General features: G+C 44.5%; 1 protein-coding gene across 6 annotated transcripts; it reads right to left on the bottom strand.

The window, feature by feature from the left end:
• Positions 1–37,180: 37,180 nt before the first annotated feature.
• LOC138761518 (glutathione hydrolase 1 proenzyme-like) lies at positions 37,181–137,054 on the bottom strand. 6 transcript variants are annotated; one of them, XM_069933785.1, is made up of 14 exons: positions 136,936–137,054; positions 134,915–135,054; positions 132,289–132,462; positions 125,359–125,489; positions 118,767–118,859; positions 110,790–110,982; positions 107,181–107,341; positions 103,597–103,746; positions 91,388–91,524; positions 88,319–88,506; positions 60,488–60,615; positions 57,604–57,716; positions 41,402–41,515; positions 37,181–37,500 (listed from the first exon to the last, which is right to left on the bottom strand). In XM_069933785.1, the coding sequence occupies exons 3-14, from the start codon at positions 132,459–132,461 to the stop codon at positions 37,408–37,410; spliced, it is 1,674 nt and encodes a 557-aa protein (XP_069789886.1). In that variant the 5' UTR covers position 132,462; positions 134,915–135,054; positions 136,936–137,054; the 3' UTR covers positions 37,181–37,407. The 6 variants fall into 6 exon arrangements, with proteins under 6 accessions (XP_069789886.1, XP_069789887.1, XP_069789882.1 ...); XM_069933784.1 differs by lacking the exon at positions 37,181–37,500 and adding an exon at positions 40,023–40,267; XM_069933786.1 differs by lacking the exon at positions 57,604–57,716 and having other exon boundaries at positions 37,413–37,500.
• Between the last annotated feature and the right edge of the window lie 7,125 nt (positions 137,055–144,179).

Raw genomic sequence — 144,179 nt, 5'->3', positions numbered from 1 at the left:
TTGATGACCCCTTCAGATTCACAATTGAAAAGATGCAAGCTCAGAATTGAGGCCAGTCCACTGCAGACAGCGGTGGAGTATTATTACTGGTGGTTTGAAGACTGAGAAACCAGTGATTATGGCCCAACATGTTTGTGATGACTATCTACACCAAATCCACCAGCCCACATTAATTCCAACTCTCTCGATGTCCTGTTCATTCAAGTAATTCTGCAGATTCCTCTGAAATGTTGTTACTGTTCTTGTATCGACCACATCCTCTGGTGGCTCATTCAAGACACCAATTACGTTGCATTTGAAATTTTTATCTTCAGCTCACTTTAAATCCCCTCTCTCTAACCTGCAACCCATTCACCTCAGTCTCACACACACCCCCATGGGAAACAGACTCTGTTCCTCTTCTGCATCCACTCCCATCACTCTGAGAAACGAGAAAACATCTTCCACTTTCTCCTTGGATCTCCTCTAATCCAGGTAAACACACATATAAATGCAGGAGGAATTCGGCTGATCTCACAGCATCAGGATTGTGTTGGATTTGGTATTTTTAAGGCAATTTGTCAGATATTTTTTCTTTGGGGAGCTTTTCAAATGTCGAGGCCTTGTGGAGATGTGGGTATTTTCCCCGGTGAATTTTTGCTTTCTGTTCATGGGTGAATGAGCCGCCTGTCTGTTCAGGCTTTTTCTATGTAACCAATGAGATGAAACCCTGCTCCACCAATCACAAACATGCCTCAGCATTCCCGCAGAACCAATAAGAGGGGCCAATGTCAGCATTTCTTCATTCCTTTGTGTAAATTGCCCAACAAGGGCCAACAGAGACAAATTTTAGGAACCACATCAGAAGGGCAGAACATTCTGCTCTTCAGACACAGGCTTTAGGGTGCAGAATCAGTAGTGACAAATACACTGAGTGCAAATGCCCTGGACTCACGTAGCCAATGGTTGCCCTTCCACAGATACTGTGAGTGGCTCTAAAAAGAGGCTTTGGGTCATCAGATCGATGATTCTGCGATTCACTTGCTCTTGGCATTACTGTCTCCGCTGGTTTTCTTGGGCAGCTCCCTGCCCTGAGTGATGCTCACCCTTCCAAGCACCTTGTTGAGCTCCTCGTCGTGGCAGATGGCACGAGGATGATATGGGTCATTTTGTTGTCCAGGGCCACGTTAGAATTTGCTTTTCATCTTCATGACATTTTAATTTCTATTTCTCAGTGTCTGTCTCTGCTCGACACAACTGGGAAGCTGCTGCAAGTAAGACTTTCATTACATCTCTCCCTTATCCTTTTGAATCTGACAATAAACTCTCAGTCATTCATGACTTCATTCAGTCACTGATGTTAGACTCACTGGTATGTAATTAGCTGGTTTATCCTTGAATGAAGGGACTGCAGTTGCTGTCCTCCAGTCATGTTGGCACAACACCTCACCTGTGGCCAATGTTGGTACCCCACCACTCTCCTCTCTTACCCCACCAGTACCCTGGAATACACCTCGTTGGGACATGGGGATTTGTCCATCATTCAGCTGTGATCACAGAGTTCCTACTTAATTTAAATATGGTTTGGAGCTTCACTCTCTCCCACCCAGAAATCTCTTATTACAATGCCTCAATGAATACTGATGAGAAATATTTGTTTTGGGCCTCACCCACGTCCTTTGGCTCCACATGCACTTCACTCCTTTAGTTCCTAATCTTATCCTGGTTATCCTCTTGTGCTCAATATTGGTGTAAAAAAACTTGGGACTTTCTTCCCTTTGTCCTCCAGAGATCTCTCTGCTGCTTCGTTTCTTAAGTTGTCTTCAAAGATAGTAACTCCTGATGGTTGTTGTGGTGAATTATTTAATTTCCTCACCACTGACTGTAGCTTCCCAAGTGCCAGAGGCTGAGATATGGGTGGATTTGCATCGTTGGTGCAGGGTGGGGAGCTTCTTTAAATTGTTGATACTCTGTCCAGAGATAATGCAGACATCCTTGAATTGGGAAAAGAGCCATTTTCCCATGGGAATGCATATTTGCACCACTTAACTTACTCTGTACTTTTTACAGTAATCTTGAACACGGGTAAAGTATTAAAAGATCAAGTCTGACAATATTGGGCAGGAACTGTGATTGTAGGTCTGGAGCTGTTATTGCAGATGTTAACATCTGACATGGGGAGTTGGCTAAAGTCCACCTGGTTAGAATTCAGGATCCTTAGCTTCTTGTGAGGAATAAAAACAGGGATGGCAAGATTCAGGAACTTTGGATGATGAGAGTTTGCAAATGGACTTGAAAAGGGATGAGGCAGTACATGCAAGATTCTGGAAGATATGTCTGTGTCCCTAATGACAGAAACCCCACAACGACTCACTCTCTGTAAAAACTTACCCCTGATGTCTACCCTAAACTTTCCTCCCCTCACTTTGTACATACTTTATGTCCTCTGTTGTTAACTATTTGTTCCCTGGGAAACAGGTGCTGACTGTCCACCCTATCTATGCTTCTCATTTTCTTGTAGACCTCTATTTAGTCTCCCATCATCCTTCTATGCTCCAAAGAGAAAAGTCCCAGCTCTACTAACTTTGGCTCATAAGAGTTATTTTCCAATCAAGGTAACAACCTGGTAAATCTCCTCTGCACCTCTTCATAGCTTCCATATCCTTCTATAATGAGATGACAAGAACTGGACACAATATTCCAAATGTGGTCTCACAAGAGACTTATAAAGCTGCAACATGACTTCTCTACTCTTACACACAATACCCCTATTAATGAAGCCAGAATCATATATAAAAACAAATACATTCACCTAAATAAAGTGCATCTCTTTTTTTTTCTTTGGCTTGGCTTCGCGGACGAAGATTTATGGAGGGGGTAAAAAGTCCACGTCAGCTGCAGGCTCGTTTGTGGCTGACCAGTCCGATGCGGGACAGGCAGACACGATTGCAGCGGTTGCAAGGGAAAATTGGTTGGTTGGGGTTGGGTGTTGGGTTTTTCCTCCTTTGCCTTTTGTCAGTGAGGTGGGCTCTGCGGTCTTCTTCAAAGGAGGCTGCTGCCCGCCAAACTGTGAGGCGCCAAGATGCACGGTTTGAGGCGTTATCAGCCCACTGGCGGTGGTCAATGTGGCAGGCACCAAGAGATTTCTTTAGGCAGTCCTTGTACCTTTTCTTTGGTGCACCTCTGTCACGGTGGCCAGTGGAGAGCTCGCCATATAATACGATCTTGGGAAGGCGATGGTCCTCCATTCTGGAGACGTGACCCATCCAGCGCAGCTGGATCTTCAGCAGCGTGGACTCGATGCTGTCGACCTCTGCCATCTCGAGTACCTCGACGTTAGGGGTGTGAGCGCTCCAATGGATGTTGAGGATGGAGCGGAGACAACGCTGGTGGAAGCGTTCTAGGAGCCGTAGGTGGTGCCGGTAGAGGACCCATGATTCGGAGCCGAACAGGAGTGTGGGTATGACAACGGCTCTGTATACGCTTATCTTTGTGAGGTTTTTCAGTTGGTTGTTTTTCCAGACTCTTTTGTGTAGTCTTCCAAAGGCGCTATTTGCCTTGGCGAGTCTGTTGTCTATCTCATTGTCGATCCTTGCATCTGATGAAATGGTGCAGCCGAGATAGGTAAACTGGTTGACCGTTTTGAGTTTTGTGTGCCCGATGGAGATGTGGGGGGGCTGGTAGTCATGGTGGGGAGCTGGCTGATGGAGGACCTCAGTTTTCTTCAGGCTGACTTCCAGGCCAAACATTTTGGCAGTTTCCGCAAAGCAGGACGTCAAGCGCTGAAGAGCTGGCTCTGAGAGTTTTATCGAGCTGCAACATGGTCTTTAAATCAATACCCAGACCATTGAAACTCAGCACACCATACCTTCTTAACCACCCTCACTCACACAACAACCGTGAGGAATCTATAGACCTGGACTCCAGGATCCCTCTGTTCCTCCACAAAAATCCTGCCATTAACCACATACTCTGATTTCAAGTTCAAACTTCCAAAGTGCATCATTTCACATTTATCTTGACTCAACTCCCTCTGCCACTTCTCTGCCCAAACTGCACCTTGTCCATTTACAGTAGTAACCTATGGCAACTGTCTACACTATGCACAACAGCTCCAACCTTCATGTCAACTGAAAACGTACTGACACACCTTTCAGGTTCTTCAACCAAGACATTGATACTGTAAAAATCACAAAGACCAAAATTCCCAGCACAGATCCCTGCAGAACACCACTGGTCACTGACGTGTAGGCAGAAAACATTCCACCCATTATTATTCTGTTTTCTGCAGTCAAGACAATTGCAAATCCAAGCAGGCAAGGTTTCTTGCACAGTATGTCCTCCATTCACATTGGCACGTGACCCTGTCAAATGCCTCACTAAATTCCAGACATATCACATCCACTACCTTGCCTTCATTAATTTCTTTTCTTACCTTCTTTCCCTCATTGAAGAGCTGGCTCTGCCCATTCAGAAAGTGCATCTACAGAAATGTAAAAAGAATGGATGTCTAGCCTTACCAAACTTTAGGTCTGATTATGGGCAATCAATGTACAAAATCTTACACTTGGGTCATATTATATTCACCATGAAGACTGTGCAATTTGCCTCTCTTTGGAATCCAATTGTCACAAAATTTTCCATTATTTCTCTTGGATCTTCCCTTCCTATACTTTTTAATAAAATAACTGACAACCAGGAGGTTAAACGTACTTTGAGGATCTGGATACAATTTAGAAAACATTTTGGTTCACTGAGATTTTTTCCTAATTATTTATTTAAACTTTCCATACAATAGGGCCCACATGTCTAAACACTATCTTGCTTAAATGCAGATGCATTATAGTAGATGCAACAATGGAGATGCTTCACTAATTCATATGTTTTGGACATGTCAGTGTCTTGGGACACACTGGAATGAAGGATTTCAACATTTTCCGTATTTTTAGTTATTTTTAAGCCTAATCATTTAACTGCCTTCTTTAGAATTGTTGGACGGACGGGCATAACTTTAACGGCATCTGACTTGCATGTATTAGCCTTTAATTATCTTATGGCTCGGCGGGCAGTGTTGCTCAAATGGAAGGACATTGTTTCACCTACTCATGCTCAATGGCTACGCAACATTATGTCACATTTAAATACAGAGAAGATTAGATGCTCTGATGTGCCATCCTGCCACAGAAAAAGCCAACGTTCTGTATGTGTCCCAAATTCACTGATTTCTGGTTTAGATCAGGAATGGTTGTGGAGAGGTTGAAAAGAGGGGGAAGATCGTGCACTCTGAGGGAAAGAAGGTAAGAAAAGAAATTAATGAAGGCAAGGTAGTGGATGTGATATGTCTGGAATTTAGTGAGGCATTTGACAGGGTCACGTGCCAATGTGAATGGAGGACATACTGTGCAAGAAACCTTGCCTGCTTGGATTTGCAATTGTCTTGACTGCAGAAAACAGAATAATAATGGGTGGAATGTTTTCTGCCTACACGTCAGTGACCAGTGGTGTTCTGCAGGGATCTGTGCTGGGAATTTTGGTCTTTGTGATTTTTACAGTATCAATGTCTTGGTTGAAGAACCTGAAAGGTGTGTCAGTACGTTTTCAGTTGACATGAAGGTTGGAGCTGTTGTGCATAGTGTAGACAGTTGCCATAGGTTACTACTGTAAATGGACAAGGTGCAGTTTGGGCAGAGAAGTGGCAGAGGGAGTTGAGTCAAGATAAATGTGAAATGATGCACTTTGGAAGTTTGAACTTGAAATCAGAGTATGTGGTTAATGGCAGGATTTTTGTGGAGGAACAGAGGGATCCTGGAGTCCAGGTCTATAGATTCCTCACGGTTGTTGTGTGAGTGAGGGTGGTTAAGAAGGTATGGTGTGCTGAGTTTCAATGGTCTGGGTATTGATTTAAAGACCATGTTGCAGCTCGATAAAACTCTCATTGGACCACACATGGAGTATTGAATTCAATTCTGGTCGCCATATTACAAGAAGATGCAGACGCTATAGAGAGGGTGCACAGAAAATTTAGCAGAACATTGCCTTGATTGTAGAATGTGTCAGATGAAGCAAGGTTGACAGAACTAGGACATTTTGCCCTTGGAGCAATGTGACTTGAAAGACACACGAGCTGATGAGGGGCATATTAAAATTTAGACAAACTAAAAGTTAACAGAGTTCTTTTGGCAACAAGCCAATGCTGCCCAATTATACGCGTACGTTTTGAAAGGTTGGAGGAAAGCGGAGCAACTGGAGGAAACCCACGCTGATATGGGAAGAACTTACAAACACCTTATAGACAGCACTGGATTCATTCCCGGGTTGCTTGTGTTGAAACAGTGTTGTGTTTACTGCTCCATTGCATGGATAGGGAGTACCCACAACACCCTTTTAACGGGTAAAAATTCCAGATACCAGTGGACATCTGTTTATGTGAGTGAAGGAATGTTTCAGGGAGATGTCTGAGGAAAGATTTTTTTTTAATACAGAGATCGCTGGGTCACTGGAATGCATTGTCAGAGGTTGTGTGTAGGCTGATACACTGGGGACATTTAAAAGATGGGCACATGGAAGTAAGAAAAACAGAGGTTTATGGGTGTGGTGGGGAAGGATTAGATTGTTCAGGTGTACTTTCACAGAAGTCGGCACAACATTGTGTGCTGTAATGTTCTATGATCAAACTTCTTTACTTGGGTGGGGAATTTTGCTTCACTGGACCATAAAGGGAATGGGCCAAGAGAATTAGGAACTAGGCATGGGAGGGTGAGGCTGTCCCAGGACAAGTGGTGATCTCTGATAAAACCCACACTGGACAACAATGCATTAAACTGCAAGGATCCAGACCCCCAACAACCACTATGCTGGTGGTGAGTTATACTGTTAGCCGGCCCCACCCCCATCTACCCTCTATAACTCTGGTTTCCCACCTAAACCCTGAGCCCCTCTGAAGAGCACTGTAAGACCCTACCCTTAGTTATAAGCTAATAAAAGCATATGTTGCGAGACCTTTTATTCATGCTACAATTAGCTTATTCCCTAAATGATGGATGACCTACTTAAGCCAGATTTGCTGCTGTTAGACCGTATGACCCCCGACACGGCTGAGCAGTTCATTTACTGGCTAGACTGCTTCCAGGCATACCTTATCGTGACCAGAGACGTCTTCCACACCAATGAACTCAGGAGGTCCACACTCATTTCCAGGGTAGGAACGAAAGGGTATGCATTCGTCAGGGACTGCACTACATATGATGCTGCCATCGAGGTGTTGAAGGCTTAGTTCCTGAAATCGCAGAACGAGGTCCTAATGAGGCACCGACTTGCTCTACGTCACCAGCGCCCAGGAGAGACAATTGATGACTACCTGCCTGATCTGTGGATGCTTGTCAAAAAGTGCAGGTATCAAATGGCTATGGTGAGGATGAACAGATCCGGGACACTATAGTCACGGGGATCCGCTCAAGGTACATGAGGCAGCAACTGCTCGAGTCAGGTAAGAATTGGTTCAGTCATCTGGGCAGGCAGGGAGAAATAAGAGAGGAAGGAGGATTGGATTTTCCAAAGTGCATTTATTTTAAAGTCATAAAGTTGGAGAGCATGTGAAAATTTTCACCAGGATGTCACTGGGAAGGTTTTAGTTGCAATAAAATTTGCAAGCATGTCTCTCTCTGAAGTATTGGAGGTTTTTTTAATTTTTTTAAATTTTTCACACTATAAACCATACTGACCAAAATGCATACAGACATTTTTTCTCTTGAATATATAGTGTCATTTTCTCCCCTTTTTCCCCCTCCCTTCCCTCCCTCTCTCACCCTCCCTTCCCATTTATTTAAAGTTCAATCTATAAGATACATTAAACCCGTTAAACAATGTCGTCACTTAATAAAAATAAACGGAAATTTTTGTCTTTTACTTTTATATACTGAGTTAGTTCATTTCGTTGTCTTCTCCTTCTGTCATTTTAGGTGGTGGAGGTCCACGGTAGGATTTGTCTATTGTATTTCATGTATGGTTCCCATATTTGTTCGAATATTGTTATTTTTTAAATTATATGTTATTTTTTCAAATGGAATACATTTATTTATTTCTATGTACCATTGTTGTATTCTCAAATTGTCTTCTAATTTCCAGGTTGACATAATACATTTTTTTGCTACAGCTAAGGCTATCATAATAAATCTTTTTTGTGCTCCATCCAAATCAAGTCCAAATTCTTTATTTCTTACATTACTTAGAAGGAAGATCTCTGGGTTTTTTGGTATATTGCTTTTTGTGATTTTATTTAATATCTGGTTTAGATCTTCCCAAAATTTTTTCACTTTCTCACATGTCCAAATTGCATGTATTGTTGTTCCTGTTTCCTTTTTACAGCGAAAACATCTGTCTGATACTGTTGGGTCCCATTTATTTAACTTTTGGGGTGTGATGTATAGCCTGTGTAACCAATTATATTGTATCATGCGTAACCTCGTGTTTATTGTATTTCTCATAGTTCTGGAGCATAGCTTTTCCCATGTTTCATTCTTTATCTTTATGTTTAGATCTTGTTCCCATTTTTGTTTAGGTTTACAGTTAGTTTCCTCGTTCTCCTTTTCTTGCAGTTTGATGTACATGTTTGTTACAAATTTTTTAATTATCATTGTGTCTGTAATCACATATTCAAAATTGCTTCCTTCTGGTAACCTCAGACTGTTTCCCAATTTGTCCTTCAAGTAGGTTTTCAGTTGGTGGTATGCAAACATTGTATCGTGAGTTATATTATATTTGTCCTTCATTTGTTCAAAAGATAATAATTTATTTCCCAAAAAACAATTTTGTATTCTTTTGATCCCTTTTCTCTCCCATTCTCCAAAGGAAAGGTTATTTATTGTCAAAGGGATTAGTTGATTTTGTGTCAATATTAATTTTGGTAGTTGATAATTTATTTTATTCCTTTTTATGTGAATCTTCTTCCAAATGTTCAGCAGATGGTGCAATACTGGTGATTTTATCTAGCTCTAATCTGGTCCAATCTGGTTTTTCCCTTGTTTGATAAAAATCTGATAGGTATCTTAATTGTGTTGCTCTATAATAATTCTTAAAGTTTGGTAGTTGTAAACCTCCTTGTTTGTGCCATTCTGTTAATTTATCTAGTGCTATCCTTGGTTTCCCCCCTTTCCATAAGAATTTCCTTATTATTTTCTTTAGCTCCTTGAAGAATTTCTCTGTTAGGTGAATTGGTAATGATTGAAATAGGTATTGTATCCTTGGGAAGATGTTCATTTTAATACAGTTTATCCTTCCTATCAGTGTTAGTGGTAAGTCTTTCCAGTGCTCTAAGTCATCTTGTAATTTTTTCATTAATGGCTGATAATTTAGTTTATATAGATGGCCGAGATTGTTATTTAGTTGTATACCTAGGTATCGAATTGCTTGTGTTTGCCATCTAAATGGTGATTCTTTCTTAAACTTTGTGAAATCCGCATTATTCATTGGCATTGCTTCACTTTTATTTGCGTTGATCTTGTACCCCGATACTTCTCCATATTCCTTCAATTTCTATGTAATTCTTTTATTGATATTTCTGGTTCTGTTAAGTATATTATAACGTCATCTGCAAATAGACTGGTTCCTTCTCTTTTATTTTTATCCCTCTTATTTTATTTTCTGTTCTTATCAGTTCTGCTAGTGGTTCTATAGCTAATGCGAATAGTGAGGGAGATAGTGGACATCCCTGCCTTGTTGATCTGCTTAAGTTAAATTGTTTTGATATATATCCATTTACTGTCACTTTCGTCATTGGTCCCTTATATAATGCTTTAATCCAATTAATATATTTCTCTGGTAGGTTGAATTTTTGTAGTACTTTGAATAAATAATTCCATTCTACTCTGTCAAAGGCTTTCTCTGCGTCTAAAGCAACCGCTACTGTTGGAGTTTTTTTTTCCTTGTACTGCATGGATTAAGTTAATGAATTTACAGATATTGTCCGTTGTTCATCTTTTTTTAATAAATCCAGTTTGGTCTAGTTTTACTATTTTTGGTACACAGTCAGCCAATCTGTTTGCTAATAGTTTAGCTATTATCTTATAATCTGTGTTAAGTAGAGATATTGGTCTATACGATGCTGGTGTTAGTGGATCTTTCCCCGTCTTTGGTATTACTGTAATTATTGCTGTTTTGCATGAATCTGGTATGTTTTGTGTTTTTTCAATCTGGTTCATTACTTCCAGGAGAGGAGGAATTAATAAGTCTTTAAATGTTTTATAGAATTCTATTGAGAGTCCATCCTCTCCCGGTGTTTTATTGTTCGGTAGTTTTTTTAATATCTCCTGTATTTCTTCTATTTCAAATGGTTTTATTAATTTATTTTGCTCCTCTGTTTGTAATTTTGGTAGTTCAATTTTAGTTAGAAATTCATCTATTTTTTCTTCTTTCCCTTTGTTTTCAGTTTGATATAGTTGTTCGTAGAATTCCCTGAAGTTTTCGTTGATCTCCGTTGGGTTATATGTAATTTGTTTGTCCTTTTTTCTTGATGCCAATACCGTTCTTTTAGTTTCTTCTGTCTTAAGCTGCCACGCTAGTATTCTGTGCATTTTTTCTCCTTGCTCATAATATTTCTGTTTTGTCTTCATTATGTTCTTCTCCACCTTATATGTTTGTAGTGTTTCATATTTTATTTTCTTGTCTGTCAATTCTCTTCTTTTAATTGTATCTTCCTTTACTACTAATTCTTTTTCTGTATTTGTTATTTCCCTTTCCAACTGTTCTATTTCTCGATTGTAGTCCTTCTTCATCTTAGTTACATAACTTATTATCTGTCCTCCGATGAATGCTTTCATTGCGTCCCATAGTATAAATTTATTTTTCACTGATTCCGTATTTATTTCAAAGTACATTTTAATTTGTCGCTCAATGAATTCTCTAAAATCCTGTCTTTTAAGTAGCATGGTGAAATAAGATGGTCCTTGCTCTCTGCCATTGCCATATGGACGTGTGATCTGACTTGTGGGGTCTTGTGGGCCTGAGTGCTTGTGCAGTGTCGACATCAGTGTCTTCTATTGCTGCATCCCAGGCAGGGAACAGTAAGTGTTTGTCAGTGCCTCACTCTCCCGGCTTCCTACCTCAGCTTTAGTAATTTCATTCTCATCCTCGTGTTCAAACACCACTTTGGCTCTACCTTCCCCTTCCCCCCCCCCCACCCCCACACTCTCTGTAACCTCCACCAGTTCTGTGACCTTATGAATTCTTAGCTCTTGCCCGTCTTCGACCCCATTTTACATCCCTTCTCCTTTTATATTGGAGCCTTTAACCAGTGGTGTGCCACAGGGGACGGTGATAGGATCTTTGTTGCTTGTCAAATATATTAATAATTTCCATGGGAATGTAGTGGGCAGGATAAATATGTTTGCAGAGGACATCACAATCATTGGTACAGTGGAAAGTAATGAAGGGAGTGTCAGGTTCGAACAGGATTGAGATAAACTGGAAAGGTGGATGGAATATAATTTAGACAAGTGCGAACTGAAAGATTTGTGAAGGTTAAACCAGGGCAGGAGTGTTATGGAACAGAGACCTTAAGATTCATGTACACTGTTCCCTAAAAGTAATGGCATTGATAGACAGTGTGGGGAAGAAAGTGAATGCCACGCTTGCCTTCATCACCCAAGGCTTTGAGTGAAGAAGTTGGGGTGTAATGTTTCATTTGTACAAAATGCTGGTTGATCCACCCTTAGAGAGTAATGTGCAGTTCAGCTGTCACATGGTGAGAAAGATGTGATGATTGTAGGCAATAGGCAGAAAAGATTCACAAGATGGTGCCTGGATTGGAGAGCCTGAATTATGAAGAGTGATTGGATCAGCTGTTTCCTGGTTTCCCTGGAGAGATGGAAGCTAAGGGGTGAATGATTGAGGGCATAATATTAGGAGAGGCACAGATAGGATTGATGGACAGAATCTGTTTCCCATGGTGAGAGTGGGTAAAACTGGAGGGAATGGGTTGAAGGTGAGAGGCAGGAAGTTTGAAAGGGATCTGTGCGGTAAATGTTTTACATGCTGAGAAGTCGGTGTCTGGATTGAGTTGCCAGAGGATATGGTGGAGGCAGGAACTGTAACAACATTTGAGAGTTATCTAGGACCATCAGCTCTGAGCTTGCATTTCCACCTTCTCACTTTCAACAAACTGTTGCCCATCTCTCATGACATTTCCTAGATGGTTCACAGAATTCCCTACATAACCAGGGTATTACTGCTGCAGTCCTGTGTGTATGCGTCACCATAGAAAAAGGAAGAGGAATTGCCCTACTCCCTGCCCTCAGACCATTCAGCTGAATCAATGCTACTCTTCCAAGCTGGTTCCACACAGTTCTACTGTTTGGAGCCAGTTCCACACAGTCCTACTGACTGGAGACGATGCCATTAGTTCTCGCTGTGTGGAGCCATTTCCACACCACCCTGCTATTTGGAGCCAATTCCACACTGCTCTCAGTTGAAAGAATGACCATCCCTCTCTTCAAATACTTTCCATGAAATGCCCTCCAAAAACCTTTGGGGTAGAACATGTATGACATTCACCTGCACCTCCCCTGTGTGAGAAGCAGAGGTGCCTTCACAGATTTCACTCGAGACAAAAATTAAGAACAAAGAACATTTATTTTACAACAGTGCAAAGTTGGGTGCTTCCTCTTACCCTGGGAATACACACACATACTGGGGCTTACCCAACTTTTTATACATTCTATTTCAGTACAGAGGTACCCCCCCCCCACCCCCCACCCCCCACCCCCCACCCCCCACCCCCCCTTAACATTCTTCTGCCTCCTGGATTGGTTTAGCATTAGGTAATTCTGCCTACCTGCAGTTTGTGTGCCTTTCTTGTGTGTAAACTTGTTTATTAGGAAGTGTCATGTCTTTGTTCTTATTCATAAATCTTAACCCCCAGGACTTGCTAAATCTATCTACTTGCTATAAGACCTCTATTCTATTATACTTGCTTAACCCTTCCTCACATTCCATTCTTACTCCACCCTTATTCAACCCATCATAATTCATTCCTATTTAGCACTTGCTTGACTTCCCTTATTCCATTATTTCTTCACCCCATCCTAATTCATTCCTATTTAGCAATTGCTTAACTTCCCATATTCCATTATCTCTCACACCTGTGCTGAGATTGGAGCAGACTGTGTACCTGCAGGACTGTGGATGGTCTCTCCTTGTACATCTCCTTGCTATATTTTACTGGAGCTGTACTGCGCCATGTCTGTGAGTCCTGAGCTGGTTAGTACAGGTCTGTGTCTCTCCAGGATGTGGTAGGATGCTGCAGAGCTCTTTGTCCACTCTGAGCTGAGTGTGGTCTGTCTGGGCTGTGACTTCACAGTGCAGTGTAGGAGTTGTTCATTTGTTTTTCTTTGCTGCAATGTGGTTGTTGGTGTTCTGGATCCTTGCAATTTAATGCATTGTTGTTCAGTGTGTGTTTTATCAGTTTGTACCCTTACAGAACAGTGAAGGGTTGAGGTCACATAGTGTAATAAAAATCATTGGGTCCGTCTGGTGCAGCTCGTGACTGTGAAGGTAATTATGCAACAACACTCAAACCAGAGGGTGGAGGAAGAACTCAGCAAGTGCAGACTAACCTGCTTGTTCCAGTATTTTCTGTCTGTGTTTCATAATCATCTCTTCCTGAGATCACCCCTTGTCCTTGGGCAGCCTCAACCTCCCACACCTAGTTCCTAATTCTCTTGGCCCATTCCCTTTATGGTCCAGTGAATCAAAATTCCCCACCCAAGTGAAGAAGTTTGATCATAGAACATTACAGCACATGATGTTGTGCCGACTTCTGTGAAAGTACACCTGAACAATCTAATCCTTCCCCACCACACCCATAAACCTCTGTTTTTCTTACTTCCATGTGCCTATCTTTTAATGTCCCAGTGTACCAGCCTCCCCTACAACCCCCAACAATACATTCCAGGGAGCCAGTGATCTTTGTGTTTAAAAAAAATCTTTCCTCAGACATCTCCCTGAAACATTCCTTCACTCACATTATACAGAGACAGCACCATTGGCGTAGAGGTTAGCTCAGCACAAGCTACCTGGGAATGAATGCAGTGCTGTCTGTAAGATGTTTGTAAGTTCTTCCCATATCTGCCTGGGTTTCCTCCAGTTGGTTGGGTTTTCTCTCACCCTTCAAACCATACATATATAATGAGGCTTGTGGCGAAAAGAACTCTGTTGATGTGCAGTTTGTCTAAATTTTAATATACCCCTCATCAGCTCATGTGTCTTTCTCAAGTCACATCTGAAGCTTCATTGCTCCAAGGATAAAAGTCCTAGTTTTGTCAACCTTGTTTATAAGACACATTCTCCAATCAAGGCAACATTTTGCTAAATTTCTAGTGCACCCTCTCTATAGCATCTGCATCTTTCTGTAATCCGGCGACCAGAACTGAATTCAATACTCCATGTTCTCTAAACTCTATAAAGAGTTTTATAGAGCTGCAACATGGTCTTTAAATCAATACCCAGAACAATGAAACTCAGCACACCATATGCCTTCTTAAACACCCTATCATTCACATGACAACCATTAGGGATCTATGGACCTGGAACCCATGATCCCTCTGTTCCTCCACAGTCAAAAATACTGCCATTAACCGCATTTCAAGTTCAAGCTTGCAAAGTGTGTGGTGGATGATGTTTATGCTCATGCACCATCATGTTGAAATAACAAGACCACACCTGAAGTTGTCAGCCAGCGAAGAGAGAAACCGTGTTATCAGGCTTGATATAGACACACAACATGTGACCTGGCATCCGGACATCTGAAGTGCTAATGACCTCATAGCTACATTGAGTAGGCCAGGGCTTCTCAGTAAACCTACGGCTGCTGTAGTGTACAGCCTCGTGGCTGTAGTGGCTAGTTGCAGTAGATAGGAGGTTGTGTGTCTAGCTGTCACAAGATGGGAGCTGTTAGTGCTGGTTCTGCTCACTCCCTCTAAGCGTACCAGCTTCCTCCCCCCCCCCACCCACCCCAGAACCAGTGGTAAGCGACCAACTGGCTAAGCAGTTCCGAATTAGTGCGGACGTCCCACGATAGAACTGAACAGGGAGAGCAAAACTGACTTGCCATTTGTGGTGTCGTGCATTATGTATGAAGGCTGCTGGGGGAGAAAGTGATATGTACCATACATCCTAACAGGGCTCAATCAAGTTGACAGCCACAAACAATTATTGAGAACACAAATAAATACAATAGGAATCATGTGAGACACTTAACGTATGCAAAAGGTAATCACAGATAGTTGCAAAAAGTCAGAGTTGATTACTGATAATTACAGTTATGGCACATGAGAAATCCAGAACAGTATCAAACATTTGAGTAGCATGACCAAAACTGAAAGTCCATACTGTAAGCAGGTTGTTGGTAATTGTTTGAGTCGCTAGTGCTAATCTCAGAGTCCAGAACGAAAGCGTTAACTATAGAAAGTCAAATAGCAGCTAAAGTCTGCTATGACACACAGGAGCTGGTAGGTGGTGCTCTGCAGAGATGACTGTCCATTACTGCTTAACGTCTGTAGTGTCCTACAGGAGGTGACAGGTGGCACTGTGCTGAGCGACTGTCCTTTGCTGCTGAAAGTTTGCTGGCGGCTCATTGGGCTGGTAAGCTCTGCTGCACTGGGACTGAAAAACCTGTACTGTCTGCCTGGTCGGCAGGAAAAGGTCACAGTAGCATCATCAACAGGAGTCTTTTTTTATGCTTTAGATTGCAGTGTTCACATCCACAAAAGAAGAAACTACACGTGGTATTTGATTGTGGAGCATCATTTCAAAGAGTATCATTGAACTCTTAACTTCTACAAGGTCCAGATTTAACCAGTACTTTAATGGGTGTTCTGAGAAGATTGTGTAAAGAACCTATTATAATTGCTGCAGATATTGAAGCGATGTTTCATCAAGTGAAAGCACCATCAGAAGATGGAGTTTTTTTTAATGATTGTTATGGTGGTGTAATGGAGATTATAGTGATGACATGATTGAATACAGAATCATCTATTTGGAGCAACTTTGTCACCGAGTTGTTAAAATTTTTCTCTCAGGAAATGTGCTGAAGACAATGAAGAGCAATTTAGTTCTCAAACTATAAACATCATCAGGAATAATTTCTATGTTGATGATTGTCTCAGTTCAGTGGTTTCAGAAAAAGAAGCAATAGATCTTTATGAGTTAAAAGAGATCTGTAATAAAGGAGGTTTCTTCTTTACGAAATGGATTAGCAACAGTCGAGAAGTGTTAGCTGTTATTTCTGAGGCAGAAAGAGCAAAGGAGATAAACCATCTGGATTTGGATTGTGACGTTCTACCTGTCAAAAGAACTCTAGGAGTGCAATGGTGTGTTCAATCTGATATTTTCAAATTCAGAATTATTTTGAAAGATCAGCCTGTAACAGGAAGAGGTATTCTTTATATTGTAAGCTCAATATAGGATCCTTTGGGAATATTGGCACTGGTAATTGCCACAAGGAAATTGTGCAGAAGGAAATTTTAATGGGCTGAAACCATACTTCAAATGCTAGAAAATTTTGAAGTCAACTGATGTTTTAAACATGTGGAATTGCCACATTTGCTCAGTTACACTTCTTTGCTGACACAAGAGAAGGTGGATTTGGTCCTGTCAGTTATTTAATACTGTGAAATAACCAAGATCAAGTACATTGTGGATTTGTAATGGGAAAAGCCAGAGTGGCTCCATTAAAGCCAGTCACCATCCCTCGAATGGAATTGACTGCCACTACTATGGTGAGCAAAATGGACACTGTGTTAAGAAGAGAATTACAGATGGAGTTAGCAATCTCTATGTACTTAAATACATTAATAACAAACCCACAAGGTCTCGTACCTTTGTGACTAACATAGTTAATGAAATCGAGAGGATTTTGCATGGTCATCAATGTTAAAACAGTGGATAATCCAGCTGATATAGCTTCACGAGAATAAAAAGTTCAATCTTTTCTGAACAGAACCAACAAAAGTGTCCAGTCCTCAATTTATTTTGCGATCTCAAAAAGAGTGCCCTCAAAATCCAGAAGAGTTAAAAGAAATTCCAATGGAAGATCCTGAAATCCAAAACACTAACGTAAATACTATTCAAATATCTAACAGAAATGATCTGATCACTCAATTAATTTGCTGTCACTCTTCATGGTTTTGTTTGAAAAAGGCTGTTACATGGTTAAAATCTATGCTTTTAAATCGTATCACGAAAGAGAATCTGAAGAATCAAAAGAACTGTTACCTAACAGTTGATGAGTTGCTGAACAGAATGCTGAATTGGAAATAATTCATTTTAGTCAGAAAAAGGCTTTTGACAATGAGATATCAAAATTGAAGAAGAATCTGATTGTTACAAAAACAAGTTGTGTTAAATCCTATTCTTGTAAATGGTGTATTAAGAGTAGGAGAAAGATTGGAAAAAGCAATAACACCAGAAAAAGTGAAACATCCAATTAAATTAGCTAAGGAATCTCATATTGCTGATTTGGTTATTCAACACATACATGTGAAAGCAGGTCATGGTGGTTGTAATCACGTGTTATCAGAACTGCAGCAATGTTGGTGCTTCAACATTGATCAAAAGAATCATATCAAAATGTGTTAATTGTTGACATGCAAATGCTAAACTTGGACAACAATAAGTGACAGATTTGCCACAAGACAGAGTTTAACCTGATGAAGATTTGCAGATTTATTTTGGAAAAGATGGATTAAAGAATATCTTTTGTTATTACAAGAATGACAAAAAATGGTCTAAAGCTAAACACAATTTTGTACATGGAGACATTGTGATTATCATGGATGATTCTTCATCAAGAAATTCTTGATTGCTGGGGAAAATTGTGGATACAGTTCCAGACAAGAAAGGATTCGTTTGGCAAGGGCGGATTAAAACCAAGACTGATTACTTAAATAGACCTATTACTAAAATCTATCTTTTACAAGAAGCTGAAAGTTTTGATTTCTAATCTTACACTTACTATATTTACTTAATATGTATTATAATAATTAGGGGGCGGAATTGTATTTTTAATTCTTAGATAATTTTGTGCTTATCTCTTTAAGAGACTATTGCTGGTAGTGTTATGATAGTGAGTATGATGTCATATGTCGTAATATCCGTGCAGACTAAAGGCTTGCTCATTATTCTTCAAGATGTAGAGAAGGCGCGACCACAAAAGACTTTGCTTTGAATTGTGTTTCTCTTTAAATTTATCTATATCGTTATGAATCTCTTTAAAGTTTTAATGTCTTTATATACATTTTATATCTCTATCATTATACAGTAAATGCTTTGTTATTCATTGTTATGAAAGTCTTAATGATAAGTTACGCAAAATGTTTATCCTTTCTATCAACGAATTAAAGCTACATAAAGCAGCAGTCACAGAGTTGGAGTTATTGGATTAATGAGAATGAAATTCGGAATATTGTAGCTCATGCTTTTGGAAGATGATACTTTGAAATTAGGATATATTAAAATAAGGAAACTGTTGTCTATACAATCTTTTTTATTACAATGTGGTATTATTGATGTCTGGTGTTTTTTTTTCATCCAAAAGTCAGGGAATATTCATTTTTTTCTTACATTCAATGTACACACTTACAGATTGACTATTTTTTTTACGGATGGTCAAATGATCTTGTGAGTATTAAAATATAGTCATTTCCGACCATGCTCCTGTTATTATCTTTAAACTTTCGTGGTCTTCCCCGAATAAACAGACATTGGTGTTTTAATTCAACCTTATTATCTGATAAAGGATTTTTAAAGTTCTTGGAGGAACTCTCTTTTTTGAAAAAAATTCTGTGGAAGAGACTTTCAGTCTCATTGTGTGGAATACTTTTAAGGCTTTTATTAGGGAACAAATTATCTCTTAGACTGCAAGCATTAGGAAAAAGGCTAATAAAGAGAAAACTGAATTAGATAACCAACTGAAACAATTAGATCAAAGATACGCTCTGGATCCAGATCCTGCTTTACATATACAGCATGTACAAATTAAAACTAAACATGAGCTTCTTCTAATGCATCCAATTCATGGAGATTAAGCAGGTAAACTATTGTCTACTCAATTAAAAGCTTTAGTAGCCAAATGGTAAATCAAATAAATTTGTAAAGCTAATAAATGTATCAGTTAAGACAACTGATCATTTAGAAATAAATGATACCTTCAAGGAATTTTATTTAGAAATATTTTGTTCCAAGTCTCTTCAGGTTGATATTATAATGAATATTTTTTTTTGATCAATTGAACATTCCTGTATTATCTGCTGCTAATCAAAAGCAATTGGATCAAACTATTGTGAATGAAGAAATTGTTGAGGCTGTACATTCATTACATTCTGGGAAGTCACCAGGTCCTGATGGATTTCCTGGAGAATTTTAAGATGTTTTTCCTCAGTAAATTTTTTTCACCAATGTTCTGTTTCTTTCTAATTTTTTTTAAACTGTGCAATTTGCCACAGTCTTTTTACAAGGTCTTCATCTTGCTAATTCTCAAAAAAAATCTAGTTGACTGCTCTTCCTGCTCGCCAATTTCTCTATTCAATGTTAACACTAAAATTCTATCCAAAGTTTTGCCTTGTAGAGTTGAAAATATTTTTCCATTTATTATATCTGATGATCAGACTGGATTTATTACAACTTGATATTCCCATTCCAATATATGCCATTTATTAAATATTACTCTCCTTCTAAAATGGTTTCGGAATGTGTGATATCACTGGATGACCAGGTAGAATGGAATTATTCATTTAAGAATTTAGAAAAATTTAATTTTGGGGCTGACTTTATTCAATGGATTAAATTACAATATCTATCCTCTTCTGTCCAATATGGGTTACAACATTCTCTATTATTTCTCTTCTCGGATCCTCACTTCCCATATCTTTACAACTTTGAGGATCTGGATATAGAAAACGTTTTTGTTTTACTGAGATTTTCTCTTTCTAGTCCTATTTTTTCTAATTAATTCTTTAAACCTTCCATGATTGACACAACTTTTAAAGAATGGTATAGATTAGACATTGAAGGATTTAAAGATTTGTTTATTGAGGGAAGTCTGGCTTCTTTTGAACAAATGTCAGTTAAATATAGCATACCAAATACTCATTTCTTTTGTTATTTACAGATTAGAGATATTTTGCGTCTCAATACATGCATTTCCTAAGAGCTTTGATGAAAATTTAATACGACCTTTTAATAATGGTTCATTAACCAATATTTATGATATGTTGATGGGAGTAAGAGAGGGACCCTTAGATAAAATTTAAAAGGCCTGGGAAGAATCTCTGAAGAAACTTAGAATGTAATTTTCAAATTGGTTACTATCTCATCTTTATGTGCTCGCCACGCCCTCATACAATTTAAAGTCGTACACAGGGCCCACATGTCCAAACACCATCTTGCTTTTATCTCCTCACTGTGGTAGATGCAACAATGGAGATGCTTCACGAATTCATGTTTTGGACATGCCAGTGATTTGGGAAATACTGGAATGAAGTATTTTAATTTTTCAGTATTTTTAAAGTTAATTTTAGGCCTAATCCTTTAACTGCCTTGTTTGACGTTGTTGGAGAGATGGGCATAACTTTAATGGCATCTGACTTGTATGTATTAGCCTTTATTTCTCTTATGCCTCAGTGGGCAGTGTTGCTCAAATGGAAGGACGTCCCTCCGCCTATTTGTGCTCATTTAAATACAGAGAGGATTAGATACTCAATTTCCAATTTTAATTTAAATTTTCAAACACTCTGAGGATTGTTTTTGAAATACCTTCAAAATCTTTGATTTGGTATTAATGCAGAGTTGACTAATAAGGTCATTTTATTTATTATTCTGATAAGGAATTTTTTTCCCTCTCTTTGCCAAACAGCTTAATTTTTGGTAGTGGGCTGAGATTTTCTTTTCATAATAAAATGCTATGATAATATAATTTGTTTGAGAATGTGGGTAAATCGGATGGAATGCTATGATCAAAGTGTAATGTATTTTATTTTACTTTTAATATGTATTTTTATATACTCTGCAATTTTCAATGTGGAATTTCAATTTCAATAAATATATCATTTTTTAAAAAAAGGTAGCTCTTTTTGCCCAGAGAGTGGTTGGTGTCAGGAAGACACCCACAGGGTGTGGGTAGAAGCAGATGTTACGGAGTTCCGAGGACCCCAAAAACCAGCAGCAAGAGATATGCACCACAACACAGGGTTACTTAAACAAAAGTAGTTTTTAATTATATTTGAACAAGAAAACAGAATTAAACTTTAACTTATTACTTAACCTATTTACTTAACTTACTTACCTACCTACTTAATCCTCCCCCCCCCCCCCCTCTAATACGAAGCGCAGGTGTGTGTAATGTGCATTTAAGATTAGAAAAGTTCTTTGAATCACAGTCCAATCTCACTGGTTGCAGGCAATTCTTGTACTGTGCACAGAAGTTAGCATTAACAAAGTTCACCAGGCTTTGGTGCTTAACAGGCAAAAGGTTACCACTCAGGAGGGTTCTTGATGGTCTTCAGAGAGAGATTCCTTTTGTTCCAGGACATCCACAACTGATTCCTTCTCAATCAGTCTTGCTGACGAAACTTTCCCCCTTCAAAGTTCTCCAGATGATCCTCTTTCTTTCAGGTCACCTTTCAGATAGCCAGTCTTCCCTTTTGACCAGGCAGTCTTCCAAAGGTTTGCCAGCTTGTCCCTCTGGAACTGATTTCTGTCTCCTTTCTCTCTGTTTCACACCCTCCCTCTCTGAGAACAAAACTCTTCTGTCTGCCTGCAAAAATCACATGCCTTCCCAGGCAAGCTGTATGCTGCAACTTTGTTGCTCTTTTTGCAAAAAGCACTATGCAAAAGTCCTGCAAATATTCTGTGTTTTAAAATGTTTGTGTGCAACCTGCTCTAATAATTCCTCCAAAACCACCTCTAAATATTCTGCCACACAGATATGAGAGGAACAGTGAAGAGAAATTTGGACAGGTAGATGAAAAGACCAGAGATGGATGGACAGAGAACATGGCAGGCAACACAGACATCGTGGGATGAATGGAGTTTCCTATGCTGCATGGTCCCATCTTCTCTGAAAGCCTATCCTGTTATTTGTGGTCAGGATCTTTCTGTTATCAACCTCTCAATTATATGTCTCGAAATTCAGGTTTTCCTGGAATTCCCTGCCTCCCTGTTCCCACACCCCTTTGCTACTCACATCTCCTCCACTCATCCCCTCACTGAAACCCACACAACCTCACTCTGTGTTATTGTGTCCCTGACCACCACCTCCCTGCATCTTCCAAGAACAACTCCTTCCTCTCCCCTGCTCAATGTCTCTCAACCTTCACACCTCCCATCAGCATTTTCTTCCCAGGAAAACAACCCCGACCGAGTACATCCTTCCCCTGCACCTTGACTCTCCGGTCCTGACAATGTACTGGGGAATCTCCCCTGCCCCCTCTCCTGTCTGACTGACCTGACCCTCCAGTTGGATCCTGGCCACACTTTCCCCATCTGCTCTGATGTCCCATCCTGCCCCACAAGTGGCCACTGCTTGTACGTGCCCTGAATTCACCATCTTTATTTTCCAAGATACCTTCTGATATCTTTTATACATAACCCTTGGCTATCATTCCCAACATAATATTTGCATATTATTGCATAATATTCCAAATGATAAGAATAAAATCTCTTGAATTTTCTCTTCAAATTCACAATTATTTTATTATCTGCCATATGAATTTCTCTTTTCATCAGAGGTAATGCTATACAGTAATAACCATCAACATGTTTAACAGAATTTTAAACTAAATCCAGAAACTGCTTATCCTCCTTTGAAGGTTCTGGAATATCTGTGAGACATTCAGGAAAATCAATTCTAAACTGTTGTTCCCACAAATCATTAAGTTTCACAACTGAAATTCTGTTGACATTCACATTCCACGTCTCCTGATCGTTATTCATTTTTCCACCTAATGGTCCGTTAATTGTCCACCCAAGCAATGTTCTCACAGAATAAGGTCCGTCATTTTGACTCCTTATTCCTTCTTGAGGTTCGAGAGCTTTTGGTACATCTCATCCAATTAAGATCTCGAGGTTGGCATCAATCTTAGGTAAGCAAACATCCTTTAGATGAGCCCACTGGCTGATTCTACTATTACTGACTGATTCTCACAAAGATTTACTTGTGTATTGGCTACTGCTGTAGGAGTGTTTGCCCAGCTGGTATAACAGATGGTGCTCAGTGTCCCACTGGCCAGATTAAAGTAGCATTTAGTCTGTTGATAAAAGCCAAGTATTATTCCATTCACTTGTCTGAACTCTTATTATTGGCATATCAATAATATCATTCTGTCATGCAATATTCTCCTTATTCACAGGCATAGTCTTCTGAATATATACACTTGGAAGATCACAAAATTCATTACTATTTAATCCAGCAATCTGTAAACCTGAAACTATATTAGTTTCAATGTTCCTTTCACTATTCACTGTCTTTAATATGGTTATTAATTAAACAGTACAAAATGATGCGGTATTTCCTGGATCAAGAAATGCATAGGTCTCCATATGAAGATCCTCTTTTTAGCTGTAATCTGCACAGGAACTATTGAGAGGGCTTTGTCACTGGCCCCAGTAAGACTGTTTGTCTGAACTGAAGCTGAAGCATCCACTTTAACTGTGTCTTTAGTCTTGGATTCAGATTGTTTGGCTTCCTTCTCAACTTGGTCAAGAAAGCAGTAACTTGGGATGCTTTAAACTGAATGTCTTCAGTCAGTTCTTTCTTATAGATTCTGTCACTTTTATAATTTTTTTTAAATCTTTTTTTTATAAACTTTTTCAAGGAGAGCAGAGATTATCAGACTAACCCCACATCATAACGTGGCATGCCCCAAGATCCATTTTCTTCATTCACCTCAAGGTAACCAGTTGCAAGCCATGGAGAAGACAATATAATATCACTCATAGAGAAACAAAATGAAATCTCTGTTATGTTAGAGTAACAACAAGGTTCATACGGTTTACCTAAGAAGGAAATTCCAGTTTTTAATGGAGATCCATTACAGTATCTGACATTCATGAAATCTTTCAAACATCACATTGAAAGTAATACTAAAAAGGCTAAAGAATGTCTTTATTACTTGGAACAGTATACTGGAGGACAGGTGAAGGAGTTAGTCAAAACAGATGAGGTTACAAACCCTAAAATTTCATTTAAAAAAAAGTAAACATATGATTGGTGGAGTATGGATTAATATTAAGTTATAAAGTTAATATTGATAAAAGTGAAGTGATGTCAATGATTGAGAGTGATTATACCCAAGCTAAGAAAATTACAAAATTTAAATGGCAGAAGCAGGCAGATAAATATTTAGGAATCAATGATAAGAATTTGAATAATTTATTTAAATTAAATACTGAAGAAAATTAAAGAAGACTTAGTAAAGTGGAAGGATTTACCAATTTCTTTAATATGAAGGATAAATTGTGTGAAGATGAATATTTTTCCAAGAATACAATTCCTATTCCAATTATTACCAATTTTTGTACCAACAATGTTTTTTTCAATAAAAATGTAAGAAAATGTATTTGGTAAGACAAAATGCCTAGGATGGCATTGGAAAAACTAATGTGGAAATATGATCAGAGAGATTAAAATGCCTAATTTTAAAAATTATTACGAAGCAGCTCAACTGAGATTCTTGTATTCCTGTTATCAGACTGGTGAAAAGACAATGTGGGTACAAATTGAAATGAGTAAAATTGGGGAAAATAATTCTGAACATATTTTGTATAAATGGTACGAAGAACTGTTGAAAGGGAAAATGGATACACCAATTTTGAAACATATACTTAAAGCATGGAATAGAATCCATGTAGAAAGAGGAATGAAGAATTACCAAATAGCCAAAATGTTATTGAAGCAAAATCCTTGAATTCCTTTTACAGTAAATAATTCATTTTTTTTTATATTTGGTATAACTGCGGAGTAAAAAGGATAAAGGATTCTTTTTTGGGTTGTGTTTTTTTGATTTTGATCAATTGAAAGACGTATAATATCCCAAATAATACCATTTTTTCTTATTATCACCTTAAATCATACTTAAAAAGAAAGGTGGGACTTAAATTTAGATTACCTGAACAAAGTCAATTTGAATATTTAATAGCTGATACATTTATTAAAATATTTATTACTAATATGTACATCAAATTGCAGGAGAGTATGCAGAAAAAAGATCTGTTAAAAACTAAATTGAGATAGGAAAGAGATTTAAATATACAAATCCAGGAAGAAGTAGGGTTAAAAAGTGTAACCAATATAATTAGTGTCAGATATCAAACGGTACAATTTAATTTTTTTACATCATTATATTATACTCCCCATAAATTACATGGACTTAATTCAAATGGCTCTGATCAATGTTTTAGATGTAATAAACCTTTTTACATGCAGTCTGGCAATGTGAAAAAGTAGAAAAATTTTAGGAAGATACAAGTATTTTACTGGGACAAATTATGAAGATAAAAGTACTGAAAGACCCAAAAATATTTTTGTTAGGGGATATTTATAATTTGAAGTTAGACATTTATCAAAAGAAGTTTTTAAGTGTAGCAATAGCAGTAGCAAAGAAATGTATAGCTGTAACGTGGAATTCAGACAATAATGTGGGATTGAATAAATGGCAAAGAGAATTATTAAACTGTAAACCATTAGAGAAAATAATGTATAGTTTACGGAATCAACCAGAAAAAATTTGATAAGATTTGGAACCTCTATATGGATTTTATTGTTAAAAGAGTTCAAATATGGCATCTGCTGCTCCCACTCCAACTCACCCTAGTTAATTTAAGGTCTAAGATTATATTTTTAAATTTTACATTCAATTAATCAATGAAGGATATATAATCATATATCATATAATCATATAATTCAGGGAGTCTTTTTCTTTTTGGGAAGAGGGGGAGAAAATATAAAATTATGTATTCTTCTTGCATCGTTTTTTTTTATTTTGTTTGATTATTGTGACAGAGTATATAGAGGAGTTTGGGAGATAAATTGGGGAAGTTTGTTAGAGCAGGTCACAAACAGACACTTTAAAACACAGAATTTTTGCAGAGTGCTCACAGACTCATGATGGACTGTTGTTTGCAAAAGGCAACAATGTAACAACATGCAGCAGCAGCTTTGTCTGAAAAACAGTTTGCTGTCTGGAAGAGCTTGTGATCTTTGCAGGCAGAGGCAGAGGCAGAGCTTTGCTTTCAGAATGGGAGGAAGTGAGAGAGAGGAGAGACAGAAGGCACTTTCAGATGGCCACAATACCCAACTGTAAAGCCGCACATTATACTCCTGTGCAGATGTCGGGTGGCCATCTGAAACTGGGTAGGAGGTCTACTTACTTAAACCTTCTCCAGTAGGTGTAATATCCTGCTCGGAGTATATCCCGTGGCAGCTTAAAGCAGCCGGGCTGCCAGGGGGCAGGCTGATGACGTAGTCAGCCATCAACTCTGGGTTTCATTGGGTTTTTTTACGCACAGCACCTGCAGTGTGAGTCGGAGGCACTGGCAGCGCGAATCGGGTGGGTGGAAGTCATGTCTGAGTTGTTTGTCAGTCATGCCTTGATGCGCTAAAAAATGACATCAAGGCAGCATGGGCGAGATTAGGCCACAGTCTCAAGGAGCCGGCTATTGCTGGTAGACGGCTATCCATCAGCTGGCACATTCAAGTGATAAAAAGGTGTCCCCTTTACGACCATATCAACATGCCAGCTGCACTCCCCCAGCCGCGACTGCCAGCTCATGATCTTCCCTGGAGCACCTGAAAGTGCCAAGAGACTTCAGTCTTGGAATAGGGGAAACTGAAAGGAACTCTGTGGTGACCTGAAAGAAAGAGGTTATCATCTGGAGAACCTTGAAAGGGGGCAGGTTTAGTCAGCAAGACACTGGAGTGGCTGTCCTGGAACAAGAAAACTCTCTCTCAGAAAACCAACAAGAACCCTCCTGAGTGGTAACCATTTACCTGTTAAGCACCAAAGCCTGGTGAACTGTATTAATGCTAACTTCTGTGCACAGTACACAAATTGCCTGCAGCCAGTGAGATTGGACTGGTAACCAAATAACTTTTCTAAACTTACATACACATTACACACACATGCACTTAGAATTAGAGGGGGGTTAAGTAGGTTAAGTAAATCAATAGAGATAAGTTAAAGTTTGATTCTGTTTTCATGTTCAAAGATAATTAAAAGCAACTTTTGTTTAAGTAACCCTTTGTATTGGTGCATATCTATTGCTGCTGGGTTTTGGGGTCTTCTGGTTGTAATGTTATGAACAAGTACTGTATTCTTATTATGCAAATTATCAATAACTTTTTTAAAACCCTCTGGCTGGGTCTCTCTCTTTCCCCTCCTGTCTTCTTTCCTCCATCTCCCACCTCCTTTTCTTAACTTACCCTCCCCAACAAACATTCTAATCTTTTCTCTCTTCTACCGTCCCAACTGTATCCACCAGTTTGCCTGTTATCCTTCCCACCATCCTCTCTTATAATCTATTGCTGCTGGGTTTTGGTGAAACCCAAATCCAAATCCACTGCTCCCTTCACCTTGAAGAAGCGCCCAGGCCCAAAACAGTGCACTCGACACCAACCTCTGCAGACTTTCTTGTTTAACTTTGTTAAATCTTAGTTTAATCTTCAATTGATACACAATAGTTCTAATTCATTTCTTAAAGTGTGTAGAAATGTTCAAAAGATTCAGGGACGGGATCATTGGAAGAAAGACCACACTTGTCCATCATTACGTTGAAGCCACACAAAGGTGTTTGGACGCTCTTGACTAGAAGAGGTAAAGAAATGGCGATGACATTGCTCTCTCACTGTGATTTTGTGCCCAAATCATACATCATGCAAGTCACAGGAGATACTGATAAAAAGCAGAGTGCAATATATATTGCCAATAGTTTAGAGCATTTTGGAGTTTTTAGTCCGAATGCTTTGATCAGTAGCACAGAACAAATATGACATTGACAATCTTATTTTCAATCAATGTTCAGGAAAGTTAAACATGTGGACTGTACAACCTGTCAGCCCTTGCTTTGTTCTCATCTCTTTTTGTAACCCTGTCAAAGTCCAATTTCACCTACTGTTAATGAATCAGCTGATTTGCTTTCTCTCCAAGTAAAATGCGGCCAGTTCAGTGGGTCAGTATTGGATGTACTAATGCATCTGTCATATAAGATCAGAGAACATGACAGCACGGTACATGTCCTTGGCTCACGATATTGTGCCCTCGAAGATAAACCTAATCCACAATTTAATTTTTCCCAACTTGCTGGCTATGTGTTGAATGTCCATTGTAAATTCAGAAATGTAGGACAGATGCCGCTGTTGCCTGTCTGAACACGGATCTGACACCTTAATGAAGACAAAGGTAAGGGCTTTGTGGTCCATGTAAATTTTGAACTTCCTGTCCTCCAGGAAGTAACATAAGTGCTGAATTGCCAGGTATAATGCTAACAGTTTTCTATCAAAGTCCCTGTACTCAAGCTCTGGTAACCTGAGGTGTTTACTGGAAAAAGGCCAGCAGTTGCCATTGTCCATTCACCAATTGCTCAAGTTCACCCTCGACCGCTGTGCTGGAGGTGTCTGTTGTGAGGGCGGTCGGAGTGTCTGTCTGCGGGTGCATGAGGAGGGTAGCATGGCTAGGGCATTTTTGGTGGGCTGTCAGGCCTTGGTTGCTTCCTGGTCCATTGTATGTTTTTACTGTGTTACGAGCTTTGAGGATTCCAAAACCAGGCAGGCATAGAAATGCACCAAGACAAAAGTTAAACAAAAGTTGCTTTTAATTTTCTTAAAACATAAAAGCAGGATCAAACTTTTAAGTGGGTCTCCTGGCTTACAGGCAACAACACATATCCCACCTCACTATGATTCAGAGACCACTCTACAGGGTCTCCCAAAAGAAAGCCACCTTCCAATGGGGTTCCAAACAACAGGCTGCTTTTGAGACAGCGAAACAGGCTGTGGAACAAGCATTGCCCCTCGCTCCCAGGCAGGCAGGTGTTCCTTTTGAATTATAGGTTTCAGTGAGGGAAACCACCACCGAATGGAGCCTCTGGCAAAAGCACCAAGGTCCCAGAGTCCCATTGGGCTTCTGGACAAAGACTCTACCTGAAGCTGCTGCGTGCTACAGCCCATTCGAGTGCCAGGCGCTTGCCTGCTATCTGGCCCTCCTAGCCTCAGAGCATCAAAGAGGCACTGACCTGGTCGTCCTCCGCGCGCCCCCCGCCCCGCCCCACAACCTGCCCAAAATGTGGTGGGTCAAATCCTCCAACTCCACCTAAAAGGAAGGCTGGGCCCAATGGTCATCCATCGTAAAATGGAAGTGGTACATTGTGGACCACGCTGAGCCCAGTCCAGAAGGGGTCAACCGTCTCCATGAGCAGGTCATGTCCTTCCTGCAAACCCAGGACCCAGCCCCAGAATTATCCAAAACCATGCCCTCCTTCATACCCTTGGGCCACCCTTTGACTCCCTTAACCCTCAACAAAAACCACAAGCCTGGTTCACAGACAGCTCCAGCCGCTAGAAAGGGAGTGGGGGGGGGGGGGGGGGAGAAACAATACTAGTAGGTGGCAGTATTCCACCCCGCCACAGGGAAAAATCTTGATTGAGGAAGGGGAGGGTGACTCCAGTCAGCTTGCTGAGCTGGCAGTGGTAGCACTCACATTACTGGACACCATTAGGCCCGTTCACATATATACCAATTCATGGGCAGTGGTCAATGGTATGACAGTATGGATGCCCCAGTGGCATGAAATCGGGTGGGAAATTCATGGAGGTCCCCTCTGGGGACAGCAGCACTGGCTACTGATCTGGGATCAGGCCACCCATAGGGAGATCATAGTCCATTATGTGGATGCCCACACCACCAATAGCACAGAGGAGGCAGTACACAATGCTGCCATGGACCAGGCTGCCCAGATATGCACTGCCACCTCTTCCCCACCAGAGACTGACAATGGGGCACTGACCCCATGGGCACACTGCAAAAGTGGCCATCTAAGGGCTGATAGCACATGACAATGGGCAGAACAGTTCAGGGTCGCCCTCACCCTGGATCAGTGCAAAAGTGCTGTGCTTGATTGCCCCATCTGTCAGTGGGTAAAGCCAAGGGGTTGGCCAATTGGGCTGCCAGATCGCATTTGTCGCAGCATGGCTGCAGGTCATGTATGGAAAATTGACTATATCAGACCGCTCCCTCGCCAAAATAAGAAACAATACATCCTGACAGTAGTGGACAAATGTTCTGGTGTATTGGTGCCAATACCCTGTGAGAATGGTGACTGGAATAACATCATCAAAGGATTGCAGTAACTCTCATCCATCTGTGAAGCCCTGTGAGGGTTATAATCCGATCAGAGCTCACACTTTACAGGGTTAATGCCCAGAACTAAGTTGCTGAGGTGGGGATCTCGTGGCTACTCACATACCCTACCACCCACAGGCATTGGAGTTAATCAAAAGGATGAAGGGCCAGCTCAAAGAGAGCATCTGCACCCTGACCCCCTCCCACACACTGCAGAGTGGCTGAGCATGCTGCAGCAGGCTGGGGATCATTTAAACACACGACCCACTGGCCAAGGGGAGACCCCACTATCACGCCACCTGGCACACTCCTCACCTCCTGAATCCAAACCCACCAAACCCCCTGAGACTGAGGACTCATGGAGACCGTGGATATGACAGACACAAGATCCCCCTCCAGAAGGGATATATTGTCGCACGTGGTCCTGAGTTCACATATTGAGTCGTGATCCTGGTCCAGACTAATCTGTCTTGTCTTCACACCCACCATCTCACTTAGAGACAATGTGTTTTTCCACTCCCTCCCCCAACTCTTTCCACCCCCCCCCTTCTTCCTTCCTCCACAGGACCATGCAAGCCTTGCAGCGACCATCGGCAATATCACACCAACTAACACCTTCCTTCACATTGCCTATAACTTTGCCACTACCACTAATAAATCAAACTGCTGGATCTGTATCCAAAACCCAGCACACATCGATCAAGCACTGCCACTGACCCCATCCCGCTAGACAACTCTCAGATGAACTGCTTAGATAGACCTTTTGCTCCCGCGGGCTTTGAGGTTATCTGTATGGGGTGGGCCTGAAGGCCCCTGACCTCCCCACTGAACTCTGTTCACTCCACCAACCCCAGTGGGATGGATGCTTCAGGAAATGGTATTTCCCTTCCTACAATTTGAGCTCTGCTTGAGTCCTGACCCTCCGCATCATCCCACAAACCAAAGGAGTGTTGGTGCAGACTCCCCAACAGACACACCTTCAACCTCCCTGTTGGCGACTGTAACTGCCTGCACAGAGGGTACTCACCACCTCTAATGGTGTCACCAAACTGGGGCCCCCAGGACTAGTATGCGGCCACCGCACCTACCCCTGACTCCCTGCCTCCTGGTATAGCTGCTGTTTCCCCACATTCGTGGTGCCCTACATCCATTCTCTCGATGACCTGGAGGAGCACCCAGCCTTTGGAGACTACCGCAACAAGAGAGCCATCACAGCAGTGGAAATGTTCTGATGATCGCCTTCCCCAGGTATGGTACTGACCGGCTCTCTGCCAAAGTGATCCAGATGACCACCCTCCTGAAGACATTGGCCAATGAGATAGTGGTCACATTGCAAAATTGAATGGCCTTGGACTACCTACTGGCAGCAGATGGTGGTACCTGTGCCATCACTGGTAAGGAATTCTGCACCTATGTACACAACAAATTCACCAACATCACCCATCTAGTAGACCATATTCAGTTCTCAGTGGCTAAAATTTAAAAAAAAACCAAGGGACCAGTTCCTCCTACACATCACCTCATGGAGAGACTGGTGGCCCTTCGGCTACATTGGGGGTATCTGGACAACTATTAAACATTGAGGGATTGCTTTTATCCTTATTATTTCTATAATCATTCTGTGCTGCACCTGCACACCATGGCATTACCCCATTAGATATGGTTATTGCTTGTAACGAATGATTAGTGGGCAGTGTGTCTTCTGAAGGGGTGGATTGTAATGGAGAGGCTGCAGCCACCACTTGATGGTGCTGCCTTGCACCTATTCTGAGGACACATTGCATGTTAATCAAGGTCAAGACTCACCCCAAGCCATCAAGGTGACCCTTGCGATTGGCCCATTTAAATCACTAGGCAGCCTGTGCAGAATTTCACCCAATTGGCCCAGGTGAATCACCTCAGCTGACCCCTGCACTTAGCTTTGAGCCATTGGCCACAACAACCAATGTGGCCCAGCCTGCCCTGAATGATTGGCCCCCACAATAGTGCTTACAGAACTATAAAGGACCATGTGCCCCTTTGTTCTGCCTCTTTTGATCCCTCATGGCATGTAATTATCACCTTTCACACTGGGTTGGAGTGAGTCCTGAGGTTAGGTAGCTAGAGCTGTGTCCATACCGGTCAAGGGGTGGGAACATGTTGATCCTGACTGTTGATTGTATGTATTTAAATAATGACATTGCAAAGAGGGTGAATGGGTGGAATTGAGGAATGGGAAAGGCGTAGTCACTCTTATAGGGGTGTATTATAGTCAGCCTGAAGAAAACTGAGGTCCTCCATCAGCCAGCTCCCCACCATGACTACCAGCCCCCCCACATCTCCATCGGGCACACAAAACTCAAAACGGTCAACCAGTTTACCTATCTCGGCTGCACCATTTCATCAGATGCAAGGATCGACAATGAGATAGACAACAGACTCGCCAAGGCAAATAGCGCCTTTGGAAGACTACACAAAAGAGTCTGGAAAAACAACCAACTGAAAAACCTCACAAAGATAAGCGTATACAGAGCCGTTGTCATACCCACACTCCTGTTCGGCTCCGAATCATGGGTCCTCTACCGGCACCACCTACGGCTCCTAGAACGCTTCCACCAGCGTTGTCTCCGCTCCATCCTCAACATCCATTCGAGCGCTTTCATCCCTAACGTCGAAGTACTCGAGATGGCAGAGGTTGACAGCATCGAGTCCACGCTGCTGAAGATCCAGCTGCGCTGGATGGGTCACGTCTCCAGAATGGAGGACCATCGCCTTCCCAAGATCGTGTTATATGGCGAGCTCTCCACTGGCCACCGTGACAGAGGTACACCAAAGAAAAGGTACAAGGACTGTCTAAAGAAATCTCTTGGTGCCTGCCACATTGACCACCGCCAGTGGGCTGATAACGCCTCAAACCGTGCATCTTGGCGCCTCACAGTTTGGCGGGCAGCAACCTCCTTTGAAGAAGACCGCAGAGCCCACCTCACTGACAAAAGGCAAAGGAGGAAAAACCCAACACCCAACCCCAACCAACCAATTTTCCCCTGCAACCGCTGCAACCGTGTCTGCCTGTCCCGCATCGGACTTGTCAGCCACAAACGAGCCTGCAGCTGACGTGGACTTTTTACCCCCTCCATAAATCTTCGTCCGCGAAGCCAAGCCAAAGAAGAAAAAGAAAAGATAGACCACCTAATGGGAATGAAAACTAGAGGAGAAAATTTGTAGGGAGATAGCAGATATTTGTAATAGGCACAGGGTTGTGATAGTTGGAGATCTTAATTTTGAAAATATAGATTGGGAAACCGATTCTGTGAAAGGGCTGAATGGGCTGGAGTTGGTAAAATGTGTGCAGGATAGTTTTTTATAGCAATACATAGAGGTACTGACTAGAGAAGGGGCAGTGTTGGATCTACTGTTGGGGAATAAGATAGAGCAGGTAACAGAGGTATGTGTCAGGGTGCACTTCGGGTCCAGTGATGATAGTGCCATTAGCTTCAATGTAATTATGGAATGGGATAGGTCAAGGCCTAGGGTAGAAGTTTTCGAGTGGGGAAAAGCTAGATTTGAGGAGATGAGAAAGGACTTACGAGGAGTGGATCGGGACAATTTGTTTTATGGGAAGGATGTAGTAGAGAAATGGAGGTCTATTAAAGGTGAGATTTTGTTCCTGTCAGGATAAAAGGCAGAGTCAAAAGTTTGAAAGAGCCGTGGTTTTCAAAGGAAATTGGAAACTTGGTTCAAACAAAGAGGGAGACCTACAATAAATATAAGTAACAAGGAATAAAGGAGATGTTCGGAGAATACATTGAATGTAAAAAGAATCTTAAGAAAGAAATTAGAAAAGCTAAAAGAAGGTATGAGGTGGCTTTAGTGAACAGGGTGAAAATAAATCCAAAAGGTTTGCATAAATATGTTAAAAGCAAAAGGAGAGAAATTGGTCCATTTGCGAATCAGAGCAGACAACTGTGTGTGGAACCAAAAGAGATGGGGGAGATTTTGAACAAGTTCTTTCCTTCACTAAGGAGAAGAATATTGAATTGTGCTGGGTAAAGGAAGCAAAGAGGGTCATTATGGAAAATGTAGTGATTAAGAAAGAGAAAGTGTTGGAATTTTTGAAGTGGATAAGTCTCCAGGTCCCAATGGGATTTTCCCCAGGACTTTAAGAGAAGTTAGTGAGAAATAGCAGAGGGTCTGACAGTGGTTTTTCAATGTCATTAGGGATGGGTATAGTGTCAGAGGATTGGCGTATTGCACATGTGGTTCTTTTGTTTAAAAAGAGTTCGAAGAGTAAGCCTGGCAATTATCGGCCTGTAAGTTTAACGTAAATTAATGGAAAGCTTTCCTAAAGATAACATATTTAAGTATTTGGAGAGACAGGGTCTGATCAGAAACACTCAACATGGATTTATGGTCTACAAATTCATGAATGTATTTAGAAAAAATAACATAATTTACAAAATAATTATTCTTTTTTTGTTGATATGTGTGTGGGGTTTATATTTGGAATGTATGCTATAGAACTTAAATAAATGTTGTAGAATTGGCACACCAAACAGTGAATATTTAATACCCAATTTTTTGAAGGCTCCGGCGGGGAGGGGTTTTTTTTTAGTTTAGTAGGTGGGGGGTGGTGTTTGTTGTTTGTAGTTTGTTTTTTTTGTTGTATTTGATTTGTATTTTACAAAACCATTAAATAAAATTTTCAAAAAAAACCACAGATTTGTGTGTGGAAGGTCGTGTTTGACCAATCTTGTTGAATTTTTTGGATGTTGATGAGGGAAGAGCAGTGGATGTTCTCTTTATGGATTTCAGTAAGGGCTTCGATAAGGTTCCGCACAGAAGGTTAGTTAGGAAGGTTCAGTCATTAGGTATTAACTTTGAGATAGTCAAATGGATTCAACAGTGGTTGGAAGGGAGATGCTAGAGAGTCGTAGTGGATAACTGTTTCTCAGGCTGGAGGCTGGTGACCAGCAGTGTGCCTTAGGGTTCTGCATTGGGTCCCTTGCTGTTTGTCATTTACATTAATGATCTGGATGATGGAGTGGTAAATGGGATTAGTAAATAAGCAGATGATACTAAAATAGGTGGAATTGTGGATAATGAAGGTTTTCAAAGATTGCAGCGGGATTTGGACTGCTTAGAAGAGTGGGCTGAAAGATGTCAGATGGAGTTTAATGATGAGAAGTGCGAAGTGGTTCATTTTGGAAGGAATAATCAAAACAGGACATATGTTGTAAATGGGAGGACATTGAGGAATGCAGTGGAGCAGAAAGATCTAGGAATAATGGTACATCATTCCCTGAAGATAGAATCTCATGTGGATAGGGTGATGAAGAAGGCTTTTAGTATGCTGGCCTTTATAAATCAAAGCATAGAATACAGGAGTCGAGACTGTTCAAGGCTTTGGTGAGGCCAAATTTGGAATACTGTGTGCAGTTCTGGTCACCAAATTATAGGAAGGATATCAACAAGATAGAGAGAGGGCAGAGATTTACACAAATGTTTCCTGGGTAACATTCAGAATCTAGATTACAATGAAAGATTGAGTAGATTAGGTCTTTATTCCTTGGAGTGTAGAAGGTTGAGGGGGGAATTTGATTAAGGTATTTAAGATTACGAGGGGGATAGATAGCCTTGATGTGGATCAGCTTTTTCCCTGAGAGTAGGAGAGATTGAAACAAAGTCATGAGTTGAGAGTTAAGGGACAAGTTTAGAAGTAACATGAGGGGGAACTTCTTCAATTGGGGAATGGTGACTGTGTGGAATGAGCTTCCAGGAGAAGTAGTGGCGGCAGAGTCTATTTTATAATTTAAGGAAAAATTGGACAAGTATATGGATGGGAGGGGAATGGAGGGTTATGGGCAGGGTCCAGGTAGGTGGGTCTAGAGGAGAGGACTTGGTTTGGTGTGGACTAGAAGGGTCAAATGGCCTGTTTACATGCTGTAATTGTTATATGGTTATATGAGAGATTATTAGGTATCAAGGGATATGGGGAAAAGGCTGGAAATTAGAACAAGATGTGAGAATGGTTTAGCTCAGGGTGGATTTGTGGAGCAGACTTGATGGGAAGAATAGCCTACTTCTGTGTCTTGATCTTGTGATCTTATGATTTGAAATATCAAACATGAGGCAATGCAAAAAAACAAATGCCGATGGTGATGTCAGATATTTGCACAATTTGACATGGACAGCAAGAGGCTGAGATTCTGACATGAGATGCAATTGAAGGATCCCTTTTCAGTTTTCCAAAATTCCCTGGATTCTCAAATGTTTCCAGAGGTTTGAAAAATGTAACCTGTCTCCTGTTTTCTTTCTCATTTCACAAATGTGAAGGAAGACAACCTGACATAAATCGGTGACACTGGTTGTCCACACCCAACAATGTCCACAGCTAATGTTCAGAAATGAGGGACAGAATTGTAGTTACACAGGATTGGACTAGAAACAGGTCCCCAGGGCCAGGTTCTCCACACCCAACAATGTCTCCATCCAGGGATCAATGGGATAGAAGTCTATGCCAAAAATGCAAATGGAAAACCTGTAGTTCGTCTTTCGACAAGGCCAGTGCACAATTAGAACCTAAAGTACCCTTCAGGCCTTTCAGCCCAGGTGTTGTGCCAACCCATGTAAATCTTCCCTACCAAACACCCACAACCCTCTTCTTTTCTTGTATCCATGTGCCTGTCTAAGATGATACCACAGTAGTGGGTTGCATAAAGGAATGGGATGAGTCAGCACACAGGAGGGAGATTGAAAACTTGGCTGAACGGTGCACCAACAACAACCTTGCACTCAATGTCACCAAAACTAAGGAGCTGATTGTTGACTTCAGGAAGGGAAAGCCAGTTTTGCAATTTTTTAATGATGTTCCCCAGGTATACCTAAAAGGATCTCACCCTCATACAAAGTCAGGTGGAGTGGATAGTTTCCAACCTCAACACCAAATCTGAAACACATATCCAAAATTTCTGACTTCGACTCATGTAATTTTTGTGGTGTGAGGTACAACTGATGCAGGAAATTGTACTGCACCAGCATGTATCTGGCATTGACAATCCCAGTCATGCTGTTAAGACACGTCTTCCCACCAATTTTCATTAATCGTTGCACCCAAGTCCAACTTCCATCTCTCCCTTGACCAGTGTGGTTTCAGGCCCTCACTCTGGAATACAAAATAAATTCTAGAAATAAATTTAAATACATTCCCCTGTCGAATTAGAATCTCTATGATGCTACACTCTGGCAGAGTAATTGTTTGTCTTCATTTGTCTCTTAAGAAAGATCTCAATTGTTGAAAGCAGAAGAAGGTTCTGTTAGATAACCCAAATTTAATTCTCAATTGCTCGAATGACATTAGTTGTCCTTGATCAAAACAGTCCTCGATGCACCTGATCCCTTTTTGGCACCAGGTGTCCAGGATCTTGTTGTCCAGTGTCATGGGTATTAAATTGTTCTGGATCAAGGGTGTATTAGGAGATGGCCCCACCTTCAGTCCAATGAATTGATGTATGTTTTTGCCATGTTTGGTATATATGTTTTAAATATGGGGTTAGTTGTCTTTTTGGAAATTAATTTGGTGTTCCATGTATATACAAATTATCCTGCTGTCCCTTCTCCTTCTCCTCCCTCGAACAGTGAAACAAAATTACACAAGTGGAGTTTCCACAAGACCCAAATTTGTTCCTTCTGGAAGATATTAGTGAAGTGTGGTTTAGATTATCCAAACACCAAATTCAGTTTGTGAAGATCGCTTTGTTGGTAGTGGTTATGTGGCAGTCCGACTATCAATGGGGTATCCACGATGGAGTACGGAGACGCGGAGCTGAATTCCCCCGGAGAAGATGCCTTATAACTTGAGGAAGATGAATGACATGCTCACTGAAATGTGGCAGCCGTACCTGAGGCACAGAGGGGCGAGGGTAACCGCACCACCTCCCCCCCACCTTGAAAAATGAGTTAAGATACAGACTGTCCTGAGAGATAAATAAAGAAGAGACTGAATTAAGGTTGTGGTACAGACAATGTGTGTTTTAATTTTAATTCTTTTTCCTTTGCCTTTTATGGTTTATTTAATATCTGGGGAAGGGGAGAAAATACTGGACTCTATATATTATATTGTGTGACAAGAAAATGTCTTATATTGTTTGTATATATTTGCTTGCGTCATTTAAAATAAAACATTCTTAAAAAAAGGGACTGGAAAACCAGAGATGTACGATCCGGTGAACATTGGGGCATCAGAGGTGGAGATCTTTCCTGGAACCAACACACCAATGGCATTGTGAAGAAAGCATGTCTGCACCTCTACTTCCTTAGGAGTTTGTAGAGGTATACCAAATTTCTACAGAGGTATGGTAGAAAGTGTGCTAACTGGCTGCATTACAGTCTGGTATGGGAACACCAATACCCCTGAGCATAAAACCCTCCAAAAGGTAGTGGATGCAGCCCAGGACATCACAGGCAATACCCTCCCCACCATCAAGAACATCTACTGGGAACGCTGCCATCGAAAGCAGCAGCAATCATCAAGGATCCATGCCACCCAGCATACGCTCTTTTCTCGCTGCTGCCTTCAGGAAAAAGGTATTGGTGCCACAAGATGCACACCACCAGGTTCAGAACAGCTGCTCCCCCTCCACCATCAGACTCCTCATCAATGAACTCAATCAGGGACTCATTGAAGGGCTCTGACATGCACTTTATTGATTTTCTTTTGTTCTCTCTGTATGGCACAGTCAGTTTGTTTACATTCATTATCTGTTTACAGTTCTTAATTTGTTTACATGTTTTTGCTGTGTAGGTTTTTTTTTGCACTACCAATTAGAAGTGATTCTGCCATGTCCACAGAAAAAAGGAATCTCGGGATTATATGTGATTCATGTATGTTGCATGGTTATAAATCTGAAATCTGAATCTTTCATCTATGGTTCTATGGTACCCCTGCCACGTACCCAGACAGCTGCATATCTATACATCTCCCTTTCCTCTGTGGAGCATAATACTCCCAGTAGATGTGCATGAGGAGAGAAGGCCAGGGATGGGTCTGATCCTTATCAGCTACAGGGTCCGACCCACCAAAATGGCCACCAGGCACTGACAGGAGACTGAAATCCTTGAGAAGATGCACAGAGCTTGAGAGAGTGAACCGATAATTGGCAGTTGAGAACGAACAACTTGGAGCTCAGAGCAAACACTTGAATTGGAACGTTATCAACCAAAAATACACTGAAAATCAGGGTTGGATTTGTGGCATCCTCCTGGGTCGGTTAGGTGTGGCCAAGAGGATCAATCAGTGATGCATGGCCTACATTATCGAACTTAGCAGTGGCTTCATGCTGAGATGAATGGGATAGGAAAATTCAGTGTGGACTCGAGAGCTTGGTCCTGGTTAGAGAAAGATTGAGAAGATTGGGAATGAGCTGGGTATAGTTTGGAGAGGACCCGGTGTGATTGGAGTAGATTGGGGAATTTTGAGAAGGTTGGGAATGGTCGGAGTGATTCAAGGTTGGGAATGGTCGGAGTGATTCGGAGTGATTCAAATGCAGGCCACTTCAGAGGGAGCCAGCCAAGAGATTTCAACCCCATAGTGGTGTTATCTGCCCTACTCTGGAGATGGAGTGTTAGTGGTGGAGAGTGAACAGTAGAATCGGCAGGACGTGCCTCCAAAGGCAGGGTGTGCACAGAGCTGGTGAAGATTAGCAGGGTTGAAGTGATTGTGAACGATTGGAATATCCCAGTGGTCTCACTCCCCCAGCTCTGCACAGAATCACAGGGACTCAGTACCCCGCAGGTTGTCCTCCTTTCCGATAGTCTGACACTGCGAACCATCTCCCTTTGCTGCGAACGATGGCCTGGACCACCCCTCCTGATGTGGGCTTGGCTATAATCTCCAGCGTATGGTGCCTCGCTTTCAACCCCACCTGGATTTCCTGAAAAGCCACACAAGAGTAATCAGTACCTCCCGTCATCTGCTGCACAGAGGAGGAAGAAGCGGAAGGGGCAAATGGGTGGGTGGGCAAAGGGTGGGCTCCCTGACCTCGTGTACCGCAGACAGATCATGCGCCAGCAGACGCGGCTAGGGGACTGCACCTGAGACGTTCAGGTGGCAGCGGAGAAGACACCTTTCTGTCACCTGAACGTGCCGGCAGAAGGAGAGCTGCGTCCAAATGAACGCCGGCTCCTGTGGCCATAGTCACAGCTTGTTTATGGAACATCTTGTTGCAGCACTACATGAAAAGAATGGAAAAGAAATAAACTTTAATTGTCATCTACAAAACAGTTGTTGGTTTGTTTTCACGAGGACAATATCTCTGCGCGTTGCTCCCTATTGATGTATCCTTTCCTCTTGATCAATGATCATTTATGACAGAATTTCTGCGGGTTTCGGTTTATCAGGTTTAAGGACGTAAAGGTTGAGAGATGCTCGTGTAGAACCCTCTCCAGAATGCAAAAATCAATATGAAAGATTAACTGCAAGTAACATTCTCTATAAACCGACATCAAATTGTGGCCGGCGCAGGACTTCAGTCCCGTGCCAGCCACCCCAGCCCCGTAGTCCCGTGCCGGTTGGCTGTCAGGCAGCGGGGAGGGTGCGTGTCAGCAGCGGGGAGGGTGGGTGTTGGCAACGGGGAGGGTAGGTGTCGGCAGCGGGGAGGGTGGGTGTCGGCAGCGGGGAAGTTAGCTGTCAGCGGGTCGCCAGCTGACTGTCATCAGCCTACCCGCTGCTAGGCAACTGAAAGCTCAGATGCCTAGGGGGAGCGCTCCGAGCCAGAGAATAAGTCCTCCTCGGGGACTTACATGGGTTGAGTAAGTCCTCCTCGGGGACGGGTTCTCCACCTTCAGGTGGCCTCCCAACAGCTACATTCAGGTATTTTAGGCAGCTTTACATTTGGGTCTTCTGAAAACACCTACTGATGTGTTTCATCTGCACCCGGCTTGGCCCCTTGGATTTAAGGCAAGCAGCTCTCTCCTGGGGGTTAGGTAAAAGAGCCCTCTCTGGACCACGGCGCCCCACGCACTCTCTGCAGCCGAGCATAGAGCCCACGCAGCGCACGCAGACCTACCTGCTCCATCGCCTTCTCGACACTGGTCACGTTGGGGAACAGCTGGTTGTGAAACCGTGGTTCTCTCACTGCTTGCTCTGCTTTGTAATTGAACCACAGTGCGTTCATTATCACCTGGAGTTCAGGAGAAGCACAGAAAACAGATCACACCAGAAGGTTGTTTCAGCAGCTAAGTGACTGGCTGCCACGCACGCCTCCCCCATCCACAAGACCACTGAGCAGAACAGTACAGAAGCAGGTCTGTGCCAGCCCCAACTCCCATTGCCAGCATCTGGTCAAGGACCCTCCAATCCCTGTGTGTTCATGTGCTGGTCTCCACAACCTCTTTAGGGGGAGTGAGGGACGGGAAGATCGGGAAAAGCTGCAGTAGGTGGTGAATGCATCTCAGAACCTCCCTCCCCTCCACCGATTCCATTTACTTTATATACTCGTTTAAAAGTCACATTTTGTGGACCAATTTTCAGGGTAAAATCTAGGAGGCCGACTATTAAACACGTAATACTCAGATGGGTGGGTGGGTGGTTGACCGGGATCTGCAGTCAAGACATCAGGCACTCAGATGGGCGGGTGGGTGGGTGCCCGGTATCTGTGGTCAAGGCATCGGGAGCTCAGATGGGTGGGTAAGAGCCCGGGGTCTGCAATCGAGGCATCAGGAGCTCAGATGGGCGGGTGGGTGGTTGAGGCCAAAAACCGGGGGTGGAGGGGGTCAATTTTTTCACGAGATATGTGGAAAATACCAGATTTTGGGGCTAAAATATTCCATGCATTTATTCGTACATCTCCCGCTGGCTAGGACAGGCAGCCGATGGACTGAAGGACCCATCACAGCCTGGATACACTCTTCTCCCTCCTCCCAGTAGACCATGGAACATAGGAGTGAAACCTGGCCATTCAGCCCATCGAGTACACCCCACCTTTCCATCATGTCTGATTGGCTACCCTTTCCAACCCCATTCTCCTGCCTTCCCCCTGTAAACCTTGATTCCCTATTCAAAAACAAATCCACCTCTGTCTTAAATATCCCCAGTGACTTGGGCTCCACAGCCCTGGCAAGAAATTTCACAGATTCCCCATCCCCTTCCTCCTCGTCTTTGTTCTTAATGGATGTGTTTGGACTCCTCCACCACGGGACACGTCCTCCCCACATGGACTCAGTCCAGGCCTTTCACTATTCAGCAGGTTTCAATGAGATTTCCCCCCCCTCCCCCCAGGGGCATGGCTAAAGGGGGGGCGGGAGCAGGGAGCGGCCACTCCCTCTCAGTGGTGCCTTTTCAGCCCAGCAGTGCCAGCTCCTTCGCTCTCCCCTTCCTTTGGGGCAGCCCCATCACCCAGGCCGAGCCATGATGGTGCGTGAACTATACCCAACTTGCTGATGAATTGATCAGTCCAATTAGTGTGCAGCTTTTCGGGTGGTCGTGATGTTGGTTCGCCAAACCACCGCCAAAACTCCCCCCTCCCCACACACACACACACACACACACACACTTTTTAAAAGAGGGGACTCCACTACATTGTCGAGCAGTAGCCAAGGAAAATCCTGGCTTTGGACATGTTGCTTAAACATGATCCCATCCATCACTCTTAGCTGTGCACATTGGCCATGAAATCTGTAAGGAGGCTAGAGAAATGAACTCATGGGTTCTGAACAGCCACTGCCATCTCAGAACTTCTATTCGGTACATTTAAACAAGATGACCATCATGATTTAGCCACAGATGCAGTGACAGGTTCAGTTGAACAAGAGGTTTCTCTCCTATACCTTCAGTTCAAAGGCTAAGTATATTTATTGGCAAAACAATCTAACAAAAATAAACAGAACAGCCCCTTTTGGTGCTCAGTTAGGCAAACCACTCACTGCCACAACGTGTTTATCGCAAAGGTGCAGCAAGACTACAGCCCCTTTTGTACTTGCGTCTTATGAAATCGGCTGTCAGTGTCCTGGAATAGGGATAGGGGTTTGGCTACTCACCCTTGACCACACTTAACTGGGACATTGAAAATTTTCAGACTTGCAAGGAGCCATCCCCGGGGTTAGGACGGTTCTACCTTCCACCGGAGACGTTATGACACATCGAACGATGGTGGACCTGCCCTAAATTCTGATCAATGTATTATGATCTTATATTTCAACAAAAATAATCATGCCTAATTATAACATAATCAAATTTATATACAGCACAGTATGAGCCCTTCAGCCCCTGCTGTTGTTGTGCCTACCTATATAAACCTATATAAAGGACAGTGGGAAAGTGCGAAAAATAAATAGCAATAGCGGATAATTTTTAAACAGCGTGGGGTAATCAGTAGCGCTATTTATATAGTGTGTGAAATTTGATAGCACTATCACGTACAATGTGTTCAGCGTGGGAAAGTCAGTACCACTCTTGTGTACAATTACAATTTATAAAGCATGGAAAAGTTGGTAACACTGTCACATACAATTTATACAGCAAGGGAAAGTTGGTAGCCCGATCGTGTACAATTTATACCGTGTGGGAAATTTGGTAGCGCTATCATACATAATGTATAAAGAGCATGGAAAATTTGGTAGCACATCACCCACAATTTAGAAATACCATAAGAAATTGTGATGAACCTGCACTCCCAGAATTCTCTGTGGCAGGGGGTTTCTTGCCATATGGCATTCTGGGAAGTCAGGTCTATCATCACTTTTTCTCCACGATCTTTATAAATTGTGCACCATGCACACACACACACACACACACACACACACACACACACACACACACACACACACACACACACACACACATAAAAAAGGGTGAGAACATCATCTGGTGCCGGCGTTGAGAAGAATTTTGCTGTAACACGAGACCCCTTTTAGGCTGATTGGCCATTAATTCCTAGGACCAGTTGTGGGTGTGAAAGGGGCTAATCTCACGACACTGGTGATTTTCCAGATTGATAGGTTACTTTTGACTTTGACAGAGGCCCTGAGTTTGCTCTGCTGGAGGAGAAATTCTATGGAGTGGAGGCGAGGTAAAGCAAACAAGCCATCGATGATTTTAGAGTGCTGGGGACATCTGACTTTTATTCTAAATCTACCCTCTCTGTTATCCACGGGTAGTGACTGTGCAATTAAATATTCTCGAATTTACAGAAGGCCGTTTGAATTAGGGCAGCAGGCCAATTACTAAACTCCAGTGGGTAAAACACGCCATTTGTCAGAACGAGCAATTCTCAGTGACCTTCCGGGCACATCGTTAAAAAGGCAAAAAACTAAGGAAAGCAAACTTGAACGGTGTTGTTGATCATTAGTGACGTGGTGTTGGAATGGCAGTGTGCAAAATAAATATTACAATTAGTCCTGCATTAAGTTGCAGACTGTTGGAACCAAGGGGTTAAGTAATCATAGAAAATATGCCTATGTACTATTCATTATGTATTAATTAATCCAGTACTATGTAACAATTTACTATTTATTTCAAGTATACTGTTTAAGGAAAATAGGAATGCAATTAAGTAACAGCCACAGTATGTAGCAAAGTTGGCTGAGTATAGTACGTGCAGAATTTGCTGTCTCCAAACACAAAAGAGAGAAAATGTATGAACCAATCTAGGAGGAATGCTAAGACATGAGGAGGTGTTGAGTAGAACAGAAGACTATGGCCAAACGAGAACAAAGAGTACCATGACTGAGAATGTCGGAGACAAAGAAAATGTATAAACCAATTCAGTAGGAAGGTTAAGGCATAAGGAGGTGTTGAGTAGAACAGAAGGCTATGGCCAGATGAGTACAAAGAAATAATTAAATATATGGGGTATGAATTGATTTCTGATCAAGCCAACAGGATGTTCTGGCCTTGAGGATTAAGATGGGAGGTCTACATCTTAGATAACTGCAGAGCAGGAAATTGCTTGAGATAAATCTTATGCAAGGAATCTAGCAAAGAAAGCCAACTTTTGTTCAGTGCAATAATGTTGATCTATATAAACAGAAGAGACTGGACAGTAGGAGTCAGTCTTGGGGAATAGATCACTGAGCAGGTGACCTATGAACTAACAACTGAACCTGAGCTCTGTTAAGCTTTATTCTTGTGCTGTGTAATAAACTGATTGTTGAACCAAATACCTTCTCCTATCACTTCATTCAATGAGCACGCTGGACTCAGATGACACATAGACTAAATTGAGGGTAGGGTAAAGCCAGAGTCCGACAAGACCCACAAGGGAGTGCCCACCCGAAACATTGACCGTCTTTTTCTCCCACTGATGCGCTTCGATCTGTTGATTCCCTCCAGCGAATTGTAATTGCTCCTGTTCAGCAAAAGCCACTTTCAGGTGCATTCTCCGCCAAGAATGCGCCTGCAGAAGTGGATGCAGACCTGTGGAATGGTCGTTCAGGTGTGTAATGGAGGATTTAGACTAGCTTATGAAAGAAGGGATGCAGTTGCATCAGAAGACATAATCTCAATTCCACTATGAGGCCCAGGATGCATATTTAGTAGACACACCTAAATTCCACCATGGGGCCCAGGATGCAGTTGAATAGGAAGACATTATCTAAATTTACACTATGGGGCCCAGGGATGCATATGAATCAGTAGACATTATCAAACTTCCAAGAGATGCAGTTGTCTTTTGTTGGTCGCAGACTGTCAGGAGACCTTGAAGATAATTAAATCATTTGTTCAAAGAGATAAGATCTGAAGTAAACAACTTTTGGGTAATATAAGCCATGGTCCCACTGCTGAAGTTTGAGACTCTCCAAGAGGTGGCAACATCTCTCAGCAAGAAGAACTTCAAAATTTCAAACCGACGTCCCGGTCCGGGGAGGTGGAGAAGCTGCTACCGGAGCCCAGACAACCTACTACAAGTGTGCAGTCGTCGCCTCGCTTTGGCAGTTGGGACCAGTCCAGGCATTGATAAGTATAATTGGGAAGGGCTTGCAAATTGTAGTGTGAATTCAGCTTTAGATTTAGTAATAAAGACTTGTATAAACTGAACTGCTCTCGGTGTGTGTGTGTGTCTTATTTTCTTTCGGTAGCTCGAACACTGTGACCAATCTAAAATGAACAAAGTGAGAAATACAAATTTACCCAAGACAATTGACGTAGTCGAGCAGGATTGGTTTCAAGATGTTTCGCCAAAAGAAGGAGGTGAGCCCTGAGCAGTTCTTGATTCCAGGATGGACTTCCAAAGACGATGGGTTTGGCATGTTGGCCAATACCCTGTCTTTGTTGGGACCAGCCCTCAGTTGGGATCAGAAGTTAGATCCATCAAGTGTGCCTCTGGGAGAGCAGGTTGCCACTCTCCTTCAAGAAAGTAAATTTCCTGTTTAAAAAGGGGACGCTGACGGACGGTTTTTGGCTGCTGGCCACATCCTTACGCCACTCTGTTCAGCGTGATGCAGAATCAGTTCAACGAGAAGTAGAATCTCAGCATAAGAGAGAGCAACTAGAGGAGGAGGTAGAAGCCCTGCAACAACGCTGTTCCATGATGAGTGAGATTGTTTGCACCAGTCAGGACCGAGCCAAAGAATGGGAGGATAAGCATGTCCGTAATATTAAACTCCGGCAGCAGCTCTGTGCAGATAAAGAAAGGCATGGAGTAGAACCCGATCCACATCGTATTCGTGCCATGATAAGGAATGGCGACGATCCTGATTTAATTGATGAATGGGACGGGAATATCTGGAAAGATGACCATGGTAATAATGCAGATACTCCTCAGCATGTGCCTAACATACTGCCCTCTACACCTGCTGTTCACACCCACCCCATAAGGCAGCAAACTTCCCAAACAGACGAAAGGGGGGATGATGTAAGGGAAGAGATTGAAGGGATAGATAGCCTGATCTCCCAAGCGGACCCAGGGGAAAATACCTGAACCCCTTCTTATGCCCTATGGCCCACCCCCTCTACGGGATGGCCTGGGCCTCGTCCCGTCCACTGGGCAAAGGACCCTGTAGGCCAAAGTGGGAGCAGAGGTCAAGAGCAGTCAATGATCCGTGACTTCTCTATAAAGGAGCTGGCTGCCATTGGAGATCGATTTAGGCAAAAGGTGGGAGAAACTCTGGCAGCCTGGCTCCTGCGTGTTTGGGAGCAAGGAGGGGGTAATGTATATTTAACGCCTGAGGAATTGTTAGGATTAGGAACATTGATTACTGATATCCGGGTCACTACTGAGTTGTGGGGTAGAGGGAGAGAGATGGATTACTTACTTGCCACTCTAGGGGATGCCCTGCTACGAGTATACCCATCACTAGTAGATTGGGATTTACATTTGCAGAACAAATGGGGCACCCCAGAGGAGGGTATAGCAGTAATTCGTCAGCAGGCCCTGGCCTCTGCCTTGTATGCAGGGCATTTGAGGCTGTGGGTACGTGGAGGGAGCCCTGATGAAGAGATATTCATGGCCGGAATGCATACCAGATTGGTTCGTTCTGCCTAACCCACTGTACAGGGACCGGTTCTGTCCGTAACTAGTCCGCTAATTGGGCACCCTGTGTCCTAGGCAGTGCACGCCTTATCTGGGCTTCGAGAATTAGAGTTGGGAGGTAAAATCCACTCACATACAACCCAGGTTAAATCAGACAAGGAGGATGAAAAGAGAGGGGCTGCTGCTAATAACGGACCGACAAGAAAGGACCTTTTTCTAACCTTTAAGTTAGGCGTACCTAAAAGTGATATTGATGGGAAACCTACTGCAATCCTTTATGCCCTTTATAAGAGAAAGGCAGGTGTTGAGTCCTCCTGGCCCAGCTGTGCCTTCTGCTCCCACTGCTGCTCCCACTGAGCCAGCTTCTCTTGCTCCAGTTATCAGTGATGAGATACAACAAATGGTTAAAAAGGCTCATGGATAATAGTGGCATGTGGGCCTGGAAGCCCCCGAACCCTACTAAAGCATGAGGGTGTGGGCAGGGCCCCCGTGTCTACTCCATTGAGATATGGCAGATACATGGGGACCCACGACCCTACATACCATTAACAGTCCATTGGGGTGGGGTAATGACCGCCAATATTTGTCCTTGGTCGATACCGGTGCGGAGCACTCGGTGATTCTGGGTAACCCTGAACTCTGGACTGGACCAACATTTCGAATAGAGGGGATGGGAGGAGCAGTCACCCTGGCAAAGGAAATAAAAGTCCACGCCACGGTGGGTGATGGCCTTTCCCCTATATGGTTACATGCCCTGGTGGCTGCCACTGACGAGTGTATCCTGCGTATTAATGTTGGGCAGTACGGCCCTTAATACTAACCAAGGGGGATTTGCATTTGGAATTCGGACTATTACTAAAAGACTAGTGGTGGATTGGGCTAAGTGGGATCCTGTGATGGTGCCTCCCCCCCCCAAAACCAGTATGCATTCCACAATATTGCCTCCCTGGGGGGCAGGAAGAGATTACTGCCACCATCGATGCTCTGCAAGAAGAAGGGGTAGTGAGGCCCGTAACGTCGCCCTTTAATAGCCCTGTGTGGCCAGTCCAGAAGCCGGATGGCTCCTGGAGAATGACAGTTGACTATCGTTTTTTGAACAAACATGCCCCACCACTTGCTTCAGCAGTTCCAGACATTGTTACCCTTATTGAAAACATTGCTACAGGGAACTCAGGAACATGGTATGCTGTCATTGATCTCGCTAACGCCTTCTTCAGTATTCTTATAGACGAGGTCTCACAGGATCAGTTTGCCTTTACCTGGAAGGGGTGCCAGTATTCCTTCACCCGCCTCCCTCAGGACTATGTACACTCTCCCACTATTTGCCACAGCCTAATTGCCCGTGATTTGGAGACGGTGACAGTGTCGCCTTCCCGCTCAATTCACCATTATATTGATGATGTGATGATCCAAGGAGCCACAGAAGAGATGGTACAGGAAGGTATGGAGAGTGTCCAAGATACCCTGATGCAAAGAGGGTGGGCCATTAACCCCGCCAAGGTACAGGGCCCGTCCCAGAATTCCTTGGAATTCAGTGGCATGCTGGAGAACAGGTAGTTCCCGATAAAGTTCGCAATAAGATCACAGTCTTGGCCACTCCTACTAACAAAAAAAAGACCCAGCATTTCCTGGGGTTATTGGGATACTGACGACGCCCTATTCCACACTTGGCATTGCTTTTACATCCTCTATATAAGGTTACCCGAAAGAAAACAGACTTTATATGGGGTGACGATCAGGAAAGGGCATTCCAATCCGCCAAGCAGGCTATTCTTCAGGCCCTATCCATTGCTCCCCGCAGATACCCCCTACGAACAGGTCTCCGTTACTGATGATGTGGCATCCTGGAGCCTCTGGCAGAAACAAGAGGGCCACCGAGTCCCACTGGGATTCTGGTCACGTACCATGCCCGAGGCTGCCACTCATTATTCTGCTTTTGAACAACAGTTACTAGCCTGTTACTGGGCCCTGCTGGAAACTGAAAGAATGACAGCCAATGCAGATGTTCAATTGCGACCTGCACTTCCAATAATGAACTGGGTCCTGGCTAATGACGCTAAAGATCGGGCGGGCTCAGCAGTCTTCTATTGTTAAATGGAAGTGGTATATTCAGAGTCGTGCAACCAGAGGGCCTGAAGGGGTGGGCCACATACAAGAACAGGTGGCTGATCTTCCGTCTCGTCATGAGGACGATGAACCCACCTTGCCCCCTCCCTTACCCCCTTCACCAGTTCAGTGGGGTAAACCATATGATTCGCTCACTCCAGCAGAACAAGAGGATGCCTGGTTTACTGATGGTAGCAGCCGGTGGGTGCAAAAATAGCAGAAGTGGAAGGCAGTGGCTTACCATCCCAGGTCAGGAACTCACTTATTGGAGGAGGGGGATGGTGGCTCCAGTCAGTATGCTGAGTTGAAGGCGGTCACTTTACCACTAGACTCCCATGATCACCCTCTTCACTTGTTTACTGATTCCTGGGCTGTGGCTAATGGACTAGTGGTATGGATGTCTGATTGGCAAAAGAACGACTGGCTGATACATGACCATCCAGTATGGGAAAACAGCTGTGGCCGCTGTTGTAGGATGCTTCCCATCATCGTGAGATAACCATATATCACGTTGATGCCCATACCAATGCGACAACGAACATGGCACAACATAATGCAGTAGCAGATCAGCTTGCCATTATCAGCCACACCGATACTGTCCCCCTGGCTTGAAGGGCACATGAACAGAGTTTCCATTTGGGGGAGAAGGGATCAGCTATGTGGGCACGTACACATGCCTTACCCGTCCATCAGGACGATGTCTGCATGGTCTTGCGTACATGCCCAGCATGCCAGCTTGTGAAGTCCCACACCGTTCCTCCTGGTCCGCATGGCCGAATAAGACGGGGATCTCGCTCAGCAGCAGTCTAGCAAATTGATTACATAGGCCAGACTGTATGGGTAAACGTTACGTCCTAGTAATGGTTGACACCTTTTTGGGCCTGGTTTTTGGTTTTCCCACCAAGACGGCTGACCAAGCTAGCACTATCCAAGGACTAAACCATTTAATTTCTCGTTATGATGTACCAGAAGAATTCAGTCTGATAATGGCTCACACTTCTCCAGGAAGGCAATCTGTGATTGGGCAACTGACAACAGTATCTTATGGGTCCACCATATTCCTTATTACCCACAGGCTGCCGGGTTAGTTGAACAAATGAATGGCTTACTGAAGGAACAAATTCATCTGTTAACACCACTGGGGACCCTGAAGGGGTGGTGCCATGTGCTGCAGCAGGCAGTCGACAATTTGAATCATCACCCTTTGAAGGGAGGTACACCTTTCCACCGACTTCTTCACGCTTCTGAACTACAGCTTATTCCAGAGGAAAAATAGTCATTGCCCCCCATTCCCGAGCCAAAGAATGCTGGACAAAAGGTATAGGTGGCACCACCAGGTAGTGGCCCTCCTGTAAAAGGGGAAATAGTGACACCTGCCCAGGGTAACACTCGGTGGGTTGCTATTGAGGGACAGGATGATTTAGTTTGTTTAAATATTGAACGCTTATGGCATCGTGAGTGACATACGTCAGGCTTCTTTGTTCCAGATCTACCGTCTTGTGCTCCTGCTGATCTGGCTTAACAGCTACTTTGGTGCCAGCAATTGGATTTGTAATGTCGAGGACGTTCCGAGGGAGTTGCCTGTGGGGGACACGGCCCGATGCATTACACCAATGAGGTCCTCAGTCACTCGCCTCAAGTGCAGCCTATATAAATACGTTATTGCTGGTCACGGTTCTTTTATTCTGTTTGTGGATGGACCAACTGAAGGAGTCGGCCCCTACTTCTGTGATGGTTGTTTTTGTACCCGCTTTTTGTCTTGTAATAACTCTGCACCGCCTGTCGCTAAGTGGTGGGAAGATTCCTGTTCTGTGGAGGGTTGGTTGTCTACTTCACCATCTAACATTCCTTCAGATTTGTCCGACAATTCCTTTCTCTATGTTTCCTATGCGTACGCTCACCGATTGAATATATCTGATTGTTGGATTTGTACCATAGGCTCTTTGCATACCGGTACAGGCACTCCCATGATCCCCATTCCTTACACCCGAAAGGAGGTTGCTGCCTGGAAATATTTTGATCCCTCCAAAGCAGGGTTAACATTGATGTTAATAAGCCTGTGCCTGAGGAGGCCCGGTTCTTTAGTCTGTGAAATTTGGGATATTTTTCAAGGATGGCATATTTCTACCCCACCTTATATCACACCCCCTATTTTATTGTTTCTCGACATGTGAAGGGCTCTATCTGCTTTTGTAAGTTCCCCGATAAGCCTGCTGATGCATTGGGATACAGTGACTGTCTGTCATATTCCCCTTTTATTTCCAAGCACCCTATAAATGGGACCTATTGGGTTTGTTGGTCTTGTGCCTTTGCATGGTTACCCCTTACCTGGGGTGGTTGCTGCTATTTGGCATACACCATCCCCTACCTGCGTCATATTTCCCATTTACAGGATCATCCCTCGCTTATGCATATGTCCCCTGTTCTTCGACATAGATGTGCCCTCTTAGGTGCTGAGATTTTCTTTGGCGCCTTGATCCCAGGTTATGGCGTTATTCGCATTTCCAAAGAGGGTCACAAATTATATGATCTGATGAGTTCTATTGCGAATGAGACATCCTTCGCCCTTTCGTCTGTCAGTCAGGGCCTTAATGACATTAATCACGAGCTCTCTGCTGTCAGGACAGTGGCTTTACAGAATCGTATGGCCCTGGATTTTCTTTTAGCAAAACAGGGTGGCACATGTGCTGTTATCAGTTCTGAATGTTGTTCATATGTTCCCGATGTATCCACTAATGTATCTGATATTGTTCAGCATGTTTCAAAATCTGTTCGTGAGCTCCAGCGTCTGGGCACTGTGGCTCACAAGGATAGTTTGAGCCTTGGTTGGAATCCTTTTTCATGGTTAACTGGTACATTTGGGGGGTTGGGCCACAATATTCTCCATTGGTTGCTCGCATTATTGTTTATTTTTGTGCTTATATTGTTTTAGTTTCTTTTTTTTCCACTCCTTCTGTACTCAAATGCTTGTTGAGTCTCGTAAGTGACAGGCTGCGACCAAGGGGTGGAATGTAATGGAGGATTTAGACAAAGAAGGGATGCAGTTGCATCCCTAATCTCAATTCCACTATGAGGCCCAGGATGCATATTTAGTAGACACACCTAAATTCCACCATGGGGCCCAGGATGCAGTTGAATAGGAAGACATTATCTAAATTTACACTTATGGGGCCCAGGGATGCATATGAATCAGTAGACATTATTCAACTTCCACCAAGTGATGCAGTTGTCTTTTGTTGGTCACAGACTGTCAGGAGACCTTGAAGATAATTAAATCATTTGTTCAAAGAGATAAGATCTGAAGTAAACAACTTTTGGGTAATATAAGCCATGGTCCCACTGCTGAAGTTTGAGACTCTCCAAGAGGTGGCAACATCTCTCAGCAAGAAGAACTTCAAGATTTCAAACCGACGTCCCGGTCCAGGGAGGTGGAGAAGCTGCTACCGGCACCCAGACAACCTACTACAAGTGTGCAGTTGTCGCCTCGCTTTGGCAGTTGGGACCAGTCCAGGCATTGATAAGTATAATTGGGAAGGGCTTGCATATTGTGGTGTGAATTCAGCTTTAGATTTAGTAATAAAGACTTGTATAAACTTGTATAAACTCGGTGTGTCAGCCTGAAAGCGCTGCGCTGTCCACCTGAAAGGGACACTGGCTGGTTTTGCAGGGTTGGACACGTGGCGCCACATTGCTGCATAGTGGCTTCAATCACCTGCGGACTGGCGGATGTCCAATGAATCTATCATCCCCAGCGTCTGATGACACCTGTGGGCCAATTAAAGAGCATTCACACTGTACCCTTAACCGGTAGATTGGCTGTCAATTACAGGTCACAGGTCACCCAGCATGACCTCCAGTCCCAACAGCTGGGCCAAGCTTCATTGGCAAAGTCAATGCATTCATTGATTCCATTTCCAAATGCAAGCAGCAGAAAACAGAGATGGATGAGCCACCCCTCAAAAAAAGGCAACCTGCACCCCCCACCACCCTCCATCCCTAACAGATCAACGACAAATTCACAAAATAAATCCTATTGACAGTCAAGGTCATTGTTTATGTTTATATAAACTTACAGCCTGAAACTGTCTGTCAAGTTCTTAGCTTCGGTTATTCTGGTTTTACCTCAGTTATAACCTACGGCAGCCAGATGCATGGATAGAAGTAGTTGTGCTGTCAAAAGTCGAACAGCCCGCCTAACGAATGAATTCCATCCTCTCCAATGAGTTTCTCTCAAACAAGATGAGAATGATTGAATGCTGGGCCGTGCCCTATCCCGGGGAGACAGGTGGGGGTGGCGAGCTGTCTGTGATATTCTCATACCATTTAAAATAATGCCACGGCACCAAAACTATCTGCAACTTGGATCTGACTAAGGCCAAGGTGAAAGCTTCTCCTGGTGACAGAGGCCGGATTCTGGCCTGTTCTCGCACAAGGGTCACAGACAGCAGCCAAAATGCTTGTACTGCCTGGATTGTCCAGGGTTTTACGTTGCATCTACAAGGCACTTCTCTGAGAAATCCAAGAGAGGAAAAGCTCGAATATGCATTTTTAAACAGAAGCCCCTTTTCCACTGACATCCCAGTTAACTGGACATGCAGTGTCCCGGGATAGGAAGTCCTTTGTGTCGTTTCCCCTGGGCCACCCTTAACTGGGACATAACTCATCCCCGGGGATCAGAGTGCTCGTCCTTCAACTGGAAACGGGAAATGGGGAATTCATTTGGTAATTTAAAACAGGTTGTGTGGTGCCTCTAAAACTACTGGAAAAGAGAACAACTTTTTTTCAAAGTGTGTGCAATACATAAAATGGGATCTTTTAAGCCACAAATATAATGATCAGGTTGACCTCAAATTTAATAAAAAGCCATAGCTGGAAGTGGAAGCAAAGAGTGTTGATCTTTGTGAATTTGTCTCGTTTGTTTAACAGCTGGAGGGCTAATAACATGGCCATCAATCTGAACTCCAGCTTGCAATGAATGTTGGAAATACTCCAAACAGATCTCACCCTGACCCGAACCCAGAGGTCCCCAAAGTGGTCCATAAATGGAGGGATCAATGAAAGCCGGAGTGGAGGCGATCGAAGTTCTGTGGGTGAAAGCAGGGGCGTATCAATGGTAATCGCGCCCACCTGTCGTGATAGTGGGCCTCAGTGGCCGCCATGTTGTTTTTGGCTTCGACCTTTTAATTAGCTGTGAGTGAACCGAAGGATGAGGACAAGTGGATGGAGCGTAGAATAGAGTGAGTGTGAGAATGAAAAAACTTGGAGCTACCTTTGTACCTTTACTCAACTTAATTGTAGTTACAGGTAGAATTTAAAAGGAAGGCTAGAGGCAGCAGCTGGAAGCTGATTGGAGGAAGAGAGGTCAGGTCACTCGCTGAGCAGTGCAGCCAGGGTCAATGAAATATGAAATGCAAACTCTCTGTAATATTACAGTGAGGTATGTGTTTTTTATATCAGGCGGGTCATGGTCAAAGGCACTGACACCACCCCCCACCCCGGACCAATACCATTTTCATGTGCTCTCGCTCCCCTTGACTTCAGAACCTGGCCAAGTTCTTGAATCCCCCTCATTTTTCTAAACTCCAGTGAGTCCAATCCCAGAGCTGTCAAACACGCCTCGAATGATAACCCTTTCATCCAGGGACCATTCTCATCAACCTCCTCTAGATCCTGTCCAACGCCCACACATCCTTCTCTAGACACGGAGCCCAAAACTGCCCATCAGGGAGAAGACTCAGGAAAGTGAAAGCGCAGACCAACAGGCTTAAAGTTTCTTCCCTGCATTAATCAGGTTCCTGAAAGAACCCACAACAGAGCTCTCATGCTGCCCTTCCTTGGTCCTAATCGATCTTGCCTTTTGTCACACTCTGATACTCTGCCAATCGTCCTCTTTACATGGATATCTGCATGTTAGAGATAACCTGTTGGCCTGCTCACAAAAGAACCCTTATCACTGAACTAATTATTTCATGACCAATAAGCTTAAACTTAAAAGTCTTTTAGACATTCCTGTTGTGTCTCCTTCTACCTGTACTCCCAGACACCCACCGCTTAAGGGAGAAGGTGGGTACACTGGTGCCTATCCCGGACACCCGACATGGGTCTACAATTTCATGCATTGAACTCACAGGATGCCGTTCCAATGGCCATACGAAGGTGCTTTCAAGGTGGTATGGAACGACAGCTCCATGTTTGTTATAGGCATCGGCTGCAGGCAAGAAACAGTTTTGGTAGATCACCTTAAACCAGCACACATGGAGCTAGATCAGCTAGTGCGGGTGGCATTCTCCCAGTGCAGGGGGTACCTGACAGCCTCATCTAGCCATAAAGGTGAGACTGCATGTCATGTCTGAACTCTGGTTCTGGGGGGGGTTGTGTGGCAAACCACAGCACTCCATTATCAACCCGGCTTCTGTAGTTGCGGGCCACCACAAGATCAGGAGTTCCTGGTGGCCGGGGTGGGGGGGGGGGGAAACACAAAGAACTCTGGGAGGCACGTGACTTCAGAGGTCAGTGATAGCAATAGCGCGTCAACTGTAATTATTTAACTCCTGCAGAGATTCCAATAAACAGTTCTGTTGGTTCAACTCAGGGACAACTCCTTTTGGGGCTTTATTCACTGCACCACTCACTACACAATCACAATTAGGTCGAGAGCAGTCGTTTTACACCCTTATTTCCCACCTGAAGCAATCCCTTACTAAACACAGAGCACCGATGGCAGAGGGCTTGCTTCAGGTGGTATGTGAGTGTAAACCTAGCTCAGGGTGGATCTGCGGACCAGACTGTGAGAGATGGGAAAACTGATCTAAAATTATGAACATGAAGGAAACTAAAATTCATACATCAGTTAATGGCTGTAACCAGTACAAACAGGATGAGCTTGGGAAATAGGATGCAGGAAAGCAGAGTCAGCACGATTAACATAAGAATCTTCTAGTCTTTGTGACAAGATCAATGAGCCACCATAAGAATAAGATAAGGAGTGGTAAGGAACAATAGAATGTAGGAAGTTGAGGTAGTCTGGATAGACAGAAGTGCCAAGTTCTACATATCTAATTAGTTAACCTTACACAGATTTACAAAGTTATACATATTAAATTAGCCAACCCTAGACAGGATGAGTCAACTCTACATACCAAGAGACTGTAGCTCCGAGAATCAGGAAGGTGTGAATAAGGACAATAACATGAAGGGACACCGACAGGATACCCCCTGGTCCTCCAAGTATACTGAAACTGCACGTAGACAGGAAGGATTGCCTCTGCCAAACCCATCCAGGGGGCAGAAGAATGTAAGGGGGAGGGTATTCTGATACTGAAATTTACTGTATAAAAGTTGGGTGAGCCCCAGTGTATGTGTGTATTCCCAGGGTAAGGGGAAGCACCCAACTTTGCATTGTTGTTGTAATAAATGTTCTTTGTTCTCAATATTTGTCTCGAGCAATTTCTTTAAAGGTACTTCTATTTCTAACAAGACTCAATGGGCCGAATGGCCTACCTCTGCTCCTTTATCTTGTGTGTGTATTCTATCCATGTAATCATCCCAATTGTTTTCTGAAACATTGGTCTCCACCTCAACCAGCAGCCCATTCCCACTCACCTCCCTCAGGTTAACTCCCCCACCCACCCATGTCCTCTGTTTCCCCTACTCTGGGCTGAAGGCTTGGCGCAGCTTTCCACCATAGTACATACCAGTGCAGTTGCCGTGGTGATCTTTGTTCCTCCGGAGGCTCCCACCACCATCTTCACACTGTTGTCTTTATTCAGTATGACGGTTGGACACATGGAGGACAGGGGAGCTTTGCCTGTTGCCAAAGAGAGGGCCAACGTTCAGGAGCACCACACAGGGTCGTGAGTTGGGGAGATAGCCCACTGGGCCCATCCAGGGATTGTTGGCTGCATTACTGTCCCCAACCCTGATACAGGCCCTTTGACCCATCTAGTCCCTGTCCAGCTATCCATGGACTGTTCTTGTCGACATTGGGCCTGCATCCACCTCCTTTGACAGGGTAGTCAGAACCAGATGTGGCTGAGGGGAAGATCCAGGTCATCCATAATCCCATCCCAAAGGTGGGGCAGAACTACCTGCAGGCACAGGCAAAGCCAGGGGTGTTGGAATCCTCTCCCCAACAAGGTCCTGGCTTCCTTTTTCATATGCTGGAAAATGGGTCACTGGGGTGGGGAGAGGGACCAGGGTCAGGAGAAGGGCTGAGGCTGGGTTCGGGAGAAGGGTTGGGGTTGAGAGAAAGGCCAAGGCCAGGAGAAGGGCCAGGGCTAGAGATGGGAGAAGGGTCAGGGTCACGATCCATAGAAGAGTCAGGGTTGGGGTTGGGAGAAGGGTTGGGGTTGGAGACGGGAGAAGAGTCGGGGCCATGGTGCAGAGAGGGTCAAGGCTGGAGTTGGGAAAGGGTCGGGGTTGGGGTCGGGAGAAGGGTTGGGGCTGGGATTGGGATAAGGTTCAGAGTCGGGGTCAGGAGAAGGGTCAGGACCAGTGTTCAGAGAAAGGTCGGGGCCGGGGCCAGGAAAAGGTTTGGGGATGGTGTCAGGAGAAGGGTCGGGGTCAGGGTTGGGAGAAGGGTCGGGGGTTAGGGTCAGGAGAAGTGACGGGTGGGGTCAGGAGAAGGGTCAGGGTGGGGTCAGAAGAGTCGGGGTGGGGTCAGGAGAAGGGTCGGGGTGGGGTCAGGAGAAGGGTCAGGGTGGGGTCAGCATAATATATTTGAAGAGTTGGTCGCACTATCACATACAATTTATACAATGTTGGAAAATTGGTAGCGCTATCGCATACAATTTATACACCAAGGGAAAGTTGGTAACCCTATCGCGTACAATTTATACAGCGCAGGAAAGTTGGTAGCACTATAGCGTACAATTTATACAGCGTGGGAAAGTCGGTAGCGCTAACGGGTACAATTTATAAATAGTGTGGGAAAAAGCAATGACGAACTTTCCCTCCCAGAATTCTCTTGAGGCCAAGAAAGGGCGGTATGCAATGCTGCATGCACAGTGCAGTCATGGGGGGGGGGTTCTCTGCTGCATGATATTCTGGGAAGTCAGGTCCACCATCGTTTTTTCCTCCACAGTCTTTATAAATTGTGCGCTTTATAGCTACTAGCTTTCCCACACTGTTTAAAAATTGCCGGCTATTGCTATTTATTACTCTCTCTCTCCTTCTGCACTTTCCCATGGCAAAGTTTATACCTTCATTTTTATTTATTCTTCCTTCACGTTCCTGCACTCACATAAATACTTGGGTCATTTCTATCCCAGAATACAGTTGCCCAGTTCACACTTGCATCACTGCAGTGCCTGCATCTGCAGATGTCGGGGATTGTACTGGGGTCAAGGCCATCAGTCCCTGCATGAGATGACGTCATCTGACGCCGGCATTGAAAAGATTTTTGTTTCCCACTATAACAGAATTTCGCATTAATTCCTTGGACCAGTTGCAAGTGTGAAAAGTGCTTGTGTTTGTGTGAGTGCTCGTGTAATGTTACTTTGGTTGACTGTATGAAAGCATGTATATGAGTGCTTTCAAATTTGTGTCTCTGAGTTTGTGTGCGTGTGTCTGCATGTTTGTCTGTGTGTGCATGCGTGTATCTGTATTTGTGGGTGTGCCTGTGTTTGTGGGTCTGTGCATGTCTGTGTTTGTATTTGTGTCTGTGTGCATGGCCTGTGTATGTGCATGTGTGTTATTGTGTATGCACACATGTGTATCTGTGATTGTAAATGTATGTACCTGTGTCTGTCCATGGATGTATGGATCTGTGTGGGGGGGTGTTTGTGTTGGGGTGTGGGTGTGTGCATGGAGGAGGGTGGGTGATGGGCAGGGGGTGAGGGAGTTCGAGAAGGAGGGACTTGGGGGAAATTGGAGGTTGATATTAATTTGGTCTAGTTGGAGAGTAGATGTTGTTCCACTACATTGTGGGTGGCCTTGGTTTGCCAATGCTGAGGCTGTGGATGGACATAATGGGGTGGGGATGAGGGCACCAGTGAGGGGATTTGATCATTCCCATCTGGGAGACTCCTGGGATCATGGACATCGGCAGAGTGGTCCTGTGGTGAGGACTGGGATTGATGGGAGTGAAGCTATCTGTGAACTATCAGATCTGAAGGTTCAGGATAGAGACTGTCCGTCCAAACAGATCACAGCTGGTGCTGCAGTCAAGTGTGGGGTGGGGGGGTAACCCAAGACCAAAGCGTCTATTCTAGGGCCCTTAGGTTGGGGACTATGGCTGGACCCTCGAGATGGGAGAGCAGGGCTGCCCCAGACCCCAGTGGGAAGCAGGGGTGCCCCAGACCCAAGTGGGAAGCAGGGCTGCTCCAGGACCCTGATGGGGAGCTGCCCCAGGACCCTGATGGGGAGCTGCCCAAGGTCCACGATAGAGAGCTGCCCCAGGTCCACAATAGGGAGCTTCCCCAGGACCCCGATGGGGAACTGCCCCAGAACCCCGAAGGGTAGCTTCCCCAGGACCCTGTTGGGGACCTTCTCCAAGTTGGGGAGCTGCCCCAGGGAGTAGGGCCGCTGCAGGGGCTAGCAGTAGAGGCCAGACCAGGTCAGACTGTATGAAGAACAGACCTGCATTGATGAAGTTGGCCGGGGATGGAGGAATCCCGAAACCGTTCACGAGGCCTGGCGAGGAGAAGTCATCCATCTCATCATTGAAGATGATGCCAGTGGTGAGAGACCTCACGCCTGATCCGAAGCTGCAACAGGAAAGGCACAATAAGAGGAGGACAAGGCTGCACTGACCAATAGCCACCCGTTTACACTCTTTCCGCATTCACAGACCATTTCAGCACAGTACAAGCCCTCAATGTGGTGCTAACTCATAGAAGCATACTCTACATCCATCTAATCCATCCCTACCTCACACCAATAACCCTCCTCTTTTTCTTACATCTATATACTCGCCGGGTTAAAAGGTTTACCTCTGCCATCTCCCCTCACCTTGCTGCTGTCACCCCTGAATACACGTCTATACGTCTCACTACCTTGTCGACCTCTATCAAGTCTCCTCTCATCCTTCTTTGCTCGAAAGAGAAAAGTCCCAGTTCTACTGACCTTACTGTAGAGCGTGTCGAAAGAACCAAAGACTTGTTGATCCAACCAAGGCTTTTATTAACTAAAAGACTGGAGCATATCACAAGTAGGTTGACCAGTCCAGAATGACCTGGTCTGGCTAGGAGCAATCCTTCAAGACCTGCCAGTAGGTGTGGCTATGCTCTCAGCCAATCACAGTCATCGTAAACTATAATCTGTACAACTACACATTGGTGTTAGAATCTGTACTATCACATTCACCCCTTCTTTGAGAACTGAACCCGGGGTGGATGGAGGTTAGGGGCTGTACCGGTCAGGGGGCCTGACCATCCGGTGTGACCGCCGTGGTGCCGGGATTGGGGTCGCCAGAGTTGTGTCACTGGCAGGCTCGTAGGTGCAGCCCCTGCTTCGCTCAATACACCAACAGTGTTGTCGACAATCTGGCCTGAGCTGGTGGGGTAGTGCTGGTCCCTCAGTTCAAGCAAATGACCTGGGGGAGAAGGAATAGGGGGAGGTTGGGTTAAAGGCACTGCTGCACCTGATCCGGCTTGGACTAGGTCCCTTACCGAGACTCTGTCCTCCCACTCGTCCGGGTACTCAACATAGGCATAATGTGGGTTCACATGGAGAAGAGTCACTCGGTCAACCAAGGGGTCGTTCTTTGAGTACCAGATGTGGCATCGTAAGAGGACTGGACTGGGAACCGTGAGCCACGCCGTTATGGTCGTTCCCGGTTCGGATATCCTTGGGAAAGAGAACATCCTTTCATGGGGGGTGGCATTGGTCGCTGTGCATAGGAGGAAGCAGATGAGCACGTCCTACCAGCGAGAGGTGGGGAGACCTTTGGTCCAGAGGGCAAGCGTAACCACTTTCCAGACGGTGGCATTCTCTCTTTCGACTTGCCCATTACCATATAACCATATAACCATATAACCACTTACAGCACAGAACAGGCCAGTTCGGCCCTACTAGTCCATGCCGTAGCAAATCCCCACCCTCCTAGTCCCACTGACCAGCACCCGGTCCATACCCCTCTAGTCCCCTCCTATCCACGTAACGATCCAGTCTTTCCTTAAATGTAACCAATGATCCCGCCTCGACCACGTCTGCCGGAAGCTCATTCCACATCCCCACCACCCTCTGCGTAAAGAAATTTCCCCTCATGTTCCCCTTATAATTTTCCCCCTTCAATCTTAAACCATGTCCTCTAGTTTGAATCTCCCCCTTTCTTAATTGAAAAAGCCTATCCACATTTACTCTGTCTGTCCCTTTTAAAATCGTAAACACCTCTATCAAGTCCCCTCTCAATCTTCTACGCTCCAGAGAAAAAAGCCCCAGTCTGCACAACCTTTCCCTGTAACTCAGACCCTGAAATCCTGTCAACATTCTCGTGAACCTTCTCTGCACTCTCTCTATTTTGTTTATATCTTTCCTATAATTTGGTGACCAAAACTGTACACAGTACTCCAAATTTGGCCTCACCAATGCCTTGTACAATTTCATCATAACCTCCCTACTCTTGAATTCAATACTCCGATTTATGAAGGCCAACATTCCAAATGCCTTCTTCACCACACTATCTACCTGAGTATCACCCTTGAGGGTACTATTTACCATAACTCCTAAATCCCTTTGTTGCTCTGCACTCCTCAATTGTCCACCATTCAATGTATATCACCTATTTAAATTTGCCTTTCCAAAATGTAGCACCTCACATTTATCTGTATTAAATTCCATCAGCCATTTCTCAGCCCACACCTCCAGCCTTCCTAAATCACCTTTTAATCTACGGTAATCTACCTCACTGCTGAATCCATTTCACTACCTCTTTATTTATACCTAATGTCTCCACCTTTTTTCCTAACCTCCTGAGGGGAACTTTGTCAAAAGCTTTACTAAAGTCCAAATAGACAACATCCACAGCTTTCCCTTCGTCAACCTTTTTTGTAACCCTCTCGAAGAACTCAATCAGGTTTGTCAAGCATGATCTACCCCTGACAAAACCATGCTGATTACTCCCTATCAATCGCTGTATCTCCAAAAATTTGTAAATAGCATCCCTCAGAAACTTTCCATCAACTTGCCCACCACAGACGTCAGACTTACAGGCCTATAATTCCCAGGTTTGCATTTGGACCCTTTCTTAAACAGAGGAACCACATGCGCCACCCTCCAATCCTTTGGCACCACCCCCGTGGCCAGTGACATCCTAAATATCTCTGTTAATGGCCCCACTAACTGTCCACTAGCCTCCCTGAGTGTCCTAGGGAATATTTTGTTCGGTCCGGGAGATTTATCCACCTTTATCTTTTTTAACACAGCCATCACTACCTCCTCGGTTATCCTTCTGTGCTTCATGACCTCCCCACTATTTTTCTTTACTTCAACTGGTTCAATATTTTTTTTTCCCCTAGTGAATACCGAGGCAAAGAAATCATTCAAAATTTCCCCCATTTCCTCTGACTTCTCACTCATCCTACCCTCGCTATCTACAAGGGGTCCAATTTTATCTCTCACTAATCTTTTACTTTTAATGTACTTATAGAAACCCTTTGGATTTATTTTTACTCTGTCAGCCAAAGCCTCTTCATGCCTTTTTATGGCCTTTCTAATTTCTTTCTTAAGATTCCTTCTACACTCCTTGTAGTCCTCCTTCAACTTCTCAGCTCCCTGCTCTTTATACCTCTTGTACACCTCCCTTTTTCTCCTAACCAAATTTCCAATATTCCTCGAAATCCAAGCCTCCCTTTGATTTTCAGCCTTTCCTTTGACACTGGGACATAACTACTCTGTACCCTCAGAATTTCTTTTTTGAATATCCTCCATTTTTCATTAACATCCTTACCTGAAAATATCCTGTCCCACTCAATACTCCCCAAATCCGTTCTTATTCCTTCGAAATTTGCTCTTTTCCAATCCAGAACCTCAACTTTAGGCCTCTCCTTGCTCTTCCCTAAAACTACCCTAAAACTAACAGAATTATGATCACTAGACCCAATTGGTTCTCCAACATTAATGTCCGCTACCTGACCTAGCTCTTTCCCTAACAGGAGATCCAGGATTACACCGTCCCGAGTCGGTTCTTCTACTAATTGATTTAGAAAACAATCCTGAGCACATTTAACGAACTCCACCCTATCCAGCCCTCTAACCGTATGGGTATCCCAATCAATGTGTGGGAAGTTAAAATCTCCCATGATCACTACCTTATGATTTTCACACATATACGTTATCTCCCTACAAATTTGTTCCTCTAATTTTCTTGGCCCATTTGGTGGTCTGTAATGCACCCCTATTAGCACCCTCTTGCCTCGTTGGTTATAGCTGGTGGTCCTGCTTGAAGCAATACCATGCTCCAGAAGGTACTGCCGCAGCTCTGCGCTCATAAACAAGGACCCCCCCGTCACTCTGGATGTAACTGGGGTACCCAAAGATGGCAAGGATGCTGTGCAGGGCCTCTATCACTGAGGAGGCAGTCATGTCCGAGCAGGGCACAACGAACGGGAAGAGGGAGTACTTGTCGATGGCCGTAAGGATGTAGGTGTTACTGTTGGTCGATGGTAGGGGCCCCTTGAAGTCCACACTGGGAGGCTCAAAAGGGCGGGAGGCTTTGATGACATGGGTGTTCTTCAGATGGAAGAAGTGGGGCTTGCACTCAGCACACACTGGGCAGGCTTGGGTCATAGAGTGAATCTCCTTGACTGTATAGGGCAGGTTGCGAGCTTTGACAAAGTGCGTGAACCTAGTGACCCCTGGATGACAGAGCCCCTCGTGGTGTCTCTGCAGTCTGTCCAGTTGTATGTTGGCGCAAGTCCCCCTGGAGAGCACATCTGGTGGGTCGTTGAGTTTACCAGGCCGATATAGTATGTCATAATTAAAGGTGGAGAGCTCAATTCTCCATCTGGCGATTTTGTCATTCTTGATCTTACCTCGTTGGGTATTGCTAAACATGAAGGAGACCACGCGTTGGTCGGTCAGCAGTGTAAAACGCCTGCCAGTGAGGTAGTGTCTCCAATGACGTACTGCCTCAACTATGGTCTGGGCCTCCTTCTCGACAGAAGAATATCGGCTCTCAGGACCCTGGAGGGTTCTGGAGAAGAAGGCTACTGGCCAGCTGGCCTGGTTCAAAGTGGCTGCCAGTGCAAAGTCAGACGCATCACTCTCGACTTGGAACAGGATGGACTCATCGATGGCGTGCAGCATTGCAGCAGCGATGTCCAATTTGATGCGTTCAAAGGCCGCTCTGGCTTCGGTTGACAGGGGGAAAGAGGTGGTCTTGATGAGTGGCCTTGCCTTGTCGGCATAGTGTGGAATCCATTGGGCATAGTAGGAGAAAAAACCCAGGCAGCGTCTGAGTGCCTTCTGGGTGTGGGGGTGGGGGGCAAGTCCATGAGGGGATGCGTGAGGTCAGGGTCCGGCATGACCACCCCATTCTCCACCACACAACCTAGAATTGCGAGCCGAGTGGTCCAGAAGACACACTTGTCGAAATTGTAGGTCAAATTCAGCCGAATTGCAGTCTGAAAAAATTTATCAAGGTTGACATCATGATCCTCTGTGTCATGGTCGCAGATGGTGATATTGTCCAGATACGGGACAGTAGCAGTCAGCCCGTTCTGGTCCACGATCCGGTCCATTTCCCGCTGGAAGACCGCTATGCCATTCATGACCCCAAAGGGTACCCTGAGGAATTGATACAGCCGCCCATTTGCTTCAAAGGCTGTGAAAGGTCAGTCTTCTCAGGGATCGGGAGCTGACGATAGGCCGAACATAAGTCATTGGTGGAAAATACACGGTATTGGGCGATCTGATTCACCACATCCATGATCCGTGGAAGGGGGTACGCATCCAGAAGCGTGAAGCGGTTGATTGTCTGGCTGTAGTCAACCACCATCTGCGGCTTCTCTCCGTTTTTAACAACCACCATCTGGGCCCTCCAGGGACTTGAGCTAGGTTCGATAATGCCCTCGTCCAGCAGTCTGTACACTTCGCTTATGATAAATTTCCTGTGTTCATAACTATATTGCTGGCTTTTGGTGGCCACAGGCTTCCAGCCAGGGGTGAGGTTTGTGAAAAGCGCTGGCGGAGCAACTCAGAGGGTGGAAAGACTAAAGGTGAGGACCCGGGGCGCGGGGGTGGGTGGCTTGGGCTGCCGCTGGCAGGAGGCTTCCGGGGTGGAGTGGTTACAGACAGAGAATGGAGCATGAGGCCCCCCAAAGTGCAGGGAAACGGTTTGAAACTGGCACTGAAAATCCAGTCCCAGCAGTGCAGGGGCGCACAATTGGGGAAGGACTAATAGTTCGAAGTCTGTGAACGTGATGCCCTGGACTTTCAGGATCACCGTGCAATACCCCTTTACCCCAATCAATGGTCGTCAATGAAATCCTCTGTGCAGTGGGGAGAATAGCCAGTCTGCAACGATGGGCCAGGTCTAGGCGGATAAAACTGTCAGTTGACCCTGAGTCAAATACGCAATTGGTATGGTGTCCATGCATTTTAATCAGTTCCATTGCTTTTGTGAGGGGATGGGGGAAGTCCTGGTCGAGGGTTACCGATGCAGAGACTTGTAATGGGGACAGTGGAGTCCTGCGTGATGACGTCTCGCAACATGTGCGTGATGACGTCATGCTAACAGTTGGGCTGAAGAGACAGCGTCGAGGAGTTGGTGTTGCTGCCTGCAGCCTGCTGGGGGTGTTGGCCAGCCAATGGTAAGTGTTGGGGGGTCGCTGCTTGCTGTCGGTAGTGGGGCGGTCAGTCGGGCGGTCAGCGGGTCCCCGGTCGGCAGCGTCGGTGGGTACTGGATTGGTAGTGTCGGTCACAGAGGCGCGTCCCCGGTCGGCAGCATCGGTGGGTACCGGGTCGGTAGTGTCGGTCACAGCTGCGGGTACCTTGTCAGCCACCTTGGTGGTGACGGGTCCCCGGTTGGCAGCGGCGTCAGGTCCCCGGTCAGCAGCGGCGGTGGCGATGGCAGCAGTGGGCTCAACGGTGATGGTGGCGGCGGGTTCCTGGTCGGATGTTGCTTCGTGAAGGAGGGTCAACGTCATTGCGGTAAGGGTGGGTTGTACGTTCCGTGCTCAGCATCTGCCTCGTGATGTCAGGCGCTGCCGCGCGGTGGAGCCCTCTATTTGGACGAGAGCTCTGAGGAAGAAGTGTTTGAATGGGAGGGTGGCGATTGAACATCACACGAGGCACTGTGTTTGACGGTGGCCATTTTGGAGCGACAGACTACAGTAAAGTGGCTGTTCTTTTTTTCAATTTTTTATTTTTCACACCATAAATCACATTAACCATGATACACACTTTTTACCTTTTCACACATATACAGTGCCATTTTCTCACCCTCCCCTCCCTCCTCCCATCCCACCCTCCCTACCTCCCCCCTCCCGTCCATTTAAGGTACAAAATCTAGGATACATTAAACCAGTCAGACAATGTTGTCATTCAATAAAAATACACCAGAAATTCCACTGAGTCCATTCTTTTCATTTCCTTTTCCTTCCGTTAACTTAGGTAGTGATTGTCCCCGGTAGGTTTTCGCTATTGTGTTTCATGTAAGGCTCCCATATTTGTTCGAATATTTCAATATTATTTCTTAAACTATATGTTATATTTTCTAATGGAATACATTTATTCATTTCTATATACCATTGTTGTATTTTCAAATTATCTTCCAATTTCCAGGTTGACATAATACATTTTTTTGCTACGGCTAGAGCTATCTTAACAAATCTTTTTTGTGCATCCTCCAAATCAATTCCAAATTCTTTGTTTTTTATGTTACTTAGGAGGAAGATCTCTGGATTCTTTGGTATATTCTTTTCTGTTATTTTATTTAATATCTGATTTAGATCTTCCCAAAATTTTTCTACTTTCTCACATGCCCAGATTGCATGAATTGTTGTTCCCATTTCTTTTTTACATCGAAAACATCTATCAGATACTGTTGAGTCCCATTTATTTAACTTTTGAGGTGTAATGTATAGCCTGTGTATCCAGTTATATTGTATTACACGTAACCTCGTATTTATTGTATTTCTCATCATTCCAGAGCATAACTTCTCCCATGTTTCCTTTTTTATCTTTATATTTAAATCTTATTCCCATTTTTGTTTAGTTTTACCATTTGTTTCCTCATTCTCCTTTTCTTGCAGTTTAATATACATATTTGTTATAAATCTTTTGATTATCATTGTATCTGTAATCACATATTCAAAGTTACTTCCCTCTGGCAAACTCAAACTGCTTCCTAATTTATCCTTCAAGTAGGATCTCAATTGGTAATATGCCAGCGCTGTATCTTGAGTTATATTGTATTTATCTTTCATTTGTTCAAAGGATAAGAATCTATTTCCTGAAAAACAATTTTCTATTCTTTTAATCCCTTTTTTCTCCCATTCTCTAAAGGAAAGGTTATCTATTGTAAAAGGGAGTAACTTGTTTTGCGTCAATATTAGTTTTGGTAATTGATAATTTGTTTTATTTCTTTCTACATGAATCTTCTTCCAAATATTGAGTAGATGATGTAATACTGGAGAACTTCTAGTTGTACCAATTTTTCATCCCATTTATATAATATGTGTTCAGGTATCTTTTCCCCTATTTTATCTAATTCTAATCTGGTCCAATCTGTCTTTTCCCTTGTTTGATAAAAATCTGATAGGTATCTTAATTGTGCGGCTCTATAATAATTTTTAAAGTTTGGCAGTTGTAAGCCTCCTTGTTTATACCATTCTGTTAATTTATCTAGTGCTATCCTCGGTTTCCCCCCTTTCCATAAAAATTTCCTTATTATTTTCTTTAACTCCTTGAAGAATTTCTCTGTCAGTTGTATTGGCAATGCTTGAAATAGGTATAATATCCTTGGAAAAATGTTCATTTTAATTCAGTTTATCCTTCCTATTAGTGTTAGTGGTAAATCTTTCCAATGCTCTAAATCGTCCTGTAATTTTTTCATTAGTGGATAATAATTGAGTTTATATAGTTGGCCGAGATTTTTATTTATTTGTACATCTAGGTATCTTATTGCTTGCATTTGCCATCTAAATGGTGATTCCTTCTTAAATTTTGAGAAATCTGCATTATTCATAGGCATTGCTTCACTTTTATTTACGTTTATCTTGTAACCCGACACTTCTCCATATTCCTTCAATTTCTTATATAATTCTTTTATTGATAGTTCTGGTTCTGTTAAGTATACTATAACATCATCCGCAAATAAACTGATTTTATATTCCTTGTCTTTTATTTTTATCCCTTTTAAATTATTTTCTGTTCTTATCAATTCTGCTAGTGGTTCTATAGCTAACGCAAACAATAAAGGTGATAGTGGGCATCCCTGCCGTGTTGACCTGCTTAAGTTAAATTGCTTTGATACATGTCCATTTACTGTCACTTTCGCTAATGGTCCCTTCTATAATGCTTTAATCCAATTAATATACTTCTCCGGTAAACTGAATTTTTGCAATACTTTGAACAAATAATTCCATTCTACTCTGTCAAAGGCCTTCTCTGCGTCTAAAGCAACTGCTACTGTTGGCGCTTTTTTCCCTTCTACTGCATGAATTAAGTTAATAAATTTACAAATATTGTCTGTTGTGCGTCTTTTTTTGATAAATCCAGTTTGGTCTAGATTTACCATTTTCGGTACATACTCTGCTAATCTGTTTGCTAATAGTTTAGCTATTATCTTATAATCTGTGTTAAGTAAAGATATTGGTCTATATGACGCTGGTGTGAGTGGATCTTTCCCTTGCTTTAGTATTACTGCTGTTTTATTGCTGTTTTACATGAATCTGGTAAGCTTTGTGTTTCATCAATCTGGTTGATTACATCCAGGAGGGGCGGAATTAATAAGTCTTTAAATGTTTTGTAGAATTCTATTGGAAATCCATCCTCTCCTGGTGTCTTATTATTTGGTAATTTTTTTATTATCTCTTGTATTTCTACTGTTCCAAATGGTTCTGCTAATTTATTTTGTTCCTCTATTTGTAGTTTTGGTAGTTCAATTTTAGTCAAAAATTCATCTATTTTCCCTTCTTTCCCTTCGTTTTCAGTTCGGTATAATTGTTCATAGAATTCTCTAAAGTTTTCCTTAATTTCTTTTGGATTATATGTAATTTGTTTGTCTTTTTTCCTTGATGCCAATACCATTTTCTTAGCTTGTTCTGTCTTAAGCTGCCATGCTAGGATTTTGTGCGTTTTTTCACCTAGTTCATCATATTTCTGTTTTGTCTTCATTATATTCTTCTCTACCTTATATGTTTGTAATGTTTCATATTTTATTTTTTTATCCGCCAATTCTCTTCTTTTAGTTGTATCTTCCTTCATTGCTAATTCTTTTTCCATATTTACTATTTCCCTTTCCAACTGCTCTGTTTCCTGATTATAGTCCTTTTTCATCTTGGTTACATAACTTATTATTTGCCCTCTAATGAATGGTTTCATTGCATCCCATAGTATAAACTTATCTTTCACTGATTTCATATTTATTTCAAAATACATTTTAATTTGTCTTTCAATAAATTCTCTAAAATCCTGCCTTTTAAGTAACATGGGGTTTAATCTCCATCTATACATTCTTGGAGGGATATCCTCTAACTTTATTGTCAATGTTAAGGGTGAATGGTCCGATAGTATTCTAGCTTTATATTCTGTTTTTCTTACTCTATCTTGCATACGGGCTGATAACAAAAATAGGTCTATTCTTGAGTATGTTTTATGTCTAGCCAAGTAATATGAATATTCCTTTTCCTTTGGGTGTTGTTTCCTCCATATATCCAAAAGTTGCATTTCTTCCATCGATTTAATTATAAATTTGGTTACTTTGTTCTTTCTGTTAATTTTTTTCCCAGTTTTATCCATATTTGAATCCAAATTCAGGTTGAAATCCCCTCCTATTAATATGTTCCCTTGCGTATCTGCTATCTTCAAAAAGATATCTTGCATAAACTTTTGATCTTCTTCGTTAGGTGAATATACATTGAGTAGATTCCAAAACTCCGAATATATTTGACATTTTATCATTACATATCTCCCTGCTGGATCTATTATTTCCTCTTCTATTTTAAATGGCACATTTTTACTAATTAATATAGCTACTCCTTTTGCTTTTGAATTATACGATGCTGCTGTTACGTGTCCTACCCAATCTCTCTTTAATTTCTTGTGCTCCAATTCAGTTAAATGTGTTTCTTGCACAAATGCTATATCAATTTTTTTTCAGTAAATTTAGCAGTTTCTTCCTTTTAATTTGGTTATGTATTCCATTAATATTTAAAGTCATATAGTTCAACGTAGCCATTTTATACTTTGTTTATCTTCCCTTTCCGTTTCTCCATCATTACCTTTCCTTCTTATCCATTTCTGTTTTCTTGTTTTAAACCCTTTATAAGACAACATTCCTAAAACATCAAACATTTTCCTTATTCTCCTATTTAAAACTTCTTTAGCCCCAATCTCCCCTTCCCCTCCTGAGTTGTCCTTTATCCCTTGTCGGACAACCATATCTCCCCTCTCCATTTGGATTTTCGAATTCACTCGCAAGCGTCAGCTGATTTTGCAGTGACCACAACTCCTCCCCACCCAGCCCCCCCCCAGAAAAGATTTCACTTTTCATATGTAACAAAGGTCACTCTTTTAGTTCCCTCCTTATTCCCTCTATTCCATTTCCTTCCCTTATTAATTCTTGTCTATACTATCTATATTTTCCTCTAAATATGGATACATTCATGTATGCACATTATACATATACACACATATACCTCTTTACCCACATACATATAAATCGTGGTCATTTTTACTCTTATTACATGTCTTCATCTCTCTGCTTGTTTTGTAGTGGTTCTTCAAATTTCCTTGCTTCCTCTGGATCCAAGAATAGTTTTTTTCCATAAGATCGTTTTCGCTGTATTGAACTCCTTCCTCTTCTTCAGGAGTTCAAAACTTATGTGTCTTTTTAGTTCGCAGTCTGTTGTACTCTCATTACACGTCTTCATCTCTCAGTCTATTTTGTAATTGTTCTGCAAATTTTCGTGCTTCCTCTGGATCCGAGAATAGTCTGTTTTGCTGTCCTGGAATAAATATTTTCAATACCGCTGGATGCTTTAGTATAAATTTATACCCTTTCTTCCATAAAATCGCCTTTGCTGCATTGAACTCCTTTCTCTTCTTCAGGAGTTCAAAACTTATATCTGGAAAAATGAAAATTTTTCGCCCTTTGTACTCCAGTGGCTTGTTGTCCTCTCTTACTTTTTCCATTGTTTTCTCCAGTACCTTTTCTCTTGTAGTATATCTTAGGAATTTTACTAAAATAGATCTTGGCTTTTGTTGTGGTTGTGGTTTAAAGGCCAATGCTCTATGTGCCCTTTCTATTTCCATTTCTTGCTGTAGTTCTGGACATCCTAGGATCCTGGGGATCCAATCTTTTATAAACTCTCTCATATTCTTGCCTTCTTCATCTTCCTTAAGGCCCACTATCTTTATGTTATTTCTTCTGTTATAATTTTCCATTATATCTATTTTCTGAGCTAACAGCTCTTATGTCTCTTTAACTTTTTTATTAGATTCCTCTCATTTCTTTTTTAAGTCCTCTACCTCCATTTCTACTGCTGCTTCTCGTTCTTCCACCTTGTCCATTCTTTTTCCCATTTCTGATAAGGTCATATCTATTTTATTCATTTTCTCTTCTGTATTGTTTATTCTTCTTCTTAAATCATTAAATTCTTGCGCTTGCCATTCTTTAAATGACTCCATGTATTCTTTAATAAGAGAAAGTATATCCTTCATCTTGCCTTTCCCTTCTTCTTCTATTTCACTGTACTCTTCCTCTTCCTCTTCTTCTTCCTCTGGGTTGGCCATCTGTTGTTTCTTTGTTGCCCTTTTCTTCTCTTCTTTCTTGTTTTCGTTGTCTTCTATGTTCTCCTCTTGCTGCAGGTGTCCTGCAGCTGTCATTGCTGGCTGTGGAGATCGACTCCCCAGCTGGTCACCCCTCCCGTCGGTGTGCTTTTTTTGCACGCGCATCGCGCATGCGCGGTTGCGCACTTTTACTCGGCTCAGCGAGCCATTTTTGTAGTCCACTTTCTACCGACCTGAGGGACCGGGTTTCTCTCTCCATCGCGGGCCTCTTCGAACAGGTAAGGCCTTCTCCTTCTTCTTCCGTTGTCTTCTCTTCCTCTCTTCTTACCGTTGGTTTCGATTTTTCTTTTTTCGTCGCCATCTTCTTTCCACCTTTATACTCACTTTACTTTAATTTTTATTTTTGTGCCTTTGTATTTTCCTTTATTTTTTACGACTTTTCTGGAGAGGGCTGGAGTTCACCGTCCGGCCACTACTCCATCACGTGACTCCTCCTCCAAAGTGGCTGTTCTTAAGGCACTTCTGGCACCTGGCTTTTCTCACCGGGTACTGGGACCTGCTGCAGACATAACACTTTGGGATTGCTTCGGGCAGCGTAGCAGCAGCCGACGGGCCGCCGGTGTGCCGGGGGTAGAAGGGTAGAGGGAGGGCATCCTACTCACATCAGTGTGTGGGGTCCAGGCCCGAGAGTACATGTCCATACTTCGGACTGCAGCCTCCATTGTCTCTGCGATCCGGATCACGTCCTCTAGGTTTTCTCCCCTGTGCGCTAGCAGGTACTGCCTCACCTCATTCGATTGAACTCCAGCCACATAGGGATCCTGAATGAGATTGTCTGTGGTCTCCGCAGCAGTTCTGTCTGTGCAGGCACAGTCCCTGCCCATTGCCCTTAGTGCCTGAATATAACCTCTTCAGGGCTCACCAGGCTGTTGCCTCCTTGTCACTAGTTGGTACCGAGCATAGACTCTGTTCACCGATTGCTCGTAGAGCCCTTTCAGCACCTTCATGTCTGCGGCGTAAGTGGTCGTGCCCTGGATACTCTGGTAGACTCTCGGGGACACCATAATCGTCAATATTAGTAGTCTTGGATCAACAAGTCTTTGGTTCTTTCGATGCGCTCTACAATTTTATTAACTAAAAGACTGGAGCATATCACAGTAGGTCGACCAGTCCAGAATATCCTGGTCTGGTTAGGAGCAATCTTTTAAGACCTACCAGTAGATGTGGCTACGCTCTCAGCCAATCACAGTCATCCTACACTACAATCTGTACATATACACATTGGTGAGAATCTGTACTATCACACTTACCTCATAAAATTTATTTTCCAATCCTGATAACATCCTGGTGAGTCTCCTCTGCACCCTCTCCATGCCTTCCACATCCTTCCTGTAATGAGGCGACTAGAACTGAACAATATTCTAAGTGTGGTCTAACCAGATTTATTGAGATGCAACGTTACCCCATGACTCTTGAAGAACTCAATCCCCTGACTAATGAAGGCCAGGTTGAAGCCTTCTTAACCACCCTATCAACCTGAACAGCAACCTTGAGAGATGCGTGGATTTGGATCCCAAAGTCCTCCACACTGTTAAGAATCTGCCTTTAACCCTGTTCTCAGCCTTCTGTTTCGACCTTCCAAAGTGTATCACCTCACACTGATCCGGATTGAACTCCATTTGCCACTTCTCCACCCAACTCTGCATCCTGTCTATATCCTTTTGTAACCCATGACAACCTTCAGCACCATCCACAACTCCTCCAATCTTCGTATCATCTGCTAAGGTACTGACCCGACCGTCCGCCTCTTCATCCAGGCCCCAGAACAGATCCTTGCAGCACTCCACCAGTCCCCGACCTCCAGGCAGAATAGTTTCCTTCCACTACCACCTTCTGCTTCCTGCAGCCAAGCCAATTCTGAATCCACACAGCAAAGGTTCCATGAATCCCACACCTCAGGAACTTCTGAAAGTCTCTGGTATTGTTGATAGTAAAGATCAACAAGATCTTGATCAGTTGGGCAGAGGAGAGGTTGATGGAATTTAATGCAGAGATACATGGGGTGTTGCATTTTTGGAAGTTCAATGTGGGTAGAACCACACAGTGAATGGTGGGGATCTGGGGCGTGTTGCGGGGCAGAGGGATCTAGGAGTACAGGTACGTAGTACCTTGGGAGGGGACTCACAGGTGGTCAGAATAGGCTTTTGGCACACTGGCCTACATCAGACAGTGTACTGAGTGTAGAGGTTGGGAGGTTGTGTAAGATGTTGGCAAGGCCCCATGTGGAGTATAGTGTTGGGTTTTGGTCACCGGTGTGAGAGATGAGTAAAACTAATATGAAAATATGAAAGATGAGGAAACTAGTATGGATATATGTGTAATGAATAAAGCCAGTATGAATAGGATAAGGGTGGATAATAGAATGTAGGAAGTAAAGTTAGTCTGAATAAGATAAGGGTCTTCTAGCCTTTTAGACAGAATTAGCAAGTTCTGCATATAAGAAGTTAGTAAGCCCTGAGAGTCGGGAAGGTCTGAATAAGGTCAATGACATGATGGGACACCGACAGGATATCCCCTGGTCCTCCAAGTTCACAGAAACAGCACGTAGGCAGACAGGATTGCCTAATGCCAAACTCATCCAGGAGGCAGAAGAATGTAAGGGGGAGGGTACTTCTATACTGAAATAAACTGTATAAAAGTTGGGTGAGCCCCAGTGTATGTGTGTATTCCCAGGGTAAGGGGAAGCACCCAACTTTGCATTGTTGTTGTAATAAATGTTCTTTATTCTCAATTTTTGTCTCGAGCAATTTCTGTGAAAGTACTTCTGTTTCTCACAAATGGGGGCTCGTCCGGGATCCCACTCCCTCCACTGACAGAGTGCCCGACGATGAGGGTAGGTGCACCCCGGGTGATTCAGCTGGACTCACAGATGGCGGGTGACTGGTCAGTGGATGAAGCGAGTGATATCCGAGAAGAGGCATTGAGAACAAACGACGGGAGGACGTTAAGGAAGCGCGCTAGGAATAGCTACTGGATCCCGGTAAGAGGAATTTTACTTACCTGTTAGTATGGGAGGTGTGAGTAGCAAGGGAAATAGTCCTAAGGAAGGAGAGGACAATCAGATAACTAAGCAAAGTCCGTTAGGATTAATGCTATCTGATTGGGGTGCAGGGAGAACCCGTGGGAAAGACAAACAGAACATTGTCAGGTATTGCTGTCTGGAATGGGTTAAAAAAAACCCGATAAAAGGGAATTCGGTATATTGGCCAAAGTTCAGATCCGATGAGGACTGGATGTGTCAGGCATTGAACATCTGGTTCTATCAAAATCAAAGAGATAATATTGAGAGCAGAGAATATGCAGCCTAGCCTGCTGGCTCAGTGGATCGGTTGATCAACTGGTTTTGAATGAAAAGGAATGCAAGGACAAGAAGGATGAGGAACCTTTTGTCCCCGAAACACAAGGATGGGATGTGTTACATTCCCTTCCTCCATCTTATGCTCCTCCTATGCCGGCTCCTATCTTTCCCGTCTCTCCTATGCTACCCTTCTTCACCTTCCCCTCCTCCCCCACAGCTAAAGAAAGTACTAGATTACCACCTCAATTGAAAAGAGAGGGAGGAGACTTTGATTACATTATAAAGGAGAAGATAAGCCAGAAATGAACTGGATGAGACCTTTACGGGAAGTTCCCATGGGAGGGGGTCTTGGTTTTGTAAATGTGCCCCTGACTAGTACGGAGGTGCGTAATTTTAAGAGAGAATGCCCAATAAACAGAAAGGAAAGGCTAAGATTTTGATGCAGGCAGTCAAGGAAGTCGTAGAGGGACAGCAAGGAAAGGGTAGGGGCTGTGTGCCAGCTCCTGGACATTGGGAGGAGCTCCGGGAGTGGGAGAGTAGAGACCAGAGCAGGGGCAAGGGTAGAGGGGAATTCCGGGGACGACGACCGTTCCCAGGACCTCATGGTAATCCTGGTAGGAATTGGGAAACAGGAGCATTAGTTAGCTACCATTGTAAAAAGGAGGGACATTTTAAGAGAGAATGCCCAATGCGAGCCAGCGAGATGCGATCTTACGCACTGATGTGTTGGAATATAGGGGTTAATTAATCATAGAAAATATGTAGAATATATGTTTATGTACTATTCAGTTTGTATACATGAATTCAGTACTATGTAACAATTTAATATTTACCTCATGGTGAAGGGAAAGAGTAATGTAAGTAAGGGGCAGCCACAGTATGTAGCAAAGTTGGCTGATTACAGTAGGTTTAGAATTGTCTGGTCCCAAAATACAAAAGAGAGGATATGTATGAAACAATTTAGTAGGAATGTTAAGGCAAAAGGAGGTGTTGATTAGCACAAACAAAAAGAATCCTGACAGAGACTGTCAGAAACAAAGAGAATGGAATCAGTAAGAAGCTAAGACAGAAGGAGGTGTTTAGTACAACAGAAGAATATGGCCAGATGAGAACAAAGAAATAATTAGAAATATCTGGGGTATGAATTGATTTCTGATCAAAACAACAGGATATTCTGACCTTGAGGATTAAAAAAGATGGGAGCTCTACATCCCAGATAACTGCAGAGCAGGAAATTACTTGTGATAAATCTTATGCAAGAAATCTAGCAAAGAAAGCCAACTTTTGTTCTGTATGATAAGGTATATAAACTGTAGAGACTGTTCAGTAGAGGTCAGTCTTGGGGAATACGTCACTGTGCAAGTGACCTATGAACGAATGACTTAACCAGAGCTCTGTTAATCTTTATTCTTGTACTGTGTAATAAACTGATTGTTGAACCGAACACCTTCTCCTATCACTTCATTTAACGAACACGCTGGACTCAGACGACACATAGACTAAATTAATGGTAGGGTAAAGCCAGAGTCTGACAGATGGAAGCAGATTATGAATAGGGGGGGGGGGGGGGGGGTCACAGTTCTCAGTCAATACACACCGTGGGGCTGCACAGAGAACCATTGGCAAATTTAAGCATAGAACCCCACAGTGACAAGATTACCTTTTTAGTAGATTCTGGGGCAGCCCCGTCTAGTATTTTACGACCACCCGAGGGTGTTAAGATAGAGGGGACAGTGATGATTTCAGGAGTAGGAGGAAGAGATTTTACGGTCCCTGAATTAAGGGATGTAAGAATACAAATGGGAGAGAAGATAGTAACAGAGGACATTCTACTAGTTCCCTAAGCTGGAGTTTGTTTGTTAGGATGAGATTTACAGGACCAATTGGCTATCGCCACCAGACCACAGGAATCAGCTATCAGGGTTCAATTGTATGTATTAACCGAGGAGGATCGGGAACTAATAAATCCTGGAGTATGGGCAAAAAGAAGCAATAGAGGAGTGTTAGATATTCCTCCCCTGCAAGTTACTTTAAAAGATCCTGAGCAAGTAATTAGACGAAAGCAGTATCCAATTCCGATGGCTGGTCGAAAGGGGCTGCAGCCAGTAATTGACCAGTTGGTGAAAGATGGTATACTCGAACCTTGTATGTCACCTTTTAATATAATACCCCTACCCCTGAGGTGAACGACCAGTACATATCCAAATATTTAAAGGGACTTTCTGCTTCTCTATACTAATTAAAACGGAAGGGTTTATTAGCTCAAAACCCACCCCTGGAGCATCCTATTCATTTAATTAAATCTGGTGATTGGGTATATGTAAAAGCATGGCAAGATCACCAACTAAAACCTGTCTGGGACGGCCCCTATTGTGAACTTTTGATTACAGACACTGCAGTGCGAACAAAAGAAAAGGGGTGTACTCACATAGAACGAATTAAACAAGCTGATGATCCAAGGAATAAAGACATTGATAATCTAACCTCCACCTGACGTGCAGTCCTTCATCCTTCTGATCTGAAAGTGGCTCTAAGCCGGGAAAAAGTGTAATGTTGTTTTCACCTTTTGCTGTTTTGTTTACTTGTTGGTTCCCCGTTTTTGGGACATCCCTAAATTACTCACGATGTACTAAGCCCTCCTGGAATAGGGGCAGCAGAGGTGACAATTATTTACCTTTAGAATGCAGACAGGGTGCAGGTATAGAGTATAGTCATAGTGAGGTACCTTAGTATGGTTTAATATAGGATCCCAATGTGAGAGATGAGTACAACTGATATAAAAATTTGAAGATGAAGAAACTAAAATATATAGGTAAATGAATAAAGCCAGTATGAACAGGATAAGACATGGATATTAGAATGTAGGAAGCAGAATCAGTCTGAGTAAGATAAGAATCTCCTAGTCTTTAGACAGAATCAGCAAGTTCACCATATGAATGAGATAAGGATAGACAATAGATAATAGAATGTAGGAAGTAGAGTTAGTCTGAATAAGATAAGGGTCTTCTAGCCCTAGATAGAATTAGCAGGTTTGCATATGTAATTAGTAAGCCTTAGATAGTATTAGCCACTTCTACATATTAAAAGGGGTCACAGCCCTGAGGGTCTGGAAGGTGTAAATTAGAACAAAGACAGGTTTGTGAATAAGGACAATGAGGATAATGACATGATGAGACACCGACAGGATACCCCCTGGTCCTCCAAGTGCACAGAAACAGCACATAGGCAGGCAGGATTGCCTAATGCCAAACCTATCCAGGAGGCAGAAGAATGTAAGGGGGAGGGTATTCCTATACTGAAATGAACTGTATAAAAGTTGGGTGAGCCCCAGTGTATGTGTGTATTCCCAGGGTAAGGGGAAGCACCCAACTTTGCATTGTTGAATAATAAATATTCTTTGTTATCAATTTTTGTCTCGAGCAATTTCTGTGAAGGTATTTCTGTTTCTAACAAATGGGGTCTTGTCCGGGATCCCACTCACTCCACTGACAGAGTTCCCGACGACGGGGGTAGGTGCACCCCAGCTGATTCAGCTGGACTCACGGACGAAGGGTGAGTGGTCAGTGGATGAAGCGAGTGATATCCGAGAAGAGGCATTGAGAACAAACAATGAGAGGACGTTAAGGAAGTGCGCTAGAACTAGCTACTGGACCTCGGTAAGAGAAATTTTACTTACCTGTTAGTATGGGAGGTGTGAGTAGTAAGGAAGAGAGTCCTAGTGAAGGATGGCAGGATCAGATAACCAAGCAAAGTCCGTTAGGATTAATGTTATCTGATTGGGGTGCGGGGAGAACCCGTGGGAAGGACAAACTGACCATGATCAGGTATTGTTATTTGGAATGGGTTAAAAGCTCGATTAAGGGGAGCTCTGTATATTGGCCAAAGCTCGGATCCGAGGATGACTGGATGTGTCAAGCATTGAACATCTGGCTCTCTCAAAACCAAAGAGATAATCTTGAGAGCAGAGAATATGCAGCCTGCTGGCTCAGGGGATCGTTTGATCAACTGGTTTTGAATGAAAAGGAATGCAAGGACAAGAGAGATGAGGACACTTTTGTCCCTGAACCACAAGGACGGGATGTGTTACATTCCCTTCCTCCATCTTATGTTCCTCCTATGCCGGCTCCTATCTTTCCACCCCCTCCTATGCTCTACCCTTCTGCACCTTCCACTCCTCCCCCACAGCTAGAGAAAAGAGAAGAAAGTAGGAGTGGTATGATGACCCGTTCACAAAGTACTCGATTACCACCTCTATTGACAAGAGAGAGAGGCGACTTTAATTCAGAACAGTGTGAGACCCTCCGGGAAGAAAGGGCAGAACCCTTTGATTCATTTCCCAGAGAGCAGGAACCTAGACCTAATAAGCCAGAAACTAACTGGATGAGACCTCTGCGGGAAATTCCTGTGGGAGAGAGTCTCGGTTTCGTAAATGTGCCCCTGACCAGTACAGAGGTGCGTAACTTTAAGAGAGAAATTATCTCCTTGATAGAAGATCCTCAAGGATGTGCTGAACAATTAGATCAATTTTTGGGACCAAATACATATACCTGGGATGAGTTAACATCTATCTTTAAAACATTGTTTACTTTGGATGAGCGTGGAATGATTCGCCAGGCAGGGATTAGAGTCTGGGATAAGGAACACCAAGGGGGACCAGAGGCGATACCTGGAGAAGCTAAATTTCCTCTGGCGAAACCAAATTGGGATAAGAATACTAATGATGGTCGCATATTAATGGAAGAATATAGGGTTAATTTGATAAAAGGAATCAAGGAATCTGTTCCAAAGGGACAGAATTTTAAGAAAGCATTTAAGGTTCCCCAAGGTCCCGAGGAGACCCCCTCTGCATTTCTGAATAGATTGCGTACGGCCATACAGCAATATGGGGGTCTGGACATAGAATCCCCAGCAGGGGAACAACTAGTATTAACAGGTTTCGTTACGAACGCAGCCCCAGACATTAGAAGGAAATTACAGAAGACTGAGAATTGGCATGAGCAAGGAATAACTCAGCTTCAACAAATCACACAAAAAGCATTTGTCCAGAGGTCTGAGGATAGGCAGAAAGGAAAGGCTAAGATTTTGATGCAGGCAGTCAAAGGAGTAGTGGAGGAACAACAAGGAAAAGGTAGGATTGTGTGCCAGCTCCTGGACGTTGGGAGGGTGCAAAAGACTGGGAATAGACTGGCAGCTACATACCCCGTGGCACCCCCAGAGCTCAGGCCGTGTTGAACGAATGAATCAAACCTTGAAAAATCAGCTCACTCGACTTCATGAGGAAACTGGCCTCTTCTGGATTAAATCTTTACCCTTAGCTTTAATTAGAACTCGCACAGCCCCTTGTAAGGACCTTGCAGTCTCACCATATGAAATGATATTTGGTCTTCCTTACATGGGATTCCACACTGATACCCCTATCCCTGAGGCTAATGACCAATATGTATCTAAATTTTTACAGGGACTTTCTACTTCTCTCCATGACTTACGACAGAAGGGTTTATTAGCTCAAACTCCGCCCCTGGAGTATCCTATTCATTCTATTAAACCGGGTGATTGGGTTTATGTCAAAGCATGGCAAGATAACCAACTGAAACCTGTCTGGGATGGACCTTATTGTGTACTTTTGATTACAGACACTGCCGTGCAAATGAAAGAAAAAGGCTGGAGCCACATCCAATGAATTAAACCAGCTACTGAACCACAGAATAACGACATTGATAATCTACCCTCCACCTGGCGTGCAGTCCTTCATCCTTCTGATCTGAAAGTTACACTACGCCGGAAAAAAGTGCCGTAATGTTGTTTTTACCATTTACTGTATTGTTTACTTGTTGGTTCCCAATTTCTGGGACATCACTTAATTACTCACGATGTATTAAGTCCTCCTGGAATAGGGGCAGCAGAGGTGACAATTTTTTTCCTTTAGAATGTAGACAGGGCATAGATATAATGTATAGTCATAGTGGGATATAGGTTAACAAGGGATTCCAACACGGACCAGGGGAACTGAACAGCTTTAGTGGAGTAGATTTAATTTGTATTTTAGCCTACACAGGTATTTACGAGAGGAGTTTTAAAGGGATAGCACAAAGGAGATGGTGGGACAAAGACAGACAGAATGATAGTCAGGATTGTACATGTGGCAGAGATAGAGTTAATACATATGCTAATGTTCACAGACAGGCTTGGACTTACAAGTTCAATGATACTTATGTTAATGTTAGCAGACAAGCTGCAACACACAGGTTAAACGATAAGAAACAACCCTCCCCAACTTGGTCTCTTCTCAAACATCCTTTGGGTCCCTCAGACATTCAGAATATTAGGCACCACCTCGTTAAGGGGAGTTCCAGTTGTAAACGACGTAAGCTGCTACAGAACGCTAAAGCTGCTTGGCATTTAAATCGTTTAATCAGACTCCAGGCAGCCTTGGACATCATCATCGAACAGATAGCAGTGGCCCTGAATATAGGGGCTGAAGAAAAATGACAGATACGAGCCACAGTTCAATAAAACCACCTGGCTCTCGATTACTCATTGGCTGCTGAAGGCAGCGTTTGTGAAAGACTAGTTAAGGACAATGCTCACAACGGTCAGGCGGTTAAAGGCACTTCTTCAGGAGTTCAAAAATCTTCCCATGCCCAGGTTCAGACTTGGCAACCTTGGTCCGGTGTGGGATGGACTAGACTTTTTATTGGTAACTGGAGTCTGATACCCACAGCCTTTATAGCAGCTGGACTCGCTATTCTGACCATTATGGTGCTCCCCTGCCTAAAGACTTGTGTGCAGTATTTAATTCATCGAACCCCTTGTCAGAACACTATAACCCAAATGATGTATGTTTCCCAACTTCTGTCTGATGGTACTGAGACTGCAGTTCGTTTACTGACCAGCTGGGAAAAAGACCAAGTTTGCAAGTATTACATTTTCAGTTAAGAGATCAGTAATACTGATCTAAAAGAAAAGTGAGGATTGTGAGAGATGAGTACAACTGATATAAAAATATGAAGATGAGGAAACTAAAATAAATATATGGGTAAATGAATAAAGCCAGTATGAACAGGATAAGACATGGATATTAGAATGTAGGAAGCAGAATCAGTCTGAGTAAGATAAGAATCTCCTAGTCTTTAGACAGAATCAGCAAGTTCACCATATGAATGAGATAAGGATAGACAATAGATAATAGAATGTAGGAAGTAGAGCTAGCCGTAGATAGAATTAGCAGGTTTGCATATGTAATTAGTAAGCCTTAGAAGTATTAGCCAGTTCTACATATGAAGAGGCCACAGCCCTGAGGGTCGGGAAGGTGTAAATTAGAATAAAGACAGGTTTGTGAATAAGGACAATGAGGATAATGACATGATGCGAACCCGACAGGATACCCCCTGGTCCTCCAAGTTCACAGAAACAGCAGGTAGGCAGACAGGATTGCCTAACGCCAAACTCATCCAGGAAGCAGAAGAATGTAAGGGGGAGGGTACTTCTATACTGAAATAAACTGTATAAAAGTTGGGTGAGCCCCATTGTATGTGTATATTCCCAGGGTAAGGGGAAGCACCCAACTTTGCATTGTCGTATAATAAATGTTCTTTGTTCTCAATTTTTGTCTTGAGCAAATTCTGTGAAGGTAATTCTGTTTCTCACACCGGGTTAGAGAAAGGATACTGCTAAGCTGGAGAGGGTGCAGATTGGGAGCTTTTACCGCCCATCTGATGCCAAGTCCAGGCCTCTCCTAGACCTTAACTCAAACATCTCCGAAATAAAAATAAGTGCCTCGTTGAGCTTTCTATTTATCATCTTGGGTGGGAGGGGTGATTTTAATGTCCTGTTTCATTTGCCTGACGGCAGACAAAGGAAGCCAAAAGGTGTTCTCTCTCCAAGAAGCCCTGGCTGATCTGATCCTGAAAGTCACTTTCCCCACCAGACATGATGATACAGACGGCCACTGAAAACACCATAAACGTTTGACTAACTGCACATCCGGACTTAACTTCAGAGGATTCATATAGTGCTGAATGAGTGATCACTTTATCATCCAAGGAGAACCACAAACACAGACTAAAATCCCTTCTAAACCACCTTGTAAAATACCCCTTTGGAGAGGGGCGAATAGTGAGGAATTCAAAGTTTTAGCAAAACAACTTGGGAAAGAGTTCTTCAATTTGCACCCAGATTAAAAGTCACTACATGATATTGTCACAAATCATGTCCCTCGTGAATTATTAAGGCCGCATGCATCCTCCTTGGTTTCTGTGAAACGAAAACATCCATGCCAAGAACAGTGGTACAAGATTGGACTGGGATAAATTCCCCGAGTGCGAAGGCAAGTTGACAGAACCATTCAGAGCATCCATAGGCAATATGCTTCTACAATCCTTGAAGGATTTTTGGAGATTGGTGAAATCAGATGGACAGACAACACTGGTGTCCAGATACTGTCCGGTCACCGAGGACCAGGAGAAACATTACCTGTAAAGATACAAATCCCTCATCTTTTCCTGATCTACTGCCCAGCCCATATATAAACATGGCTCCTATCACGTGAGGCTGAAAGTGTCAAAAAGTTGCAGCAAAAGCTATTGGGCTAGACCAGTTTCAGAATGAAGCCCTCAAGATTGCAGCTGAAGAACTAACTCCTTGTTCTGCAGTTTATCTTCCAGCAGTCACTCGACTCAGGTGACCTTCCCCTGAACTGGAGAAAGGCAAACATCAAGAAAGGCTCAAGCACCAACCCGGCAAATTATCGTCCTGTTTCATTAACAAGCGCCTGCTGCAAACTCATGGAGCACATATTAGACAGCATCCTGATGAGGTATCTTCACAGTCACAATATAATCAGTATGCATTTAGGAAGCAGAGACAACAAATGACCTGGCCAAAAACTTTGATAATAATGTCACCACTGATTTAGTGGGGCTCGACTTCTCCAGAGCATTCGATGTCATTCCCCACCAAAGATTACTTAAGACACTCGACTACTATGGTATTCGCTCCAACACTAAAAGATGGATTTCCAGTTTCTTGACCAAACGTCTCCAGCGGGTGTGCGTGAATGGAAAATCTCTGAATGGCATCCAGTGTTAAGTGGTAAACCCAGGGCTCAGTGTTAGGCCCACATTTGTTTTTACATCAATGACATTCCCGAAAAAAATCACAAGCACCATTAGACTGTTCGCAGACGACTGTTTGGTACACCATCCAATTCAGTCAGCTGATAATGAGGATGCTCTCCAAAAGGATCTTGATAGCAGGGTAGAATGGTCACAAAAATGGGCCCTGAAGTTCAATCCTTCCAAAGGCAAAACTATGCGTGTCACCAGGAAGAGAAAACCATCATACAAAATCCTGGTGTCACCCTTGATGAAACCAGAGACCAAATACCTTGGCATCAGAATCCAGAACAACCTGTGCTGGAGTGATCGGATGGTGAAGGCAGCAGGAGTCTGAAATGTTCTCAGACGCCACTGCTGTCGTTCAAGTTCTGTCGAGGAAAAGTTGGACCTCACCCTCTTCAGACAACATTTGGAATATGCAGTAGCTGCACGGGACCTAGACACAAACAAAAACACGACTCCCGTCGAACGAGTCCAGAGACGGGCAGCCCAATTTATCACAAATACACAGGGATGGGAAGCGAGTGTGACAAAGCTCTTGGGTTCACATCTGTCTTGGAGCTCTCTCCAAGATAGACGTGAACCACACCGGTTGGCCGCTTTCTACACACGTGAACCACACCGCCTGGCCGGTTTCTACAGACGTGAACCAAACCAGCTGGCCGCCTTTTATAGACATGAACCACACCGCCTGGCCCCTTTCTACACACATTAAGCACACCACCTGGCCGCTTTCTACACACGTGAACCACACCACCTGACCGTTTTTTACAGGCGTGATCCACACCGCCTGGACGCTTTCTACAGGAACCACCCCGCCTGGCTGCTTTCTACAGACGTGAACCACACCATCTGGCTGCTTTCTGCACACATGAAGCACACCGCCTGGCCGCTTTCTACACACATGAACCACACCACCTGGCTGCTTTTTACAGGTGAGAACCATGTCACCTGGCTGCTTTCTACACACGTGAACCATGCCACCTATTCGCTTTCTACAGAGGAGAACCACGCCGCCTGGCCGCTTTCTACACACATGAACCACACCGCCTGACCACATTTTACATACGGAAAGCACACCGTCTGTCCACTTTTAAAGATGTGAAGCACACCGCCTGGCCACTTTCTACAGGCGAGAACCACGCCATCTGGCTGCTTTCTACACACATGAACCACACCGCCTGACCACATTTTACATACGGAAAGCACACCGTCTGTCCACTTTTAAAGATGTGAAGCACCGCCTGGCCACTTTCTACACACATGAACCACACCACCTGGCTGCTTTTTACAGGTGAGAACCATGTCACCTGGCTGCTTTCTACACACGTGAACCACACCACCTATTCGCTTTCTACAGAGGAGAACCACGCCGCCTGGCCGCTTTCTACACACATGAACCACACCACCTGGCTGCTTTTTACAGGTGAGAACCATGTCACCTGGCTGCTTTCTACACACGTGAACCACACCACCTATTCGCTTTCTACAGAGGAGAACCACGCCGCCTGGCCGCTTTCTACACACATGAACCACACCGCCTGACCACATTTTACATACGGAAAGCACACCGTCTGTCCACTTTTAAAGATGTGAAGCACACCGCCTGGCCACTTTCTACAGGCGAGAACCACGCCATCTGGCTGCTTTCTACAGACGTGAACCACACTGCCTGGCCACTTTCTACACACATGAACCACACCGCCTGACCACATTTTACATACGGAAAGCACACCGTCTGTCCACTTTTAAAGATGTGAAGCACCGCCTGGCCACTTTCTACACACATGAACCACACCACCTGGCTGCTTTTTACAGGTGAGAACCATGTCACCTGGCTGCTTTCTACACACGTGAACCACACCACCTATTCGCTTTCTACAGAGGAGAACCACGCCGCCTGGCCGCTTTCTACACACATGAACCACACCACCTGGCTGCTTTTTACAGGTGAGAACCATGTCACCTGGCTGCTTTCTACACACGTGAACCACACCACCTATTCGCTTTCTACAGAGGAGAACCACGCCGCCTGGCCGCTTTCTACACACATGAACCACACCGCCTGACCACATTTTACATACGGAAAGCACACCGTCTGTCCACTTTTAAAGATGTGAAGCACACCGCCTGGCCACTTTCTACAGGCGAGAACCACGCCATCTGGCTGCTTTCTACAGACGTGAACCACACTGCCTGGCCACTTTCTACACACATGAACCACACCGCCTGACCACTTTTTACATACGTAAAGCACACCGTCTGTCCACTTCTAAAAATGTGAAGCACCGCCTGGCCACTTTCTACAGGCGAGAACCACGCTACCTGGCCGCTTTCTACAGACGTGAATCACACCGCCTGGCCGATTTTTACAGATGTGAAACCACACAGCCTGGATGCTTTCTACAGACTGCTAAACTGCAATGTTTAAAAAACCATTTAGGCAGATACACGGATAGGTTTGGTTTTGGTCAGTGTGGGCAGGTGAAACTGTGGCCTTTTGCTCCTGGACGAGGGACCACACACACACACACACATACACATCACGCACTCATCCACATGCACACCCACACACATACTGACACACTCCCACATGCACACCAACACTCATCCACGCGCACACCCACACACACCTACATACATCCCCCACACACTCACGTTCACACACATCCATACCCACACACACACCTACACACACTCACGTTCACACTAATCCACACACACCCACACATACTCACGCACTAACACACACGCTCACATTCACACACTCATCCACATACACCCCACACCCACCCACACACTCACACCCAGACACACACATCCACACTCACACAGACTCTCTGAAACATGCACACAGACTCACACACTCATTCACAAACACTCACACTGACTCACAGACTCGCACACACTCACACAGACACATACACAGATACACTCATACATACACATAGACAGACACATACTTACACAGACACCCAAACACACACACACACACACACACACACACACCCAAAGATGGAGAGGAACGGAATCTCTTACTACTGGTTAATGGTGCTGGTGGCCGACACCGCGCTCCCGTCCTCTGCTATCACGGATATATGTGATGTTCCGTGGTTCTCGACCGTGTAGAACTCCGGATCATAGTACTCGATGGGGTGCGTTGTGTTGTCCGTGATTTTGGCCCAAGCCCCCGTGGCAAAGTGGGCCGATGTCATGTTAGCGATGACCTGTCGGAGAACAGATGAGGAGGACGCCGTGAGTCCGTGGATGGTTTTCTCCCTCCAGCAAAAGGCAGCGGGACACCCTTGTCGGGCACGGGCTGCGAAGGTCGGGGGTCTGTCGCCCCCACAACCAGAAGGAGTGGGTGTTTCCCACAGCGGACAGTGCGGGGGACCCTTCCCAAACACCCACTTGCGGAAAAATCGCCTCCCCTTCACTTCCAGCTCCTGGAACGTCAGGATATTTGGTCTGACCGCCGCTCAGCTTCCAGCATTCTGGGGCGGGGGGGGGGGGGGGGTGAAACGTCACAGGATCCCAGGGAAATCCACGCTGCTGAACCACCCCAGGTCAGCCCACAACCGCTCCCCTCGGTCCCACCCGGGACTCACAGCTCGTCCGGCCACGGGTTTGTCTCCACCTGCCTCTTGAAAGGTTCCAACATTCCTTCAGTTACCACATTAGGCTTCTTCAGGTGGATTCTCCGCTAAGAATGCACCAGAAGAAGAGAAAGCGCCCCTTTGATTTGCCTTTCAGGTGACAGCGCTAAAAGCGCAGCACTGGCCACCTGAAGGGACAGCTACACCGGGATGCGCATCTGAGCGCCCTCCGTCTCCTGTCCCTTGGGCTGTCAAGTTAGGATGGCTGGCTGTCATCGCGGGGACATCCCCCGTGGAATATCCCCACACGGATCACTCTGTCCCCCGGTGGAGAAGGGGGCTGGAGCGGCCGGCGGGGGAGAAGGGGCCGGCAGGGGAGAAGGGGCTGGGGCGGAGGCGAGTGAGTACAGCACTCGAGTCCGGTACCGGCATTGTTTCGGCCAGCCTCCTTCTCCCCCGCCGGCCGCTCAAGCCCTGCGGTTCCCGTGCTGACAGCCCAACCAGCTGCCCCTTTTTGGCGGCTGCATTCAGATGGCTGGGGAGGCCACTGTGCTGTGGCGATTAACCCTCTCGGAGGAGGGTTACAAAGTTCGCCTTGCAAGCGCCTCCTGCACATTCACGTGGCCTCCCAACAGCCGCATATCGCCAAAATATGTGGCTTTACAAGCGGGGAAATTGGCCACTTGAAAGTGCCTAATTGATATATTAAAAATGTTTTAGGTACTTGATATCATCCTCTATCTGCCGTAACGCACCCAGAGTCCCTGAGAGGGAGAGAAAGTCTTCCAGTACCCCTGGATTCCCCTCCTGCAGCCGCACAGACACCCTGTTCCATCCACCGGCCCCTCCAGCTCCAACCCCCCGACACGCTCAGGAAGCCTTCAGCGCCCGAGGCCCTTCGGCAACCTCTCCCGCCTCGGGCACCCTCTCGAATCCCGTCTCCAGCAGCCCGCAGCCTGGTGCGGGTCCTTTCATCGGCCGCCAGCACCTGGCAGAGATCCGTGACTGCTCGTTGACAGCGAACCGGAGCCTGTTTTGTGGGGCCCTCAGTTACGGAGCCCCTCGCTGTTCGACTGTCGTAGTCACCGTTCAGTAGGGTCATCTCCTTCTCCTTACTGCAGCCCTGGGTCGGCCCGCTGCTCCCCCAGAGCCCGCAGCCCCTCGAGATACGCTGCCCAGCTCAGGCGCCGCCTCTTAGGGAGAGAATCAGGAGTTGCAGGGATTTAAGCTACCCTTTCTTCTTTGGCTTGGCTTCGCGGACGAAGATTTATAGAGGGGGTAAAAAGTCCACGTCAGCTGCAGGCTCGTTTGTGGCTGACAAATCCGATGCGGGACAGGCAGACACAGTTGCAGCGGTTGCAGGGGAAAATTGGTTGGTTGGGGTTGGGTGTTGGGTTTTTCCTCCTTTGCCTTTTGTCAGTGAGGTGGGCTCTGCGGTCTTCTTCAAAGGAGGTTGCTGCCCGCCAAACTGTGAGGCGCCAAGATGCACGGTTTGAGGCGTTATCAGCCCACTGGCGGTGGTCAATGTGGCAGGCACCAAGAGATTTCTTTAGGCAGTCCTTGTACCTTTTCTTTGGTGCACCTCTGTCACGGTGGCCAGTGGAGAGCTCGCCATATAACACGATCGTGGGAAGGCGATGGTCCTCCATTCTGGAGACGTGACCCATCCAGCGCAGCTGGATCTTCAGCAGTGTGGACTCGATGCTGTCGACCTCTGCCATCTCGAGTACTTCGACGTTAGGGATGAAAGCGTTCCAATGGATGTTGAGGATGGAGCGGAGACAACGCTGGTGGAAGCATTCTAGGAGCTACCCTAGCAGGCCGTTAAAGCGGGCAGAGTAACAGCACCGTGTCCCCACTCCCCCCTCCCATGTCCACACTAGTGACAGCCCCGTATCTCTACTCCCCTCCCTCCCACGTCCACACCAGTGACAGCACTGCTATCTTCTCCACCCCATCGTCTTCCCCTTCTCCCTTCTTCCTGCAACAGGATGTATGCCAGATGGTGAGGGAGCTGGTCTGTGCGTTTGTCATCAGTTCGGACAGTCTGGACCTACTGCAGTAGATTTTCCCACGGTCTTGTCTACATTGAGCGTGAATGTGCTTTATTCCCGTTCCGATGTCACTGCCCTGCGAGTACATAATATGTCACTCGAGAAGTCACCCCTGGTGGTCGGGGCTCCCCTTGGGTCCATGATATCCAGAGAATTCATGGTTCCGTGTGAATGCTTCACCGGATACTGAGTCGTTTACTCATTTAGTGGGTTTCCAGTGTGAAAGGGGCAGTCGTGTCTCAGAAGGGACTCTCTTTTGCTTCTCTTTCACGCAGGGGAGCAGAGCCACACTAATGGAGACCCTTGCGGCAGGCAGAGGGCAATTTTAGGTCATATCTCCTGTTCTGCACTTTGTATGACATTGAATGTTGAACCTGTTCAGCTGCAGCGCGTACGAATTCTGCAGTAGATGCATAGTGTACATGACAATAAAGCGATCACCAGTTCGAGCAGCTTACCGCAGTAATGTTGACAAACCGGGGATCTCCCAGCATGCTCCTCTTTGCGAAGGCAAACTTAAAGGCCTCAATAATTCGGTGATAGGTCAGGGCTTTCTTTGTCGGTGTGGAGATGCTGTCGGAGGTGAAGTTATAACCTGTGAACGGAGGGTAAGGCCACGTGAACAGCGCTCAGGAGAACAGCTGGAAGGCAGGTCACTGATGCTTTCACACCAGGAGCAGGAGGACATTCATTCATCCATCCATCCATCTGCTCTACCATTCAGTACGAAATCTGGAGAACACCACCCAGTCCTCACTGAGGGATCAGTAGTGGGAGAGGGTCAAGAGCTTCAAATTCCTGGATGTCAACATCTCCGAGGATTCTGGAGCCTCCATGTCAATGCAATCACAAAGAAGGCTCATCAGTGGCTACATTTTGTGAGGTGTCTGAGGAGATATGGTATCTCGACCATGGAGAGCATTCTATTTCGTTGCATTACTGCCTGGTACGGAGGTGCCAACTCTCAGGACAAGAATAAACTCCAAAGGGTTGTTAACTCGGCCTGCGACATCACAGGCACCAGTCTCACTCCATTGAGGACGTCTACATGAGGCGGTGTCTTAAAAAAGCAGCCTCTATCCTCAAAGACTCCACCACCCAGGCCATGTCCTCTTCACTCTGCTACCATCGGGAAAGGTACAGGAGCCTAAAGACAAGCCCTCAGTGGCACAAGGACAGCTTCTTCCCCACTGCCACCAGATTCCTGAATGAACTGCCTCACTTTGACTTTTTGTGCATATTTTATTTGTTGCTGTCAGGTGGTTTATTATATGAATGTTTGTCCTGTGAAGCTGCCAAAAAACAATGAATTTCGTGACTTGTTTCATGACAAGAAATTCTGATTCTTGACCTGATCCATTAAATGCTGCCCCTCTCGCTCCACACCCTCAATACCTGTCTCCTACACTGCCTGCCTGTGGAGGCTGGTGTGGGACAAGACCCCAGCCACACTTTGCTCTGTCCACCACCACCCCTGTTGAGGGAAGGCCACACATGAACAGAAGGAACGCGCGTCACATTAGTCCCAGACAGCAATGAACCCAACAGCGTGAAGTCTGAGCTTTCCATTCAGGGAGCCCAGTCCCCCAGTTTCCATCCCTTCTTTACCCACTCCTGTTCTCACTTCTCTGTCCTTCTTCCCCCCACCACCCTGCAGCTCTCCAATGGACAACCCCCACCAGTATCTCCACTTTCCACAGACCCCAGTGGCCATCCATTTCAATTCCCCACCTTCAATTGTCTTGCTGACATGTTCGTGGTTCCATGCATGGCCAGACTGAGACCACCCGCAATTTAAACATATAACCACTTACAGCACAGATCAGGCCAGTTCGGCCCTACTAGTCCATGCCGTAACAAATCCCCACCCTCCTAGTCCCACTGACCAGCACCCGGTCCATACCCCTCCAGTCCTCTCCTATCCATGTAACTATCCAGTCTTTCCTTAAATGTAACCAATGATCCCGCCTCGACCACGTCTGTTGGAAGCTCATTCCACATCCGTACCACCCTTTGTGTAAAGAAATTTCCCCTCATGTTCCCCTTATAATTTTCCCCCTTCAATCTTAAATCATGCCCTCTAGTTTGAATCTCCCCCACTCTTAATTGAAAAAGCCTATCCACGTTTACTCTGTCTGTTCCTTTTAAAATCTTAAAGACCTCTATCAAGTCCCCTCTCAATCTTCTGTGCTCCAGAGAAAAAAAGCCCAAGTCTGCACAACCTTTCCCTGTAACTCAAACCTTAAAATCCTGTCAACATTCTCGTGAACCTTCTCTGTACTCTCTCTATTTTGTTTATATCTTTCCTATAATTTGGTGACCAAAACTGTACACAGTACTCCAAATTTGGCCTCACCAATGCCTTGTACAATTTCATCATAACCTCTCTACTCTTGAATTCAATACTCCGATTTATGAAGGCCAACATTCCAAATGCTTTCTTCACCACACCATCTACCTGAGTATCAGCCTTGAGGGTACTATTTACCACAACTCCTAAATCCCTTTGTTGCTCTGCACATCTCAGTAGCCGACCATTTAATGCATATGACCTATTTAGATTTGCCTTTCCAAAATGTAACACCTCACACTTATCTGTATTAAATTCCATCAGCCATTTCTCAGCCCACACCTCCAGCCTTCCTAAATCACGGTAATCTTCCTCACTGTCCATAACACCACCAATCTTTGTATCATCCGCAAACTTGCTTATCCAATTCTCCACCCCTACTTCCAGATCGTTAACAAACAATAGTGCACCGACACCGAGGACCGATCCCTGAGGAACTCCTCTAGTCACCGGCCTCCAATTGGACAAACAATTTTCTACCACTACTCTCTGACACCTCCCATCCAACCATTGCTGTATCCATTCCACTACCTCCTCATTTATACCTAATGCCTCCACCTTTTTTCCTAACCTCCTATGGGGAACTTTGTCAAAAACTTTACTAAAGTCTAAATAGACAACATCCACAGCTTTCCCTTCATCAACTTTTTTTGTAACCCCCTCGAAAAACTCAATCAGGTTTGTCAAGCATGATCTACCCCAGACAAAACCATGCTGATTACTCCCTAGCAATCCCTGTACCTCCCTATTTGTAAATAGCATCCCTCAGAACACTTTCCATCAACTTGCCCACCACAGACGTCAGACTCACAGGGCTATTATTCCCAGGATTACATTTAGACCCTTTCTTAAACAGCAGAAACACATACGCCACCCTCCAACCTTTGGCACTACCCCCGTAGCCAGTAACATCCTAAATATCTCTGTTAATGGCCCCACTATCTGTCCACTAGCCTCCCTGAGTGTCCTTGGGAATATTTTTTCTGGTCCCGGAGATTTATTCACCTTTATCTTTTTCAACACAGCCATCACTACCTCGTCGATTATCATTATATGCTTCATTACCTCCCCACTATTTTTCTTTACCTCAACTGGTTCAATATTTTTTTCCCTAGCGAATACCGAGGCAAAGAAATCATTCAAAATTTCCCCCATTTCCTCTGATTTCTCACTCAGCTTACCCTCATTATCTACAAGGGGTCCAATTTTATCCCTCCTTAATCTTTTACTTTTAATGTACTTATAGAAATCATTTGGATTTATTTTTACTCTGTCTGCCAAAGCCTCTTTGTGCCTTTTTTTGGCCTTTCTAATTTCTTTCTTAAGATTCCTTCTACACTCCTTGTAGTCCTCCTTCAAATTCTCAGCTCCCTGCTCTTTATACCTCTTGTACACCTCCCTTTTACTCCTAACCAAATTTCCAATATTCCTCGAAAACCAAGCCTCCCTATGACTTCCAGCCTTTCCTTTGATCCTCACTGGGACATATCTACTCTGTACCCTCAAAATTTATTTTTTGAATATCCTCAATTATTCATTTACATCCTTACCTGAAAATATCCTGTCCCACTCAATACTCCCCAAATCCCTTCTTTTCCTTCGAAATTTGCTCTTCTCCAATCCAGAACCTCAACTTTAGGCCCCTCCTTGCTCTTCCCTAAAACTACCCTAAAACTAACAGAGTTATGATCACTAGACCCAATTTGTTCTCCAACATTAATGTCCGATACCTGACCTAGCTCGATCCCTAACAGGAGATCCAGTATTACACCGTCCTGAGTCCCTTCTACTAATTGATTTAGAAAACAATCTTGAACACATTTAACAAACTCCACCCCATCCAGCCTTCTAACTGTATGGGTATCCCAATAAATGTGAGGGAAGTTAAAATCTTCCATGATCACTACCTTATGATTCTCACACATATACGTTATCTCCCTACAAATTTGTTCCTCTAATTTTCTTGGCCCATTTGGTGGTCTGTAATACATCCCTATTAGCACCCTCATGCCTCCTTCACCCCTCAATTCTACCCAAACAGCCTCACTGGACGATCCCTCCAGACCATCCTGTCACCTCACGGCAGTAATGTCCTCCTTAACAAGCAGAGCAACTCCTCCCCCTTTTTTACCCCCTGATCTATCACGTCTAAAACAAATGTATCCTGGAATATTAAGTTGCCAGTCCTGCCCCTCCTGTAGCCAGGTCTCACTAATTGCCACAATATCATGACCCCAAGTATCTGTCCATGCTCTAAGCTTATCTACCTTGTTCACTATGCTTCTTGCATTAAAATATATGCATTTCAGAGAATGACCCTCACATACATTCTCTTTTCTACCTTCTACCCTAATCTCCATCCTACCTTTGTTATCGTTTTTATTCTTATCTAGGTGGCCATACTCCCTTGAAACTGCTCTCACACTCTGTTCCCCTCCCCCCTGCCAAACTAGTTTAAACCTTCCCCCACAGCTCTAGCAAATCTGCTTGCCAGCACATTGGTCCCCCTCCAGTTCAAGTGGAGCCCGTCCCTTTTGTACAGGTTTGACCTTCCCCAGGAGAGATCCCAATGATCCAGAAATCTTATCCCTTGCCCCTTGCACCATCTCTTTAGCCACGCATTCATCCTCCACATCCTCCTATTTCTACCCTCACTAGCGCGTGGCACCGGCAGCAATCCAGAGATTACTACCTTGGAGGTCCTGTTTTGTAACTTCCTACCTAATTCCACATAATCCTGTTTCAGGACCTCATCCCCACTTCTAGCGAAGTCATTGGTCCCCACATGGACCACGACTTCTGGCTGTTCTCCTATCCCCTTGCAGAATGCTATGTACTCGATCAGAGATATCCCTGACCCTGGCACCAGGGAGGCAACATACCAACCTGGATCCCCGATCTCATCCCACAAACCTTCTATCTGTCCCTCTGACTAACGAGTCCCCAACTACAAGTATCCTGTTCTTATCCCTCCTTCCCTTCTGAACCTCAGGGGCAGCCCCCGTGCCAGAGACCTGACCCCTACGACTCGTCCCTGATAGGCTGTTCCCCCCAGCAGTATCCAATGCAGAATACATATTGCTGAGTGGCACTTCCACAGGGGTACTCTGCACAGGCACTCTCCCTCCTTTCCACACAGTCATCCAATTCCCTGACTCCTGCCTTCTAGGGGTGACTGTCTCCCTGTAACTCCTCTCTGTCACTGGCTCTGCTTCCCTTATGTAAGAGATCAGTAACACTGATCATTGTGAGAGATCAGTATCACTGATCTAAAAGAAAAGTGAGGATTGTGAGAGATGAGTAAAACTGATATAAAAATATGAAGATGAGGAAACTAATATAGATATATGGGTAAATGAATAAAGCCAGTATGAACAGGATAAGAAATGGATATTAGAATGTAGGAAGTAGAGTTAGTCTGAATAAGATAAGGGTCTTCTAGCCCTAGATAGAATTAGCAGGTTTTACATATGTAATTAGTAAGCCCTAGAGTATTAGCAAGTTCTGCATATGAAGAGTTTATAGCCCTGAGAGTTGGGAAGGTGTAAATTAGAACAAAGACAGGTTTGTGAATAAGGACAATGAGGATAATGACATGATGAGACACCGACAGGATACCCCCCCCCTGGTCCTCCAAGTTCACAGAAACAGCATGTAGGCAGGCAGGGTTGCCTAATGCCAAACCTATCCAGGAGGCAGAAGAATGTAAGGGGGAGTGTATTCCTATACTGAAATAAACTGTATAAAAGTTGGGTGAGCCCCAATGTATGTGTGTATTCCCAGGGTAAGGGGAAGCACCCAACTTTGCATTGTTGTATAATAAATGTTCTTTGTTCTCAATTTTTGTCTCGAACAATTTCTGTTAAGGTATTTCTGTTTCTAACACTTATGATCCTCAGTTCATCCAACTGCAGCTCAAGCTCCTTAACACGGTCATTCATTATAAGCAATTGGATGCACCTTTTGCAGGTGTAGTCGTCAGGAACAGAAACATCTGTGCTGTCTCTGATTTCCCACATCCCACAATTGGAGCACTTAACTACCCCAACTGACTCCATTTCCTCTTTTCTTAATATAAATACCCTTCCCACACAAGTAGCTCCTTCTCGCCGAATCCTCACTGGGCCACTCACCCACTGGGCCGCTCCTCGCTGTCCGCTCCCTCCCTTTCTACTCCTTTTATTAACCCTTACCAATTAACCCCAATTAACTCCCAGCTCCTCCTCCTCTCACCCGACACCAGGCACTGACTCACTGTCTCCTCTGACCCCGAGTCTGACCACTGGAGGAACAACAACTCATCTTCTGACTGGACACCCTCCAAGCAGATGGCATTAATATCAACTGCTCCAACTTCCATTAAACTCCTCTCCCCCCACCCCCAACCCTTCTTCCCTATCTCCTTCCCACATATTCTCTCTCTCTCCCTTCCCTTTGGCTCCACTAACAGAGTCAAAACCTTTCCTCTTATCATATCCAATTAACGCTTTTTCTTGGTTGACCCCCCCCCCCCCCCAACCCCGACCAATCTCCAGTCTTTATTCTGGTGCTTTCCTGTTCTTTGCTTAAGCCTTGAGGAAGGGTTCAGGGCCAAAATGTCAGTGATACATCTGTGGATGCTGCTCGAGCTGCCAAGTTCTTCCAGCGGAGTGTGCTTGCCTTTGGATTCCAAAGTCTCCTGTGTGTTCCCGGTCTCTGCACACCTCCCACCTTCACTTACCTACTCTCACCTGTTGTCACTTGGCCCCAGAAGACTATTCAGCCCATCAAGTCTCCTCCACCATTCAAATCACGGCCGATGTATTTATCCTCTCAAGCACATCTGTAACCATTGACATGCTCATCAAGAGCCCACCAGCCTCCCCTCCTCTGCTTTTTATTCTTGCTGCCCCCCCTTCCCACCATTATCCTGAGATTTCAACTGGAAATGCTTACAGATCATCTTCCTCCACAGATGCTGCCTGACCCATTGACTCTCTCCAGCTTCTCTCCATTCACTCAGGTTCCCAGCACCTCACTCCGGACCCCTCACTGAGCCTGTATGCCTCAGTAAAATACCCTCTCGCTGAGGAACCTCTCCTCCCAGACATCAGCCTGATGCACCTCGAGAGTTGAGACCTCTGACATTAGACCAGAACTCCATACGACTGCCCAGGAGGGCTTCCCCCAAGGACTAGTGTAGGTGCAGCAGGTACATTCCTGGACCTCATGCCCTTGGCAGTGAAAGCTCAGGTGCGTCTGCCCCTGAACTGCTTGCTGCTTTTGGGGAGAATATAGATGGTGGGAGGGGGAGGGGAAGGGTGTTGACTGATGTTGACCAACAACTCAAGGTGTTCGCTCATGCCCATCAGCAGATGTGAGGCTCACCAGCGATGGGGACACAAGGAATCCGGAGAATGGATGGGGACAGGGCCTGCGGAGTGGGACAGGGGTGAAGAAGCTCTTGTGGACACCGGCAAGGGTTGATGTGTGATGACTGTGGGTGGACCAGGGGTGAAGGGGTGGGTACAATGGGTGGGAAGTGGGTGAAAGGGTGAGTACAGTGGGTGGGATGGGTGAAAGGGTGGGTACAGTGGGTGGGATGGAGGTGAAGGGGTGGGTGCAGTGGGTGGGACAGGGGTTAAGAGGTGGGAGCAGTGTGTGGGACGGGGGTGAGGGGGTGGGACCAGTTGGTGTGTGGAACACCACTGGTCACCGGCAGCACCGAGCCCTGTGGACACCACTGGTCACTGGCAGCACCGAGCCCTGTGGACACCACTGGTCACTGGCAGCACCGAGCCCTTTATAGCCCCACTGGCAGCACCGAGCCCTGTGTACACCACTGGTCACCGGCAGCATCCTAATAAATCTTCTCCATACTTTTTCTATCTTATAGATATCTTTTCTGTAATGAGATGACCAAAACTGCACACAATATTCCAAATTTGGCCTCACCAATGTCTTATACAACTTTACCATAACATCCCAAAGCTTGTACTCAACATTTTGATTTATGAAGGCCAAGATGCCAAAAGCTGTCTTTACAACCCCATCCACCTGTGATGCCACTTCCAGGGAATTATGTATCTGTATTCCCAGATCCTTCTGTTCTACCACACTCCTCAGAGCCCTACCATTTACCATGTATGTCCTACCTTGGTTTCTCCTTCCAAAATACAACACCTCACACTTGTCTGCTTTAAATTCCATCTGCCATTTTCAGCCCATTTTCCCTGCTGGTCCAGACCCATCTGCAAACTTTTAAAACCTTTGATGTCTACAACACCTCCAATCTTAGTGTCATCTGAAAACTTGCTGATCCAATTTACCACATTATCATCCAGATCATTGATAGAGATGACAAACAACAATGGTCCCAGCACTGATCCCTGAGACACTCCACTAAATCACAGGCCTCCAGTCTGAGAAGCAATCATCCACCACTACACTCTTCCTTCTCCTGTCCAGCCATTGTTGAATCCAGTTACTACTTCACCATGAATACCTAGCTTCTGAACCTTCCTGACTCACCTCTCATGTGGGACCTTGCCAAAGGCCTTACTAAGATCCATGTAGACAACATCCACAGCCTTTGTCAACTTTCCTGGTACCTCCTCTAAAAACTTTAAGATTTGTTAAACATGACCACAAAGTCATATTGATCACCCCTAATCAGTTTCTGGCTATCCAAATTATTGTGTATCTGATCTCTGAGAACACCTTTCAATAATTTACCTACCACTGACGTCAGGCTCATCAGCCTATAATTTCTAGGGTTACTTTTGGAGCCTTTTTTGAACAATGGAATAACATGACCTACCCTCCAGCACCTCCCCTGTGGCTAAGGACATTTTAAATATTTCTGCAATTTCTACACCAGCTTCCCTCAAGATCCGAGGGAATATCCTGTCAGATTCTGAGAATTTATCCACCCTTATTTGCTTTAAGACAGCAAGCACTTCCTCCTCTTTAATCTGTACAGGTTCCATGACCTCATTCTTGTTTTCCTTACTTTCCACAACTCTGTGTCTGTTTCCTGGGTGAATACTGTTGCAAAAACCCATTTAAGATCCCCTCACCCCCATCTCTTTTGGCTCCGTTCAAAGCCAACCACTCTGATCTTCAAGGGGACCAATTTTGTCCCTTACTATCCTTTTGGTCTTAATATATCTGGAGAAACCCTTAGGATTTTCCTTCACATTGTCTGCCAAAGTAACCTCATGTCTTCTTTTATCCTTCCTGATTTCTTCCTTGAGGTTTTTCTAGTATTTTTTATTCTTCTCAAATACCTCATTTGCTCCATGTTGCCAATACATTCTTCCTAACCAGATCCCCAATATCCCTTGAAAACCATGGTTCCCCATTGCCTTCTAACCTTGCCTTTAATCCTGACAGGAATATACAAACTCTGTTCTCTCAAAAGTTCCCCTGTGAAGGTCCTCCACTTACCTCACACATCCTTGCCAGAAAACGTCACGCAATCTAGATCCTTTCTCATTTCCTCAAAATTGGCCCAGACCTATCCTTCTCCATAATTAACTTAAAACTAACGGCATTATGATCACTGGACCCAAAATGTTCCCCAACACCTACTTTTGATACCTGTTCCATCTCGTTCCCTAATAGGAGATCCAGTATTGAACTCTCTCTAGTTGGTACCTCCATATATTGATTGAGAAAACTTTCTGAACACATTTGACAAACTCTAAACCATCCAGCTAAACCAACATATCCAGTCAATATGTGGAAAGTTAAAATCCCCTATTATCCAACCTTGTGTTTCCTGCAGCCGTCTGCTATCTCTCTCCAGATTTGCTTCTCCAATTCTCACGGGCTATTGGGTAGTCTATAACACAAGCCCATGAGTGTGGTTATACCTTTCCTGTTCCTCAGGTCCACCCATATAGCCTCAATAGATGAGCCCTCTGGTCTATCCTGCCTGAGCTCAGCTGTGATATTTTCCCTGACGAGCAATGCCACTCCTCCCCCTCTCATTCCCACAGTTCTATCATGTTTAAAACAACAGAAGCCCAGAACACTGAGCTGCCAGTACAGTCCCTCACCCAACATCGTCATTCCACATGCCAATCCAGGCTCTAAGCTCATCTGCATTTTGCCAACCACCAAGCACCCAGCCTATCATTTCCTGTCATTGTCTCCCTCCCTTTTGAAAGGATGGTGACATTTGAAACTTTCCAAACTTCCGGAGCCAAACCGGAATTCAATGATTTCTGAAAGATAATTTCCACACTCTCCTCAGATATCTCTTTAAGAATCCTGGGGTGTAGTCCATCCAGTCAGATGATTTCTTCACTGTCAGACTTGCCCAGCACCAGCACCTTAGTAAGAGTGACTACACCTATTTCTGCCCCTTGACACTCCCCATCTTCTGCCATACTGCCTGGTGTCTTCTACAGTGAAACCTGACACAAGATAGTTTGTCTGCCATTTCCTTATCCCCTACTAGTTTCTCCCAGCTCATTTCCAGTGACCCTATGACCACCCTCACCTCCTTGTGCTCTTTATGTACCTGAAGAAAGTTTCACATCCTCTTTTCTGCTACAGGCCAGCTTACCTTCATATCTTACTTTTCCTTCATGCTTTTTTAGTTGCCTTTTAATCATCTAGCTTCTCCCTAATCTTTCCTTGCACTAATTCCCTCCCATTTGCTTTCAGCTGTCTTTGTCCTCCTCGCCAGGCCCGGTTGCCTCATCCCTCCACTCACTTTAGAACACGACTTCATCCTTGGCATGAATTTATCTTGTGCCATCTGAGTCAAGCTCAGAAACACCAGCCACTGCTGCTCTACCGTCACCCCTGTCTGTGTCCTCTTCCCACCAACTTGGGCCCTCATACCTCTGTCGACCCCTGTATTCCACTGGTTTACACAAACATCTGATTTTTGTTTCTCCCTTAGCCGCAGGGTGAATTCTATCACTGCATCCTAAGGGTTCCTTTGCATTCAAATCTGGTTCATGACTCAGATCCCTGATCCAGAACTGCCTTTGCCCACGTTAGCTCAGCCATGAGTTGCTCTTAAAAGCCGTCCGCAGTATTGAAAAAATTCCTCCTCCTGGGATGCAGCATAAAACTGACTTTTCCATTCCACCTGCGCATGAAATCCCCATGACGTGCCCTTTCTGTGTGCCTTCTCTATTTCCCTCTGTGATTCACATGCCACATCCTGGAGGCCTGTGCACAACTCCCATGAGGGCCTTTTTACCCTGACAGATAGTTATTCCAACCACATGGATTCTACATTTTCCAATCCAATGTCTCTTCTCTTCAACAGGTTGATTCCACTTCCCACAAACAGAGACACCCCATGCCACCCCCTGCCCCCATCCACATACTTGCCTGCCCTTCTGTTCAACGCAAAGAGATGGGGGTGGGAAAAGCTGAGGTGCATGGAGGGGACATGGGGAGAGAGGAAGGAAGGGAGACGGGGGCGAGGGAGACGGGGGCGAGGGAGACGGGGGCGAGGGAGACGGGGGCGAGGGAGACGGGGGCGAGGGAGACGGGGGCGAGGGAGACGGGGGCGAGGGAGACGGGGGCGAGGGAGACAGGGGCGAGGGAGACGGGGGCGAGGGAGACGGGGGCGAGGGAGACGGGGGCGAGGGAGACGGGGGCGAGGGAGACGGGGGCGAGGGAGACGGGGACGAGGGAGACGGGGGCGAGGGAGACGGGGGCGAGGGAGACGGGGCGAGGGAGACGGGGCGAGGGAGACGGGGCGAGGGAGACGGGGCGAGGGAGACGGGGCGAGGGGGCGAGACGGGGGGAGACGGGGGAGACGGGGGGAGACGGGGGGGGAGACGAGGGGGAGACGGGGGAGTCGGGGGAGTCGGGGGAGTCGGGGGAGTCGGGGGAGTCGGGGGGAGTCGGGGGGAGTCGGGGGGAGTCGGTGGGAGTCGGGGGGGAGACGGGGGGAGACGGGGGGAGACGGGGGGAGACGGGGAGGGAGACGGGGGGAGACGGGGGAGTCGGGGGAGTCGGGGGAGTCGGGGGAGACGGGGGAGACGGGGGAGACGGGGGAGACGGGGAGTCGGGGGAGTCGGGGGGAGTCGGGGGGAGTCGGGGGGAGTCGGTGGGAGTCGGGGGGAGTCGGGGGGTGTCGGGGGGTGTCGGGGGGTGTCGGGGGGGAGACGGGGGGGAGACGGGGGGGAGACGGGGGGGGAGACGGGGGGGAGACGGGGGGGGAGACGGGGGGAGACGGGGGGAGACGGGGGGAGACGGGGGGGGAGACGGGGGGGAGACGGGGGGGAGACGGGGGGAGACGGGGGGGAGACGGGGGGGGAGATGGGGAGACAGGGGATCAGGCAGCATGGCCACACATCTCACCCTTGAGGATGTTGAGGATCAGTGCCAGCACTGGTCCACTGGATGGAGATTCAGGTGCAAGCAACCTGTAGTCCCCAAGCTGCAGGTGGACGGGATTCTTCATGACTTGAGCCTTGTAGTTTGCGAGGTCGTCCAGAGTCAGGATTCCACCTGTGATCAGAGAGGAATAGAGTGGGTTTGTGAACCCAGAGCAGGGTCTTCAGCTAGCGCAGAGGGTGAGCGCAGTCTCCACATTCAGCAAGTTGCCTCAGTTGCGCCTTCATCTGGTGGATAGCAGGTGTAGCCTAGCACCAGTGGCAGGGTTTTGGGGCTTAGCCTGGATCTGTGACACAGTGCGCCAAGCTGCCAGCACCAGTAGCCCATCCCTGCGTACGACAGGGAGGTACACGTGGAGTCTGCAGATATTGGGGTCCAGTGTCGTGCAAAGTGCTGGAGGATCTCATTCGGCCGAGAAGGGAAGCTCTCTGGTGGGAGAGGGAAGTGGGTGGACAGCTGGAGGAAAGGAGGCACAGGGATGGGGAAAGGCAGAGAAGGGGCCTCAGGTGCTGAAAGCTTCCTGACCATGCTGGAGGTTTGGGTCTGGAACTTGGGTTGCTGATCGATCGAACAGGGGTCTGCGGGACGCAAATCCATGGGCACTCAGCGACCCCGAAGGGCCTCTCTTTTGCTTCTCTTTCTCTGACTGTAAAGGGCACCAGGCCACGCTCTCGGCGACTCTGTCTGCCTCACAGCTGGTAGAAACTGAAGTACATCATGTATAATTACATTTTAATAAAAGGAACCTTTGACCTTTGAACCGTTGACAAACACCAGGTCGTGAAGGTAATGAAAGACTCAAGATCCATTCACATCACCATAGGCTATTCAGCCCACTGTGACTGCTCCAGCATTCGGGTCATGACTGATGTAGTATTTCTTTCAAACCCCTTCACCTCCCTATAACCTTTGATGCCCTTACTAATCCTGAACTATTATCCTCTGCTTTAAATAACTTGGCCTCCACTACCGTCTTTGGCAATGAATTCCACAGATATCCCACCCTCTGGTGCAAGAAAATGATTCATCGCTCTGTTCTAAAGGCCACCATAACAATCATAGAAAATCACAATCTTTTGATGAAACTTCGCTTCGATATCTGCCCTCAGGTCTTAGACTCTCCCACTGCTGTAAACATCTATCCACTCTGTCCAGCCCTGTCAATATTCAGTACGAGTCAATGAGATGCCCCATCCTTCTGAACTCCACCATGCACAGGCCCAGAGACAGTGGCAGATTAACCATTAGGCTGAGTAGAGGCCTAGAAGGTAAGGGGGCCCGTCACAACTACTGGTACACCATAGAGCCACTTGTTAATATGGGTGCACATTAATTTTGGGTCCACCTGTCAGTCAAGGTTCATGAAGTAACCCCATTCACCTGTCAATTAGCAGCAGGGTCTCCGTCCCATCTATCAGCTCGGGCTCCAATCAATCAATGCTGGCGTTTGTACGCCCGCGTGACCCTGAGGTCTGCCTCCTGCAGCAGAGCTCAGCTCGTGCAGCCTTGCTCACGAGAGGTTTACTTTGTTAAAAAAGACACCCCTCCTCCTGTGTTGTTTTGCATCGAGACTGTTATTTTTAGAACTGATTTTATTTTTCCTTTTGTTACAAACAGATTTTTCAAATTATTCGGGGCCAGCAGACGGCTTCTGTCAGGTAAAGTTTGGTTTGATTTGAATGAAGTTTTCCCTCCCCTCCTCCAACCAGTGTATTCTCAGCACATACCCAGCAGATAAATTTAGACCACCTAAATGGAACAATTTCACTGTATTCTATTCAATGAAGGGTAGGGGCCGTGAGGCAGGGGGGTCTTACTAAAGCTCAGCCTAGGGCCCGGGTGTAGTTAATCCACTACTGGTCCAGGGCTATCAAATCCTCCTCACATGTTAACCCTCTTATCCCTGCTGCTAACGTTTCCTTCTGACACAGGAGGAGGCCATTTGGCCCATTGACATCTTGCCAACTCTCAGTGCAAACACTTCAGTGCCAAGGACCCCTCAGGACCCTCTCCAAATCCTTTCCTTAGATAGGGGGCCCAAAGCTGCTCACAATACTTCAAATGTGGTCTGAACAATGGCTTAAAAATCTCAGCTTTTATATTCCAGGTGTTTTGGAACTGAATGTGAAGGTTGCATTTGCCTTCCTTACTACTGATGCAGCCTACAAGTTAACCTTTAGACAATCTTACACTAGAACTCCCAACTCCCTTTGGATCAATTTCTGAATTCTCTCCCCATTTACAAAATAATTCACACATGACCATATGCTTCCCTACATGGGATACCATTCGCCACGCCTCTGCCCAACTTGTCCAAGTCTCTACCAAACCACCTCCCACCCTCACCCCAACACCTTCACTGTGGTCGCATGAGGGACCACACTTTTACCCACACCTCCTCCCTCGCTGCAGCCCGGGGCCCCAAACAGGCCTTTCAGGTGAAGCAATACTTCACCTGCGTATCCGCAAGGCCTAATTTATTGCATCCGGTGCTCCGTCTGTGGCCGTCTCTACTGGGTGCAGACTGGGAGCACCTTCTCTCTGTCCACACCAGTGACAGGGATCTCCCAGTAGCCAATCAGTTCAGTTCTGTGTCCCACTCCCATACTCACATGTCTGGCCATGACATCATGCACTATCCCACTAAGACCACCCGTAAATTGGAGGAACACCTGATTTTCCATCTGGGCACTCTTCAGCTGGATGGCATTAACACCAACTTTTCAGGTTTATGCTTGCCTGCTCTCCTCTCCTCTCCTCTCCTCTCCTCTCCTCTCTCCCCCTTCCCTCTCTATTCACTGAGCCACTCCTCCACACTGCTGTGTCCTCCCTCCCTTCTCCACCCATTACCTCCCGCCCTTGGAACCATCCTCCTCCCCCCACACCTCCCTGTTCCCTTTTAATTTAGAGGGCAACATTTTCCCAAACCCTGATGAAGGGCTCAAGCCTGAAACGCTGGTTATGTACCTTAATCTTTGTAATTATAAAGGACACTGTTTGACCCACTGGGTTTCTCCAGCTTTGTATGTGTTCTCTCCCTCTGCAGATTCCTGGGTTCCTCGACACTACCTGCCCCTCCACCTATTATCAACAAACTCTGCCCCAAAGCCATCAATTCCCCCCACCTAATCATTACCGTACAATGTGAATAGTGGCAAACGGATACCAACCCCATGTGGAATGTCACCAGTCGCCAGCAGCCAGCCAGAAGGGGTTTAAGATCTGCTGCTCCTTTATCCCCACTCTCTGCCATCTGCCAGCCAGCCAGCCATTCTTCTCTCCATTCTGGAACCTCTCCCGTTATACCATGGACTCCTACCGTGTTCATCAGCCTCACATGCGGCACCTTGTCAAAGGCCAACTGAAATTCCAAGTCAACACCACCATCGACCCTCACTACTTCCTCATGTTACATTTACTGTTCTTTTCCACGTTGCCTGAAAAATCAGCTGCTCTTGTACAGTGATGATCGCTGGGCGCCTGAGGCTGGCAGCAAAGTGGCAGAAGGGTGAGCCCGGCATGCCCTTCTCCATGACCAGCCTACCCACCTGCCCTCCTGACGTCTGCCACGATCTGGTGGGACAGAGACCCATTGTAAAATGCATTGGCGCCTTCTTCCGCCAGGATCTGGTAGGTCTGAGCCAGCCTTGGGAATCTGATGATGTCATGTTCCTTGAGTATGGTGCCATTGGAGTGACAGAACACTGAGCTGTAGGGAAAAGAGTGAGGCCATAAGACCACTTAGCTCATCGAATCTGCCCCGCATTCTATCACGGCTGATTTACTAACCTTTCCAACCCTATTCTCCTGCCTTCTTCCCTTAACATGGTCAAGAACCTATCTACCAATGACTTAGCCTCCACAACCATCCGCAGCAACAACTTGCACAAATTCCCCATCCTCTGGGTAAAGGAATTCCTCCTCATCTCTGTTCTAAAGGGATGTGTTTGTATTCTGAGGCTGTGTCCTCTGGTCCCAGACCCTTCCCCCACCATAGGAAACATCCTCTATTCAGGCCTTACAGTATTTGATAGGTTTCAATGAGATCTCCATCCCCACTCTTTAGTCTAAAACTCCAACTAGTTCAATCCCAGAGCCTTCAAACAGTCCCTCTTATGAAAAATCCTTTCACTCTGGGGATCATCCTTGGAAACCTCCTCTGGACCTTCTCCAAGCTCTTCCTGGAGTCCAAAACTGCTCACAATACTCCGTGTGGACTGACCAAACCTGTATAAGGCCTAGGCATCACAACCCTGCCCATTTGCTTTCCTTACCACTGGCTCCACCTGCACGAAGGTACCAGGTCCCTCTGATTTTTGAACTCATTGCCCATTTAGAAAATAGTCTGTGTCTTTATACATTCTCCCAAAGAGCACAACCACTTCATACATTTCTCCATCTGCCTTTTACTTGTCCCATCTCCTCACCTGCGCGGACAATTGTGGAGCCCAAGTCATTGGTAGATAGGTTCTTGACCAAGTTAAGGGGAGAAGGCAGGAGAATGGGGTTATCTCAGTCCTTCTGCAGACCTTCCTCAACACTACCTGCAAACATAGCCACAAACCTATCTAACAAACCATTTAAGCCAGAGCATTCTCAGTGGAGGTCCTAAACAGCTGTCCCCTCCACCCATGGGGCACATTTAAGTAAAAGCCTTGTTTTCTTTTCACTGCACTCAACATCAATATTTTTCATGTAGTTGGTAGGAGACAAGTACAGAAGAAACAAACTAAATGAAGCTTCACAGGGAAGGGGGTCCCATAAACTTCACAGGGAAAGGGGTCCCATAATCTTTGAGCAGAGTTTTCAGGGGCCATAGCTGAAAAAGGTGGTGTAAATCATCAAAACACGTCATGAAAAGGAGTTGCCGCAGCACCAAGTCCAGCGGAACTTGAGATGGTGACAGGTAAAATAGATGGGGGAGAGCCAGTGGATGTGGTGTACCTGGACTTCCAAAAGGCCTTCGATAAAGTCCCGCATAAACGACTGGCTTATGGGATTGGGGGCAAAGTATTGATGTGGATTGAGAACTGGCTGGCAGGTAGAAGACAGAGAGTTGGGATAAATGGCTCGTTTTCTGAGTGGCAGGTGGTGACCAGTGGGGTGCCACAGGGATCTGTACTGGGACCCCAGCTGTTCACAATTTACATTAATAATCTGGATGAGGGGATTGGATGTAATATCTCCAAATTTTCAGATGACACTAAGCTAGGAGGGGTTGTGTGCACGGAAGAGGGGTTGTGTACAATGTGGATAAATGTGAGGTTATCCACTTTGGTAATACAAACCGGAGGGCAGATTACTATTTGAATGGCAATAGATTAAGAGATGGGGAAGTGCAGCGAGACCTAGGGGTACTTGTACACCAGTCTCTGAAGGCGAGCATGCAGGTACAGCAGGCGGTTAAAAAGGCAAATCGTATCAAGAGGGTTTGAGTATAGGAACAAGGATACCTTACTGCAGCTGTACAGGGCCTTGGTGAGACCAAGGAGTATTGTGTGCAGTTTTGGTCACCTTATCTGAGGAAGGATGTTCTTGCAATGGAGGGAGTGCAGAGGTGATTCACCAGGCTGGGATGGCAGGAATGGCAGGAGTAACTTATGAGGAAAGATTGCACAAATTGGGATTGCACTCGCTGGAGTTTAGAAGATTGAGAGGGGATCTCATAGAGACATATAAAATTCTGGCAGGACTGGACAGAGTGGATGCAGATGGGATGTTTCCAATGATGGGAAAATCCAGAACCCAGGGCCATGGTTTGAGGATAATAGGACCGAGATGAGGAGGAATTTCTTTACCCAGAGGGTAGTGAATCTGTGGAATTCATTGCCACAGAGGGCAGTAGAGGCAGGTTCATTAAATATATTTAAGAGGGAATTAGATCTATTTCTTCAGTATAAAGGTATTAAAGGTTACGAGAGAAGGCGGGGACGGGGTACTGAACTTTAAGATCAGCCATGATCTCGTTGAATGGCGGAGCAGGCTCGAAGGGTTGAATGACCTACTCCTGCTCCTATCTTCTATGTTTCTATCTTTCTATGTAACACTGCCGATCAGAGGATACTCCACTGGTCAGCAGAATAGCACTGGCCAGCGGACACGCCACTGGTCAGAGGACACGCCACTAGTCAGAGGACATGCCACTAGTCAGAGGACATGCCACTGGTCAGAGGACATGCCACTGGTCAGAGGACATGCCACTGGTCAGAGGGATTGGCCTCACTTGTCAAGGATATTGTTTTATTGGAGAGTTAATGATGGGGGGGGGGAGGGTTGGGGTGGGTGAGGGAGGGAATGTCCCAGGAAGGGAGATGTTTCTCAGAAGAACTCTGAGTGTAAGCCATATTATAGCAGTTCACAGACATTCACCCTTTCTTACAGAACTCAAAATCTCTCACAAAAATGTTAATATTGATGGTAAAAGTTTGCTCTTACAAATTGATGTGAATTTTTAAAAAATAGACATAAGGTGAACACGGGGCACTGGACTAGTTCACCTAGGACAGGGATCCTGGGCAGCTGATCACAGCAGGACACCACTTCAGAGAATTGCCTTGCAAATGAACAAGGCAATTGCTTCGATTAACACTGTACATTGATATTTTATCCCACAACATGACTTTGTTTTCTAGTCAATTAAAAATTTCTCCTCTACCTACAATGCAGTCGAGTGCATTTACTGAGGAGAGAAAACCTTCCTGTCAGAACACATCTCCACTTACAACTTCAAGGGGTGGAAAGGGAAAGGGTTATGTGTGACAGAAGCTGGTCATGTCGAGGAGTTACTCCTAAGTGAAGCTGGGACCAAACACCAACCAGCGCCAGCTGAAGGCAAGGATTAACGTCAGCAATCTCTTTGGGTTCTCTGGTGTTGTACGCATCTGCGCGGCCTCCAACTGGCAGTCTGGAGGAGATGGGGGCAGTGTGGGAGGCGAGTGCCTGCATGGGGTAGCGGTGCCCAAGGACTTTTTCTCAACGGGTTCAGTCCACAGGGCGTGGTCACACAGATATAGTGAAACCCCTGGGATCTGGAATTTTGAGCAACTGGCAAAAAAAAAAGTAGAATGGTGTGATCGGCTGCTGTGGGGCGCAGTCTCTCAGAGCCGTGGCTTGTCGCATTCAGCAGCCCCAGGTGCATTATTGTGTCTTAGTCTCACCATAAGGATGGGTTTTTCTCGATGTTCTCCTTTTTTGACATTATGGCATCCGCAAGAGCTCGGGAGATGGGAAATCCTTCTTCAGCAAGTTGAATGCTTGGCTCAAACAACCGTTTCCAAGGTAGCCTTCCATGGCGCTGGTGAGCTAGTTGGTACCCTTTGATTTCACTGGGGACGGCGATGGATAATCCTCCTATGGTTCGGCACAGATACAACCGATTAGTTAGCTCTTGAATGGAAGTCATTCCAGCTTGCAGAAGCTGCCCACCCCCTTTACATCAGCCTGACCGACCTGCCCCCCCTCAAAATCCAGCCTTGCCCGCGGCAGTGACAGCGCCAGTCCAGTAGTCTTTCCTCCCAACCATTCATCGTCCACTTCAGCAGAGTCGGACAAGCTGCCCAGCAGCAGAAAGGTCACTGAGGGTGTGCCCGGGGGAAGAGAGGGGAGCTCGGACAATAGTGTAGGTAGGGTCCTGCATGAGGCAGCACTGTCCCGGGATACTTTCCAAAGGGCTCCAGACTGTAGAGAGGGTTCATGAAGAAATAGTAAAACCCCTGGTATTCGGGACCGGCATCCTCAAGCAACCGGCACCCTTAAGCAACTGGCGCCCTCAAGCAACCCGTAGTCTCAAGCAACCGGCACCCTTAGGCAACCCATAATCAGCAAGCAATCAACACCCTCAAGGAAATGGAAGCCTCAATCATCCAGGTCAAGTAAACAGCAGCCTCAATCATCTGGAAGCCTCAAGCAACCAGCAGACGCAGTCAACCAGAAGTCTCAATCAATCTGCATCTGCATTCAAATGAGGCCCCAGTTGGCATCAATCACCCGGTATGTCACAATCAACCGGCAGCATCAATCAAAGCAATCTCAAGCAACTGGCAGCCTCAAGCAACCAGAAGCCATGAAACTGGCAGCTTCAAGTAACTGGCAGCTTGTGCCTGCCTGTTCATTGAGACACCAGGTGATTGCCATCGGATGAATGATTTGAGGTCAACTGGCAGACTCAATTACCCAGCATCTGAATTGACTGGTGGCCTCAAGCAAACGGTAGCCTCAAAATCAACCAGCAGCATCAATCAAAAGTCAGCCTCAAGTGATCGGCGGCCTCAATCATCCGGAGGCCTCACGCAACCGGTGGCCTCACGCAACCGGCGGCCTCACGCAACCAGCGGCCTCAATCGACCGATATCCACAATCAGCCGGCAGCCCTGTGCAACCAGCAGCCCTGAGCAACCGGAATCAACCAGATGCCTCAATAAACCTGCATCTTCATTCAACAGAGGGCCTCAATCCCAGTGCCCTCAATCACCCGGCATGTCTCAATCAACTGACAGCCTCAATCAACTTGGAGAGTATTAAACAGCAGTCTCAAGTAACCGGCAGCCTCAATCACCCGGCATTTGAATCAACCGGCAGCCTCAAGCAACTGGCAGCCTCCATCAATCATCTAAAATAATTACAGAAAATATTTTTTAAAAATTAAAAAAAAAATGATTAAAATAATAGATAAAAAATACACGTTTAAAATTGTAAGTTGGGAGCAAATATTCAGCTTTGGTTGAGCTTTGCTCATAGCAGCTGTTTGAATAAAGTTGTGTGATACATTAATGGTGTCGTCCAGGATGGAGAGCTGGTTGATGCTATTCACTATTGGGGCAACTCATAGGAACATAGGAAGTAGGAACAGGAGTAGGCCAAAAATGAATATCATGGCTGATCTAATTTATGAGCTAATTCCACCTACCTGCCTTCTCCCCATATCTCCTAATTCCTCTATCATGTAAATATTTATCTAACCGAATTTTAAATATGTCTAATGAAGCAGCCTCAACCACTTCCCTGGATAGAGAATTCCAAACATTCACTACTCTCTAGGAAAAACTATTTTTCCTCATCTCTGTCCTAAATCTACTCCCCCGAATCTTGAGACTGTGTTCTCTCATTTTAGTTTCCCCGGCCAGCTCAAAAACCTTCCTACATCTATCCTATCCATAACTCTATTAAAGTGTCTCCTTATCCCTGCTTACTTAGTGTCTCCTCGGTCAGAGGCTTTATCTGTAAAATTATGGGGATTTAATTATCTATAATGTTATTCTTTGTTGTTCGGGAGGCTCTGTGGAGGGGGAGAAACCTGCAGATGCAGCGTCAATTAAATGTTTTCAAAGAATGTGACTGAAAATAAAGCAAAATGCTTTAAGGTTTATATATTCACACAAGTGAAGGTTGTTCAGTGTAAGGACAATATTTTTGTCTTTTAAACTGTTTATTCTGAATGCAAGTGAATTAGTTAGGAATTGTAAGTGTGAGTCTCAAGCAACCGGAAAATACACTTATCCAGCATCAACCAATTCCCATAGATGCCAAATACCGGGGTTTTACCCTACATCAACTGGCTCTGCACCCCAAATGAAGGTTTGCAACTGCTGGGGTTGAGTGCAAGACACAAACATGCCAGAGGATCTCAGCAGGTCTCGCAGCATCCACAGGCAGTAAAGGGGAATCTTAAGAAAGAAATTAGAAAAGCTAAAAGAAGGTACGAGGTAGCTTTAGCGAACAGGGTGAAAATAAATCCAAAGGGTTTCTACAAATATGTTAATAGCAAAAGGAGAGTGAGGGGTAAAATTGGTCCATTAGAGAATCATAGCAGACAACTGTGTGTGAAGCTGAAAGAGATGGGCGAGATCTTGAACAATTTATTTTCTTCAGTATTCACTAAGGAGAAAGATATTGAATTGTGCGGGGTAAAGGAAGCAAAGAGAGTCATTATGGAGACTCTAGTGATTAAGAAAGAGGAAGCACTGGAGCTTTTGAAGCATATAAAGATGGATAAGTCTTCAGGTCCCAAAAGGATTTTCCCCAGGACCTTAAGAGAAGTTAGTGAGGAAATAGCAGAGGCTCTGACAGTGATTTTTCAAATGTCATTAGAGACGGGGATAGTGCCGGAGGATTGGCATATTGCACATATGATTCCGTTGTTTATAAAGGGTTCGAAGAATAAGCTTGGCAATTATCGGCCTGTAAGTTTGACCTTTGTGGTGGGTAAATTAATGGAAAGCGTTCCTAGAGATAACATATTTAAGTTTTTGGAGAGACAGGGTCTTTTTTTTAAACTTTATTTAAAGATTTTATCACAGGAATAAAAAGAAAAATTACATTTAAAGAAAAAATATAAAATAAAATAATAATTACAATACAACATTAATAACCTAACTTAATTCAACCTAACTCCCCCTACATATATAAGAACTAAAAAAAATCTATATAAAAAAATCTCCACCCTTCCCCTCCCCCAAAATAAAGAGTGAAGAATTAGTAAAATTAATAATATTATATATTAAAAAAGCACACACAAAGAAAAAGAAAAATATGACAAAGAAAAATAATTTAAAAAAAAGATTTATCAAATCTAAAATATCACATCTAGGAACATACTTAAATCAAACTTAATTGCATATACTTAACAAATGGAGTCCACTTCAACTTATAAAAAGACATCTTATCTTGAATTGAAAAAGATATCCTTTCCATAATTAAACAAGACTTCATCTCTAAATACCAACTGGAGAGACAGGGTCTGATCAGGAATACTCAACACAGATTTGTGCACGGAAGGTCATGTTTGACCAATCGTTGAATTTTTTGAAGAGGTGTCTAGGAACATAGATGAGGGTAGAGCAGTGGATGTTGTCTATATGGACTTCAGTAAGGCCTTCGATAAGGTTCTACATGGAAGGTTAGTTAGGAAGGTTCAGTCATTAGGTATTAACTTTGAGATAGTCAAATGGATTCAACAGTGGCTGGAAGGGAGATGCCAAGGAGTCGTAGTGGGAGGCCGGTGATCAGTGGTGTGCCTCAGGGATCTGTATTGGGCCCCTTGCTGTTTGTCATTTACATTAATGATCTAGATGATGAGGTGGTAAATTGAATTAGTAAATATGCAGATGATACCAAAATAGGTGGAACTGTGGATAATGAAGACGGTTTTCAAAGATTGCAGAGGGATTTGGATTGCTTAAAAGAGTGGGCTGAAAGATGTCAGATGGAGTTTAATGATGAGAAGTGTGAAGTGCTTCATTTTGGAAGGAATAATCAAAATAGGACATACATAGTAAATGGGAAGACATTGAGGAATGCAGTGGAGCAGAAAGATCTAGGAATAATGGTGCATCGTTGCCTGAAGGTAGAATCTCATGTGGATAGGATGATGAAGAAGGGTTTTGGCATAGAATACAGGAGTTGGGAAGTGATGTTGTGACTGTTCAAGGTATTGATGAGGCCACATTTGGAATACTGTGAGCAGTTCTGGTCACTGAATTATAGGAAGGATATCAACAAGGTAGAGAGAGGGCAGAGAAGGTTTACAAAAATGTTACCTGGGTTTTAACATCTAGATTACAAAGAAAGATTGAGCAGATTAGGTCTTTATTCCTTGGAACGTAGGAAGGTTGAGGGGAGATTTGATAGAGGTATTTAAGATTATGAGGGGGATAGATAGAGTCGATGTGGATTGGCTTTTTCCCGAGAGGGTAGGAAAGATTGAAACAAGAGGTCATGAGTTAAGAGTTAAGGGGCAAAAGTTTAGAAATAACATGAGGGGAAACTTCACTCAGAGAGTGGTGGCTGTGTGGAATGAGCTTCCGGGAGAAGTAGTGGCGCAGGGTCAATTTTGTCATTTAATTGGACAGGTATATGGATGGAGGGGAATGGAGGGTTATGGGCAGGGTGCAGATAGGTGGGACTAGAGGAGAGAACTAGACTAGAAGGGCCGAGATGGCCTGTTCCAGTTCTGTAATTGTTATATGGTTATATAACTCTCCATTGCTCCCAAATTATTTAATAAATTATTTTTAATATATGTACAGGTGTATCAGACACGTATATAGGTTCTGCGTCTATCCCCATAGACGAGCACTCAGCAGCACAACGACAGCTTCTTCCCCACTGACATCAGATTCCTGAATCATTAATAGATCCCTTTCTCTTGATACCCTGACCCGGGAATCAACTGGGACAGGGTCAAGCGGAAAAAGAACACTGTCCAAATGCGACATTAAATGACGTTATTTCACACTGGGATTTACTGCCTCTACCCCTGCTTGTATCCCCGGTGCCAGCTGACTCTGGTGTGCTGATAAAACCTGTAGAAAAGGGACGGCAGAAAGTCAAGAACTCTCCGATCCCTGGGATGAGTGTGTTAAGTGGTAAAGCCATGAGCGTCCCGTGGAAACAGCACAAAGGGCTTCCTATCCTGGGACACTGTGTGCCCAATTAACTGGAATGGCAGTGGAAAAGGGGGTTATCAAAGAAACACGACCTTACTTATCGTGCAACTATTATTTTTATTTTTTATAGAAATGTTGTAAGATGGTTATAATATGAATGTTTGCACTGTGATGCTGCCACAAAACACCGAATTTCATGACTTGTTCACAATAATAAATCCCGATTCTGATGTTTGTCCGTATTTGTGTAATGTTTGGTTGTGCGTCTGCGTGTTTTCGCCGTGAGGTCCAGAGAACGCTGCTTTATCGCGTTGTATTTGTCCAGTCGACAACAATAAATGAACTTTCATCCAACTTGACATCCCATCGATAGTACAAATAAGGCTCAGTGGAAATGTGCAGAATGACTGAAGGGTACGTCACCCCTTTTTTAATTTGATGTGTGAAACTGTGTTATAGTTTCTATAGGTACATTAAAAGTAAAAGATTAGTGAGGGATAGAATTGGACCCCTTGTAGATAGGGAGGGTAGGCTATGTGAAAAGTCAGAGGAGATGGGGGAAAATTTAAATGATTTCTTTTCCTCGGTATTCACTAGGGAAAAAACATTGTACCAGTTGAAGTAAAGAAAAATAGTGGGGAGGTCATATAAGGATAACTGAGGAGGTAGTGATGGCAGTGTTAAAAAAGATAAGGGTGGACAAATCTCCGGATCCGGACAAAGTATTCCCAAGGACACTCAGGGAGGCTAGTGGACAGATATTGGGGCCATTAACAGAGATATTTAGGATGTCACTGGTCACGGGAGTAGTGCCAGAGGATTGGAGGGTGGCTCATGTTGTTCTGCTGTTTAAGAAAGGGTCCGAATGTAAGCCTGGAAATTATAGACCTGTGAGTCTGACGTCTGTGGTGGGTAAGTTGATGGAAAGTGTTCTGAGGGATGGCATTTACAAATATTTGGAAGAACAGGGATTGATAGGTAGCAATCAGCATGGTTTTGTCAGGGGTAGATCATGCTTAACAAACCTTATAGAGTTTTTCGAGGGGGTTACAAAAAAGATTGATGAAGGGAAGGCTGTGGATATTATCTATTTAGACTTTAGTAAAGCTTTTGACAAAGTTCCCCACAGGAGGTTAGGAAAAAAGGTGGAGGCATTAGGTATAAATAAGGAGGTAGTGAAATGGATTCAGCAATGGTTGGATGGGAGGTGTCAGAGAGTAGTGGTAGAAAATTGTTTGTCAAATTGGAGGCCGGTGATATATTTCCTCAGGGCTCGGTCCTGGGTCCACTATTGTTTGTTATATATATTAATGATCTGGAAGAAGGGGTGGTGAATTGGATAAGTAAGTTTGCAGATGATACAAAGATTGGTGGTATTGTGGACAGTGAGGAAGATTATCGTAGCTTAAAAAGAGATATAGGAAAGCTAGAGGAGTGGGCTGAGAAATGGCTGATGGAATTTAATACAGATAAATGTGAAGTGTTGCATTTTGGAAAGGCAAATCTAAATAGGTCATATATATTGAATGGTAGAAAATTGAGGAGTGCAGAGCAACAAAGGGATTTAGGAGTTAAGGTAAATAGTACCCTCAAAGTTGATACTCAGGTAGATAGAGTAGTGAAGAAGGCATTTGGAGAATTGAATTCAAGAGTTGGGATGTTATGATGAAATTGTACAAAGCATTGGTGAGGCCAAATTTGGAATACTGTGTGCAGTTTTGGTCACCAAATTATAGGAAGGATATAAACAAAATAGAGAAAGTGCAGAGAAGGTTCACGAGAATGTTTACAGGATGTCAGGGCTTGAGTTACAGAGAAAGGTTGAGCAGCCTGGGGCTTTTTTCTCTGGAGCGTAGAAGATTGAGGGGGGTTTTGATGGAGGTGTTCAAGATTTTAAAAGGGACAGAGAGAGTCAACGTGGATAGGCTTTTTCAATTAAGAGTGGGGGATATTCAAACCAGAGGCCATGGTTTGAGATTGAAGGGGGAAAATTATAAGAGGATCATTGAGGGGAAATTTCTTCATGCAAAGGGTGGTTGGGATGTGGAATAAGCTTCTGGTGGAGGTGGTTGAAGCAGGGACGTTATTTACATTTAAGGAAAGACTGGATAATTACACATGGAGGGGAGAGGATTGGAGGGGTATGGACCAGGTGCTGGTCAGTGGGACTAGGAGGGTGGGGATTTGTTCTGGCATGGACTAGTAGGGCCAAATTGGATCCAATATTGGACAAATCAGTGAGAACAGTAACAAGGGTGAAAGCTGCAAAAATGACATTGTCATTTATGAAGGATTTAAATGTAATTGGTTAATAGAGAGATGGTCGTAATTACTGCCTCTCACGGTGTTGTTGGCCCATGTTATGGTGAGTTTTGGTTCTAGTCGTAGTTCTGCGTGTGTTTTGTTTTTGTGATGTTCTAGTTGAATAAAGTTTGTATTTTTATTTTTTTAAAAGTGCAGAACAGAGATCAGTTAATGGCCGAAATATCGTTGGTCTGAAACAAATTTATATTTAGGAGTATACGCAACCTCGAAAAATCTATTAAAAACCATCAGCTCCATTCTTGTAGATTATTAGAGAGAAAAAGTGTGGGGGAGGGGGTAGGAGAATTGATGGAAAGATAGAGAATTCATCAGAATGGTTTCTGATGAATATCTGATGAATTGTTATAGTGTCTAACAATCCATCAGAAACCTTTCTCGACTGAACTCAGGAAGCAGAAGGAAGGTGCTGAATGTTTGGCTGCTTACCCTTACGAGAAAGCGCTCCTGTCTTATTCACAAACATATCCCTCGATGCATTTCCTGGAGCCACCTCCCTGGCATCAATGATATCTACTTTTCCTGTGTAAAGAACAATGAAACAACATTTGAAACAACAAGGGTCATACAAAAGCAGGAGCTGGAATCTGGCGAATGGTCAAGGCTCGTCTCTCAGGCTGACTGCAAGCACACTGGAGATGGTTTTCACCCAAATCCCCTCCACGTACACCCCCAAGGTGGCATTGGCATGGAGAGGGTGATAAAGTTAGCTCAACATTATTACAGAGCCAGCAACCTAGTTTCGAATCTACCGCAGACTGTAGAGTATCTTTATGTGACAATAAAAATGAACCTTGAAATGTCTCTATCAGATCCCATTGTAACCGACTGAGTTCTGGGAAAAACTGGCACAACTCCTTTACTTTCCCTGTGTGACTAGAGGCCTTCATGCCAGGAATTGTGTGTCACCCGGAATTGTTCCAGTCAGCTGCCACTCACATCCCCCTTGGCACTGGGTCTCAACCAGGTGTTCCCATGGGCTGGTCATAGAATGCAGGTACAGGAGGATGTTGCTCCAACGTTAATACTGTCATCGCTAATCGCTGACCTGTGTACAGGCTGTTCGCTTATTTTTGGCTTAAAAATTTTGAATATACAATACAAATAAATTAACAAAAACCCTCTCCCCCAACCCTGCAGTATTATATGGTTATTAAGATTAATGTTTTTACAAAAATTCAATCTTTTTCAATCCTTGTAAAGTTCCTCAAAAATTCTTTAAATATTTGAATTCTATAATTAGTAAGGTCTTATGGAAAGACAAAATGGTTAGGGTTTCTTTACAAAAATTAACTTGGAAATATGAATTGGGAGGTTTTTGAGTCCTAAATTTTCAAAATTATTATAAAGCAGCAGAATTGAGGATAATCAATAGAATGTTTGTTTTGGATAGCTCATTAGTATGAGCCAATATTGAATTATCCACTATTGATGAGAAGAACATGATACAATTTATGTATAAATGGAATAATGTTTTTAATTGTTGATAATAAACTACTTGTCGAGGCATTTAATTGAATTATGGAATAAGATAAATAAGGAGATATTTACCCAGGGAAAAATTTTCAGATAAAACGCCTTTATATCAGAATAAACCTTCCCTTTACTCTTAAAATATGGAATCAGAAGGAATTAAAACTGTTGAAGATTGTTATGAAGCTGGATATTTTAAAGAAAGAAAGAAAAATATGAAATTCCAAATAATACTTTTTTGTTATCAAGTTAAAGTTTTATTGTTAGATAATTTTGGACCCTCTGTAAGAAGCAAGACAAACTAAATTTGAAATTTTGCAGTACAAAAATTTTATTTCTGAAATGTATAAATTATTACAAAGCAAGATGCTTTAAATAGATATTCATAAATTGAGATTAAAATGGGAGAATGATTTGGGAATATTAATTGACCAAGACAATTGGAGGTCTATATGTAAGGATAGTGTGACTAAGATTATTGATGTTCAATATTGAATAGTGCATTATAATTTTATATATCAATTGTATTTAACCACTCAGAAATTAAAGAGATATAATTTAATTTCTTCAGATTTATGGTATAAATGTTTTAAAGAAGTAGGTTCCTTTTTACATTCAATTTGGTTATGTTATCTTTTTTGGATACAACTTAAGGAATTTTTAGAGAATGTTTTAAAGATTCAATTACCAATGGACCCAGCATTATTCCTATTAGGTAATGTTAAAATGTTGAATTTGACTTTAAGATTGTCTAAGTAAAAATTGTGTTTTTAAGGTTCGCATTGGCTGTGTCAAGAAAGTGTATAGCTATAATTTGGAAAGAGGAGATTGATTTGGCTTCCGGTGCTCTACATATACGTCACCATCAGGGCAGGAGAAGGATCACTATTAATTAAAATGTCAGAGATTTTATTGCTAAAAATATTATTTTAAAGAAGATTATGGAGAGAACATTAAAATTTATTAGTTTTAATATTAATGGAATTAACATTGAGTGAAGAGAAACAGGTCTTGGCATGCCTGAAAAAATTAAAGGCAGATATAGTCTTTTTGCAAGAAACACATCTTACCAAATTGGAACAAGCAAAATTAGAAAGAGTTTGGGTGGGACAAGTAATATTGTCTTAATTTGGACCAAAAGCAAGAGGTGTAGTGATTTTAATTAATTAAAATATACCAATAATCATAGAAGAGACTTTAACTTGGAAGATTTGTAATGGCACACTGTAAAATTTATGCAGAATCATGGACATTTATGAATATTTATACCCCAAATTATGATGATAATCTTTATGAAGGATATCTTTTTTAAAACCACAGGGGGAAGACAAAAAATATTGATTGGAGGAGATTTCAATTTCTGTTTAGATCCAATATTGGACAAATCAGTGAGGGTGAAAGCTGCAAAAATGACATTGTCATTTATGAAGGATTTAAATGAAATTTTGCAGTACAAAAATTTTATTTCTGAAATGTATAAATTATTACAAAGCAAGATGCTTTAAATAGATATTCATAAATTGAGATTAAAATGGGAGAATGATTTGGGAATATTAATTGACCAAGACAATTGGAGGTCTATATGTAAGGATAGTGTGACTAAGATTATTGATGTTCAATATTGAATAATGCATTATAATTTTATATATCAATTGTATTTAACCACTCAGAAATTAAAGAGACCACCGCCAGTGGGCTGATATCGCCTCAAACTGTGCATCTTGGTGCCTCACAGTTCGGCGGGCAGCAACCTCCTTTGAAGAAGACCGCAGAGCCCACCTCACTGACAAAAGACAAAGGAGGAAAAACCCAACACCCAACCCCAACCAACCAATTTTCCCCTGCAACCGCTGCAACCGTGTCTGCCTGTCCCGCATCGGACTTGTCAGCCACAAACGAGCCTGCAGCTGACGTGGACATTTACCCCTCCATAAATCTTGGTCCGCGAAGCCAAGCCAAAAAAAAAATGTAATTAGTATATGGAGGTGGCTCAACCCCTTAGAAAGAGACTACTCATTCTATTCAAAGGTACATGATTCACATTCAAAGATTGATTTATTTTTAATGTCTGCCCAGTTAAGGTACGCAATCCTTTATCCATACATCTAAAATCGAGAAAGCTCCAAAATCTGGCAAGTGAGGAGAGAGACGGCAGTTTGAGTCGGGTGGGCAAGAGACCAGCAGTGCAAGTCGGGCAGGTGAGGGGGGAGACCGGTAGCGTGAGTTGGGCGGGCGAGGGGAGGACAGCAGCATGACTGGAAGGGGGTGGGGTGGATATGGAAGCACAATTAGAGTGGGCTTAAATCTGGCTTTCCAAAATCTGGAAAAATCCAAAATTCGGAACACTCTCCCCAAAGGAATCCGGATAAAGGATTGTGTACCTGTATAAAGTGGAGTGGTAAAAATGGAGTATTTGGCTAGACTTTTATCAGACCACTCAATGTTAAGTTTAACTATTACAGTAATGGAAAAGAAAGAAAGTAAATACTGGTGACACCCTAATGCTAAATTATTAAAGAGGAAGGACTTTTGTGAATTTATTAAGAGACAGATAGAAATATTTTGTGAAAACAATCTTCCTTCAACTGATAATAGTTTCTTAATATGGGACATGCTTAAAGCTTTTCTGAAGGAACAAATAAGTTCTTTTACTAAAACAAAATTGTTACATAAATACATTGAAGCCATAGTTTGGGAATTCAGGTGTTAGTAAGGAACAACCTTCCCCAGAAATATTGGTTGTTGTCAAGATTAAGGAATCTGTGGACCATGAGACTGTACAAGCTGGTTCTTGTGAGGGTCACTTTCAAAACATTGTTCCACTTCAATTGTCTAATTCAACTATTTTGCAGAAACTGGATAAGTTGGATCATCTCCAGCCCCAGGAAAAGGAGCATTTGAAACAGGTACTTTTAAAATTTAAAAATTTGTTTCCAGATGTATCTCAAAGAATATCAGTGATTTGTCATGAGGTGGATATAGGAGAAGGGAGTCCCATAAAACAACACCCCTATTGAATAAACATTGAAAAGAGTAAAATAATGGATCAGGAGGTGGCTACATGTTGGAAAATGATTTTATTAGACCTTCAAACTCAAATTGGAGTTCTCCTTGTGTCCTGGTACCTAAAAGAGTTGGAACTGTCAGATTCTGTACAGATTACAGGAAGGTTAATGCAGTAACCAAAACAGATGTTCATCCTATTCCTAGAATCAATGATTGTGTTGATAAAATCGGGAAAGCTAAATTTCATACCAAAGTAGACTTGTTGAAGGGTTACTGGTGCGTGCCACTAACCGAAAGAAGAAGGGATATTTCCACATTCGAGACACCTTCAGGTTTGTTCGAATATAATGTGCTACCTTTTGGTATGAAAAATGCCCCAGCGATGTTCCAAAGGATGATTAATTCAGAAATCCAAGGGTTAAAACATACAGATGCTTATATTGATGACATGGTCACAAAAAGTGACACATGGGAAGAACATCTGATGGAATTGGAGAAATTGTAAGATTATCCAAAGCAAACTTAACTGTCAATTTAGCTAAAAGTGAATATGGACATGCTACTATGACATACTGAGGTCATGTAGTTTGTCAGGGCAAAGTTATGAATATTCAAGCGAAAGTGCAGGTGATTTCTCAATTCCCTATTCTCAATGGCAAGAAAGCAGTGAGAAGGTTTTTAGGAATTACAGGATTCTATAGGAAGTTTTTCAATAATTTTCCAGAAACTGCTCTTTGTTTAGCCAATCTTGAGAAGAAGGGGGAGAAATTTGTGTGGACAAAATCTTGTCAGAGAGCTTTAGAAAATTTAAAGGAGATATTGTGCCATAACTGTGTTTTAAAATCTCTTGATTTGGACAAAACATTAGCCATGGATGCAAGTGAAGAGGCTGTGGGAACAGAGTTATTGCAAAAGAAGGATTGTGATGGCATTACTTTTCCAAGAAATTCATGAACATCAAAAAAAATTATTCAACCATAGAGAAAGAACTATTGTCCCTTGTACTGGCTTTGCAGCACTTTGATGTTTGTACCTGCACAGCTCAAGGACCAATTATTGTGTACACTGACCATAATCCCTTGGTGTTCTTAAATAAGATGAAAAACAAAAATTGAAGATGATTAAACTGGAGTTTAATTCTGCAAGAATATAATTTAATGATAATTTCTATTAAAGACAAAGATAATGTAATTGCTGATTGCCTTTCCAGATGCTAAATTTGCAATGTTTTGCAGCAAACAAAACTTATTAGTTGTAAATGCTTCTAAAAGAATGTTGTTTGTCTGTATTATATTGTATAACAATAATGAAGGTATTATTTAATGTTATAGATTGTAGTTAAAAAATTTGCTCTTACAGCTCAAAACTTTCTTTGATGGGGGAGGTATTATGAGCTCCCATTTTAGTAAAATGGGATTATCACTATAAGGGATAGTATAGACAGGATGAACTGAATGGTCAGTTACCATTTAACATTTCACACAAGCTCAACACAAGTCACAGCCCAGCGATAATTCGATACATTGGAAGAACTGAGGAAAGGTTTGCCATAACATTTGCAAAGACATTGTGATTTTGCAAAGGGAAGGGAGAACCATTCTGACCGCTAGAGAGGAAACAACTCTTTGAAGCAGCTCTTGTGACCAGCCGTTCCATGGAATTCAGAGAAAACCTGTTCTGTGAATGAATGACTGGGCCTTTTCAGTGGATTAACTTGTGCCAGGAGCGTCCTGGTGTGCTTCATTTTGATTGTGACTAGCAGTGAAGTTACTTGAAGAAAGCGGTGCCAGGATCTTGGAAGCTTTATGGAGGCCGCCAGTTCGAGTCTCGCATACAAAAGGACCAGGAGTTTTATGACCACAGCTTGTGTGGATGGACATTTCTTCAAAGGTAACACAAGGAAAATTCGTGAGTCTGTAGCAGCTACAACTCCCGTCTCCCCATCAGTTCAACATTAATTCTGGGCATCGAATTTCAAGGCCAACACTTCAACACTGAATTTGAAAGACTGAACTTTGAAGTGACTTTCTCGATTTTGGGCTGGACTGTAATTGTTTGGGTGTATCACACACACACATGCACGCACACAAAGTACACCTGTGCAGAGTTGGGGATAGATTTAGTGTTAAGGATAGTTTAAGAGTTAAGACTATAGTTTAAGAGTAAGAAATAAAATTAGTGTTTTAAACTTAAACACTGTCTGGTTCATTGTCTATTGGTGCTTGTTACGCGTGGTTCTTAAGAAGGGTTATGGACTGGATGCAGGTCAGTGGGACTAGGCAAAAAAAAATGGTTCTAATCTGTCCCATTGGTCTGCCATTTGCTTGTTCCCCTGATTATTTGCATCCACTGGTCTCCAACTCTTTATTAATATTCCTGCTGTTATAACTTTCTCCAGCAACTAAGAGTGAGGTAGCCCATGGATCCCCCACACCTCTCCCACCCTGAACGTGGCAGTGGCTGGGTGCCAAGGGAGGGCTGGTCAATGAGCAAAGAAAGCAACTGAGAGACAGGAAGAGGCCCAGAGCCAGGAGCGACCTACCTGTCCGCGCGTTGTAAATGGTCATGAAGAAGCCTCCTCCGATGCCCATGCTGTGTGCATTCATGAGGCCACAGCACAGCAAGCTGGCGATGGCAGCGTCGACCACGGACCCCCCCTCTTGGAGAAGGTCCCTGCCAGAGAAGCAGTGAGAGGGTCAGTGCATGTTAGGGCTTGAGGATCAAGGCATTAGAATCATCGAGCATTTCAGTATAAAAAAACTAGCCTTTCAGCCCTTCTAGACTGTGTCAAACGATTATTCTGCCTCATCCCACTGATGCACATACCATACCCCTCCCATTAATGAAATGTATTAATTTTGAAAATGTAATTTGTAGTGTAGACATACAGCGCAGCAACATGCCCTTCCAGCCCATGAGCCCACGCCGCCCAAATACCCCCACGTGACCAGTTAACCCAATGCCGTAAGTCTTTGGATCATGGGAAGAAATCAGATCGCTCGGAGGAAACCCATGCGGTCACGGGGAGAACGTACAAACTCCTGCTGGGCATTGGTGGACTTGCTGGCACTGTAGTAACATTGTGCCAACCACCATATCAACCGTGCCACCTCTATCCATTGCTTCCCCTTTCCTCTGACTGCTTTTCCTCCTCTGCCCCAGTTCTGAGAGAGTCCTAGATGTGAAACATTAACTGTTTCCCCAAACAAATGGTTCAAACATTCTCAGGCACAACTCAAGGGAAGCCTGTTATTTAGGCAACTGCTTGAGAGAACACAGGAAGGCGTCCCAGTAACCTGGTACCAACATCATAAAGGACCCCCATCAACCTCTTCTCACTGCTCCCTCTGGGCAGAGGGTGTACAAGCCTAAAGAAAAACAGCCCGGCCTTTGAGCCTTCTGTCCTGCTTCAGTGCCACCTCGAACCAGGCATTAATTTATCCTCCATTTTGGGGGGTGTGTAGGCCCTACACCCCCAATGGAGGACAAATCAAGGGGCAGAAAAAGCACTTACCCATTAAATGCAGCGTGTGCAGCCATGTTTCTTCTCGCGCTCATGACGGGGAAGTGTGAAGGTGCCCCCTTCCCCTCCCCCGAGAGAATTTCTAACGTTAACACTGCACGCTCTCCATTTTGGTAAGTTTGAAATGGCCACCCTATTCCAAGTTCAAGAACAGTTTGTTTCCAACAGCTATCAGGCTCTTGAACGTCTCCCCGTTACATTGATCAGGGACTTCTCTGTCACCGCTGTCTGTACAACTGCAAGTCACTTTTTCTGCACTGTGAATGACCTAGAACCGCTCTTTTGAATTTATTGACTCCTTTTAATTTAATTAAATATATTTTTCTCTTTGGAATTATCGTGGGGCTTCGATTGCGTGGACAGCCAGCACTTTTATCCCAGGGCAACAGCAGCAAATACCAGAGGACATCAGTGTAAGGTGAGTCAAGGAAAGTTCAGGGGAGTCTTCAGAGGTAAGTTTTATTTTTACACAGAGAGTGGTGGGTGCTGGAGGTGGAGGCTGGTACAATAGGGACATTCAAAAGATTCTTAGATAAGAAAACTAGAGGGTGATGGGCATGATATAGGGAGAGGTTTAATTATAGAGTCGATTTACAAAGGGCAGCCCAACATTGTGGGCTGAAGGGTCTGTACTGGGATTAAATGTTCTGTGAAGAAGACACGCATTAGGAGTTTGAGGAGATTCGGGCCGTCACCAAAGACTCTTGCAAACTTCTACAGGTGGACCATGGAGAGCATTCTGTCAGCCTGCATCAGTGTCTGGTATTGAGGTGCCAATACACAGGACAGGAAAAGGCCACAGAGGGTTGCGAACTTGGCCGGCGTCATCAAGGGCATTGGTCTTCACTCCATAAAGGACATCTACAAAAAAGCAGCCTCTATCCCCAAGGACCCTCAGCATCCAGGCCAGCCCTCTTCTCACTGCTACCATCGGGAGAGGGTACAGGAGCCTGAAGACGAACACCCAGCGGCACAAGGACAGCTTCTTCCCACCCCGCCACCCCCCCCCCCCCCCGCCCTCCACCCCCACCACCACCATCAGATTTCCGCATGGACAATGAACTTTGCCTTTTCTCATTTCAAAATTATTATTTATTTTTTAATTTTGTATTTACTAAATACAATATTTAAAAAGAAATAATAAAATAAATAAAGTGCGGCCCAGTTAGCATTGCTGTTAATGCAAAGCCAGCAATCAGGACCGGGGTTCAAATCCCACGTTGTCTGTAAGGAGTTTGTGCATTCTCTTGTGCCTGCATGGATTTTCCCCAGGGGGTTCCAGTTTCCTCCTACCATTCAAAAACGTACCAGGGGTGTGAATTTATGGGGTGTAATTTGGGAAGCTCAGACTCATGGGTCAAAAGGGCCTGTCGTCGTACTGCATGTTGAAATTTTAAAATTCTTTCCTGTTAAAATATTTTTACTAATATTTACATTAAGCACAGTTCACCTGTACAGTTATATATTGTAGGATGCAAAAGATGAGAAAAAAAACATAATCCAGAACCCCTCACACTGACCAAGGTTCAAAGTTGACACGTTGGAGGCAGGTGATAATAACCTGGAGATGGGCAGCACGGAACCAAAGCTTCAGAAGAGCCCAAATTCTTTAGGCCAGTAGTTCTCATCCTTTTTCTTTCCACTTTAAGTAATCCCTATGTCATCGATGTGGGTGGAAAGAAAAAGTTTGAAAACCACTGTTTTAATCGTCCCTAACTGACTTGTTATGTACACCATTTCATATCTCCAAAGGAAATGGGCCAAGGGCAAATTTTCTCAAGCAAAACATTTCAGTAACAATTGGGCCTACAGCAGTGGTTCTCAACATTCCCTTCCCACTCACATCCCACCTTAAAGAATCCCTTACTGATCAGAGAATTTACAGCATAGGGATTACTTAAAGTAGAAAGAAAAAGATTGAGAACCATTGCCTTAGGTTATGATAATGGTCCATAAATGGGCCCCACATCTTTTGGAAGTTAATATTTGCCTCTTTAATGGCAAATTGAATTTTTTCTAACCTTAAACAAGACATAATATTCCTTAAATGTTGTATATGTGCAGGTGGAGAATTGTCTTTCCATTTCCTCAAAATTCCACATCTGGCTGTGAGAGATGAGTAAAACTAATATGAAAATATGAAAGATGAAGAAAATTAGTATGGATATATGTGTAATGAATAGGATAAGGATAGATAATAGAATGTGGTAAGTAAAGTTAGTCTGAATAAGATAAGAGTCTTCTAGCCTTTTAGAGAATCAGCAAGTTCCGTATATGTAATTAGTAAGCCTTAGACAGAATTAGTTAGTAAGCCCTGAGAGTCGGGAAGGTGTGAATAAGGACAATGACATACTGCAATCCACTGAAGAGGTACTGGGCTTCTCCTCAAGGAAAAACAAGGACTGGTTCGTCGAAAACAACCAGGAAATCCAGGAGCTGCTGGCAAAGAAGCGAGCTGCCCACCAGGCTCACCTTGCAAACCCGTCCTGGCCAGAGAAGAAACAAGCCTTCCGTCACGCATGCAGCCATCTTCAGCGCAAACTCCGGGAGATCCAAAATGAGTGGTGAACTAGCCTCGCCAAACGAACTCAGCTCAGTGCGGACATTGGCGACTTCAGGGGTTTTTACGAGGCTCTAAAGGCTGTGTACGGCCCCTCACCCCAAGTCCAAAGCCCGCTGCGCAGCTCAGACGGCAAAATCCTCCTCAGCGACAAGATCTCCATCCTCAACCGATGGTCAGAACACTTCCAATCTCTTTTCAGTGCCAACCGCTCAGTCCAAGAATCCGCCCTGCTCCAGCTCCCTCAACAGCCCCTAAGGCTAGAGCTGGATGAGGTCCTCACCCAGGAAGAGACATATAAGGCAATTGAACAACTGAAAAGTGGCAAAGCAGCTGCCAAACTGCATGAGTTTTTCAAGCTCTGCTGGGACCAAGGAAAGCTGCCTCAGGACCTTCGTGATGCCATCATCATCACCCTGCACAAAAACAAAGGCGAGAAATCAGACTGCTCAAACTACAGGGGAAATCACACTGCTCTCCATTGCAGGCAAAATCTTCGCTAGGATTCTCCTAAATAGAATAATACCTAGTGTCGCCGAGAATGTTCTCCCAGAATCACAGTGTGGCTTTCGCGCAAACAGAGGAACTACTGACATGGTCTTTGCCCTCAGACAGCTCCAAGAAAAGTGCAGAGAACAAAACAAAGGACTCTACATCACCTTTGTTGACCTCACCAAAGCTTTCGACACCGTGAGCAGGAAAGGGCTTTGGCAAATACTAGAGCGCCTCAGATGCCCCCCAAAGTTCCTCAACATGGTTATCCAACTGCACGAAAACCAACAAGGTCGGGTCAGATACAGCAATGAGCTCTCTGAACCCTTATCTATTAACAATGGCGTGAAGCAAGGCTGTGTTCTCGCACCAACCCTCTTTTCAATCTTCTTCAGCATGATGCTGAAACAAGCCATGAAAGACCTCAACAATGAAGACGCTGTTTACATCCGGTACCACACGGATGGCAGTCTCTTCAATCTGAGGCGCCTGCAAGCTCACACCAAGACACAAGAGCAACTTGTCCGTGAACTACTCTTTGCAGATGATGCCGCTTTAGTTGGCCATTCAGAGCCAGCTCCTTAGCGCGCTTGATGTCCTGTTTTGCGGAAACTGCCTGAAGAAAACTGAGGTCCTCCATCACCCAGCTCCCCACCATGACTAGCAGCCCCCCCCCCCACATCTCCATTGGGCACACAAAACTCAAAACAGTCAACCAGTTTACCTATCCCGACTGCACCATTTCATCGGATGCAAGGATCAACAACGAGATAGACAACAGACTCACCAAGGCAAATAGCGCTTTTGGAAGATGACACAAAAGAGTCTGGAAAAACAACCAACTAAAAAACCTCACAAAGATTAGCGTATACAGAGCCGTTGTCATACCCACACTCCTGTTCGGCTCCGAATCATGGGTCCTCTACCGCCATCACCTACGGCTCCTAGAACGCTTCCACCAGCGTTGTCTCCGCTCCATCCTCAACATTCATTGGAGCGTCTTCATCCCTAACATCGAAGTACTCGAGATGGCAGAGGCCGACAGCATCGAAACAACGCTGCTGAAGATCCAACTGCGCTGGGTAGGTCACGTCTCCAGAATGGAGGACCATCGCCTTCTCAAGATCGTGTTATATGGCGAGCTCTCCACTGGCCACCATGACAGAGGTGCACCAAAGAAGAGGTACAAGGACTGCCTAAAGAAATCTCTTGGTGCCTGCCACATTGACCACTGCCAGTGGGCTGATATCGCCTCAAACCGTGCATCTTGGCGCCTCACAGTTCGGCGTGCAGCAACCTCCTTTGAAGAAGACTGCAGAGCCCACCTCACTGACAAAAGACAAAGGAGGAAAAACCCAACACCCAACCCCAACCAACCAATTTTCCCTTGCAACCGCTGCAACAGTGTCTGCCTGTCCCGCATCAGACTTGTCAGCCACAAACGAGCCTGCAGCTGACGTGGACATTACCCCTCCATAAATCTTCGTCTGCGAAGCCAAGCCAAAGAGGGAAGCCCTGAGAGTTGGGAAGGTGTGAATAAGGACAATGACATGATGGGACACTGACAGGATACCCCCTGGTCCTCCAATTTCACAGAAACAGCACGTATGCAGAGAGGATTGCCTAATGCCAAACTCATCCAGGAGGCAGAAGAATGTAAGGGGGAGGGTACTTCTATACTGAAATAAACCGTATAAAAGTTGAGTGAGCCCCAGTGTATGTGTGTATTCCCAGGGTAAGGGGACGCACCCAACTTTGCATTGTTGTACAATAAATGTTCTTTGTTCTCAATTTTTGTCTCGAGCAAATTCTGTAAAGGTACTTCTGTTTCTAACATGGCCATCAATGAAGTAAAAGGTAAAATTTGGTTTCAATTTGGAGTCATCTTGAAATGATCCGAAGAGCAATTAAAGGGCAAGGTTCGAATTTGAACGTTGAGGATCACTGATAGTGTTTGAAAGACATCTTTCGAAAATGTTTTATAAACTTGGGCAAGAACACGTGAACCAAAGAGGCATCACCAATTTTACGTTTGTCACATTGAGGATTTGAATCTGAATAAAAAAAATGAAATAATTTAACTTTGGATGTGTGTACTCTATGGACCACTTAAATCATAGCAAACAGTGTTGAGCACTAAAGGAGGTTGTATTAATCAGATCATAAATAAAGTCCCACACCTCATCCCAGAATGAAAGATTGAAATCCTGTTCCCAATCATTCCTGATTTTAACTAACAAGGCTATTCTTAAATCAAGCAGACTATTGTAAATAAGAGATATTAAACCGTTAGGATAAAGTTGTAAATCAAAATGTGTATCAAGGATGTTTCCCTGAGGGATCCACGAAAAGTCAGGGATCTGAGATTGGACAAAATGTCTAACTTGTAAATATCTAAAAAAAAAGTGAGTGTTTGGCAAGTTCAACGACTGTCAGTCGTTCAAAGGAAGCAAAATTGTTTTGAATAAAACATTTAATGCCCAACCTGTGCTGGTTATTGAAGACAGCATCTTGCAAAGAAGGTTGAAAAAGATAATTAGATATAGTAGGGCTGGAAAAGCTCAGAACCCTTTAAAAAACACTTTGTAAATTTAAATTTAAAGAATTGTAATTTATTGCAATTTTTCACCTGTAATGCACCATCCTGCTGTTGCAAAACAACAAATTTCATGACACATGTTCTAGACAATAAACCTGATTCTGATTCATTCTGTTCTATGCATTTGTAGTTGACAAGCCCCCCACCATCCTCCACCAACACACCCACCCCCGGCATGGCAGTAGTGAGTAAGATTTCCAGTGCATCTGTAAACTGCAGTGTATACGACAATAACCCTGTTCTCATTGGCAGCAGGGGAGGTGTTGTGCAGAGGGAAGGGCAGGCCTCTAAAACTCACCTGCCGATAACTGAACACCTCGCTGCATCCGTAGCCACGGCAGCCCTTGTGTAGGAGTGGGCCGGCGAGTGCCAAGTCCTCAGCCCAAAGTACAGGCCCAGCGACAAGGTGAGGATCACCACCATGGCCAGCACCACGGCCAGCACCACGAAACATTTCCTTCCATGCTTCATGCTGGAAGGAGCAAGAGGCAGGTGTCATCCCTGTCCACGGCAGAGAATGGCGTTGGGTGCGCAACCAGATTATGGAGGGAAGTGATCGAGAACGGCGGGAGGCAGAAGAGGGATCTGGTCAGATCAAGCGAGAGGAGACGGGATTAAACCAGCCAAACCCTTACGCTTTACTGGGTCGATGTCAGGACGGCATGGTTGATGTAGCGGTTAGCGTAACACCTTTACAGCACCAGCAATCGGGACTGGGGTTCCAACTGAATGTTTGAATGTTCTCCTCGTGTCTGCGTGGGTTTTCCCTGGGGGGCTCTGGTTTCCTCCCACCATTCGAAAGGTTAATTGGGTGTAAATTGAGCACCACTGTCTTGGGAGCTGAAATGGCCTGTTACCCTGCTGTATGTCTACAGTTAATTTTTTTTTAAATTTAAAGATGATTCCTCCAGTGGGAGGGGTTAGAAGAGCTCCAAAAAGGAAAGGTCATCCATGTTGAGACACAGAGCCTGTCAGCCCACAAGCCTGTGCTGCCAAATACACACAGGTAACTAATTAAACAACAACCCCACCCCCAGCCATACGCTTTGAAGGGTGAGAGGAAACTACAGCACCAGGAGGAAACTCACGCACACACAGGGAGAGCGTGCAAACTCCTTACAGACAGCGCGGGATTCAAACCCAGCTTGGGAATGGATCTCAGAATTTGTAGAATGCCACAGAGATGGTTGTTCAGAATGACTGGTTAGTGAGACCATGAGGGGATCGCCTGCACTGGATTGGGGGCTGTGTAATGCACCAGAGGTGATTAGAGATCTTAGAGTAAAGGAACCATTGGACAGTGATCACAGTACAAATGAGTTCAATTTGAGATTTCACAAGGAGAAACTAGTCAGATATGTGGGTATTTCAGGGGAGTAAAGGGAATTACAGTGGCATGAGAGAGGAACTGGTGGGATATTTTGGTTGATGTGGGCAGGGACATTTTGGTTGATGTTGGAAGGGGGCACAGGTAGGGAAGACAGCAGGAATGGATGGAGCTTCTGGGAGAAATGGGGATGGTACAGGATGAATACAAGATGTCTCAACTGTGGCTGACAAGGTAAGTTGGTCAACTGTCAGCAAGAGAGAGGGCAGACAAGGGAGCAAAAATTAGTGGGAAGATGGAGGATTGGGAAGTTTGTAAAAACTTGCAGAGGTAACAGAAAAACACAAGGAGGGAAAAGATGAAGTTGGAAAGTAGTCTGGCAAATAACATCAAAGGGGATAGAAAAAGCTTCTTCAAGTGTCTAAAGAGTAAAAGAGAGATGAGAATAGATGTAAAATGACACTGGGGAAATTGTAATGAGATGGCAGAGGAAGTGAATGAGTGTTTTGCATCAGTCTTTCTTGATGGAAGACACTAGCCGTGGGCCCGATCTCGAAGGGTATCAGGGAAGGGAAATGAGTGCAGTTATTATTTCAAGGGAGAAGGTGATCAGAGAGTGGGATGGTCCGCAGCTGGATACTTTGCCCTGTCCAGATGGATTGCACTCTCAGGTAGTGAAAGAAGTAGCAGGAGAGATTGTGGAGGCAATGATCTTTCCGGAATCACTAGATTCTGCCAAGGTCCCGGAGGGCTGAAAAAATTCACAGATGCCAGCCCACTATTCCAGAAGGGAAGGAGGCAGCAGACAGGAAGTCAGAGAGCAGTGAGCCTGGCGTCAGTGGTTGGGAAGACATTGGAGTTGGTTGCCAAGGAGTATTCGGAGACACCTGTCAGCATGATATCCTTCAGGGAAACTCTTGCTTGGCAAATCTATTGGAACTCTTTGAGGAAGTGACAAGCTGGCTAGGTAAGGGAGATGGAGTGGGGGTGGTGTATTTGATTTTCAGAAGGCCTTGACACAGTGACAAAATAACAAGATAAGAGCCCACAGTATACCAGGAAACAGACTAGCATGGGGTGAGCACTGGCTGATGGGCAGCAAGCAGACAATCACAATGCAGGGACTGCCAGTGGTGTTTATGTTCCACAGGGGTCAGGATTGGGGCAGCCTCTCTTTATGTCACATGCTAGTGATTTGGATGATGGAATGAGTGGGCGTGTGGCCAAGTTTGCAGATGATACAAAGCGAGGAAGTCATGTAAAGGAAACACTGAGGCTGCAGGAGAACTTGGACGGTTTGGGTGGAGAATTGGCCAAATGAAATACAGTGTCGGAAAGTGCATGCTCATGCACTCTGGTCAAAAAAAAGAGGGGGAGAAAAGTGAAAATATCCAGATGCAAAGGGAGATTTGCAGTCGGTCACAGTCCTTGGCTTTCTGCCGCCTGCCCACCCAGGCACCCAGGCAGTTTTGCCCTCGCTGTCCATCCGAGCCATGGAAGGTTAAGAGTGAGTCAGTGCTCACCTGGAGGGGAGTTCCATTCCCTGCCAGCTCCCAGCCCAGTGTGCTGACCTCTTCCCTGGATATCCCTTACCTACCTCGCGGGAGGTAACGAAGCTCTCAGAGATGACCTGCGCTGCCTCTCTTTGATCCACCTGACCAGTCTGCCTTTCAACGATCCCAAAATCAAGCTCCCTCCCTCAGCTGCAGATGCTGGAAGCTGAAGCAGACAAGGGAACTGTGGTTGGGAGGGAGGGGGGGGGAAATTCAGCAAGTTAGGCAGCATCTGTGGGGAGAGTAGCCCACCCTGCACATGTCAGAATCACAATAAAGAGGCCAGACCACGATGCTGGCAGACCATTTCAACCTTCCTACACTGGCTGACCCAGCAATTCTGTGCCTGCTAGGTCCTGAGCTGTCCTGATGTTGTTTCAATGCCAGCATTATATTGGCCAAATTCCAGCTTTCCCCAGCAACTTAGGTTGATGTGAACGAACATTGCAGCCTCCAACCTCAGTGTGAGCCATTGCCTCGAGAAGGCAGCCAACATCACACAGGAACCCCATCACCCTGGCCACAACCTCTTCTCACCTTTGGTGGGCGGGGGGGGGGGGGAAAGACCAGCCCTTCTAGAGTCCAGAACATAGTCAGTGCAGCGGCCAGTGCAATGTTGTGGCAGCATCAGCGACCAGGGTTCGAATCTGGTGCTGTCTGTAAGGAGTTTGTACCTTCTCCCTGTATATGCACAGGTTTCCCTCCAGGTCCTCTGGTTTCCTCTCACCCTTCAAAACGTATGGGGTTGAGGGTCAATTGGGTGTAATCAGGCAGCACGGACTGAAAGAGCCTGTTACTGTGATGTGTTTCTTTCCACAGCTGTCAGGGTCTTGAACCTCCCTTCGTTACATTGATCAGGGACTGCTGCAAAACCACAGAACAACTATTATTTTAACTGCGATCATTGTAAATGTAACATTTTTTTGGTATTTATTGACTTTTTAAATTGAATGAAATATACTAATCGAGTTTTTGTAACCAAGTACCTATTCAACTGCAGCAGGAAAGGATTCTGGTGGATGTGCACATTGTTCACTGCATTGGACAAGAAGCCCATTATCATCTGCCCTCCTTCAGGAACACAAAGGCTTTTCATCCGGAGGATGGAGGGTGTGGGGAACGGGTGGCCAGACGAGGTGCTTGAGGCAGGCACGAATGCAATGTTGAAGAAACGTTTGGACGGATACACAGATAGGACGGGTTTAGAGGGAAATAGGCCTAACGCAGGCAGGTGGGACCAATGTGGGTGGGACATTTTGGTTGATGTGGGCAGGTTTTATCCACTGAGGTTAGGAGAGATAAAAACTATAGGACACGAGTGAAGGGTGAATGGGGAAAAGATTAAAGGGGACAGAAATGTGTGCATTTAAGGAACATTTGGACAGGTATGTGGACGGGAGGGATATACAGGGAGGTCAGTGGGACTGGGCAGAATAATAGTTTGGCACAGACTAGAAGGGCAAAAGGGCCTGTTTCTGTGCTGTTGTGATCAGTGGTTTAATGTTGAGCTGAAGGGCCTGTCTCCACACTGTCTGACTCTAGGCCCTGGTCATTTGTTAATCCCAAGCACACCCATTGATGATCCGCACCACTAGCCCTCCCACTTGTAAACAGCTGCCTCTTTCTTCAGTCCAATATTCCACTCAGCATAGCCTAATTTGATGTACTTTTTTCAATTTAGAGACAGTCCCTGACAGTCTACAGCCAATTAACCATATAACCATAACCATATAACCGTTTACAGCACGGAAACAGCCTACCAGCCTGATACATCTTTGGAACCAGAGACACAGGGAGACCGTACAAACTCCTCGAACCCCAGTCGCTGATGCTGCGATAGTGTGGTGGTAAAAACGGTGCAATCTGTCCCAGCCACGTACTGGGAGAAAGCTTCACTGTTCCTTTCATGCAACCTTATCCACTTCCTCTGTCAGTCATGCCCCAGAATTTCATTGCCCAGTGAACTACATTCAACCTGGACGATCAACAAACCTTGCAGTTCCATTTCCATTATTTGGCTCCTGTTGAATGAGCAAATTAGGCTACATTTTTAAAAAAATGTTACCTTCTGTGGTTGAAGTTTTCAATCAGAAAATGATCAGCAAAGTTTCAGTGAGTTTCAAAAGAACAAGCAAAGCCCATCTGTGGAGCACTTGGTTCCCAGCAAGGGACTTTAGCACAATTAAATTGTAATGCCAGATCAAGATGAGAGGATGTCTTGTAAATTTAATACTGTTGACAGGAAATGTTAATTTTTAACAAAGGAGGTTGAAGGTTGAAGGGAAAGTGCAAAGTACTGGTATAAACAGATGCTTTATCTCAGGAAGCAACAAATCTTCTGAGAAACAGAGGACTCAGTAATAATGGTAAAGTAGAAAAATCTGTATTTACAGAGACAGTCCCTGGTACAGTACAGAGAACCTGGGATAGAAACATGAGCCACGGGTTAGGCCCTGGTCCAGTAATACAGACCCTGGATGGGAACATAGGCCCAGAGTCAAGCCCTGGTACAGTACAGAGACCCTGAGAGGGGAATATGGGAACAGAGTCAGGCCCTAGTACATTAACACAGACCCTGGTCTGGAAACATGGGCCCAGAGTCAGGCCCTGTTACTGTAACACAGACCCTGGTCTGGGAACATGGGCCCAGAGTCAGGCCATGGTACAGTACCCCTGGGATGGGAATATGGGCCCAGAGTCAGACCCTGGTACAGTAATACAGACCCTGGGATGGAAACATGGGCCCAGAGCCAGGCCGTGGTCCAGTAACATAGACTCTGGGATGGGAACATGGGCCCAGATTCAGGCCCTGATCCAGTAACACAGACCCTGGGATGGGAACATGGGTTCAGAGTCAGGCCCTAGTCCAGTAACACAGACCCTGATCTGGGAACATGAGCTAAAAGTCAGGTCCTGATCCAGTAATACAGACCATGGGATGCGAACATTGGCCCAGAGTCAGGCTTTGGTTCAGTAACACAGACTCTGGTCTGGAAACATGGGCCCAGAGTAAGGCCCTGTTACTGTAACACAAACCCTGGTCTGGGAACATGGCCCCAGAGTCAGGTCCTGATCCAGTAACACAGACCCTGGTCTGGCAACATGGGCCCAGAGTCATACTCTGGTACAGAACAGAGACCTTGGGATGGAAACATGGGCCCAGAGTCAGCCCCTGGTACTTTAACGCAGACCCTGGTCTGGAAACATGGCCCACGAGTTAGGCACTGGTCCAGTAACATAGACCCTGCGATGGGAATATGGGCCCAGAGTCAGGTCCTGGTGCAGTAACATGGACCCTGGGAGCCAGAGAGCATGCAACCAATAAAAAATTGGTGGCCATAGCCATCATTGCCCTTTGATTCTTGCTGCAGAGTCTTAAGTTTATTCATTGCCTGAGTGAAGGAGCCATTTGGAATGTTGGTGATAGGAATAAAGGTACAACATTGTTTTCCAAACATGACGCAGACACATCCTTCTTTAGCCATTAGCCAGTCCAAAGCCTGTCAATTCTGCCATGTCAAATTGCTTGTCGCATCGACCTGCTCTCCTAGGGCATTTAGTGCATCATTGGAATAACTGATAAATCTCTGTTGGTTATAATAAATATAGTTAATCCATTCAGCCTTCTTAAATACACCAATTGCTGGTGTGAGAGATAAGTAAAACTGATATAAATATATGAAGATGAGGAAACTAGTATAGATATATGTGTAATAAATAAAGCCAGTATGAATAGGATAAGAATAGACAATAGAATGTAGGAAGTAGAGTTAGTCTGAATAAGGTAAGGGTCTTCTAGACTTAGACAGAATTAGCAAGTTCTGCATATAAGATTGTAGCCCTGAGAGTCGGGAAGGTGTGAATTAGAACAAAGGCAGGTTTGTGAATAAGGTCAATGACATGATGGGACACCGACAGGATATCCCCTGGTCCTCCAAGTTCACAGAAACAGCACGTAGGCAGACAGGATTGCCTAATGCCAAACTCATCCAGGAGGCAGAAGAATGTAAGGGGGAGGGTATTCCTATACTGAAATCAACTGTATAAAAGTTGGGTGAGCCCCAGTGTATGTGTGTATTCCCAGGGTCAGGGGAAGCACCCAACTTTGCATTGTTATATAATAAATGTTCTTTGTTCTCAATTTTTGTCTCGAGCAATTTCTGTGAAGGTACTTCTGTTTCTCACAAATGGAGGCTCGCCTGGGATCCCACTCCCTCCACTGACAGAGTGCCCGACGACGGGGGTAGGTACACCTGGGTGATTCAGCTGGACTCACGGACGGTGGGTGACTGGTCAGTGGATGAAGCGAGTGATATCCGAGAAGAGGCATTGAGAACAAACAATGGGAGGACGTTAAGGAAGCGCACTAGGAATAGCTACTGGATCCCGGTAAGAGGAATTTTACTTACCTGTTAGTATGGGAGGTGTGAGTAGCATGGAAGATAGTCCTAAGAAAGGATGGGACGATCAGATAACTAAGCAAAGTCCGTTAGGATTAATGCTATCTGATTGGGGTGCGGGGAGAACCCGCGGGAAAGACAAACTGACCATGGTCAGGTATTGCTGTCTGGAATGGGTTAAAAGTCCGATAAAAGGGAATTCGGTATATTGGCCAAAGTTCGGATCCGATGAGGACTGGATGTGTCAAGCATTGAACATCTGACTCTATCAAAACCAAAGAGATAATCTTGAGAGCAGGGAATATGCAGCCTGCTGGCTCAGTGGATCGGTTGATCAACAGGTTTTGAATGAAAAGGAATGCAAGGACAAGAAGGATGAGGAACCTTTTGTACCTGAAACACAAGGATGGGATGTGTTACATTCCCTTCCTCCACCTTATGCTCCTCCTATGCCGGCTCCTATCTTTCCCCTCTCTCCAATGCTCTACCCTTCTTCACCTTCCCCTCCTCCCCCACAGCTAAAGAAAGGAGAAGAAAGTAGGGGTGGTATGATGACCCGTTCACAAAGTACTAGATTATCACCTCTATTGACGAGAGGGAGAAGACTGGGACTCAGAACAGTGTGAGACCCTCTGGGAAGAAAGGGCAGAACCCTTTGATTCATTTCCCAGAGAGCAGGAAGCTAGACATAATGAGCCAGAAATTAATTGGTTGAGACCTCTACGGGAAGTTCCCATGGGAGGGGGTCTCGATTTCGTAAATGTGACCCTGACTAGTACGGAGGTGCGTAACTTTAAGAGAGAAATGACCTCCCTGATAGAGGATCCTCAGGGATATGTCGAACAATTAGATCAATTTTTGGGACCAAATATATATACATGGGATGAGTTAACATCGATCTTTAGGGCTCTGTTCACTTTAGATGAACGTGGGATGATTCGCCAAGCAGGGATTAGAGTCTGGGATAGGGAACACCAAGGGGGACCAGAGGCGGTACCTGGGGAACTTAAATTCCCCCTGGCAAAACCAAATTGGGATAAGAATACTAATGATGGTCGCACATTAATGGAAGAATATAGGGTTAATCTGTTAAAAGGAATCAAGGAATCTGTTCCAAAGGGACAGAATTTTAAGAAAGCATTTGAGGTTCCCCAAGGTCCCGAGGAGACCCCCTCTGCATTTCTGAATAGATTGCGCACAGCCATACAGCAATATGGGGGTCTGGATGTAGAATCCCCAGCGGGTGAACAATTGGTATTAAAGGGCTTCGTTACAAACTCAGCCCCAGACATTAGAAGGAAATTGCAAAAGACTGAGAATTGGCATGAGCAAGGAATAACCCAGCTTCTACAGATCGCACAAAAAGCATTTGTCCAGAGGTCTGAGGATAAGCAGAAAGGAAAGGCTAAGATTTTGATGCAGGCAGTCAAGAGAGTAGTGGAGGAACAACAAGGAAAGGGTAGGGACTCTGTGCCAGCTCCTGGACATTGGGAGGAGTTCCAGGAGTGGGAGAGGAGAGACCAGAGCAGGGGCAAGAGTAGAGGAGGATTCCGGGGACGACGACCATTCCTGGGACCTCGTGGTAATCCCGGTAGGAATTGGGAAACAGGAGCATTAGTTTGCTACCATTGTAAAAGGAGGGACATTTTAAGAGAGAATGCCCAATGCAAACCAGGGAGATGCAACCTTACGCACTGATGTGTTGGAATATAGGGGTTAATTAATCATAGAAAATATGCTTATGTACTATTCAGTTTGTATACATGAATTCAGTACTATGTCTTTTTCTTTGGCTTGGCTTCGCGGACGAAGATTTATGGAGGGGGTAAAAAAGTCCACGTCAGCTGCAGGCTCGTTTGTGGCTGACCAGTCCGATGCGGGACAGGCAGACACGATTGCAGCGGTTGCAAGGGAAAATTGGTTGGTTGGGGTTGGGTGTTGGGTTTTTCCTCCTTTGCCTTTTGTCAGTGAGGTGGGCTCTGCGGTCTTCTTCAAAGGAGGCTGCTGCCCGCCAAACTGTGAGGCGCCAAGATGCACGGTTTGAGGCGTTATCAGCCCACTGGCGGTGGTCAATGTGGCAGGCACCAAGAGATTTCTTTAGGCAGTCCTTGTACCTTTTCTTTGGTGCACCTCTGTCACGGTGGCCAGTGGAGAGCTCGCCATATAATACGATCTTGGGAAGGCGATGGTCCTCCATTCTGGAGACGTGACCCATCCAGCGCAGCTGGATCTTCAGCAGCGTGGAATCGATGCTGTCGACCTCTGCCATCTCGAGTACCTCGACGTTAGGGGTGTGAGCGCTCCAATGGATGTTGAGGATGGAGCGGAGACAACGCTGGTGGAAGCGTTCTAGGAGCCGTAGGTGGTGCCGGTAGAGGACCCATGATTCGGAGCCGAACAGGAGTGTGGGTATGACAACGGCTCTGTATACGCTTATCTTTGTGAGGTTTTTCAGTTGGTTGTTTTTCCAGACTCTTTTGTGTAGTCTTCCAAAGGCGCTATTTGCCTTGGCGAGTCTGTTGTCTATCTCATTGTCGATCCTTGCATCTGATGAAATGGTGCAGCCGAGATAGGTAAACTGGTTGACCGTTTTGAGTTTTGTGTGCCCGATGGAGATGTGGGGGGGCTGGTAGTCATGGTGGGGAGCTGGCTGATGGAGGACCTCAGTTTTCTTCAGGCTGACTTCCAGGCCAAACATTTTGGCAGTTTCCGCAAAGCAGGACGTCAAGCGCTGAAGAGCTGGCTCTGAATGGGCAACTAAAGCGGCATCATCTGCAAAGAGTAGTTCACGGACAAGTTTCTCTTGTGTCTTGGTGTGAGCTTGCAGGCGCCTCAGATTGAAGAGACTGCCATCCGTGCGGTACCGGATGTAAACAGCGTCTTCATTGTTGGGGTCTTTCATGGCTTGGTTCAGCATCATATTTAATATTTACCTCATGGTGAAGGGAAAGAGTAATGTAAGTAAGGGGCAGCCACAGTATGTAGCAAAGTTGGCTGATTACAGTAGGTTTAGAATTGTCTGGTCCCAAAATACAAAAGAGAGGATATGTATGAAACAATTTAGTAGGAATGTTAAGGCAAAAGGAGGTGTTGATTAGCACAAACAAAAAGAATCCTGACAGAGACTGTCAGAAACAAAGAGAATGGAATCAGTAAGAAGCTAAGACAGAAGGAGGTGTTTAGTACAACAGAAGAATATGGCCAGATGAGAACAAAGAAATAATTAGAAATATCTGGGGTATGAATTGATTTCTGATCAAAACAACAGGATATTCTGACCTTGAGGATTAAAAAAAATGGGAGCTATACACCCCAGATAACTGCAGAGCAGGAAATTACTTGTGATAAATCTTATGCAAGAAATCTAGCAAAGGAAGCCAACTTTTGTTCTGTATGATAAGGTTGAGCTATATAAACTGTAGAGACTGGACAGTAGAGGTCAGTCTTCGGGAATACCTCACTGTGCAGGTGACCTATGAACTAATGACTGAACCAGAGCTCTGTTAACTTTATTCTTATGCTGTGTAATAAACTGATTCTCCTATCACTTCGTTTAATGAACACGCTGGACTCAGACGACACATAGACTAAATTAAGGGTAGGGTAAAGCCAGAGTCCGAAAGATAGAAGCAGATTATGAATAGGGGGGGGTCACGGTTCTCAGTCAATACACACCGTGAGGCTGCATGGAGAACCATTGGTAAATTTAAGCATAGGACCCCACAGTGACAAGATTACCTTTTTTTAGTAGATTCTGGGACAGTCCGGTCTAGTATTTTACAACCACCCGAGGGTGTTAAGATAGAGGGGACATTAATGATTTCGGGAGTAGGAGGAAGAGACTTTACAGTCCCTGTATTAAGAGATGTAAGAATACAAATGGGAGAAAAGATAATAAGAGGATATTTTACTAGTTCCCCAAGCTGGAGTTTGTTTGTTAGGACGAGATTTACAGGACCAATTGGCTATCGGCAGACCACAGGAATCAGGTATCAGGGTTCAATTGTATGTATTAAGCGAGGAAGATCGAGAACTAATAAATCCTGGAGTATGGGCAGAAAGAGGCAATAGAGGAGTGTTAGATATTCCTCCCCTCCAAGTTACTTTAAAAGATTCTGAACAAGTAATTAGACGAAAACAGTATCCAATTCCTATGGCTGGCCGAAAGGGGCTGCAGCCAGTAATTGACCAGTTGGTGAAAGATGGTATACTCGAACCTTGTATGTCACCTTTTAATACCCCAATTTTACCTGTCCAAAAACCAGACGGTACCTATCGATTAGCACAGGACTTGAGGGAGCTGAACAAAATTATTCTCACCCATCACCCGGTTGTACCTAATCCCTATACAATAATGGGTAAAATCGATCCCCATACTAAATGGTTTAGTGTGATTGACCTCAAAGATGCTTTCTGGACCTGTCCATTAGCAACAGGGAGCAGAGACATGTTTGCCTTTGAATGGGAAAATCCTTTTACTGGACGCAAGAATCAATACCGGTGGACGGTCTTTCCCCAGGGCTTTACAGAATCACCAAATTTATTCAGCCAGGTCTTAGAACAAATACTAGATGAGGATCTTCGGAGAGAGAATTGACAGTTGATACAATATGTTGATGATTTGTTAATTACGAGAAAAACTTATGAATTAGTTAAACAGTATACTGTTGAACTTTGAATTTTCTGGAGAATAAGGGTCTCAGGGTGAGCAAATCCAAATTACAATTTGTTCAATCAGAAGTTAAATACTTAGGTCATCTGGTAAGTCAGGGAACTAGGAAAATAAGTCCAGAAAGGATACGTGGTATTCTACAGATTCCCCCTCCAAAGAATGCCCAAGAACTTAGGAAATTCCTTGGTTTAGTGGGATACTGTAGAATCTGGATTGAAAATTATTCTAGCCTGGTCA

This window comes from Narcine bancroftii, chromosome 4, assembly GCF_036971445.1.
Source record: "Narcine bancroftii isolate sNarBan1 chromosome 4, sNarBan1.hap1, whole genome shotgun sequence".
NCBI lineage: Eukaryota > Metazoa > Chordata > Chondrichthyes > Torpediniformes > Narcinidae > Narcine > Narcine bancroftii.
The sequence above is the reverse complement of the archived record's forward strand: the minus strand, read 5'-3'. Positions and strand labels throughout refer to the sequence as shown.

Coding starts and splice junctions, on each gene's coding strand:
- LOC138761518 (XM_069933781.1), bottom strand. CDS start 132,461: ATGAAGCATGGAAGGAAATGTTTCGTGGTGCTGGCCGTGGTGCTGGCC. Junction 125,490..132,288: donor AGGTGTTCAGTTATCGGCAG/GTGAGTTTTAGA, acceptor CTTCTCTGGCAG/GGACCTTCTCCAAGAGGGGG. Junction 103,747..107,180: donor GGCAGACGTCAGGAGGGCAG/GTGGGTAGGCTG, acceptor CTCTGATCACAG/GTGGAATCCTGACTCTGGAC.